The 144,179-nt window shown below is 39.6% G+C and overlaps 4 protein-coding genes across 6 annotated transcripts in view; 1 reads left to right on the top strand and 3 right to left on the bottom strand.

Annotated features, from left to right (window-relative positions):
• Nucleotides 1-3,773, top strand: part of LOC134219974 (signal recognition particle receptor subunit alpha homolog) — a 4,293-nt gene extending 520 nt beyond the window's left edge. The window contains exons 2-4 of the mRNA XM_062698890.1: nucleotides 810-2,267; nucleotides 2,339-2,506; nucleotides 2,564-3,773. Coding sequence (XP_062554874.1) covers nucleotides 810-2,267; nucleotides 2,339-2,506; nucleotides 2,564-2,689 — 1,752 coding nt within the window. The 3' untranslated portion in view covers nucleotides 2,690-3,773. The remainder of the gene's footprint in view (nucleotides 1-809; nucleotides 2,268-2,338; nucleotides 2,507-2,563) is intronic.
• Nucleotides 3,774-4,724: 951 nt separating this feature from the next.
• Nucleotides 4,725-8,082, bottom strand: LOC134222307 (uncharacterized). The gene is made up of 3 exons (XM_062701449.1): nucleotides 7,060-8,082; nucleotides 6,116-6,819; nucleotides 4,725-6,024 (listed from the first exon to the last, which is right to left on the bottom strand). Exons 1-3 carry the CDS (start codon nucleotides 8,080-8,082, stop codon nucleotides 4,725-4,727), a joined length of 3,027 nt encoding a protein of 1,008 aa, XP_062557433.1.
• A 15,163-nt stretch (nucleotides 8,083-23,245) lies between these two features.
• On the bottom strand, nucleotides 23,246-140,141 carry LOC134219972 (oxysterol-binding protein 2). Of its 3 annotated transcripts, XM_062698887.1 has the most exons (12): nucleotides 139,999-140,141; nucleotides 139,686-139,936; nucleotides 114,070-114,159; nucleotides 100,783-100,881; nucleotides 81,246-81,434; nucleotides 80,918-81,176; nucleotides 80,698-80,857; nucleotides 37,351-37,541; nucleotides 36,200-36,456; nucleotides 35,921-36,131; nucleotides 24,100-24,743; nucleotides 23,246-23,909 (listed from the first exon to the last, which is right to left on the bottom strand). In XM_062698887.1, exons 2-12 carry the CDS (start codon nucleotides 139,868-139,870, stop codon nucleotides 23,699-23,701), a joined length of 2,496 nt encoding a protein of 831 aa, XP_062554871.1. In that variant the 5' UTR covers nucleotides 139,871-139,936; nucleotides 139,999-140,141; the 3' UTR covers nucleotides 23,246-23,698. The 3 variants fall into 3 exon arrangements, with proteins under 3 accessions (XP_062554871.1, XP_062554872.1, XP_062554873.1); XM_062698888.1 differs by lacking the exon at nucleotides 100,783-100,881 and having other exon boundaries at nucleotides 139,686-140,140; XM_062698889.1 differs by lacking the exons at nucleotides 100,783-100,881; nucleotides 114,070-114,159 and having other exon boundaries at nucleotides 139,686-140,140.
• On the bottom strand, nucleotides 103,658-107,033 carry LOC134219395 (uncharacterized). The gene is made up of 3 exons (XM_062698118.1): nucleotides 106,833-107,033; nucleotides 106,535-106,768; nucleotides 103,658-105,738 (listed from the first exon to the last, which is right to left on the bottom strand). Exons 2-3 carry the CDS (start codon nucleotides 106,764-106,766, stop codon nucleotides 103,658-103,660), a joined length of 2,313 nt encoding a protein of 770 aa, XP_062554102.1. The 5' UTR covers nucleotides 106,767-106,768; nucleotides 106,833-107,033.
• Nucleotides 140,142-144,179: the final 4,038 nt, after the last annotated feature.

The following is a 144,179-nucleotide window of genomic DNA, read 5'->3' as shown; positions in this document are numbered from 1 at the left end:
CTTTTGCTTTGAATAATGTTTCCACTCCGTATTACTTTACAAGAAGTCGTTTGATATAAAATTAGTTTCCAGTAAATTAAATGAGCAAATAAATTTATCTTGGTAATAAGCATTACGCATACGTAGGTAGGTACTTACAATATTTAGCTTCCAGTGTCTATCGATTTCATACAATCGATCCTAAAAAGTGACGTTGTCTTTGACCTTGAATTGCGAAATGGCAATTTTGCGCTGTAATCAAACTTATGATCAACTGTTGCGTTGCGATTGCAGATAGAGAAAATAGAGACTTTAAAAAGTTTCGTTAATGTTATTATATGAATATGCATCTTGTGTGTCACAATGGATCCACTCTATGCCCAGGGTGTCGTGTATATTTTCCAGCCGAAAACATCCTTGACCGGACCGCGAATGGAACTCGTCTTCTCTGAAATTGCGATCGTGTAAGGGAAAGTTGGCCAGTACTCTACGCAATCAATTTCTAATCATATTCTTGAATTAATTAATTCATCAGAAAATCTTCCTTGACCTGAAAAATAGTTTATAACTACCAGGCTTACGTTATTACTAATAAATTACAAATTAAATTACAAATTAAATTACAAAAGCACCGCCAGTTAAATTGAAGTGTCTTAAATACTCTATTTAGTTCTTAAATAATAAGATCGGAGTCCCGAGTTCTAAGATGAACAAATACCCACTCATTAATACTCGATTTTCGTTTGTCAGCCAGAATATCACGTTTTTACAAATCGGACCTAAATTATTTGTACCTAATTGTTAATGGTTTATTCATCTTTCTGTTACAGGAGCGATCTGGAGTTTACGATCATGATGGCCTTTCGCTCCAATACAAGCTGGACAATGAATTCGAATTGGTCTTTGTTGTGGCTTTCCAGAAGATTCTTCAGCTGTCATACATCGACAAATTTCTAAGCGACGTTCATCTGGAGTTTCGTGACAAGTATAAAAACGATCTGAAAGTTGAGAATAGAAATTATTCAAATTTTGACTTCCAAGATGATTTTACCAAAATTCTGGAACAAGCTGAGAAATGGGGACGCATGCAGGCAACTCTTCCGAAACAAATGCGCAGTTATGAAGATTCACACAAGTCGAAGAAAACCGTTGCCTCAATGATCGAAAGGAAGGGCGAAGAGAAACCAGCTGGTAGCAAGAAGTCTGTTAAAATTGTAGAAAATAAGAAGGAACCGGAAGCAGCGGTTGCTCCGGTTCACATGAATGGTGGAAATGATGATGTTATCTTGGAAAATCGAAAGAAAATGATGGAAAAACTCAACAAAAAGAAAGGAGATAAGCCAAAGTCTCCAAAGTCGCCACCGCAGAAGTCTGGAAAACAAATGCGCGTTTGGGATCTGGGTGGCAATACAAGAGACATACCTAATTTGGATCGTTCCAAAGACAAACCGGAAGATGTGAAGAGCGATTTTACACCAACCAATGCCATTATTGGTACCATGAAAGGAGGCATTCAAGATATGGAGGTTGAAAGTGATAGTGATTACTCGGAAGAAGAAGATGAAGAAGAGATCCAAGCGTACGCCAGTCGTTCAACCGCGACCCCGGCAAAGAAATCCGGAGGCGTGTTCTCTATGTTCAAGGGGCTGGTCGGATCGAAGAATCTCACTCGTGAGGACATGCAACCAGCATTGGATAAGCTTCGTGACCATTTGATATCCAAAAACGTGGCTTCGGATATTTCGCACAAGTTGTGCGAATCAGTCGCGGTGAAGTTGGAGGGAAAAGTTCTCGGTACATTCGATACTATTGCCGCCACTGTAAAGAACACTTTAACCGAAGCCCTGGTTCAAATATTATCTCCGAAACGCCGTGTCGATATCCTTCGTGACTGTTTGGAAGCGAAGAAGAACAAGCGCCCTTACGTGATGAGCTTCTGCGGAGTGAACGGCGTCGGAAAGTCCACCAACTTGGCGAAGATATGCTTCTGGTTGATCGAGAACAACTTGAATGTGTTGATTGCTGCTTGCGATACGTTCCGAGCCGGCGCTGTTGAGCAGCTTCGCACTCACATGCGACATTTGAATGCACTGCACCCACCGGAGAAGCATGCCGGCAGGGAAATGGTTCAGCTGTATGAGAAGGGTTATGGAAAAGACGCCGCCGGCATCGCAATGGAAGCCATCAGGTTTGCGAGGGATTCGGCGGTCGACGTGGTGTTGATTGATACCGCTGGACGGATGCAAGACAACGAACCACTTATGAGAGCCTTGGCTAAGTTGATTAAGGTGTGTGATCTAGACGAATTTTATCGTAGTGGGCAATAGGCAGAAAGTAATCATTGAACATTAATTTACAGGTAAATGAGCCCGATCTAGTGCTGTTCGTTGGAGAAGCGCTGGTTGGAAATGAAGCTGTTGACCAGCTGGTTAAATTCAATCAGGCGCTGGCTGACTACTCCTCGAATGAAAACCCACACATCATTGATGGCATCGTTTTGACCAAGTTTGACACCATCGATGACAAGGTATGATTTGAATTTCTTTAATTATGTTGAGTGGTCTATTTCAATTATTTTTTATAGGTGGGTGCTGCCATATCGATGACATACATAACAGGACAGCCGATAGTTTTCGTCGGAACCGGACAGACCTATACCGATCTAAAGAAATTGAACGCGAAGGCTGTCGTTCACGCGCTGATGAAGTAAACTTTAAATGCATAGGTTAGAAACAGTCGTGGAGGGCGGTTTACTTGTTTTATACATTTACTTTTTTTTTCGAAACTTAACCCATTAAAGTAATTTAAATCGACAGCATTCAATGGATAAATTATAGATATATTTCACGTAACACTTGAAATGATCTACAAGTCGATAAAAACACGGGCCAAGGAAATCTTTCGCGTTGAGCATTTTCCGAAATATACAAATTTATGCATTGGCGTTGACATCGAAAGTTATCAATTCATAATAGCTGTGGTAGTACATCTGAAAGCCGGCAATAATTACGCCTTATGCTTGTGAATACCCAGAAGAAAGAGGATGAAGTATGAATCCAGAGTCAGACAGGGACCACGAGATTTGAAAATGATTATCATCTGCCTGAATTACGTGGATCTTCCACTATATGATGGAGCTAAGGCAATATTTGAGAACACAATACAACTAATTTTCCCAGGTAAGCCTAATGATATATGAGCAAACTGAAATAATTCTAGACAGTAAAAGTTTACGACAACCTTGGTCTGGTATTCTACGATAAACTATGATATATACTTTTGTAAATGTTCGCAAATTGTATTTTAAAAGGCAATCGAACTAGTAAAAAAAGTAAACAGGTCCGCCCCTGTGCCAGAAATTGAAGGAAACGAAATAACATCAAGGATCGACAGTTTTAATCTTTTCTACAAATCGGACCCGACATATGATTAGAATTTTTGCGAATTCTCAGTTCGGCATACAATTAGCGTCAAGCATCATTGCTCCGCTATTTGGAAGCAGACATACCATGCCCAGTTCAGATTCCTATATCTACTCCTAACCATAAATAAAAATCGGGTAGCTAAGACAACCAGTTGAAAAAATTCCAGCAAGTATTGAAAATTGCAAGTTTTATCATTACTTATTGTTCCCATATTACGTGGTCTTGTCCGTATCTTAGTTTTTAAAAATGTTTTGGATGTGTATTATCATTGTACTTTATCGCTATTTTGTTATGTTTTAACGATGCAAAGAAATGGGATGTAATTACTATAAAAAGTATACCATCAGGATGAAATAATTTCAAAAAGTATTTAATCAGTGTTTATGTGCAATTGTTTACTATTATGATGACTCCCCAAAAGCCAAGGTACTCTTTTCTGTTCTCCAAAACCGAACTTTTGATAGAGGAAGACCCATAGCACAGAGAAACAGACGTCTCACTCAACATATGTTCCATCGTTCACCTTTTCAACGGAAGATTCAATTTTTTGTAGGTGGTCGATCGCCACCGATGGCGCTGTTGAGCGATAAACGAACCAGTAGATTTCGTTAACTTTATTCCAATAAAAGGGAGTTACAAAATTCCTGCGGAATTATAAATAAGGTTAATGGTGATTCAATTTAGCACAAATATACTACAACTCACTTTTGGTGATTCGAATTCGCAATCGTTTTAACAATTCGTGTCGAGAGATTTCTCGTTATTAGTTACCTACTGATATTAAAGGGGTTTTCTTTTATCGAACTTAAGATGTAAATCGTAAAAGGATCTCACCGCTGGTCTTTCAACTCTGATAGATGGATGGATTCAAATTTTGTCCCACGGGCTTAACTATTCACCAGCTAATTAATTATGGTCGTTTTAGTATACTGGATGATAGGAAATTGAATGTCCTCACCTTATGTTAAAAACAGCCTGGGAATGCAAGTTAGCTGTGTTTTCTAATCCCGAATAAGCGTTAGAATTCACTGTAAAATATATATAGATCAACAGATCCCAGCATTAATTTTACTAACTACAATGATAGTTTGCGAGTTCAATTAGCTTTTACCTGATTTTGGGATAGCAATTAACTAGATTTTTAACAATTTTTGTGAGATATTTTGGCTTAAGTTTAGAAAATAATTTCTTGGACGTAGTTCAGTTTGTCAACAAAGGCTATCTTGTTTACGATGAAATACAATGCGCTGACCGCAGACTCGTCTTCTGACCTTTCGTGTGGCAGACAATCCTCTTTCTGCGGTTTGGGTGTGGATACGTTTAGACGATCGCGTTCACAGGAGTGGGCACGATGGGGCTCGTCGGATCACTGGACGTGGCGGGATCAACACTCCCCCCAGAATGATTATCCAGAGGTGTATCCTTGCAGACGCCTACGTCTAGTACGGCGAGCTTCACTGCTGGACGCTCGTAGATACCGCTGGCTGTCTGGACGGTAGCGCACCTTACTTGACCATCAGCTCCGGACTTCGTGGCTATCACCCGTCCCTTCGGCCAACAGTTACGCGGGAAATTCTGGTCCACGATGACGACGATGTCACCGACTTCAATGGGTTTTGCTGGACTAAACCATTTGGTGCGGCGTGTGATCGATGGCAGATAATCTCGGAGCCATTGTTTCCAAAACTGGTTGGCCAGAACTTGGGAAAGCTTCCAACAGTTCCGGAGTACCACCGGACTGTCATCAAAGGGTACCCATGTCATCAAACCGTTAGATGATCCCAGCAGGAAATGGTTTGGCGTGAGCACTGGTGATTCATCATCTTCAAGAGGGATACTGGTTAGTGGTCTTGAGTTTACCACGTTTTCTACTTCTATAAGCACGTTTTCAAGAACCTCGTGGGAAAGCGTGCTGTTTGGCTTCAGTTTGCTAAGATTCTGCTTAACTGTGCGAATGAGACGCTCCCACGCGCCGCCCATATGAGGAGAGGCTGGTGGGTTGAAGCTCCAGCTGGTGTGAGGTGTAGTGAACTCAGTCATCAGGCGTTGGTGATCTAGGTTTTCCAGTGCACTTTTGAGCTCCTTGCTAGTGCCCCGAAAATTAGTACCTTGATCACTATATATTACCGCCGGTGTGCCCCTCCTGCCGATAACGTTGCGCAGAGCCATGACGCAGGAATCGGTACTAAGAGTGTGTGCGATTTGCAAGTGGATGGCGCGAATGGTTAGACATGTAGCTATCAGCACCCAGCGTTTCTCCGTTTTACGGTTGACTGTTACCATAATCGGACCGAAATAATCCACCCCCATATGCGTAAATGGACGAGAGTAGGCGGCCAGACGTCCTGACGGCAGATCACTCATGGCTGGTGGCATTGGAGTTACTCTGTCGTTCATGCATTCCTGGCACTGTTTCCGTATTGCGTTGTACACGGACTTGAGGCGAGGTATTCTGTATCGCTGACGAATTTCGTTGAGAACAGTGTTATGGTTTTGATGATGGTACTTTCGATGGTAGTGATGAACTATCAGCCGAGTAACGTGGTGATTACGAGGAAGGATTATCGGGTTAACTACGTCATAATCAATCAACTGGCAGGCCCCGGTTCGGCCCTGAACTCTAAGTACATCGAATTTATCGAGAAAAGGACAGAAATAGGCAATAGAGCTGCTTTTGGGAATAGGCTTCGTTGAACCACTCTGACGATTACAAACGAGGATAGCTAGTTCTTCGGCGTACTCGCAGGTTTGGTCCACTGGTTCGCTGCTTTGTTTTGATCATCTGCCTCGAGTTACATATGTACCGAAACACGTAGGCCGTACTTCGCAACATCGTCGTCCACTTAGAAAAATTCTGTGGATCGACGACTGATTCTGTTGTGGAGACATGTAACAATAGGTGTGCACGCAGTTCCATATCCGTTGTTCCACATTGACGACTGGAAGGCCATTCGGTTTCGGATCGTCGAAGGAACTCTGGACCTTTAAACCAACGACTTGAAGGACTGAGATCTGGCGTGTGCGCCCATTTAGTTCCTTCATCGGCGACGTTCTGTTTCGTTGGGACCCATCGCCAATCATCTTTGTCAGTTACTTCCAATATCTCACTGACTCGGAATGCTACGAACTGGCTATATCGCCGGTGGTCGGAGTTGAGCCAGCAGATAACGTCTCTTGAATCGGTCCAGAAGTACCTCTTCTTTATTCCAAAGTTCAGTGATTGTGCGACGCTGTTGGCCAGACGCATTCCAAGGACGCTGGCTTGCAACTCTGAACGAGGAATGGAGAGAAATCTCAGCGGGGCTACCAGTGTTTTTGCACTGACGAACGCTATTTCTATGTTATCTCCTTCCTCAAATCGGAGATATACTACTGCCGCAAATCCATTTTCACTCGCGTCGACGAATGTATGCAGCTGAATATTGCAACCGCTCCTTAGTGACGCAGATACCCTATAGCAACGTGGAATCCGGACATTGGCTACTTCCGGCAGAATTTTCAGCCATGTTAGCCACTTCTAGAACTGTAACACTTCAATGGGGGTGTCCCAGTCAACAGAAGATCTCCAAATCTCCTGCAATAATACTTTTAGGTACATTAGAAAGTGGGCAATGAATCCCAGCGGGTCAAACATCATCATGAGTGTTCGAAGTACCTCACGCTTAGTTGGTCCGGATAGCAGATCGTCATCGTATCGTGGCGACACCTTGAATGTAAAGCAGTCCATAGTTGTGTTCCACCAAAGGCCTAATACCTTTTCGGTTACATTTTCTTGTCCAATCCCGAGATTCTTCTCGATAGCCGCTCCTTCATGCAGGGAAGCCAAGACCACCGACGAATTCGATATCCAATTGCGCATTTCAAATCCTCCGGCTGCGTGTATATATTTCACTTCCTGCGCCAACTTTATAGCTTCCTCCGCCGTTTCAACGCTAGCAAGCATATCGTCAACATAATGCTTTCGCACTATCGCATCGACTGCTTGCGGGAACTCGCTTTTGAATCTCTTCGCGTTGATGTTGTTGACATACTGGGCTGTTGATGGTGAGCAGCAGGCGCCAAATGTCATCACCATCATTGTGTACACTTCCGGCGACATGTTCTTGGCATCTTCCTTCCAGTAAAATCGCAAACAATGCTGATCTTCTGCTCTCATTAAAACTTGATGAAACATTTCTTTTATGTCTCCACATACCGCAACTCGATGCTCTCGGAACTGGATCAACACTGACCATAGGGAACTTAGCTGGTCGGGTCCTTTCAGTAAAACTGAATTCAAGGAGATACCGTGGACTGTAGCTGCTGCGTCCCAGACCAACCTTAGTTTTCCTGGTTTGTTTTGGTTGTATACCGGAAACACTGGCAAGTACCACTCGCGTGGTTGACAGTTTTTCAACTCATCTGCAGTCAATTTCCTGACATAACCTTTCTGCACATACTCGGCCATTTTTGTGCGGAGTGCTTTTGCCAAACATTTATCATTCTTCATTCGCCGCTCTAAACACTCCCATCTCCTGAGAGCCATCGCCTTACTGTCGGGTAGCCGCGCAGCGTCATATTTCCAAAGCAGACCCGATTCAAAGCGCCCATCTTTGGGCCTTGTCACTGCTTCAAGAATGTCCATGGCACGCTGGTCCTCTACGGAAAGCAATAGTTTGTCAGGATTTTGGATACCCATGCTATCGAGAGTGAAATAGTTTTTCATAGCTATGTGGAGGTTTTCGTCTTTCGTAATGGTTATTGGAAGAGTATGTCCCGTAGATAATCCATCCCAGACGAGTTTTAACTGCTACTGGCTCCGATGGTTTACCTTCCGGACTCTTGAATGCGTGCCCTAGTCGCGCGTTGTCCAGACCAATTAGGATTCGTGGGGTTACATCCGTGTATGAATCAAAAGGAATCCTAGCAAGGTGACTGTATCGACTTTGTACTTCAGAGGCTATTAGGGTTTGCGGTCGGATTTGAAGCTTCTGAATAGTTCGAACATCCGGTAGTTTGTACATTTGGGATGTATTTTTCGCAGAAATTCCGACTTCTACTTTGCGAGACTCGTTCTCCATTCTTCGCGCACCACCTGTCCATTTCAAGCAGAGCGCATTTCTAGATCCTTGTAATTCAAGTTCTTCTGCCAGAGAATGTTCCATTAACGAGAGCTCCGAACCGTCGTCGATAAAGGCGTATGTTCGAATCATCTTCGTCGGACCGTGAAGTACCACTGGAACGATTCGGAACAATACATTGTTTGTCAGGGCTTGATGAACGTTACAACTGGTGTTTACTGCAGATTCCGTATGGAATGAATTTCCAGAGACTTTCTCGGAATGGAGTAGTGGGTGATGCAGATAAGTACATCCGTTAACCTCACATTTGTTTTGTCGTCTGCACGTTCCATTGTGCTTGTGTAGACACTTACGGCACAGTTTTGCTTCGCGTATTACTGCCCACTTTGATTCGTAGCTTAGCTCAAAGAACCTTTTACACTTTACGAGGGACGGACAAGAACCTTTACATACAAAGCACTCCTTTCTATAATCCTTTATTCTTTATTCTTTATTTGGAGCAGGGAAAAGCCCGCTTGAGTAGAGCAAAATCCCTTCCTCAAGCGGGCGCAAAACCTCCTCTTCTTTTATATCAACAGAAATTACAATTTCCAACAGATACAATATTTCTTAAGACTATTACAATTTTACAATTAAAGAATACTTAATGTCTATCCTGACTAACTATTTATCAAAGGGTGTTTGTGTTAGAAGCGGCAAGTATTCGGCAAAACTTTTTCCGAAGATTGGGACGAGAAAGGTGAAAGTCAAATTCAGTAGCACATCGATTGAAGATACGGCTCATACTAGTGAATGGCTCGTTATGTCCATAATTTGTACGAGCACCCTGGAGGAACAAAAAAGAACTGAACCTAAGCTGACGACAAGGCGCATTAAGGTTCAAAAGAGAGAAACAAATAGGAGGAATCAATTCTTGATTGAAGAAGGTCGGAAATAAATAAAGCCCTTGATATATCCCGACGCTCGCTCAACAACTCTAATCCAATGAGCTTACAGCGGTCATGGTAACTTGGTAGGTTGTTTGGATCATGCCAGTGGAGATGCCGTAACGCGAAACGAACAAATTTGCGTTGGATTGCCTCGATACGCAATATACTGTTTTGGTAAAACGGTGCCCAAACAACAGAAGAGAATTCTAGAATCGATCTTACCAAGGAACAATACAGTGCTTTCAAACAATGGATATTCTTGAAGTCTTTAGATATGCGGAAAATGAAACCAAGCATCTTAGAAGCTTTGGAGGACACGAATGCGACATGATCGTTGAAAGATAGTTTTGAATCTAATAGTACGCCCAGATCCTTAACGACGCGTTCTTTTTAAGATTCGTTGTTCCAATTTTGTAGCAGTAGTCAATCGAGGAGCGTTTGCGCGAGAATGAGATCACTGAACATTTGTCAGCATTAAGTACCAATCGATGAACACGTCAAGCTGAGTTTGCAAGAAATAGGCATCAGAAGCGTCATTAACAATCCAGTAAAGTTTGAAATCGTCGGCAAAGGACAACTTAAATGATCTTATAAGCTGGTGAACGTCGTTGAGATAAACTAGGAAAATTAACGGCCCTAGGTGGCTACCCTGTGGTACACCTGAAGTAGCGGGAAAGTATGATGAGATGGAATCGCCAATCTTAATGGCCATTTCACGACCGGATAGATAAGATTCAAGCCAGCAGAGGAAAGGTCCAGAGAAACCGAGACGTCCGAACTTAGCAATCGCAATCTTGTGGTTGATTTTATCGAATGCTGCGGAGAAATCAGTATAAATTGAATCCACTTGTTGTCTTTTCTGCAGAGCTCGAATGATGAACGATGTATAGACGGTCAAGTTGGTACTTGTTGAGCGCTTCGGCATGAATCCATGTTGATATTCAGAGATGTAATCGCGACAGTTATGATACATAAAGTTATAAACTACTTTTTCAAATAGCTTTGAAATTGCACACAAGGCGGCTATACCACGGTAATTGCTGACCTCCCGTTTGTTGCCTTTTTTAAAAACAGGGAAAAGGTAGGAGTATTTCCAGTGATCGGGGAATGTCCCATTTTGAAGCGATAGGTTGAACAGTGTTGAGATAGGTTTTGATAAGCTTCCGGAGCACTTCTTCAGAACGAATGCAGGAATACCATCAGGTCCAGAGCTTGTTGAGGCCTTGATTGAGCAACAAATATTTTCAACCATTTCAGCATTGACGAACGGATGATTACCGACTGGGGGACGAACAGGAACGTTGATAGCAGCTGTACGAACTTGATCCGCATCCAGAGCTTCTTGAGTATAAACGCTTGATAAATGACTTTTGAAAAGATCACAGATTCCTTCGGTAGATGAACGTTCAGTAGTATCCATAGACATGACGGTAGGTAGGCCAGATTCTTTTCGCTGGTCATTGACGTAATTCCAGAATCCTTTGGGATTATGCCGAAGTTTAAGTTGAACTTTTCTTTGGTAAGCGGAAAATAGCCTTTTGTTCAAACGTTTGTAACGGGAGTTTGCCAAGAGGTAGATTTGTTTGTAATGGCGAGATTTGAACTTCGAGTAATTTCGAAGAGCAGATCGTTTTAATCTTTTAAAACGCTTCAGATGTTTATTACTCCAAGGTGGGTTTGGCGGAGACTTGCGGGAACGCTTCGGAATGAATTGATCGATGGCATACAAAACAATATTGCTAAATGCAATTATTGAAGAATTAATATCCTGGTCGATGATGGTGCGCCAATCTATGTCCAAGAAGAAGGTATTCATACTAGTATAATCACCATTTTTGAAATCATAGTATACTGCTTCGGAAGAATCCTTAAACACGCAAGGTATGGCACCGCAAATTTCTATCAATAGAGGCGGGTGATGAATCGACGATCTAACGAGCGGAGACGGAGCTTCTATTAATGAAAATTTGACATCTCCCTCGATACTACCGAAACACAAATCGAGCATCCGACCGTTGTTGTTTTGCACAAAGTTTAATTGAGAAACTCTTGCCAAGCTATAACTATCGATAAGCTTTGCGACTGTTGGACAAATCGAGGAGCGAGAGGCATCAGGATAGAGGTACTGCGAATGGCCCGGTTTCCATTTAATATTAGGTAGGTTGAAGTCGCCAAGTATCAATACATTGTCTCTGATACTCATTTGCGAAATGATCCAGTTGAGCGAACCGATGTGTTGATCGATTACATTCGTGTCGTGCGTGCGGTCAGGTGGAATGTAAAGAACGCAAACAAACAAAGTGTGGGTTTGAAAACTTATAGCTACCCAAATTTGCTCAACTGCGTCAGTATTGGGAATTGATATTTGCCTAGCCTTAAAATTAGATCGCAGTGCAAAAAGCACCCCTCCGCCCGATCTTTTATTGCTGTTGTTGGGATTACGATCCAAACGAAAAACGCTGTAAGATCCCCCGAAAACCTGACTGGACATGGTATTTGCATTTAACCATGTTTCGGTTAAAGCGTATGCATCATAGCTAGAGTCAGAGCTGGCGAGACGATAATCGGAGACACGCATATTAATTCCTCCAACGTTTTGGTAGTAAATCAACAATTTTTGATTCATACCATTGTTGAAATTATTCTTGCGTACTGGGGTAGTACTCTGGGCTGTGCTTGATTCGATATTTGAGGCTGTGCAGTTCTGATCGGCAACGTTAGGGGTGATTGAAGCGGAGGAAATATCTGCTGCTGGCGGTTGGCCCGTGAGGCAACACGTTGACGTGGTGAGGGTGTATTCTGCGCTGAGAGCCGATTGCGTCCTGCTAATAAAAATTTTTTTTGCGATGTGTTGCGCGTGGAGAAAGGTTTGATAGAGACCCCGGTAGGCCAAAATTGTGGGGAGGTTATTGTTGCTTCGAGTGTGGCAGGAACGCTTATTTTGAATGACACAAACGTTAATGGCATGGTTTCAGAACGATCATGTCTTACTAATTTCAGGCAGCTGATCAATGATCGATCACAACTCACTTTGCTAGCAATGAATGATATAATATTATCAGGAGTTTCATGGGGCTGGAATCTCGTTAGGTAGTACCAGCTAAACGATGTGGACGGTGGAGCCACAGAAAGACTAGGGCCGGACGGAGGTAAAGTGTGTGAGATGCTACCTGAGTTTACATTGCTAACAGAACGTTGAACATTATAGGAGGCGGTATTCAATTGTGATGAATAGTGTGTGCTACTTGGACAAGGCATCGAAATTTGATAATTTGATGGCAAGGGAATGGATCTCACTTGATTTGTTGATATAGTGGGATCAGTACAATGTTGATGCGGTGGAACAGATGATACAATCGATGGTACGTTCATTGATGTGGCTGGAAACGATGATGCTGTTGCGTTATCGGTGCTAATCGATCGACTCCTGATGCTTGGGGACACTTGGTTGTTGGATGTGGCAACAACAGCAGCAAAGGTGGCTTTACCGTGGGTGGCTTGAGCGGTGGTAGCATGGTTGCAGGTGGCATGAACGGCGGTGGCTTGAGCGGAGGTGGCTTGAACGGTGGGGGCTTGAACGGTGGTGGCTTGAGCGGTGGTGGCTTGAGCGGTGGTGGCTTGAGCGGAGGTGGCTTGAACGGTGGGGGCTTGAACGGTGGTGGCTTGAGCGGTGGTGGCTTGAGCGGTGGTGGCTTGATCGGAGGTGGTTTGGGCGGAGGCGGCTTGAACGGATTTGGCTTGATCGGACGGTGGTTGTGCGGAAGTGGTGGCATTGGAAATGCGAGCAGCGGATGCAGTTTTATTATTATTGCCCGTGGAAGCAGAGATATCAGTGATTGGAGCGCAGAAATCATCAGCATCTGCAAAGAGAGGAACTATAACATCGGTATGATCAGACGTACCAACTGAAACGTCAACTCTCATTCGTTTGTCGTTCCTCGGGAATGATGATGTTGAACTGGATGTCCGGTCGCGTTTATTTGCTGCATTGGCATTTGGGGGAGGGGAACCATTGATGAAAGAGTTGAAAACTTCGGTGAATTCAAACTGCATTCGGTCGAGTTCTTCGTGAAAATTTCTGGAATTGCTATCTGCTGGTCGAGGCGGTGGGTTATAGCAGCTCGGTCGAGAAAAGGTAGATCCGATGGCCCGGCAGATGGAACGAGAAACATCAATTTGAGCTCCTACAAGTTTCAACACCGATGTGATGCGTTGCAGGATCAGTGCATACGCACCGTCAGGACCGTCTGAGTGTGTATCGGTTGTCATGGCACTATTACGGCAAATCGCACAAAACCAGAGTGCACCGGGACAATCACGTACAGCCTTGTACTGATTCCCGGTTAGGCTAACGCACTTCAAATGGAATTGCTTGTGGCATTTCATGCATTCTATTCGTCCACATCGGGTTGAACCGCCAAAGCACGGATCGCCGTCGCACTTTTTAGTCATCGCGGTTGTATGTAAACAGGTTTAATTTACAGAACGAACGGCAGGCGGCGCGATGAGCGAAAAAACGAAAAGCGATGGCCGGTGAAGAAAAGAAAACAAATCGATTTTTCGTAGATTTTATATTGAATATTCTTCCGTGATAACACTCGCGAGTAGAAATTATCACCGGAGGACAATTGAGTGATGGTTCGGAAAACTGGTTTGCGATAATTCGATAATAAATATTATCAAAAAACAACGTTAGGTGGGTTGGAAAAATGAGCTTCAAGAACACGACTTGCTATCAAAACACTTGGAGCAAGGAATCCTGCATTTGTAAAGCATTCACTGAAGCCGTGGATTCATCATCACCAGTATCGGAATGGACGTTGATGAATGCTTCTTTCTTGACGCTTCGGTTTCGTGGAGGATTGGATGAAGTCTGCATAACCATGCTTGCGTCCTCCGCCATAGAATATAACCAGGAACTGAAATCCACGAGGTTTGGCGCCGGATTGCCTCTGGTATGTTTCGCCCAATCTAATCTCAATGATGAGGGTAGTCGTTCCACTAACTCAAACTTGAGCGACGCGTTGTACACGAAGTCCTGCACGCCACATGCTTCTATCGTTGCTACCAAATTTTCAACAGTGAGTGCAAAGTTAACCAGACTTTCTAGGCGATCTATTTCCGGGGAAGGCAGTGCTCGAACTTTCCTAATCGCTGATTGTACGATCGCTTCTGGCCTGCCATACAGCATCTTCAGCGTCGAAAGGACTCCAGACACATTAGACGGATGTAGCAACCGACATTTTACAGCTTCCAGTGCTTTTCCTTTTAGGCATTTCCGAAGTCTCAGCATGTTTTCTTCATTGGTGAAGCCGCACATCTGCGTTGATGACACGTACATTGAGAAAAATAGTGGCCAGTCCTCGGGGTTTCCAGCGAACTCCGGCAAATCTCTAGATACTGCTTGTCGTGCGGCAAGCTGGCTTCGGTTGAGAATACATATTGTATCTTCCGAAGCTATTGGTTCACGTTGCGTAGTTGAGAGCGCTGCACCAACGCGCGATGGATGTGGATTACACTGCGGTCTAAACGACAATCGTGGTAGTGTAGAAAACTGACCTGAGATAGGATTGGTACCACGAAGCATTGTTTGCGCCTGTGGTGTAGAGCGTTGCCCGGGAACGAAATCTGGTAGAGTATTCCGCCGTCCTCTTTGCAAACGGTATTGCTGAGTCACTTGTCGTTGATCGATCCGTGCTTGCTGTTCATCCAAATATTGTGGACTGTAATTTTCCGCCAAATCTTCTTCCACGACTCCGGAGTCTTGAGCTGCTCCACCATGCTCTGTATCTCTGATCCACTGGGAAACTTCAGACATCTTTTCGAGGTCTTCGTCGTCCAGAACCGTCTCGCCTTCACTTTCCAAGTCTTCCAAGATTTTATATTTCTCCTCCAAAAACTTTTCCTCCAACTTCTTTTGCTCCTCAAGCTTCTGCAGCCTCAAGTTGACCTTCCGTTGTGCGCTCCTCTTACTGCTCTTCTTTCCGCATGACTTTGTATCGTTGGCGTTCTTTGGGGGTGGATTATTGGTCACTGCTAGGGCATCTCTATCCAAATTTGGTTGGTTAACTTCCTCTTGATCGTCTGCACAAAGGGGACAAGCCCAACTAACGTCTGAAATTCCTTCAGTGACTTCCACACAGGAAAAGTGGAACCATTTGTCGCAACCATCACACTGCACCATTCTACTGTTATCACTTTCTTCACACAACTCACAACTATCGTACCGATTTCCCCGCGCGCGACGCACCGGATTGCGTCTGACAACGACTTTTCCGCGAATGGTTGACAGGGCTAACATATTCATTTCGGCAGCTAATTGCTTTGGCACTGCGCCTTTCTTAATATTCTTCACTTTCTTGGCTAAGTCAACATTTACCTGGGATGTAGGAAGGGGATTGTGATCGTTTGTTACCGGATCCGTAGAGCAACTGGTGACTACCGCTGCCGTGCGCAACGCGCCTGCTACCTGACTCATGACATCTACAGGCTCATCGCGACCACTATTGCATTCGTTGCACTTGTAGCCATAGAAGGGCTGTTGGTAGGAGCTACTGCAGCTTTGTCGCCAGCTGGGTCGGCTACTCCGATCGAGATACCTGCTGCTTCAGCAGTGCCATCCTTACTAGATCCGAGCTTCGATCCCTTACCAGACATCGTCAAGTTGACCGCAAAAGAATTTTGTAAGGTGTTGAGCGATAAACGAACCAGTAGATTTCGTTAACTTTATTCCAATAAAAGGGAGTTACAAAATTCCTGCGGAATTATAAATAAGGTTAATGGTGATTCAATTTTGCACAAATATACTACAACTCACTTTTGGTGATTCGAATTCGCAATCGTTTTAACAATTCGTGTCGAGAGATTTCTCGTTATTAGTTACCTACTGATAATGAAGGGGTTTTCTTTCATCGAACTTAAGATGTCAACTCTGATAGGTGGATGGATTCAAATTTTGTCCCACGGGCTTAACTATTCACCAGCTAATTAATTATGGTCGTTTTAGTATACTGGATGATAGGAAATTGAATGTCCTCACCTTATGTTAAGAACAGCCTGGGAATGCAAGTTAGCTGTGTTTTCTAATCCCGAATAAGCGTTAGAATTCACTGTAAAATATATATAGATCAACAGATCCCAGCATTAATTTTACTAACTACAATGATAGTTTGCGAGTTCAATTAGCTTTTACCTGATTTTGGGATAGCAATTAACTAGATTTTTAACAATTTTTGTGAGATATTTTGGCTTAAGTTTAGAAAATAATTTCTTGGACGTAGTTCAGTTTGTCAACAAAGGCTATCTTGTTTACGATGAAATACAATGCGCTGACCGCAGACTCGTCTTCTGACCTTTCGTGTGGCAGACAATCCTCTTTCTGCGGTTTGGGTGTGGATACGTTTATACGATCGCGTTCACAGGAGTGGGCACGATGGGGCTCGTCGGATCACTGGACGTGGCGGGATCAACAGGCGCTTTCATCGATTTTGCTTGTGTCTGACGTTTGCACACTACCGCCATCTGGTTTCCGATTGTCCAATCACAGTGCATTTAGCATTGGGCGATAATGTTTCCGTGACGATGATTTTGAATGCATTTTGTTCTAAGTGAGACGTCTGTTTTTCTGTGCCCATAGTGTTTTATATACCAATTGGCTCAGCTCGACGAATTGAAGTGATGTTTCCAATTTTTTTTGCCAAAGTTTTGATTCTCTTAAGGTGATCACCTTTTGTATCGATACAATCAAGCCAAGCCAATCTTGCGTAATAATTTTCTTACAATGCTGAAATTAAAGTCTGTAGATCGAAGCAACCTATGTGAATAGTCTGTGGAATTAGTTTAGAAATAAAACTTCACTTTAGTACCGTCCATGAACGTGTTATGGGCCCAGCCATTGACCTAGCCTAGCCGAAGTTTCAAGAACTCAAGATGTACGGAGCAGGGAACGGTTATTCTTGGCCTGGATCCAACGCTCTACGTACATGTTCAAGACACAAAAACGGCCAATGAAGCTTGGAAGTAGTTGGAAAAAGTTTTTAAAAGTTAAAGTTTTCTGAAAATTTGTGGTTCGATGGAAGCCTATGTTTTTTTTTCTTCCTAAGCAATGGAGGGAGAATCTGCTCAATAGGGTTGTCCAGGAAGTGCGGGGTTAGGGACCACCTCCAACAGCAAACGAGGGAGGCAGGAGTACACCCCCGAGCCGCTAAATCGTTTCCATTGCCGCCAAGCCCATAGTCCCTTCGGTACAACCAGAAAGTAATGCTTCAAAGGGGGGCCAGTGCACGACGCGCCCTCGAGGTTAGCTGCGTGTCCTTGCAGCACCGAACGTCGTGACTCGCTTTTTTAGAAGAACACCATGGTATCGTGTCTCGTGTCCTCGGAAGGTGGGAAGGGTCGACTTCGCGCCTGCTTCCCTCTGCACGACTGGTATCAAAAATGATGATGCCGCGTGCACCCCAAATTGACCTCTCTGCGATAGGGTCTATTCGCCAACACACAGAGGGACTTGCCCACGTGGTGCCTACGCCTGCCCCAGCCTTGACGAGGACCCCTTTCCGTCCTCGGTCTCGGAACCCGCCCGGTTGACCGACGCCGCGAAAGCGACGATACCATGTTGTTCTTCACGCGGCCACTTGTTCGATAAAAGGATCGAGTTCGACCACAGGGCACCGGTATGACCCATGAAGCCGACTCCGAACCCTTGGACCACCTCTTATTTGCGCCTGAACTAGCCATTCCTCGAGTCCACGCGCCACCTTCTGTGTAGCTCCGAGACGATTTGGACGATAGCCGATAAAACGGCGTTCCAGCCAACTTCATCTTTACACATCCTCCGGACTAGGTTGTCCGGGCTAGTGTCTAGACCACACTTGGCAAGCATGGCACGCATTGTGCGAAAACGCGGGCACACGAACAACACGTGTTCCGCCGTTTCCTATAAACCTGCGCACACCGGACACTCCGGCGAGGCCGAGTGTCCGAACGGTGGAGATACTGTCTGAAGCAACCATGGCCTGTAAGGACCTGGGTCAGGTGGAAAGTGATTTCCCCATGGCGCCTCTTGACCCACGTTCCTATCTCCGGTATCAACCTATGTGTCCATATTACAACCTGTACTGTGATTTTGCAGCACGCTTAAACGCCGGGCACTTCGAACCCCCCATGGGGTGCTTGATGTTCGCTGCTTTGCCTGAACAAATCAAACAATTGGGAGGGTTCGTGCAGCATTGTGCCTTATGTCCCTTCAATCCGCAGCGTCGGCAGGGCTTGCTTCTGTCAGGGCCTTTGCAGTCCCATTGCTTGTGCCCCGGTTCCAGGCACTTGAAGTAAGCTTCGTATTGCTCGTATATGCCCACAGGGCACACCGACCATCCCACCTTGACGCTCCCTAACTTGACTATCTTGGAGGCGTCCGCTGCAGATAGCCGAACCATAGCTACCTGCGTCCCTGCCGGACCTTTCCGTAGCCAAACGGCTGCGGTGGGCGTCTCCACTTCACACTGTCGCCGCAGTGCCGTGAAGAGATCTTTGACTTCGGTGATTTCGTCCAGGTCTTTAACCCTTAGATTCACCTCCGTCATGAGTGCCCTCACCTTGAACGTCTCGCCTAGGACTTCCACCGCCGACTTCTTGTAGGCAGGGCCCTTTTGTAAGACGCCACGCTTCAGCTCGAGGATCACCCCCTCATTCTAGCTGATGTCAGAAGGACAACAATGCCCAGGCTGCACTACCAGCTAAGTACAAACCCCTTAGCTGGCGGTCGATTGTCATCGGAAGACCCGTGGAAGCGTGAGTATTGGAACTTGTGAGGACCAGAGCTGTGTAGATCGCTTCTTTCCAGACGTCAACTCACCATTTCGCAGCCCGATGGAAGCCTATGTGACGACTTATGATGTGCATGGAGAAAACAGAACTGTGCAATAAAAATTCTATTCGACTAGATGCTGATGTCATATTAGAAATTTAGAGACAGTACTCGTCGATAGAAAACCCTTCCGCAAACGATGGCATATGAGCAAATCAAACCACCTTCCTTTTGCCAGTGGAGATTTATCAGCTTCCACACTGATATTCTTCCCTTCCCCTTCATACGGGAGTTTGGCAGAAGGGAAGGTTGTGCGACTTCGACTTCGACTTCGACTATAATTCTATCATGAACATGAACGTCTAAGTTTGGAAGATGATATTAGCATTTCCATATCATTGTAAATCGTTTTTTTTTCCTTGTTGGGTATTTTAATCACTGCGACCATTTATAAGCAATTTTATAGAAAGATCAAATGACAGGAGACCAAATACTAATATTTACATTTTACAAGGAACATTTGCGAAAATGAAATGATGATGATGATGACGAAATGATGATGGTTTACATGCAAATTTACCAAAACAAAGACCGAGCCCTCCACTCAAAATTTCGATCAGCTGTTCGAATCTGTCTCATAAAATGGCTTATTAGATCTATTGTGATATATCGGGACCGCTTTGCGATTTGGGCGTAACTTATTTTGTAAACAAACATTGGAAGGCGAATTCCTGCTAAAACAAGCATTTCATGAGGAAACCACGGTATGGATGCGATAGATTAAGCTTTCCTCTACCAGATAAGGGAATTAGTTTAGGATGAAAACGCTTGCATTATCCGGAATTCATGAAGCAATGTTTGTTTACAAAATAAGTTACGCCCAAATCGCAAATCAGTTCCGATATGCCCCATTTGATCTAGCTTTGTCAAGTTGACGCATCATTACTATTTAGAGCAATTGCATTACCTTGACTACCAGCGTTATACCAATGCGGTATTATGGTTCTGATGAATCGTACTACTATATTGGGACTTGTTCCCCAAACTTCTGAGGGTTCTATCAGCCCCTTGTTGAAGAACTGTAATCTCTTTCAAAAAATTGCCGGACAATGGCATAACAGATGTTCCGAGTCTTCTACATGTATGCCGCAGAAACGACATACATCATCTTGAAGTTTTCCTATCAGCTTCAAGTGATATCGGCTCAGGCAATGGCCTGTTATAAGGCCTGTGTATGTGTTAAGATCTTTTTTTGAAAGATCTAAAATTTTGCGAGTGATAAATACGTTTGGTGTGATGAAACGTTTAGACTGCCTCGCAATCAAGGTGTTTTTCCAGATTTATATATATTTATTTATTCAGACTAAGGCCGAAGTGGCCTGTGCGGTATATAAGAGTCTTCTCCATTCGGCTCGGTCCATGGCTGCACGTCGCCAACCACGCAGTCTACGGAGGGTCCGCAAGTCATCTTCCACCTGATCGATCCACCTTGCTCGCTGCGCACCTCGCCTTATTGTGCCCGTCGGATCGTTGTCGAGAACCATTTTCACCGGGTTACTGTCCGACATTCTGGCTACGTGCCCGGCCCACCGCAGTCGTCCGATTTTCGCGGTGTGAACGATGGATGGTTCTCCCAGGTACGCAGCGCTTTCCTTTCGAAAACTCCAAGTGCGCGTTGGTCCTCCCGAGCATCGTCCAGGTCTCGTGTCCGTAGAGGACTACCGGTCTAATGAGCATTTTGTAGATTGTCAGTTTGATACGGCGGCGAACTCTATTCGATCGGAGTGTCTAGCGGAGTTCAAAGTACGTACGATTTCCAGTCACTATGCGTCTCCGAATTTCTCTGCTGGTATCATTTTCGGCAGTCACCAGTGAGCCCAAAAACACAAATACTTCTACCACCTCGATTTCGTCACCACCGATGCAAACTCGCGGTGGGTGGCTCACATTGTCTTCTCTTGAACCTCTTCCTATCATGTACTCCATCTTCTCAAAGTTACGTGCCATAATATCTATGTCGTCGGCGAAGCCAAATAGCTGGACGGACTTATTGAAAATTGTACCACTCGTGTTAATCCCTTCTCTTCGTATTATCCTTTCCAAAGCGATGTTGAATAGCAGACACGAAATACCATCACCTTGCCGTAACCCTCTGCGCGTTTCGAAGGGACTCGAGAATGTCCCTGAAACTTGAACTACGCACATCACCCGATCCATCGTCGCTTTGATCAACCGTGTCAGTTTAACCGGAAATCAGTGTTCGTGCATTAGCTGCCATAGATGGTCCCGATCGATTGTATCATATGCGGCTTTAAAATCGATGAATAGATGATATGTGGGCACGTTGTATTCGCGGCATTTCTGAAGTACTTGGCGAATGGCGAACACCTGGTCCGTGGTGGAGCGTTCGCATATAAAACCCGCCGGGTACCTGGTACTAGGGGATTTGTTGTTCTTCAGCCGAACAATCTCCTCCAGGATTTCCTGGAGATCCGGAGCTGGTAAAATTATGTCCTGCGCGCGTTCTCCCAGGTCCATCACCATACCGCCACCTTCGTCTGCCACATCGCCATTCATGTGTTCTTCGTAGTGCTGCCTTTGGATCACCTCACGCTCGTTCGTAAGAAGGTTTGTTACCTTAGATACTGCTGTGAAACATGAACAATAAGGAGGCTGATCGGAGAGCCTTCGGAGTGCTGCGGACAATACTCGGCCCTTATCTGGCGGCGTCGCATGAATCACGAGTTGTACCAGGTGTATAAAGGGCTGGATATTGTTAAGTATATACAACACGGCAGACTACGGTGCGCTGGACAAGTTGTTTGTATGCCGGAAGAACGTCAAGCGAAGATAATATTTAGTAGAGAACTCGGAAGAGGCCGCAGGTTTCGTGGAAGGCCGAGTACACGATGGCTTTTTGCAGTTGAAGAGGACCTGAGGGCGCTCAATGTTCAGGGCGACTGGAAGCAATTGGGCCAGGATCGAGTCCAGAGGAGAAGGATACTCCATCCGGCGTAGGTTCGTCGAAGAGCTGTAGCCTATCAAGTAAGTAAGTGATATGAAATGTTCAAGGCTAGTTTGGTTTAAAACATTTTTACTGTTTTATTTTATTTCATATTTTCATTAATAGCTTTATAAGCGTAACAACTAGTAATTTCTGTCCTATTATTTTTTCTTCCGATCCGATTAATCTTTTAAGACATTTTTTCCGCATAAAGTTCTCTCTATATTTTTTCTGCTTTGCTTTTCAATATGTTTAACCTGCTATTTCGTTAAGTTCACATTTTAATAATCAGAAAGTGTTTCGATTCTCTGTAGGTATTATCTATAGTTATCTTCCTCTCTTCTCCTCAAGTAACTTTACTTTAACTATTTCAGCTAGTTTTTTTTCTTCAAATGGTAGTTCTGTGTAATAAACCCAAAATTAGTTTAGAAACAATCATTGGGTATCGCTGACGGATTGCTATCTACTATTATGTAATGGGAAATCTTTACTTTCATGGAATTTGACGTTCAGTAGTTTGGTTTGATTTTGCGATCGAAATAGCAGGAGAATAATGGTTTAGTTTTTTTATGACGTATGACTTAGCAGCGCAATAGTTGCGGAGAACAAAACGAACGACCTAAAAAACCTTTTACTCTGAACCGAACCCCTTGCCTAGGAGATTAACTATGCACCAGTTTTCAAATGTTATTTATTTGTTGTATTTTATGCAAGACGCAATTACCGATCTATTCGTAGTCCACGATTTGTATAATAGTAATAATGTATTTTGCTAGCAATAGTAATAGTGCTTAGGTAAAGGTTTCCCAAAATTTGTAGTTTACGTCTCAAAGAGAGTCACAATTATCATTTGAATGCTATCATATCATGGTCACCACAATCCTTCTCCAATGTTTCTTTCCAAAGTATCTTTCGATAAATATTTTTTGTTGATATTCCTAATCTGGCATTTGTATTGTATTGATAATTGATTGTTGTAATAACAGTAATAGTATTTGGTGAAGCCAACAAAAACAGGAACTGAAGAAGAAAATACGACAAGAACAGCCAGTTATAGTATTTATTCCTCCAAAGTTGCATTAAACAATTAGTCCAGTAAATTTATTACAAGCTACGCGATGGTATTTCGTTTCTCTTCACATTTTAAATAATGAACAGCAATACATTGCATATAAAACCATTTGTTTTGGCAATGGAGGTAATAAACTATAGAGGAATATTGTCGCTGGCGAAACATTATTTAAGTTAAATAACAACGCATAATCCATACGTTTTAACTGACATATACTCAACGTGCTTGCGATTGAAAGCAGAATGAATTAGCGACGAACTTCCCATATAGTTTATTATCTCTATTGATTCGATGCATCACCCTTTCACCCCTTTCACGCTGACGCATACTTACGAGCTATCTATAAAGCATGTTTTTTTTTACAAATTACATAACCGAAACAGAAAAGGAAAACGCTGTAAGATGATACATACAAAACTTTAGTTTAGAAAATGTCGGGACATTTGGACCATTCCTGTTTCGCTTTGGAATCCCAGTAGGTCCCCTTGAACACGTGCACCAGACTGTCCGTGCCCTCGTCTTGCTGTTTGCTGAACCAAATCGGTTCGTATGGCGGATAGGGTCGACCTTCGGCAGCTGACTTCTCGGCCTCAGCTTCCCGTTCACGTCTCCGGGCTCGCTGCTTCTCCTCCAGTCTATACAAATATATGGAATGAAAATTTTTGTAACACGGGATTGAAAAAACTGAAAACGGAAACTGAAGAATGTTCTTAAAGTCTCCGATTGAATATGAGGAAATAAAAATGCTAAAAGGAAACTTAAAGATTTGCGTTTGTAGGGTGATTTCAATACAATAATTGTTTGCTTCATTATGAGACAGCTTACCTTAGCTTTTCCTTATTACTTTCGTTCCATTTGCCTTCTTCCATCAGCCGTTGATCGGGTCGCAAGCGCGAATCAGTTGGTGCAACATTAGGCTCGGGTTCATTCAGCTGGCAGGCAAGCAACGTAAAGTTGTAGTATTTATCACAATCAGTTGGCGGAAGCCGCGAGGTCCACGCCGTTTTGTAGTTGCCCGTCTTGTAGACGGGGTTCTCGGCCGAACCACTAGTGGAAGTCACGGGCGCAATTTCAATTTTGCTATCCCATGTACCGTTTATCACCCATTTGACCTGGTTGGAGCTGTCCATCGCCACACCTTTCACGCGCCGCTGTGTGTCTCTCGTGAAGTACGAGTACGGAAGGTATTTCAGGTGACACTTCACTCCCTTGGCGGCCTTTTCGCCGTAGATTTCCATATCTCCGTGGTTGTCAACCCAGAGCTTTCCGACAATGATGTTGTGTACCGTGGTGGTCACCTTGCGCCACGTGAACTTGTTACCCGAGGCAGGAAATTCAACGTGGGCGTATCCAAGTGGAACTATCTGTATATATTTGCCCCGAAATTTGGACGTCATCGTGAATTCTTGCCAGCATCTCCAACCACGACCTTCGCAGTATTGTGCTGCCATGGGTGGATGATGGGAAACCTGTAATTGGAGAAATAAAAATTGATTACCCATTTCGCGGAATTACATTTTCCGGAATAACCCATTTCACAGAAACATAAAATACACTCACTTGTCATAAGACGAGTTTGTACAATCCCATTGAATTCCACCACTTAATTGTATCTTGACAGATACGTATTTCGACCTCAACAGTAAGGCCGTCTTCAGTGTCTCGTACTTGACTCGACTCAAGTACGAGTCAGTCGAGTCAAGTACGAGACACTGAAGACGGCCTTACTGTTGAGGTCGAAATACATATCTGTCAAGATACAATTAAGTGGTGAAATTCAATGGGATTGTACAAACTCGTCTTATGACAAGTGAAAACATTCCACTAAAAAGCTCAAAATATTTTTTTTAATAAAATACACTGTTATTTTAATATTATTTTGAATATTTAAGGACAAGTCTCCCGGAATCCAGAATTCAATGCATTCGGATTTTAGCTAGAGATTTAAGGTGATAGCTCTATTGCATCTCCTGTAATAGCCCATTTCAAGAACACATGCATTCCGAAGATATATTCGTGTACAATAAGCTCCGCATGATTACACCCACATATCATAATGATATCTGAAGTGTATTCACACTCCCTGAATCAACATTTCTTTTCACGCCTTTCGAATCTGGCGTGTATTTAGTGATAAAAAGCATTATTCTTGATTCCCAGTAGACCTGTGCGCCGAAGTATTTGTGAACGGCGGCGGCGTAAGGCCATGTTTACGGCGGCGGCGCGATTCGGCGTGAAGAATTTTTAGTTAAGAAAAAAAGTTTCACGCAGCAAGCCATATGATTCTTTTTATAATTTTTTTGTACAATTACTAGCTACAGTCAGACTGATGAAGTGAACATCCTAATCGGTGTAGCTTGTATGTCCACAGCAAAAGTTTACATCAAATCCTCCACTAGCATATTGCCGCATCACAGCACATAAGTTCATAGGAAAGTAATTTGGATACAAATCCAGAAATTCGTTTAGAAATTCCTTAAGATATTCCTCAGAATATTCGAAAAAGGAATTTCTCGAATGAATTCCTTCATTTCTTCGGAAATTCGTTCCGGAATTTCCTTGAAAATTACTTTACGGAGTCTTTTGGGAATTTCTTTAGAAATTCATTCGAAAACTTTTTTAGGAGTTCCCTTGAAAATTCCTTTAAGAATTCCTTAGAAAATTTCCATGAAAATCTTTCAAGAGGAATACCTACGGACACTGTTTAAGGAATTCGTTCGGGAATCTCTTCTGAAATTCTTTTGGAAAATCTTAGAAAATTTTGTTTCATCAAAGGTAATTGCCTATTTCCGGGGATTAAACCACCCGACTTGGACGTTAATTTACAATGTTATGAAAACTCATATGTGAATATGTACGTTATGTGGAAGATATTTGATATATACCTATATATATACCTAGATATATACCTTTGATTGAACTGAACTTGAGTTGCGTGCTCTTGCCTACGCAATGCGGTCGGGTCTGAGCTTGACGACCGACTGGCAAATAGCTTACACAACCTCACTTGATCAGTACCGTTGCTGATGAAGAATGTGTATAGCCGCCAGACATTCTAAATACTCACGCTCCTCTAATGTGGACGTGTACAATACACATGTGGAAGTATTGGCTTGAGAAATGGATTGCGAGTGATTTGACTATGCGTCCAATTTGGGAATCTCGAGCTCGTTCAGTAGCCGCTAGGTTGCGAAGGCCGACGGAGGTCCTTCGTAGCTTAGTTGGTTAAAGCACCAGTCTAGCGTACTGTTGGGTCATGGGTTCGAGTCCCATCGAAGGGAAAGTGGTTACCTCCCTTTTCCAAATCAATCTCTTCCACATAACGTACATATTCACATATGAGTTTTCATAACATTGTAAATTAACGTCCAAGTCGGGTGGTTTAATCCCGGAAATAGGCAATTACCTTTGATTGAACTGAACTTGAGTTGCGTGCTCTTGCCTACGCAATGCGGTCGGGTCTGAGCTTGGCGACCGACTGCAAATACAACCTCACTTGATCAGTACCGTTGCTGATGAAGAATGTGTATAGCCGCCAGACATTCTAAATACTCACGCTCCTCTAATGTGGACGTGTACAATACACATGTGGAAGTATTGGCTTGAGAAATGGATTGCGAGTGATTTGACTATGCGTCCAATTTGGGAATCTCGAGCTCGTTCAGTAGCCGCTAGGTTGCGAAGGCCGACGGAGGTCCTTCGTAGCTTAGTTGGTTAAAGCACCAGTCTAGCGTACTGTTGGGTCATGGGTTCGAGTCCCATCGAAGGGAAAGTGGTTACCTCAATACATTTTCCAAATCAATATCTTCCACATAACGTACATATTCACATATGAGTTTTCATAACATTGTAAATTAACGTCCAAGTCGGGTGGTTTAATCCCGGAAATAGGCAATTACCTTTGATTGAACTGAACTTGAGTTGCGTGCTCTTGCCTACGCAATGCGGTCAGGGTCTGAGCTTGACGACCGACTGGCAAATAGCTTACACAACCTCACTTGATCAGTACCGTTGCTGATGAAGAATGTGTATAGCCGCCAGACATTCTAAATACTCACGCTCCTCTAATGTGGACGTGTACAATACACATGTGGAAGTATTGGCTTGAGAAATGGATTGCGAGTGATTTGACTATGCGTCCAATTTGGGAATCTCGAGCTCGTTCAGTAGCCGCTAGGTTGCGAAGGCCGACGGAGGTCCTTCGTAGCTTAGTTGGTTAAAGCACCAGTCTAGCGTACTGTTGGGTCATGGGTTCGAGTCCCATCGAAGGGAAAGTGGTTACCTCCAATACATTTTCCAAATCAATATCTTCCACTTAACGTACATATTCACATATGAGTTTTCATAACATTGTAAATTTTGTTTGTAAATTCATTCATTTTTTTTAAATCGATGTTTACGTGTTTTTTTTTAATTGAAAAAAGTTTAACACACAAATTCCCTCGGGAGTTTCTTCTAAAATTCATTTAAAAATTCCTCCATATTATGATTCGTTCCGGAGTTATTCCTGCAGAAACTTTGTATAGTTTACTGAAAGATTTTTTTTAAATACTTCCTGGAGGAAGTTCCAAAGAAGTCTTTGAAAAATAAATAAAAGGCCTTCCCGGAAGGTTTTCTGAAGAAATCCTTAATTCCTGTGACTTTTCTAAAGAGATTTTTGAAGAAATTCCTGGAGGAACTTCGACTTTATTCTTGAAGGAATAATCAAACAAGAACCTGAAAAGATTTTCGAACAGAATTTTAAAGAAGGATTTTTTAGTGGATGTCCCAAACAAATAGCTATTGGAACTTAAATAGAAATTCCTATAATACTCTAAGAATTTCTTCGAAAATCTGGACAGTAGTGAAACAAACTCAGTTTTGACTCTAGAAACAAGACTACATGCCAAGAAAAACTCCCAAAATATCTAGATTGCGAATATTCGGATATTCTCAAGAATTCCTTGGGAATTTACTGCAGGAGTTCCTTCGAAAATTTCTACAGATTTTTTCGTAAATACCTTAAATAATTCCCTAGAAAAGTATATTCAGGAATTAATTCGGTAAGACATCAAGAAACTCATTCTAACATACCTTCAAAAATTCTGTTGGGAATTCGATCGGGAATTTCTCTAGGAATTCCTTCAAGAAACGTCCACAATGAAACCAGCTTTTTTTTTTGAAATTTTCCTTAGGGATTGCTTCGGAACTTCTGAGGACCTTAAGAATTATCTTAAGGAACTCTTCTGGAAATTCTTATAAAAATTCTTCTAAGATTGATTTTGACAATTCCATCAGGAATCCCTTCAAAAATTCTTTTTGGAATTGGAAATAAAAATTTCTACCCATGTAGATGGGTACACTTCCCCCAGTTGTAATGGATTTGACGCACCTTCCTCAAAGAAACTAGCCCTCGAAAAGCTCAAAAAGGATTGCGAATCTATTTATTAGTCTGTTGGATTACACTGTTGAAAGGAGATCCCGATGGCTTCGCGTAAGTGTCTCTGCTTACGGGTCTGCTGCCTCCGTTTTTTGCCGTTTATACAGCAGTGTATTGAAAGCAGAATTGTATTTAAATTCGATTGTAATTTTGGGTGGAGCCGCATGCAAAGCAAGACTCAAGCCAGAATGATGGATTACTGTACATACACACATATTTTTGAAAAATTCCTTCGGAAATTGTTTTAACAATTCCTCTGAAACTTTTCCAGGTATTCCATAAAACATTCCATTCCCTCGGCAATTCTTCTAGTAATTCTTTCGGAATTTTCTCCATCCTTTCCTTCCAAAATTCTAGAACAAACTTTCAGATATCAGATACAATTTCCAAAGAAATTACCGACATTCTTAGATTCCATCAAGATTTTTTTTGGACATTCCTCCTGAATTTTCTCCAGGGATTCCTCCAGAAAATCCTCCAAAAATTACTACGAAGATAGATCCAGAAATTCCTCAAGACTCTAAGCAATTTCTTCAGGTTCATTCCTTTAGAACTTTCTCCAAGACTTCCTTTCAAGTAAACCCACAAATTTATTTGGGTATTGTTTATCAACATATAGTATTGGGTATTTATTTATTAGTCTGTTGGATTACAATGTTGAAAGTAGATTCTCTCTATCCCTCGTGCTTCGTGTAAGCGTCTGTACTCAGCCTCAGATATTCATCTAGTATTTCCTTCGTAATTTTCTCCGCCATTTGCTTCCAAAATTCTAGAATGAAATTTCGGATATGTCCGTATGAATTCCTAGAGCAATTTCCAAGAGAACTCCTGAAGAAATTCCCGACATTCTTAAATTTCTTCAAGAATTTTGTTGGACATTCCTCCAAGAATTCCTTCAGATTTTTTTCCAGGGATTCCATAAGAAAATCATTCAGAAATTACTACGGGAATAAATCTAAAAATTCCTCAAAACTCTAAGAACTTTCTTCAATTATTGCTTCAGAACTTCCTCCAGGATGTCATTTGGACATTATTTCAGGAAAATCAAGACATTTCTTTGAGCATTTTTTATCGAAATAAATGAAGCCCGTTTTTTTCAGAGCAATTCTAGCAATTTAAATACAAAGAGGAGTGAAGGAAATGTTCAATTTGATGGGTCACAGATCCTATCGTGCTCCAGCTCCAGAAGCCAAATTACCATTTTTGTATTCGCATACAACGAGGCAATCACATTGATACTCCATGCTCAGGGAAGTTTATATAAGCACTAAATCAATTAAGATATGTAACATTCAAACTTTTAAAAAGATGATGAACCACCCAATGCGACCAGAATGAGGTTATTCCACATGATGTTACATATGAGATTAGAAGTTCATCACTACGCTCGTTGATTTGTAGGTCTGTTGCCAAGTAGTTCTTGAATGACCTCGCATTTAACACGCCAATGCCGGTAAAAGTGTCAGAGATAAAAACAAATCTGCTAAAGGTATAACAGCTATTTAATTAATGCCTGATAGGTTGCCTTGGTTCGGTAGATGCAACACACTATATACTGTGATTTTTGTGTTGGCCAATCATCGGCGTGAAATACGAAATTCGGCGGCGTGGAGCCAATCGGCGTATGGCGCGCCGCCGATACCTTCACCGGCGTCGGCGTACGTCAATAAGTGTCGGCGGCGGCGGCGTGGCGCGGCGGCGCACAGGTCTAATTCCCAGTTCTACAATAAAGCTTACCATATTTTGCTAATCATCCTCACGCTCACCTGCTTTGATGATTTCACTTTTTACCTTTCTCGTACAACAAAGTACCGAAAGGCTGTCATTTCCCTACGAAAACGAACTTGAGTTTCCGAGACCCATAGTGTTATATACCAATCGATTCAGCTCGACGAGCGGAACAAATGTCTGTCTGTTCGTGTGTGCGATGTGTGTGTGTGCACAAAATGCCATTAAAACATTAGCCAATTTTTCACATAGTTGCATCCGACATCCGACAATAATGTGTTATAAAAAATGCCTTATGTATGCTCTTCGTGGAGTTTCATAGTACTATAAAATTGTCCGAAAGCCAAAATTCGAACATTTTTTCCAAGTGTTTTTTCTCATTCGTTCGCTGTTTACGTTTTCGCTTCGTCGCGTTGGCGTTATTTTCGCACTCTCCCAGATTATGCTAAGCCGTTCTGGAAAATGACCAAACTACTAAAATCCAAGCCTCGGCCCATTCCACCTTTGATCCCACTAGACAAAAATGGCTCTAAGGATCGCTTGATAACTCCTGCAGAGAAGGTCGCTGAAATAGGTCGTCACTTCGTCAGCTCACACAATCTTGGGCAGAACATCGTCAGTCCACACGAAGCAGCCGTCAACGAGCATGCTAACAACATCCATTTGATTCCCAACGACTTCTCGGAGGAGTTGAAGATCTCAGCTGACGAATTGACGGCCTATATCAAATCGTCGAAGAACATGAAGGCCCCAGGCTTCGACAGCATCCTGAATCTCGATCTCAAACACATGAGTGCTCCGTTCTTTGAGCATCTCTCGCTGATTTTTAATCAGTGTCTCCGGCTCAGCTACTTCCCATCGTCCTGGAAGTCAGCGAAAGTCATCCCCATCCGGAAGCCTGGGAAGGATCCTTCCTCCCCCAAAAGTTATCGACCCATCAGCCTTCTCTCAGGGTTATCCAAGCTATTCGAAAAAGCTATTCATCATCGGTTACTTGAGTCTGCCGAAAATCTCAACATCTTGCTCGAGGAACAGTTTTGTCTCCGACGCGGTCGGTCAACTGTACATCAACTGACTCGAGCTACCAACGTCCTCAGACGGAATAAGATTGTCTCAAAAACATCCGCCATGGCCTTACTCGATGTCGAGAAGGCATTTGACAATGTATGGCATGATGGCCTGGTGTACAAACTACAAAGCTACAATCTTTCCAGCTACCTGGTAAAAACCATCAACAATTACCTGTCGGTAAGGACATTCCGGGTCTCAATCAGCGGAGCGAGTTCCAATGCGCACAACATCGTCGCAGGCGTCCCCAGGGCAGTATCATCGGGCTCCTGCTTTTCAATCTGTTCACCTCCGACATGCCAGAACCTCCAGAAGGCGGCATTCTGTCTCTGTTCGCAGATGACACCTCCATCGTCTACAATGGTAGAGTGATCAGAGCGCTAGTGGCAAAACTCCAACGAGGCCTGGATTCCGACAGAGTACCTCACCAGCTGGAAGATCTGTATCAACGCGACGAAGACCCAGGTAATCATTTCCCCCCACTCTAAATCCCCTAAACATGTTCCGCCTGGGGACTGCAAAATCATGGCACGACCGTGGAATGGGCCAATGAGGCCGACTACCTTGGCTTGACCCTCGACAGCAAGCTTATTTCCAGGCAACAGGTTGACAAGACGGTGACAAAGTGTAACGTCTTGTTAAAACTACTGTACCCTTTAATCAACCGTCGGTCGTCATTGTCCCTGAAAAATAAGCTTGCTGTCTACAAGTCTACAAATCATCCTCCCTGTGATCGAATACGGCATGCCGGTCTGGGAGAGCTGCGCTATAACCCACCACCGTCTGGCCGGGATAAAAACCTTACATGAACGTTTTGGTGAGTGTAAAGAAAAGTTTAGGGTTCGTTGCGCCTTCTCGGACCAAGAAGCGATTAGGGCGCTTGTTCCCATCTAGGTTATCAAATTATTATTATAAATAGGTATTAGTGTAAATAGTTAGTTGGGTTATCAAATTTTAAATTACCTTATGTCTCCTTAAGGTTAACATGTAAAATTGGAACACAAAACAATTATCTTTACAAAACAAACAAGAAAATGAATGAAGATAAAGGGCCAGGTGAACACAAAAAAATGAAAATAAATTGAACTTAAGTTAAAAAAATCTTGTACATCATCGAGGTGTAAGTGTAAATGCTACATTTATTACCTTTTTGCGCGAGAAAGGCACCATCACCGCTAGGTGGATTAATATGTTTTATTTAATTCAAAAAATTTGTATGACGCGTTTGACTCGACGTCCCGAAAAATCAGTCAATTAAATATCAAATACAGGAAATTTTGGGTTTGGTAATTTCTTTCACATGTCCTCCATTTTCAACCAAATGTCCTCCTTTTTGGCACGATTTTAAGGAATTGTCATCCTTTAGAAAAAAAATCATATGGTCACCCTACACTTGCTGCTCGCTTGCGGTGTCTTTCACTTTGAGTAGTATAATCATCATCGAAAAAAGCCAATAAATTAATTTTGATGAGAATATCTTAATTTGCCTGAACCTAAAGCTATTTTTTACGATTAAAACCATACCCATTGTCATCTCTGATTCAGGCAGAAACTATTTTGATGATTTTTTAAACGCATTTACTGCCCATGATCGCATATTTGAAACATTTGCATTTATGTTGATTTTATAAATCGTTCCATTTCCAGCTTACCACAGATAAGCAAGATAGTAAAGCATATTTTACTGTTGTGGTATAAGATGCAATAAATTGAGCTTTCTGAGCGATTCACAGGCTTTTTACGAAATGAACAAAATGCGAGTGTATGCGATCATGGACAGTTTAAGGGTTAGGCAATTCTTAATCCTGGAGAAGACCTTGTTTTTTATACAGTTGGCAATACCGCCCCAAGTCGACGTATATCCAAAGATTTATATCCTATATTCTCCTCAAATTATTAATGTAGATAGGCTATAGTTATATAAAAGCCTTGGTAAATATCAATTTGTGCTGAAAATGAGTAATTTTGGCTTCAAACCTTAAATTATGTAGGGTAGGATGGGGCCCTCCTTAGCCGTGCGGTAAGACGCGCAGCTACAAAGCAATACCATGCTGAGGGGGGTGGCTGGGTTCGATTCCCGGTGCCGGTCTAGACAATTTTCGGATTGGAAATTGTCTCGACTTCCCTGGGCATAAAAGTATCATCGTGTTAGCCTCATGATATACAAATGCAAAAGTGGTAAACTGGCTTAGAAACCTCGCAGTTAATAACTGTGGAAGTGCTTAATGAACACTAAACTGCGAGGCGGCTCTGTCCCAGTGTGGGGATGTAATGCCAATAAGAAGAAGAAGAAGGATGGGGCAAGATGGGTCGCCTAAGGCGAACTCTGAATGTCTCAAAACAGAAACATTTTAATTCTACTTTTCAACGTCGATCTATAAAAATAGCTCATAATATGTAAGCCAAGGGAAATAATAAAAACTCCACTTTTTATTGCATTTTGAGTCATTAAAGTCTATTTTTCTGTCAATCAAAAAATGACGGGGTAAGATGGGTCAAACAGCGGGGCAAGATGGGTCACCTTTGAATTCTGCAATGAATATTGTTTTCATTCCCAATATTGAATTACACACAGATAGATAGCTTTTTTCCATTGATTTTATTGAATAAAAAATAATTTTTAAGCCTTGGATGAAGAAATGGCTCTACATTTAAAAATGTCTGCAAATTCTTAAACAAGTCGTCTGAGTATTGCTTTCTTAAAGACAAAAAATAGACATGTTCAATAAACAAATTAACATCATTATGTCAAAAGTAACCTTAAAAAGATTAAACCAGCAATGAAAAATATGTTTTGAATACGAACTATGCCCTTCAATATGTGCTGACCCATCTTGCCCCATTTGCAAGTTCATGTTAGAATTTTTAATTTTCGATCAAATTTATTTATTTCAACGCAGTTAGTACAACATCACCTACATTACTTATAATACTTTCACTATGTTACTAAAAATGTTTAAATTTTACATTGCTCGACGAGATTACACGTTTTATAGAAAGTGTGTTTCGCATAAGAAACAATGCTGAAACATATTTTACCTTGCCATACTTTACCAAAATAAAATTTTATCGTCAAATCGAGTGACAATAAAGTAGAAGCAAATTATTCCTCCTACAAAGTCATAATCTCCATATTAAAATGTACACGATGCTCAAAAACGGCCCTGACCCATCTTGCCCCGTGACCCATCTTGCCCCGCCTAACCCTAACTATACAAAATTATAAGAAAACTCGAATTTCAACTAAACCATGTTAAAATCAATATTTCAAGAACAAGTGAAGTTGTCAAAGTGCGTTTTTCAGTTGTATAGCCCTTTCACATTATTGTTGACCATTTCTCGTAATAATAATGTGAATATAATGCTCACTTAAGTCATAATCAACGTTGACTGTCTTACCCCATATAGCGATCTTGCCGCACTTTCCGCTAAATGTTATTACATCTAATTTTCGCTGGAAATAATGCATATGATGACGTCTAATGTGAAGATTCACTATATCAAGTATTATGTGTGGCTCATAGTCTGACGGCAAAAAAACACTGTGAAAAACATTTGTGGCATTTGCAGCTAAGCTAAACAAATAATGTCTCTAATTGAATTTTCGGCAAAATGGGTCCTTCCGCGAAATGTTTTTCCGGGATTGGGACTCCGCGAAATGGCATCCCGCAGTTTGTCATACAACCCTAACTAAAAATTGTCCACAGTAAAGATTGAACACTATCATACTACACCCAGTTCTTTTTTTACACGGTTGGGTTTTACTCAATTATGACCTTCAGCGCTAATGAAACTATGAGTTAACCCCTCGAAAAAATTCACAAAAAATCAAAGAGAATTCAAGCGGTATTTAAATCTGTGTGAGTTCAGAGAAAGTGTGAAGTTCAAGACACCAAGAAATTAATGAATACCAACCGTGTAAAAAATTGGGTGTGCTTCAATAAAATAATGATTGCACTAAAATTAGGGATCTGTTTTCTGTAAAATGCACTTAAACAGACAGGAAACTTTATCTCCCATAAATCGTATAAAAAAATGGCAGGAGATCATTTTTAACTTTCACGAAACCATCATATTATTGAACTAGTTTTTTAAAATTTATTATTTATTTTTATTTAAGTTAGATTAATCACTCATTGGAGTAGTATTTTTACTCAAATTCTTTGAAATATCATTTTTCTTCTTTTCTTGGATGATTCTTTTATGTTTTCTTCTGACATTCCATGGGAATACATTGATTTAAATCTTCATGAAATCCCTTTGTAAGTTCTTTTAAAATTCATGAAAAAATCCTAGATAGATCTTTTTTGAAAAGCCTTTCTTGCTAGACAAGCTGCTTTTTCAAATTAATGCTTATTCCAAAGCTGATTCTAATAAGAATATATTAAATGTTAGACGTACGCACTCAAATAAATATATAAATAAAATTACCTGTTCGTTGATACACCTCCAACCGAGATCATCTGTCCGGTCGCATTCGTACGTTTCACCGAGAAGTGGATTAAATGGTTTACCGGTGCGGTTGCTGGTGGTCGAATAGCTCGAAACAGTAAATGCCGTTACGTATGCTAGCTGCTCGCAGGTGTCCTTGCACGTTGCGGCTTTGTCCAGTATTTCCGAATACTCAAAGTCCTCGGTCAATCTTTGCATTGGAATAAATTGTTTCAGTTATTGGATAGATTTTCCACCAGATTGAATGAATATACGAACCTTTGCAGCATCGAAAGGGGTTCGTTGAAATTAACCGGCATGGGGATTTTCGACAAATCCTTGCCGATGCAGTTCTTGATGATGGACCACAAGTTCAACGGATAGTTGGGCTTGTCAGGAACCCGCGTTCGTCGCCTTCGTGCCACCCTCGAGGATTGATTGTTGTTGGAGAAGATTGGTGTTAGTGCTTGATTACTGTTAACAGATATTCTATCCGTCACGTCCATATTGTCTAGACTATCGGTGACTACTAATACCTGTAAACAGAAGACAACCAGTTAGTAATTTGTAGGCACAGCTGTACAATAGAAAAAAGTAGTTTCGAAATGAACACGATGAGCCGTTCTTATACAATAAAGCGAGTTTTTCTTCTCAACTGTTTTACCTCGTACATAATCACATTTTGAACCATATTTATGTAATAAAATAAACAAAATATAGCCAAAAGCCCAAAATATTTTCAGTTGTCCAAAATATCATCGTTACCCTAGATTTTGTAATTACTTAGTATTTTAACTTAGATGAACATGCAATTATGCAAACATTCAAACATTTGGCCTTCACGGCCGTGCGGTTAGCGGCGTCAGTCGTCTGGCCGTATTTGCGTACTGTGGGGTGTGGGTTCGATTCTCGCCCTAGTAAGGAGCGAACTTTTCATAAAGCGGAAAATTCTCCATTAGTCCAGTGGGTGTTGTGTAAATGTTCTGTCCGTTGTGTAATGCGTAGATGTTAAGTATTCAATCAGTGCGACCTCTGGTCGAAGACGGTGATCATATCTTAAAAAAACTTCAACGCCGTTTAAGCTAAAACCCCCTCTGACTTTGTAACAAAATAATCACTGAATTTTCCCTATTAATCAACTAATGCTAGTCACCAGTCGATTTCAGAGGTCGAGAACTACAGATACAGTACTTGAGCATCGTGAATACAAATTTACTGACGACCAATGTAATCAGAGTTTGCCTTAATTTAGAGCTAGCTCCTGTTGATTCAGGTGGCGATTTAAAATGGTTACAATTAAAAGCCATCTGTACAAATAAGAACTGAGAAAAAATAGTAGAGTCCATTTCGCAGTGTTTCACATTGCCTACGCTCAAGTCGATTGATATATTAGGCGTCTATACATGAAATAGCTCAGCTAACAAACTTACTTGCTGTGTTTCACTATTGCCTTCTTCGCCCTCTGAGGAGCTACCCGTAGCGTCGTTGGAGTTACGTCGGTGGTGAGCGACCGGAATTTTCAATATGAACGAACTGTCCTCTTGTGAAGCAACGGAGCCGCCTTCCTCTTGTGCATCGTAGAACTCGTTGTCTTCGTCGTCGGAACCGGAAGCCGCTGCATCTGTAACAAAGAGAAAAAAAGTAAAAAAAAGATTAATATTTAGGGTTTTTAATGAGTCTTGAGGGCAAAGCGGGCAAAGGTGAAGAATTGTAAAACCACACTGAATAGCTATTCTAACATGACTAGTAACTTTTGTAACGCTGGTAGTATATGTATTCATATTTTCCAGTGGCCTCGATCTTAGATATTAAATAATTCAGAAATAACTAAATCGGTCCTTGATCTGAATGAAACTCAATAGCGTTTATGTTTAATGATAACATGTATTTCGCCTTATGGAGGCCTAATTTTGTAAAATCAATCCCCTAATCAAGCAACTGCATTTGATAGGGGCCTTCCTTAGCCTAGGGGTAAGAGCACTTCCATGAAACAAGAGTATCATCATGTTGATCTCATATACGAGGGCAACAAAAATGCTAATTTGGCTCTTGAAAACCGTGCAGTTAACTATGGAAGTGTTTACTACTCAATACTAAGTTGCGAGGCAGCATTGTCCCAATGGGGGATGTAACACTAACGGACGATCAAAAGTGAAGATTGGTATGCGTAAGCAGTGGTGGAGATTTAGTTAGAACTTCAGTCGCTTCGCCGAGTCCTATAGCGCAATCATCCGAAGAATATCACATTGATGAACGAAGGAACCGCTGCTATTTCATAGTACTGGATTGGGTAAATGCCACCTCTAGCGCAATGTGTAGGGGAGAAAAGTGCTCTAATGCACCCTCGGAGCAAAATGGCCTCACTCATAAAATCATTCATAGAACATTTATGAACGAATATTGCCATCATGATTGATTCACACTCTATACAAATCCGCCCAGCACGTTGTTGGGGGCATAGTGTGTGATGTTCTCGTTAATAAAATAATGTGAGGTCGCTTGACTGTGGATATACAACAGTAAAGCACATGTGAAGATTGGACAAATCAAGCATCCGAAAGATATTCAATTTTCAAAAAAGAGCTAACCGCGGTGGAGGTTGGTACTCGGGACCTTTAAGTGGTCTTGTTGTATAGGGGTTATCACGTCTATCTAGAGAGTAGGAGGTTGAGAGTTCTAGTCCCTCCAAGACACGTGGATTCTTTTTCGCAAATTGCATATCAATTTGTCCATTTCGAAACATGTGCTGTGCATTGCATATGCACAGCCAAGATATTTAACAAAAAAATTATTGTTGTGCGGCCGATTTGCCGAATAATATGCAATTAGTTTTCATTATTTTGTTCATTTCATTGAAGGCTTGATGTAGTTGTTTATGAGAAGTTGTTTAAGACTAACGCCGAAGTGGCTTGTGCAGTTGGAGTTTGTTGTTCGTGATTTGATAACCCTTTCTCCAGTTGTCATAAACCTAAAAAAAATATCAGAATCAACAGTTTTACAAACCATTTGATACAATGCTTTCCTAAAACTAACATCATTATCGCTAACGCCAAATCAGATCAAACATTATAATAATCACTTAACTTAACTCACTTAACATTCAACAATTGTTATTGAGTAGAGGACAGAGATCTGGTATACGTTTTTGTCAGAGTAGACCGGGGCAAATTTAAATCGGTATATAACAATGGCGGGTTCATTTTTACCATAATTTGTACGAGTCAAAGGAAGAGGAAAAAAGTTGACATTCTAAAGTCCAATATGTATCCATTTTTAACAGCATGCTCCTAGCAGTAGGTTAGGTATTACTTGCAAGCATGCGATTCAGGAACAGTAACGTTATTTTGTTCATCAACCGGAAGTATCTTTTTTTCTGCTGAAACAGATTTATGAACCGCCAAGGTTGCGACACTGGCATTGGCAGAGATGAAGCATTCGAAACAACAACCACCAAACGGTGGCAACTGCAATGATTAGCTTTGTAGTGAATCGAACGAAATAAAACAAGCTCTAGAAATAAAACACTGAGTAAAATATATACACACAAATACATATTGCAGCTAACAAAAATTTCATGACGGAATGTAACGGGCACTATGATGAGATAGGTAGTGAGTGTGATTTATTATTATCTACTTCCGAGCTTGGTGTGGAGCACCGGCTCGGTAGTAATCTGTTTGAAAACAAAGCTGAAACGTGATATTTATTGCTTATGCACAATCATGACTTTGCGAGCATTCGCATTGATGACTGGAACATCAATTTTGTCTTTCCACAAGCCCGTAATTGTGTACAAACGGACAGATATAGGGGGTTAGGACAATCTGGGATTCTTTGTTATTATTTGGGGACTTGAAAATCTTTTTAATTGCAACTTGAAATTACTGTACATTTTAGAGACGAGAGGAGCAATAATCTATGTTTACCTCGTGCAACAGGTAATAAACATAGGTAACTATTGTCATTTACAAATTTCAAAAAATCTACTTTAGCTTCTTTAATCAGAGCACGGAAAAGCCTCTCATAAAAAATTAATTTGATCGAAATATTAAAAATATTTGGTTCGGTCCGCTTTGCTCATATCAAGTGATTAAAGCTCATAGTCTGAACGTGGTCTAAGACAATAGCAGTAGTCACTTATCCTCTAAAACGTGATCTATAAAATCAAAAGTGGTGATTTTCTGTTTTCGATGAACTCATGGAAGCAAATTGCACTTTTTGCTGGCAGCTTTCGGGAAGCAAAGCACCACGCGTCCGCGGTTCTTTTTTCTGATATAGACACGTGTTGAGGAGCGCCGTACCAATATGATGTATTGGCGCTGTACATCATTGGTTAGTGGGCGTTTGCTTTGTCAGATGTTTCGTCCAAGTGTGGAAATTCGCGGGATTTCATAACTCCATGTCTATTATTGTCACACTTTTTTACCGAACATATTCCAGGCTTTGTTTTGTTATGTCTTAAACACAATAAAAATGAGAAAATATGGTTTTTGGTCCACAAATTACGTACCGCAAAAAACGTGGTTTTGGACAGCCTCTTCCTCCATGCAACAATGAGTGTGCAGGAAATTGCTCGCATGGAGATTTTCGTTTACCCATTAATAGGTACTTTTATGTGCTATCTCTTTCTCTCTGCAGAAAAATTACCCATTTTTTGAAGTTCGGCGGCATAACTCATTAATGGGTTATGCCACTGAACTTCAAAAAATGGGTAAATTTTTCTGCAGACGAAAAGAGATAGCATATAAAAGTACCTATTCCACGAGCTACGAGCAACAGACAAAATTTGGAGATCGTTCGTAGTGTATCCATAAAAATCATCGGAAAACAAAGATGAACAATTTGTTTCAAAAAATCTTAACGTGCAATGTTCATTGTCTAATTTTTACAATTTAACTGTAAATCGTACATATGCAAGTAGGGTCACTGCTCCTGGACTTCATTTGTTTCTTATTTTTGTGATTTTTTTTAGCTGTGAGCACGCATGTTAGCAAAAAGAAGCGACGAAATTGTTGCCGTATTTCTTTGTTTCGCGATGAGATGAATATATGTCTAGGAAAGAAAGGAATAATAATATAATGAATCTGCGATAATTCATTATAAATTCGATTTTTTTCTTGATTACAACTACTTTTGAGTGAAACAGTATTTTTAGGCACTTTAAGGCTTGAAAATCACTGAAACAGGGTCCGAACCTAAACGAAATAAATCGGAATGTTCAGAAGACTTGTAGAGCTCACCAAAAGCTTTTGTTTAGAGGTTGTTGCATTGATTTTCGATATTCATATGTCATGTTAGAGTTTTTTGAATCTTAAAAATAGCCCAAAAACACTAAATCGACTTGAGCCACCTTGAAATTATATCCAAATTAAATGGAAATTTAAGAGAAGGTTTATTTGTGATACGAATTGTAATTCTGGGCTGACCGGTTATATTTTTGATACTTTTTGAAAACATAAAGAGGTCTAACATGTTCGAAAACCTTATTTTCATGGCTTGTAATGATTCGAAACAGTTTTTGCATTTTTTTTATCTTTATTCGTTATCTATTGAGAGCGATATCTGCAAACACTCTTGTGACATCTGAGCCAATCCCTTGCCTTGAAACGGAACCGTCGGCGTTGTAGGGATGTTTGTGGTTCCTGTATTCCATATTCAGCAACCGATCTACGAAAGGCTTTTGTATTGTGTTCTCTCTTGAAGTCTCGATGTAGTGATTTATGGTAAAGGGTGGTGAAGTGGCAAAATGCAGACTCGTTAGGTGTGGACTGTGGAGGGATACCGAAGCAAAATATAGCTGATTTAAGAACAGGAACAAGACGTTGAGTTTGCGGTATGCAATGCAGGTAAGCTCAAGACCGCACAGAAGCCGACTGCCTTTAGGGAAGATCCACAAAGTACATCATGCAAAAATTGATGATCTTCAACCCTACCTCCTCTAGGGGGGCTAACTTGATTCTAGGTGGGGCTATAGCCCCCCCTAGCCCCCCTGTAGTTACGCCAATGGGTATGGATACCGGTCCTAAGGCGCTTCAACTACCCGGATTAAACGTTGGGGCAAGAGAGACGGTATAGCTATAGCGTTGTTGCTTTTTGGCGTGAAGACTGGGTTGCTGACGAAGGGGTTAAAGATTATGGTTTTACTTGGCTAGAGCAGCGGTTCTCAACCTTTTTCTTGAGAGGTACCCCTACAAAGTTTTGCATCCATTGAGGTACCCCCTATTTTAAAGCCGTAAAGAGAACAAGCGTAGCTAACAAGATATATGAAAAACAGACCTGAAAGCTAACGGGATATGTGACTCACCAGTCACCATTATTCAAATGGTTCCTATCCTGAAAGTTGTTTACAACACCGTTATTCCGTGAAACTTTCCAATTCAAATAATGTTTATACATGAAGATTTCAAGCCTCATGAGAAAAGGATTTCGAGTCTCTTGAAAGAAGACTTCTGAGCCTCTTAAAAAAAACTTTCGTAGCTCTTAAAAGGAGACTTTTGAGCCACTTGAAAGAAGGTTTCCCAGCCTCTTAAAAGACCTTTTAAAATGAGGCTTACGAACTGCTTTGAAGGAGACTTACAAGCTTCTTACAACGGAACTACTCAGCTTTTCAAAAAAAAGTCTTTCGAGTCTCTAAAATAGGGGTTTCCGAACCTTTCTAGATTTTTATTCAGAAGCATGTTTTTCAACATTTTTTTACATTTTTTCACTTCGTCGGACGACATTTCGAATGACGTTTGGTCGAATGACATTTAGTCCAAAGGGCATTTAGTCGCATGGAAATTTAGTCGAATATTGAAAGCGAATTTCAGTCGTGCGGGTCCGTACACTAATAACGTAAGCAATTTTTCTGGGTTTTTCAAGCCCCCTCCCCTCATGTAAGATTGTTTCTATACAAATATTTTTTTATTTATATGGAACGTAAGAAAATGGCAGACCCCCTCCCCCCATAAGTGCTTACGTAATTAGTGTACGGCTCCTAATAGGTTATTTAGTAAAATAAATCATTCATTAAATTTTAAGCTAAATTTAAATAAACACAAATCCACAAGAGGTCTGGAAGAAACTGATTAGAGGAATACAATGGAGAAGAGGAAGTTCAATCAGCAGCGGAAGAAACGAATACGAATAATGAGGATTTTTAACCTAAGCAAATGGAAGCTTCTGGATGGTGGATTATAGAAAAATTGAAAACCTACAGAAATAGCAAAATATTAGGTACGGGTGGTGAAATATCCTTGGTTCTAGTTTTCGGAACGGGCTCAAACACCAATGATATCAAAGTTATTTTGCCAATACTTCATCGTAGTCGACATTGGAACATTTTGTTTATTGACATTTTGTCGAATGACATTTGATCATTTCGTTTCGTCATTTAGTCGGAATGACGTTTAGTCAAAGGGACACTTGGTCGATTGAAAATGCTTTTTGTATTCTTTTTATTAATTCTCTTTCTTATACTCAATATTTATACAATAATTAGTTCAGTATAAAATTCACTTCCAAACTTGATTCGATAATTATTGACCGAAATTTTTTAGTTTCGACCAAATGGTCATATGAATTTCCGACCAAGTGTCACTTGGAGCAATAATTATGTTACTTTTTGAAAAACCACAATAAATAATTTATTTTTCAATTATTATTGACCCAATGTCTTACGTCTCTAGTGTGTTAGGATTCATTTTCGACTAAATGTTCCTTCGGGGCCCTCCTTAGCCGTGCGGTAAGACGCGCGGCTACAAAGCAAGACCAAGCTGAGGGTGGATGGGTTCGATTCCCGGTGCCGGTCTAGGCAATTTTCGGATTGGAAATTGTGTCCACTTCCCTGGGCATAAAAGTATCATCGTGTTAGCCTCATGATGTACGAATGCAAAAATGGTAACATGGCTTAGAAACCTCGCAGTTAATAACTGTGGAAGTGCTTAATGAACACTAAGCTGCGAGGCGGCTCTGTCCCAGGGTAGGGATGTAATGCCAATGAGAAGAAGAAGAAGATGTTCCTTCGACCATATGTCCATTCGACGTAAAGTACTTTCGATATACCTATATTCTAAAAGGTATTGATTCCTATGCTGATTGTGGTAGGCAAGTTTTACTAGCTTTGATTTGCCGAACATCAAGCATATTATGCACAAATCTGCCTTTAGAATTAAAAATTAAACAATTATCAAAACTTTATCAATAAGTTTTTATTTAAAATATTATGCGGATGTATTACGCATTTTTGTCTGAGGTACCCCCTGGGGCCAGCGAAGGTATCCCCATGGGTACATGTACCCCAGGTTGAGAACTGTGGTGATGATTTTCATATCAATCAATGGATAGAAAACACGAGCGAACAAATTCAGAGAACTAAAATGTGAGGTCTCCAATTAGCCTTGCGTGCAAAGGCGTAGGATTGCCAATCCGGAGATGGCGAGGTCGATTCTCGGTCCGGTCCAGGTTGTTTTCGTGTGGGAAACTTCCTTGGCATAGTGTATCCATTGTACTTGCCACAAAAAATACACATTCATGCATTGGCGGGCATATAAAGCTTTCAATTAATAACTGTAGAAATGCTAATAGAAGTAGTTGAAAAGCAGGCCAAGCTGCAGTTGGAATGTAGAGCCATTGAAGAAGTATAAAAAGAAAATGTGAAATTGACAAAATCGCGAATTTTAATACCTGAAAATGATTTATAGTGATAAATTGTATGTGATGAACTTAATTATAATTAGAAAATCACAATACATAGTGAAGGATAAAAAATATGTAGACTGGAATTAGTAATATCCAATTTACAATTTATAGAAGCGAACATGTTTTCTTATGTGATGTATGAATGGTTAACATTTTGAATATGAGGTTTTGGATGTGTACGTAAAACCCCAAACACCAAACGCAGCTAAGAGAGCATAGCGGAAACACTCTTGGCTTGATTTGCTTACAAAAAAGTGTATATTGAATCACCCAAATGTGGGCGAATGTGCGAAAATGCCTTCGTGGAACTTCAAAAGCTATATTTTTTTTAAATCGAATTACATACGAAACATGCATGCAACATTATTCTTATCTAAATTTTGTATAGGTATATTTATAATATTCGATGTGAATAGTTTGGCCGAAGGCAATCTGTCAAAATTGTTTTCTATCACTTGTAGGACTAGCTTTTGCGTGCATATAGCGATAACCTCAATAATGATCCATCTATATGGATTGAACAAACCCCCGTCGCAGTGTCGTATAAATATGCTTTGACCGTATATTTAGTATCACTGTAGGAAAAGACGAAACGAATCGTGTTTCATTGATTGAATGGTAAACAAATTAAAATGAACTGCTGTTATCCTTGAACAGCAGACGGTTGAAATAGATAGCAGTTGAACAATGAAGATTTGTCAACGATGTTTTTTTTTATTGGCGCTTTCTTCTCACAACAGTGAACAGCATTGTAAAAATGCGTTCATGGACGTACGGTTAGCGGCGTCAGTCGGTGTCGTGGAGCCCGGGTTCGATTCCAGCCCTATTAAGAGAAAAAAGTCGTGAAGCGAAAAGTTCTCCGCTGGTCCACTGGGTGTTCAGAGAATGCGCTGTCCGTTATATAATGCTAGGTGTTAAGTATTCAGTTTGTGCTACCTCTACCTAGAAGACGGTGATCCTGTCTTTTTCCTTTTATTCATATACAAACTAATCAAATTCCAATCCGCGAAAACCGCGACTGTAAAAACATATTTTGATCTGATTTTGCTGTACATTTCTAAATTGCATGATCTGATATCAAACTGTGTACTCATTTTGTTTTCGGAACCCATATCAAATTTGTTTTCGATTTGCTCTCATCGATAGCAGGAATAGTATTCGATCTGATGTCACAGTAAGATTTTTGTGCTACACGTTTTGTTATTCTAACCGTTAAAACAACCAAAAAGACAGGGGCGTCTCGTGGACTTTTGCTACACCTGTTCTACCATGCTGATAAAAAAATATTCACCAAGCTGAGTGGTTTCGAATGAAAGTTGGACATGTAATCTAATATTAACCAATTAACAACTTAACCAAATATTAGAAAAAAAAACAATTTAAATAGAAAAGATTTACAAAACAATAAATGACTTATTTTTCTCTTTTGTTACAAAAATGTTTTAAATTTAGATGCACTTAAAATTTTAGACTCTCGCAGATAGTCTAAAATCTAACTTGGTAACAGTTGGCAATAATTGGATATTGCTCAGAATAAAGATCTTTCATATCGGCTCATTCCACCATTCAGGGTACACGGATCGGCGCTAATATTTAAACTCTCACATATTTTTTTGCTATGAAAGAAATGTTATTAACCATTATTAGTATAATAATTATAGTATATAATTAGTATATAATTATACTATTATTATTTGATGCGACCCCAGATTGTGACGACCAATGAGTCACATTTAGAAGCTGAAATGTGTTCCAGTTATTTAATTTTTCAAATTTAGTGAAAACTATACCTTTTTCTCTATGTTGATTGATTTTGAGTATTCGTAAAAAAGCATTATTTAATCTCTCTTTTGAAAACGCAAACAACTGTTTCCAATCATCGGCGCGAAAGCGTGCGCGGTGCGCCTTTCGGCAAAGCACAGCCCGACACTACGATCGAGCCTAACCGAAGGTGCGCATCGTTGGTTGTTCTCGCAGCGCGTCGAACGGGTTTGACTCCTGCGCGCATAGCAGAACTTGCATCTAAACGTACTTGCTTCGCTTGCGAAAGAGGATGATGTGAGAAAACGGAGAAAGCTGGCAACGCTCACGCTGGTTCTCTGCGCGCGGAGAACAAGTGAGCACACCAAGGAGGAAATTATTTCAAATCATTTGTCATGGCGCAAAACTATAAATTTGACTTCTGGCAGCGCTGCTGTTGGTTCTTCATTATAGATCGTACGACTGGCAAAAGCTTTCTATGTGATGGGGTGTAGTTTTTCAGAGAAACACACATTTAGCTGCAATTTGACTGTACGCCAAGCATGTGGCGTTAACTTCATCTGCTTACGAAATATTTTGTTTCTTCAGATGTTTAGATGTTAAAATCATTGGAAATATTACGTGAAGCTTTGTTTAAAAAATTTACTGGATAAATTATTTGCCAAGACATTAATTTCTTACTTCTGACCTAAAAATAGTTACCTGTTCCATGAACAGGTAGAACGTATGGACGAGTCGCCCCTGCAAAAAGATATCAAATTAAGTAATCATAGTCGGCTAAGGTAGCCTCGCACCTCGGGAATTTGGTTCGCGGAATTTTTCCCCATGTACATATTTTTACATATGCGATGTTTTCGAGATTTAGGCACGGAAAATCAAAATCCCGACCCCATTTAAAATACACGGGGGTAAAAATCCGGCGGAAAATTTTCCCGAGGTGTAAGCCAGCCTTTACCTGGGTTCGCCTCACCCAAGTGACTGGTTGCAACATGCCTATTACACATGTTATAAAAAAACAATTTTGAATGTTTTCGGGAAATTTTTTAATTTATACACTCGAATTGACATCGATGCAATGCGTTTTAAGTTGGTTGTGTAGATGGCAGTCTGTAGTAAAGTGGACCTCACTTATATGAAAAATTCTAATTATTATTTTCCAGGCTGATACCCTTCGAGAGAAAAGCCTTCGAAAAGAAAAAGTCAGTAAAATTTAATATGTGTGATGTAGGGTTTGGGTCCTTCCTTAGCCGTGCGGTAAGACGCGCGACTACAAAGCAAGACCATGCTGAGGGTGGCTGGGTTCGATTCCCCGGTACCGGTCTAAGCAATTTTCGGATTGGAAATTGTCTCGACTTCCCTGGGCATAAAAGTATCATCGTGTTAGCCTCATGATATACGAATGCAAAAATGGTAACCTGGCTTTAGAAACCTCGCAGTTAATAACTGTGGAAGTGCTTAATGAACACTAAGCTGCGAGGCGGCTCTGTCCCAGTGTGGGGATGTAATGCCAATAAGAAGAGGAAGAAGAAGTGATGGAGGGTTTGTTTTTTTAAGGAAGTTGGGAGATTATGATTCTTCTGGATTTTTTCTAGATTTTAATTGTAAAAGTCGTTAGTAAAATACAGGTAAGTTACTACTCTTCAACTCTTAATTTCAACGATTTGCTATATTTCTGATAGCATCATTATTTGGACAGTACGATATTGGTATTTTACTTTCCGGGAACAGTCCAATGAACCGGTTGATACCCAGTGCCCAGATGAGAAAACCACTAAAATATTGCATGTTCCTGATAAACCAATGAACACCAAAAATCCACCGATGGAACCGAGGATGGGGCTCTGTCCTGATCTCAGGTTTCTCAGGGTGCCATATGATTTCCAAGGCGAATAGCTATTTTGTTGATTATACATTTGATTCTAACTCCAAATGTGAAATTTATGAAAATAAATTAATTTAAATTATATTTGCATCGTAGAATCCTGTTTTCTAATTCAATATTGAAAATTAAACAGAAATTAAAACAAAACATGCAACTCGACAAGGGCTTGACGATCCATAGCTCGGCGGGGGATCAATCTGGATTTTAGTTAGTGCAAATTTACGGAACGTTAACCTTTGCGAATAATTCCTCAGTAATATGGATTTGCTCGTTGTGTTGCCCTAATTCAACTACAAACCTAGTAAACTGATAGAGTAAATAATTACAACATAGCATATAATCGGTTTGTTGTTGATAATAGTGCGACCGAAACAAACTAGTCTGCATGTACCATCTGCGCACGCGCTAGAGATAACGTGCACGTGATCTTTGTACACATAACAACGACGCCAGTAAACGGCTTGGTTGGCCGAAATTCGCATGATAACCTCAGATTGTGGCAAACTTTATTGTAGTTTGTTACTTCTCCACGTTATACGCTGATGTACCTATGTCAAGTGCTACTGTCCTGGCAAAGAAACGAAACAGCTGGGTGACGTGTACGATGCGTCACTTTCGTTATCACACATATGGTTTGTTGATGATACTTTCCATTTCCTCGAATGATATCAACCGAATAAGTATAGAACGATATTCATTCAGTTGAATGATAACCTCATAAACCTGACGCTCACCTTCACTGATTAACTCCCTGCGAACATTGCCATTTATTTTAGGGAGGTGGGGTAAAAGGGTCATGTGCTTTATTTCAGCGGAGACGTACAATAATGATTTAGGTAATTAGGCTAAATAAGGTTGCGTTATCCTTAGGAAGTTTATGCTAAATTCTTCGATAATGTTTTCACGGGTAGAGTAGTTATCAAGAGGAATGATTTAAAGAAAATGGTTAACTGTTTTCGAATAATATTTTTTCAACGGATTGTCGTTAGAATTTAAGGCTGTGTTCAACTTGCCGTAGTCGCGGTATGGATAAATGGTCCGTTCTATTGTTGGTTATATTCATGTATCCAACTGTATCCTACTGATTTTTGTTGTTGCTGTCGTCATAGTCGATGATAATCAGTTTCCTAAACTGGATGTTTTCGGGTGGGAAACATTGTCGGCTCCCTTGGCATAGTATATACATTGTACTTGCACACAAGACACATATTCATGCAATTCGCGAGCAGAAAAGCTTCCAATAAATTATTTACTGTAGTAATATTAGAAGAACACTATGTAGAAAAGCAACTCAAGTTCCAGTTGGACTGTAAAACCATTGAAAAGGAAGAAGAAGGAAAAGCTGAGTACTCTGAACCGACAAATGTTGCAAACTCATGGTGGGCGGATATTATTGTCTTCTCCTAATTTATTTCTGTCTAGTAGTACCGGGAGCAGAAATTCTAGCTACGCTTATTACATAGTGTATAATTGTGTACACAAAAAACTATTACTATTTTAGAGATTATGTCCAAATCTTAAAAGTACTGCGACGTTGAGTTATCGAAGCACATTCTTCCTACCGATAATCAATTTTATCAATCAAAATAATCAAATGAAAAAAAAAACAAGATTTTCTTCTGTAGGGTAAAACGACCTATTATGGAGGGGTTAAGCACCATGTCAAAACAAAATTGACATCAAAAATTCTCTAACAATTACCTGTTGATCTTTTTCCACATTGCTGTAGTCGAATAGGATGCTCGTTAACTATAGTTTCGTAAAAAATTCGTCAATTGCGCTGAACTTATGTTGTTTGTTTTTATCACAATAAAAACAAACTATCGCAATAATAGGACGCGGTAGCCTATCGTTGCGATATTTTATGAAGGTCAGTCCTATTGTTGCGGTATTGCATGTATTTTTTATGGAGATCGATACCACAACAATAGGACCTCAGCACTTCCGCAATAATAGGCTCAAAGGATATAAATTTTTAATGAAAAATGTTGATTTTTTATCATTTTGAACGGAATTTTGTCAAACAAAAGCTGTTATAGTCGTTAATTTGAAAAGTTTTAGCGTATCAACAATTGTTTTTAATGCGATTATATCCAGAATGGACTATTTTAACACTATCGCAACATTAGGACATACCATAACGATAACACGTTTTACCCTACTTAAAAATAGTTTTCCGGATGGATATAACCTTTTAATAATTCGAAAAATTCTCCTTGGTTTCCTGGAATTGCCTTTCCAAAATTTATCATAGATTTCCAAAAAGCTTAAGGTTTTATGGGCTTAGGCCAAAGCGTATCAGATTTAAATAAAGCTTTTCCACAAGCAAGAATTATAGATGTAAGAACAAACACAATTCTGAAACAAAGTTTTTCGTTTGGAAAGCATTTTTTTATAGTTTCAATTTTGAAAAATAATGTGAACGGTGGAATGTTTTGTGGAAAACTTTCAGTTATAGGTATTGTTTCCAGATCGCATAAAACATTGTTTGCGTCTTTTTGTGTCTAGAGTTTTGCGGGGCGATCCAGTTTTTTAGACGAGTTTGCACGATCCCATTTAATTCCACCACTTTATTGTACCTTTGACAGATACGTATTTCGACCTCAACAGTAAGGTCGTCTTTAGTGTCTCATATTTGACTCGACTTGACCAATAACAAAATGTACGTACAATCAAGGGTACGTACTATCGAGGTATGCCTGTATTTACATTTTATCCGGTCAAATTTCATGCACCGAACATACCGAAACGCGACATTTTTTTCTTCATCGGTAAGTTTTAATCTCTAAAATGAGCAAGGAGTGATGAAATGAATATTTGCCACTAACAAAACGGTCACACGTTGTAAAATTATTGTACGAAAACATTAGTTATAGGGAGAGAAAATAGTGCAATCTTGTGCTGACTATCGTCTGCTTGACCGTGGTAGCTGCTGTGGCAGCTATGATGGCTTTATTTTTCTGTGACTGCATGGAAGAATGAATAGTAAAAAGAAATGTCAACCATTCCCGTCCCTGGTTCTTAAGCCGCAATTGTGGAAAAAGTTTCACAAAAATCTCATGCAAATCGTGGAAAAAATCCCCATTACATTCTTTCTAGAATTCTTATGATTTTCGAATATGTTTACATGCGTCCAGCAGAGGTTACGGATGCCAAATTGGCAATGCATTCAAGTGAATCATTAGCTTCAAAGACTTTTATTAAATTTTAGAATTTTCTAAGATCTAAGAGATGTTTATCTCTACTACTACACCCAAAACAATTCTGTATTACATTCTTTGTATTAAGCATTTTGTATCAAATCTCGCATTCAAATCGATCAGAGAATGTCATACTTATTAATACATCTCATTGCATTAAGTCGGTTTATTTGGTTTCGATCAATACATCCAAACGAATCTCGTTGGCTCCTCCTAGAACAAGTATATGAAGGGTGTCCAGCAATAAAACTTTAACCCACACAATCTTCCAGATTCCGTTTAGCTTGATAACGGAAAAGGACACAAATATGCATGGTGCTTATTCCACTCGTATCACTCATTGCTATCCCTGTTACCCTTCCACTTGTCACATCCGCATAGCATGAAGCGTGGATTATGATTGCCTTTGGTCGCATCGTTACTCATCTGGTAAATAGTCCAGATGGTTGGCGCGCCAGTCTAAATGTGCTAAGAGTGGAGGGTCCGGGTTCAATTCCCGTCTTTGACCGAATTTTTTTGTATGGTTGCTGAGGTTGGCGAAGTATACATCATTTCACTCCTCGATGAGGGGAGTGTAAAATTAGATTCAATGTAGACACACTAACACATAACCAGTTCTTATTTTCTCGTGACTGGAGACCTAATACAAGGGCCTGCCGTTTACTTAATACAATCTGTGCATATGTCGCAAATTATGACAAACTGTACGCGAAACTAATGCGAGATTGCAATAAAATGTTGCAATCTCTGGTTGGGTGTAGGATTTGAACGTCAATGTTATTTGTAAAGTTTATTACCCATGTTTTTCAAAATTCAACAATAAGAATAAACAGTTAGAGCTTGAGCTTGAGCTTGATTGACTGCTCGTAGTTGCTACTCCATTATGACCAGATCAGCTGTTCTTGCTCAGGGAACCAATATTTGTTTGCTTGGGACTAGCTCACATCTTCAATGTACAAGTACTGGTGATCTCATTTGTTAGGTCATACTGGCGCCTGCCACGTCAGAATGCAAGTCAATGTAGGGGAAGGGGGAGGAAATGATGATGCATTCACGAGTTCATGCGGAATTTTGTTGGAATTTTTGGGTTAGGTTCGAGAGGCAGAGGTCCGTCTTGGTTAACGAGCTGCCAATGTGATAGATAGGAGAAAGCAACTGATGGAATTTCTAATTGGATGAAGGAAACGAGCTCTATAGTTCATTTCCAATTCTAGCAGATTACTGTTAGAATACTCAAGTTGAAGGTATAGGAATAGTAATGGAAACGGTATGGAATCCATTTCCAGTTCTAGCGATTGCTACAATATGAGAAATATAGAGAAAGATACAAAGTAGGAGAATGGAACGGACCTGGGATTGAACCCACGACCTCCTGCGTATGAGGCAGAAGCAGTAGCCATACACACTTAAAATAAATCGCCGAATTCGGTAAAATTTTACCGAAATCTCAACAGCAGAACTGTTCGGTAAATAATTTAACTGATTTTCGGTGATTTTGACAGTTGAGCAATGGAAAAAATTACAAAAAATCTGTAAAATAAATTACCGAACAGTTCAGCTGTTGAGATTTCGGTAAAATTTACCGAATACGGTGAAATGAGTTAAGTGTGTATGACTACCAAGCCCGCTGAACAATAAGAATAAACAGTTAGATGAGACAAACTAAGATTTTTTGTAAATTTTTAATAAACCGCATTTGCAAATTTCCTATCTCTGGGAAACCTCTAGACATCATTTAGTATTTTTGGGATTGATGAGGGTTCTTTACAGTTTTCACGGACACTCAGTAGACTTTTAAAAGAATAGTTTTGTTTTCTAAAAACCCATTAATTTTTTGTTTAGCCTCTGATTAACCATGAAACCTTTTTTTTTCTAACATACAGATTACGAGCTGTATTGATACAAAACTACATACATACTTAAATCATTCCACAAACGTCTATGAATTTCAGCGAAATCTCAACAGTAGAACAGTTCTGGAATTATTTCGCAGATTTTTTTTCCATGAAAGTGTACCGGTTTTGGCCACCTTTGTGCCAAAACCCTGAAAAATGTATATTTTTCAAAAAATGTTAGTCAGTTTCAACAGCGAAGAAAGATAAGTGATATATCTTTTGTTAGAGCTAACAAAACCCTCGGAAAGTGCTTTACTTCTGGAGTTATGCGAGAAACTGGCAAAATTAGGACCATGGCCAAAACCGGTACAGTTACTATTTATCTGGTAAAATCACCTAAAGTTTGTAAAATTATTTGCCGGACCATTGTGCTGTTGAGATTGCGGTGAAGTTATACCGATATCTGAGATTCGTTCAAATGTGTGCCTAATGTTTGAATAATAGTTTTGTAGACCTGAACTTATCAAACAGCATTGTAGCTAAAATAATAACACAGATGATTTAATCTACAAAATCATGGATACGACAATGATTTGACTGTCCTGCCCAGGAACAGCGAGCATAGTAGAATCAATCGAACTGTTATCAGTTGAAAATCGTCGAAGAATATTTTCAAATACTGCTGGATCCTAGTAACATCGGCAAATTTATTGTGGTTTTATAGCAAACTCGAAGGGTAAATCGTTGTCTCCAAGAACATTTTAGAACAAAAAATGTTACCAAAGGAGAGTTATCTAGCTTGTATTGTTCATTTGGAATAATTCACAATGCTACATAGTTATTTCGCACAATAGAAGTTACATTTGTTAATTGATGATGAATGATGATAGACTGGGACTGTGAATGTTGCCCACATATTTGGAGAGAAACGTTGATTATGCTTATATTCGGTCAGGAAGACATAACAAAACAAGAATTGACATTGTACTTGCCATACACGATACATAGATACTCATGCAATGGCGGGTATAGAAAAGCTTTCAATTAATAAATGAGGAAATGGATAATAGAACAATTTTTATTTTTTCACTATTTTTGGTGCAAACTCCATAGAAATCTCAGATGATAGCCGATTTACCCCCCCAAAAATGTATGGAAAAATGACCCCCCCTAGAACATTTTAGAACACGTAGGTGCACGTGAAAGAGGAAAACCTATACTTTCGTGTAGTGAATGTTTTAGAGATACTGATTTTTTGAAAATAAGCCTCTTCGGATAAACACACCGTGTAGGTTGAAAAGCAGGCCAAGTTCCAGTTGGAATGCAGATCCATTGAAGAAGAAGAAGATATCATGAGGCTAACATAATTCCCAACCCGAAAATTTCCTAAGCCGGACCGGGAATCGAACCCAGCCACTCTCAGCATGGTCTTGCTTTGTAGCCGCGCATCTCACCGCAGGCTAAGGAGGGCTTCTTGACTTGAATCCACGTTCAACATAAAGGGCTAGATCAAAGTTTCCCAAAGTGGTGGGTTAGGTGGGCTAGGTCAAAAGTAATAGGGTGAAGACATTTACAGTTATTAGTTATTTTCAAAAAAAAATGTATTACAGACGCCTCTCCACATCTCGATATTGAAGGGACCATCGAGATAGGGAGAGATCGAGAAATGGAAATAAAATTTAAATGGTTACTAGCTCCCGAAAAGCTCGTTGCTATGAAAAACGACAACAAAACAAATATCATTTCTTGTTGTTGATATGTTTGTTATTGTCCAAAGATAGTCTAGTAGCCTAAAATTTGTACATATCGACATAGGGAGAGTGAATCCAGAACAAAATATGAACAGAACACATCGAGATAGAGAGATATCGAGATAGGGAGTTTATCGAGATGTAGAATGCCCAAATGTATGTAGATTGAAGGGACCGAGGAAACCATCGAGATACAGAACATCGAGATGTAGAGAGTCCAGTGGCGTCGCGTAACCTCACTTTTTACCTGTGCACTGACCCAAAAATGAAAATTTTGATATTTTGACAGCCCAAAGGGAAAATAAAATTATCAGAGTCGTTTGAACTAATCAAAATGTAGTTATTCTATGCATTTCCGCACACTAATTCCTTAAATTTAAGTCCAGTGCACAGGTAGATTGAGGTTAGGGAAACGCCACTGAGAGAGTCGATTGTAAAAACGAAAAGTAAAAAGTGAAAAGTAGGAAGTTAGAAATGAGAAATAAGTAGCGAGAAGTAGTAAGAAATAGAAAGTTAGAAATGAGAAAGGAAAAGTGAAAAGTGAGAAGTGAGCAGTGAAAAGTTAAAAATGAAAAGTAAAAAGTAAAAACTGAAAAGGGGTCGTTCAAAAATGATGCCACAGATTTTAGGGGGGGAGGGGGTCTAAGATTTTGTACTAGGTATACAAAAAAGCGTGACAGGGGGGGGAGGGGGTCAAGAAATCCCAAAAATTAGTGGACGTCATATTTGAATCGCCCCAAAGTGAAAACTGAAAAGTGAGAAGAGAAAAGTGAGAATTGTTCTCACTTGTTGTGAAAAGTGAAAAGTAAAAAGTGAAAAGTGAAAAGTGGAAAGTGAAAAGTGAAAAGTGAAAAGTGAAAAGTGAAAAGTGAAAAGTGACAAGTGACAAGTGAAAAGTGAAAAGTGAAAAGTGACAAGTGACAAGTGACAAGTGACAAGTGACAAGTGACAAGTGACAAGTGACAAGTGACAAGTGACAAGTGACAAGTGACAAGTGACAAGTGACAAGTGACAAGTGACAAGTGACAAGTGACAAGTGACAAGTGACAAGTGACAAGTGAAAAGTGAAAAGTGAAAAGTGAAAAGTGATAAGTGACAAGTGAGAAGTGACAAGTGATAAGTGATAAGTGATAAGTAATAAGTGATAAGTGATAAGTGATAAATGATAAATGATAAGTGATAAGTGATAAGTGATAAGTGATAAGTGATAAGTGACAAGTGATAAGTGATAAGTGATAAGTGAGAAGTGATAAGTGATAAGTGACAAGTGATAAGTGAGAAGTGACAAGTGACAAGTGACAAGTGACAAGTGACAAGTGACAAGTGACAAGTGACAAGTGACAAGTGACAAGTGACAAGTGACAAGTGACAAGTGACAAGTACAAGTGACAAGTGACAAGTGACAAGTGACAAGTGACAAGTGACAAGTGACTAGTGACTAGTGACAAGTGACAAGTGACAAGTGAAAAGTGAAAATTTCACTTTCTCAAAAATTATCACTTTTCACTTTATTACAAAAATATTGTATCAAAAGCAAAAAGTGAAAAGTGAGAATTGAGAAGCGAGAGGGGAAACGAGAGAAGTTAGTAGTAAGAAGAAGTAAGAAGTGAGAAGTGAAAAACGAAAAATGAAAAATTGATAGTGATAGGGAAAAGCGAGAAAGTTAAAAGCAAATAGTAAGAAGTAGTAAGAAGTGAAAAAAATGAGAAGTGTGAAGTGAGTAATAAGAAGTAAGACATAAGAAGTGAGAAGGGAGAACGGAAAAGTGGAAAAGGAAGTGAAAAGCAACTTCTTTCTTGCTTTTCATTTCCTTTTCCAGAAAAAGAAAAATGCAAGTAGGAAGAAGGAAGAAGGAAAATAGAAGAATGAAGAACGAAGAAAGGAAAAGGATGAAGGAAGAACTAACCTCACTTTTAGCTTCTTACTTTTGTTTTTCACTTCTCATTCGCCCTAGTGACCATTCGGTATAATGACCATTTGGACTAATAACCTTCGGCCTGATGGCCAGATACCATTGAGGAAAAACGTTTTAAAAAACCTTTTTGGTGTTACATACAAATTAGTTGCGATTTTTTATTTACTTGACCTCGCTGGAGTGAATGAGCTCACCTTCATATATCACTAGTCACTACGGATAATGCTAAAAATCTGACTAAGAGCTTCTAGAAAATCTCATGATAACTTTAATCGTTTGAACCGATTAGGCAGGTACAAAGCCTCGCTGATTCGAGAAAACATAGAAGCATCTCTCACACCTGATCACTCTATGCATGATGACCTTGACCAGACGTATCTATTTGTCTGGAAATCTGTGCTCGCGCCGTTTGTCATAACTAGTTTCGACATATTATTTGGTATCGATGAACATGTTATGTTTGTGTATTGTTTTTGTAGTTTTCGTTCGCCACTGAGTCCCGCAGCCCGCGTATAAACCATGCGGAAGTAGAAGCACAGAAGCTACTTCGCAGTCATTCACCGTGCGGAATTGAAATGATACGAGCTTTCGGTGCCGCTAGTTCTTTATCCAATTATCTTATTTTTATGTCCGATTGCTGTGGGCATTCTGAAAATTTATTTTACATCAATCCAGTTTCGCTGGTTGTGGTTGCTTCAATCGTAAAATCTTCCATTTGGCGTGTCCCACCAATTATCTTTCAAAGGAGGTCGACGTTGTTCACTACTAAGTCATAATAGGTTTTGATTCCTCTAAAAAGCTACAGCGGTTATATTTCATTAAGCCTAGCAGTACTGTGCTACAAGCAGTATCCCATAAACTAACGTAAAATGTGAATCCTTATTTATTTGTAAAGGTACACTAGCATTGTAATATCGTAAAAGATTTTAGTATAATTATTATCGCCAATTTGTTTTCAAGAAAGCGTCTTCGGATTTCCCAAAATTTCACACCATTGAACTGTGAATCATAACGATTAAAAAACCAGATTGATCCTTATCACGGAAAATTTCTGATTTCAGCTCTACCCCGTATAGCATATAGCAATATAGCCAACTGATTGTCGATAAGTGCATTCATAGGTTTCAATTGAAACCAAGTGGTTCATTCAATATTTCAATTTATACGAAATTGATCGTGACTTCCAAATTAACGGATTTGTTTTTGGCAAATATTTATATAACTGCCGGAACAATAACAGAATTGACATTTCCATGAAGTAACATCCAATGAAGCAGTCTGTAATCAGCTGTTTTGATATAAGGTATTAGTCCGCTAGATATTGTATAACGATATGAATGGTTAGATATGTCGCGCCAAGTGCAGATGTTTCCAAAGAACTTCACCTTACACTGCATATACCGGTTTATTGAATCAACTCGCGAAAAGAACAATCCAGACCAGATTCATTATCGCCGAACTGAAACGAAACACATATTTGACGAGAACTTTACCTAGTTGAATATTCATACACTCAGCATCATGTATGGTTGCCAGTACGTTGAATCTCGTCTATCTCTGTATCTGTATACGGTAGCTTCTCTACAGCAAATCACGCTATCGCACTTGTCACTGTTGCATTCAATTGTTGGGTGTACGGATTGTCGCATGCGCTTCGGCTTCTCAAAGAAATATCACATAGCACTACTAAACACTGCACTAGGGGAGATTCTTAATAGTTTTACTTTAACTAACTAATCACGACCGTAATTAATAAAATGTATTGAGGAAGCATAAACTAGGCAAGGTTTAATACTAATACTGTTATCGCAGGATCCGGAAATTGCACACCGTACTAAGGACACATCATTTATTGCCGATGACGATATAATTAGTGATTCTAATTTGAACAGCTGGTATACACGTGACGTCGCGAGACGGTGGGTTCAATGAATTACGAAAGTAAAAGTTACAACTATGTAAAATCAGATACGAACTAAAGAAAAATGGAAAACTAAAGAAAATCGCACAGGTTGCGATAGTCAGCTATCGGCGTGACGGCTCCTGACTGTGAACTACTGCCGTCGATGTCGTCTTTGCTGAAAAACTCCTGACAGGCAGCGAGTGGCTGGCTACTGACCTGCGAATTACCTACTATTACTGGCATTGATGATGGCTACATCATACCATACTGCTGATGCTCTATTGGCGCTTTGATGTTGCATGAAGAAGAAGAAGCAGAAAGATGATAATCGAAAAAATCTCCACGGGAAACCATACGAAGAAGTTTTTAAAACTCTTCTCAAAAATTCTAGAAGCAATTTAATTAAAAACGGTAAGCAGTACGGGGTTGGACTTTTCTTCTACTGTGTATTAAGTGTAATATCACAAAATAAAATTTCGAATAGGAATATTGTGTTTATTATATAGTAGAAGAAAAGTCCAACCCCGTACTGCTTACCGTTTTTAATTAAATTGCTTCTAGAATTTTTGAGAAGAGTTTTAAAAACTTCTTCGTATGGTTTCCCGTGGAGATTTTTTCGATTATCATCTTTCTGCTTCTTCTTCTTCATGCAACATCAAAGCGCCAATTGGTGATCCAATGTGAGTGAGTATATCGTACGTACACTGCCCCGCTGCAGTGCTGACGACGACGTCGAGCTACGAACGATATATGACATGGCTTCAGTGGAAGAGGAAAAAAATAAAACAGTGCTACACATCGTACGATTGCGTTCGCCTGTTTTCTTGCCCCGGTAACACGAACACATTGCAAAGTGGCGCTGTTCGTGACTCCGCAAGGCGAAACTGATATGGTGAATTGATTTTATTGTGTGTTCTTTTCGCATGCCAACCAGTTTGTTTGTGTTAAGAAGTCTGTTTCATTAGTGGTCCGCGAATTTTCTAAATAAAGAAGAATCGTCTTCGCGTGGGGAATGCGGGGTTAACTGAAGATGTGCTTCCATAACATGAAAGATCATCGCCCGACGTAAACTACGTTAAATATAATTTTAGATAATTCATTTGATTACCTATGTCTTTGGTTTAGGCATGAGCATGATTGCCCACGGTTGCTGGTCCGTTATTGCCAGGACAGCTGTAATTACAAAGAGAACCAAAAGATGATATTTGGAACTAATATCACCTTCAATGTGTAAAAACTGATTACCCGGAAATTAAGCAATACCAGCGCCAGTCGTGTCCGAATTCGGAATGGGTAGTTTTCCCACCACGAGTTTTCGGTGGTGACGAACGAGATGACGAAATCGAGGTGGTTGGAGAATTCTTGTACTTGGGCTCACTGGTGACCTCCGATAACGATACCAGCAGAAAAATTCGGAGACGCATCATGCCAGGAAATCGTACGTACTTTGAACTCCGCAAAACGCTTCGACCGAATAGAGCTTACGATTTACGATTTCTAAGTACTGCACAGGCCATTCCACCTTAGTCTGAAAAAAAAATCCTGGTCTGCTCCTAGACGTAGTTTACGTCAAAACTAGGCTTTAACGTTCTTTTCAAATGTTGGTCTAGAATTGTCCTTCTGCTGAACATGTTTATGCATATAGGGAGATTACTCTGAAAATATGACGAATAATTAGCTGTGTAGGTTTATGGCCCGTTTACATATGCGCTAGTTCTAGCGGACAATGCACTATCCGACAATACTATCGCGATATTAGCACAATGTAAACGCTTATTAGCGAGGACAATTCCTGTTTACATGATGCTAATATCGTGCTAGTATTGTCGGACAGTGCATTGTCCGCTAGAACTAGCTCATATGTAAACGGGCCATTATGTGTTTATGTCCCGTTTACATATTCGCTAGAAGTAGCACATATGTGAAAGGGCCATAACAAGGGCAATGCCCATGCTAATAAATCGTTAATGGCCCGTTTACATATTCGCCAGTTCTAGCGGACAATGCACTATCCGACTAATCCTAATGTAAACGCTTAGTAGCCAAGACAATTCCTGTTTACACTCGGTTTACATTATGCTGATATTGCGCTAGTATTTTCTGATAGTGCATTGTCCACTAGAACTAGCGAATATGTAAACGGGCCATTAACGATTTATTAGCATGGGTATTGCCCTTGTTATGGCCTGTGTACATATGTGTTACTTCTAGCAGACAATACACTATCAGACAATACTAGCGCAAAATTAGCATAATGTAAACGATTACTAGCAAAGACAATTCCTGTTTACATTGTGCCAATATCACACAAGTATTGTCAGTTAGAACTAGCGAATATGTAAACGGGCGATAATCAATCACCCCTTGCTTACACGAACATGTCCAGCATCTGTAGCACTTTTTCAAAAACACTAAACACTACACTTTTGCTTCGACCGCGGTCATTGTTCTAGTTATATTGTTCTACTTTTTGTGCGAAACACTGCACTGCGCATCCAAGAAAAATTGATTTCCTGTTGATAATCAATAGTTACAAATGGACTTTAAAAAAATGCTGGACAGTTCCCGAGTCGATTGATGAGAAAATCGCGGAAATCCAACAAAAAAGCTATTAGCGTCTGAAATTTCCCCTGATTTCGTGACGGTTTCAAATTTGGAAATATTCGTTTTGTACCTTTTATTCGAGTTTTCCCCTTAGACGTAGTTTACGTCAAAATATACCTCTTAAGCTACATCCCGTTTGTCCCCTTTCATAACGTAAAAACCGATAACAATTTGATGAGGGGCACTAATGCAGTTATGCATAGCTCTTTTGAGCACTTCAAGCAAAACTGACTGACGGGAATTTGAGGGTTGATGTCAGTCCCTGCAAGCCAGCCTTAAACAATCAAGCAACGAATACTCGCGCCATGCGCCAACGATCAACAGCTGTCCTGGCCCTGTGACTGAGCTTGGAGAAGGGGTCTTCCGAGCGTCATTAATTGGCAAGTATGATCAACGAACCAAACTTTCCTCGGCTTAAAGTATTTCGGTACCGAAAAGCGACCAAACAATAACCCATTCCTGAAATTTGATCATTTATCCAGCCTTCTCCCGCTATTGACCAGTAGTCGTCCCGGTTCTTTGAGGTCGGAGGCGGTCTTCCGAGCTGGGGCTATCGACAAATACAACACAATGAAGGTCCGTTTCATCGCCTAAAAGTATCTCGGCTTTCAGCACATTGAGTCATGTCTTGTTTCCATTAATTAGCAGCACTCAGAACCATGTCAAATGCCTAAATCTAGCCATCGACTGGGACACACTTTTGGACGGCTTTTGGACGATCATCACTTAGCCGTTACCGATCATTGTAATGATATAGTCGTTTTTACTGAGACCTGGCTGGATTCTAGAACTATTTCAAGCAAGAGCACCGGGAGTGGGTAGGACAAGTAGGACATGCATGAATTTGCCAGGGTTGATCAGTCAAAGAATTGTCCTAGACCCATGATTATGGTAAGAACATATGAAGTCATTGGCTGGCAAGAATCTGTGTGTTATTCAAAATTAATCAGAGTCTTTAGAATAATCATACAGGTTTCTGGGGTCCTAGCAGAATTGATTGTTCTTAAGGTCTTTAGGCACTTTATAATCCTGAATGCGCTCAAGATGTCTATAGCAAAGATGTTATCGATCATTTAGTAGTTTATCAATAGCTTATTCCACATGCTAAATTCCAAAATGTGTTGCTGAACTTTTAGCATAAAGGTTTTTCTACAACTCTGCCTAACAAATCATTTTTTAAATTCCACTAATAATGAAGTTAAAGTGCTAATTGAAGTAACTTATGATAAATGATAACAAAATATCAATCTTCTATTTTTATATGCTGCAACTAGTCCAAACAACGAACTATTAGGCAGAATTATAGAAAACCTTCGCACTAGAAGTTCCATACTACACCTTTTGGAATTCAGCCTCTGGAATGAGTAATTCCCCTTCTTCTTATTGGTTACATCCCTTATTGGGACATTGCCGTCTCGCAGCAAGTCGAAGAATATTTCCAACCCGATAATTTCCTTGACCAGGCCAGAAATCGAACCCAGCCACCTTCACCATGGACTTGCGTTGTAGCCGCGTCTCTTATCGCACGGCTAAGAAAGGCCCACGGAATGATTTATTGACAAACTTCTAAATGATTGAACTGAGATTACTAAATGATCGAAAATATCCTTGGCCTAAAGATTTTCCAGAGGTAGAAGAAAGAAAACCGCAGTTAGTATTACAATATTTCTAGATGGCTCTATTCACCATTAGAAGAATTGAGGTTAAGTAAACAAGAGCTGAAAACAATAGTGAAAACTATTTCTACGGGCTTTATAGAGGAGATGATGATTTTGGCATGTTTTGTAATGTTATTGTTTCTTTTGTTGCTTAAATTTCCACACAAGATGCTTTAATATTCTAGAATTTTCAGGCCAAATTATATCATAATTGATTCTAGTTAAACTTGACAATATTAGGAAAAATCTGTCGAAGCCGTCATTTCTCCTGAATCATTAAATTATACAACTTTGTTATTATTTTTGATCACCAGAACAAAACTTCTGTATAAAATTTATTTGTATTCGAACATAGCAAAAAAAAATTAAATCTAACAGTTTGAGTTTCGTTGAATCCAATCCAGAATGATTTTACGGAAATTCATCTGCCACTCCAAGAATAACTGGGAAAATTTCTCAGAGAATAAAGAAATTCACCATTCTTGCGAAAATTTCCTGCAGTATTCCTGAAATTTCTTTTCCGGAAGTTCATGCGGTGAATCCTCTGGAAATTATCGAAAAATTCTCCAACGGAATGTTTTACAGGAATTCAAATGGTCCAAGAGTACGAACAAAAGTTTCCCTGGGAAATAGCACGGAATTTTTTTTCTTCGTATATCGTAGTAAATTTCTCCAGAACAATCTTCGAAAAATCAGACAAGAATACATCCGGAAATTCATTTATGGAAATTGGGAATACTTTCAAAAATTCTTTTATGAACTCTTGTGTAACATGTTCTAGGATTTTTTTTTCGAATTTCTGCCATAATTGTGCTAGGAATTTCCGCAGAAATTTCTACGTGAACTGTAGCGCCTTTTTTCTGGAGCAAAACATCTTCGGGGAACTCTTGAGTATTTTTTTTTTCCTAAATTCACTCTGAGCTGTGTAAATTTAGTTAATGAATTCCTCATAAAATACTTGTGGAATTTTCTTCCGAGGATTTTCTCGTAATTTTCCTGCGAGTATTTCTGTGAGTTTTCCCATCATATAGTAAAAATTTCTCACGAAATTCCCACGGACTTGTATTCCGGAAATACCAATGGATATTCACCCTTGAATTTCTGAACAAACTCCTTTCGAATCAATGCGGAAATTCTTATTGAAATGAGAAAACTGCATCAATTTTTTTTTTGTATACCCTGATTTGTTATAAAAGTTCTATGAGAACAATATAAAACCTTCAATACCATGCTTTCCAAAAATTAAGTGATAAACCATGCTGTGTGATCCTTTATAAAAGGGTTAATCAATCAGACAAATATCTCTGAATTACGAAATTGACGATATGAAAAAAAAAAAAAATAGTGTTGATAACTTTCCATACACATGTTTTGCAGTGTTGTGCTTAATCATTATCAGACGATCATGATTGCAATTTTCATGTGAAAACTTCTCACGTGAAAACAGTAGGCAAGTTGTCGCCGGCGACAACTTCTCAAATTTTGTACTCAAACGATAATAAACACAGAATTTTCATTCAATCATTAATCTTCACTAATAATAGCTAATTGTCAACAGTCCCGTTTTATCTTCTATTTGGCGTCATAGCTTCATGCTAGTAAGGAAAAAGAGTTCAAAATGTAACGGTAAATGCTTCAAATCAAGATCCGATTTTCAAACGATTCTTAATCGCTGGCGAGTTTTAATCACTTGATAATTTTAAAGTAAAATCGCCGGTGAGTTTGATCATTCTCGATTTTTCGAAAATTTGATTTTTCCCAACCCTGATGTTTTGAATGTGTAATGTTTCAGAATTATTTTAAAAACCATAAGTGGCGTCCATCACGTGTTTAATGAATGCCCATAAGCATGCACATAATGTATCCCCTTCAATAAGTGCTTGGAAATATCCAGGAAATTATGTAAGTATATGTAAGTAAGTAAATCCGCGTGAAATTCGCAAAAATTGCGAAATCCGTGTAGCCGTAACAACCCTGTAAAATTTATTATATCGGCTTCGACACACATAAACATATCTAAAACGACAACTTCGCCATCATGTTCAGTAATCAGTTTGAACGCGCTGCATCGCCAAATATCGATTAAGCAATAAAACACAAAAGTCTACGATGGAGCCTAAAACATTTAAGAATGTTTTAGTGAATCTAAATTAATGATTTCGTGTGTGTTACTTCTACGTGAAGTTAAACGATTTACAATGATATGGAAATGCTAATATCATCTTCCAAACTTGGACGTACATGTTCATGATAGCATTAGAGGCGAAAGTATAGAATTGATAGTTCCGTTAGGATACGGCAGGCATGAAGAATGTTTTTTATAGAAGTCGATTTGAAAGCGAGCGGAGGGCAATATTTGTGATGGCACATATCGCACGACCTTCCTTCTGCCAAGCTCCCGTATGAAGGGGGAGGGAAGAATATCAGTGTGGAAGCTGATATATCTCCACTGGCCAGTGGAGATATATCAGCTTCCACACTGATATTCTTCCCTCCCCCTTCATACGGGAGCTTGGCAGAAGCTCCACTGGCCAGTGGAGATATATCAGCTTCCACACTGATATTCTTCCCTCCCCCTTCATACGGGAGCTTGGCAGAAGCTCCACTGGCCAGTGGAGATATATCAGCTTCCACACTGATATTCTTCCCTCCCCCTTCATACGGGAGCTTGGCAGAAGGAAGGTCGTGCGATATGTGCCATCACAAATATTGCCCTCCGCTCGCTTTCAAATCGACTTCTATAAAAAACATTCTTCATGCCTGCCGTATCCTAACGGAACTATCAATTCTATACTTTCGCCTCTAATGCTATCATGAACATGTACGTCCAAGCTTGGAAGATGATATTAGCATTTCCATATCATTTTAGTGAATATTATTGCTGTGATTAGTTTTTAAGCCTGTTCCGGAAATGAAATCCTTGCCTGGAATACTATACCCTATCTATTGATTGGCTAATGACAATAATATCCGCCATCTTTAAAACAAAAAAAATCAACAGGTACTCTATTGAAGCACGTGCGAAAACAATGCGCACATGAGATGCATCATCAAGTGATTGCTCTCCGGTCCGGGTGACGACCAGTCACCACAGCCGACTTTAAATAATGCTGAACATCCTTAGAACGATGCCAGACTAGAAGTTTGGTGCTTTACTATTTATATGGATTTTCTCCTCAAGGTTATTTGCCAAGCATATACGATACGGAATCTAGAGTGCACATGTACCGAACGAGGAGGAGTGCCAATTTTTATTTCTTCGTGTCCCGCTATCAAATCAGCGTGCCTTGAATGGATAAACAACTCTTAGTAGGAAATGATTGTGCTTTCGCCGCGACCGACGTGAGACGTCTCGGCACAGGTGGTGGCCTGGAAAATGAATGCCCTGATTGGTTGATGATGACGTGTCACAGTTCTAACGTAGACTGGCACATGCACAGTTTTGCTTGAAACAACCTACTGGCAGCACGCAGTTTGTACTTTTAAAAAACTGGTACGGCACGACCTTGCGATCTAGAACAACGGCAACATCAGTGTAGGCATTAGAAAATCCACAGAAGACAATACTTTTAAAGATAGTTTACATTGATTAATTATTCCATTCACTTCCATTATAATCACTTTGTATCAACAGATATTCTACTTGAAAACTTCTTCGGTGTTCCGTTATCGTCGATAACGTATTTTGTTTTCTACTTGACAACTTCTCCATCTGTTGATACAAAGTGATTATAGTGGAAGTAAATGGAATAGTGAAGTCTTTTAGATTGTTCACTTCATTGGTTCTTAGAGTGATGCTATTCAAATATTTTGTAGGACAATGCTCAGTTGCTTAAAATGGGTGCACAGATATACAGACATATCACATAGAACACTTACGCATAAAAGATATAGTCGCGCAAATGCTAACGGCATCTGTTGTTTCTTCCAACTCGCGAATCAGGTGACGGTAGCAAATCGCGAATCAGGTGACGGTAGTAAGCAAACGTCAAGCTCCGGCAAAACCGATTCGCGCGCCACGATTGATCGATTGGACAACTACCCGAGCAGGAGCGACGACCTCGATAACAGAAATTGGTATGAAGTACACGCAAAAAAAAGCGTTCCCGAATTCGTGAACCAGCAAAAATACACCGTGATTTAATTCATGGATTCGGGAACACCAGTCACGTTTTCCAGAACGTTCCAGATAACGTGATTGTATTCCCGATTCCGTGACTGTTGTTCACGAAAAAATACACCGTGAACTCGTTAGTTCACGAATTCATGAACGCTTTTTTTTGCGTGTAGCCTTGCATAAGAGGTAAAATACCAAAAAATAATACCAAAAATGTATATGCAGAATACTTGAGGCATAACATACTTAGGTATTTCAATACCAAACGAATAATAATTGGTTATGAATTTGGTAAAGCAATGTCCACTTAGAATCCGGAATCATTTATTGTATTGCAGCGGCACGGAAAGTGACCGCTGCAAGAATTCTTTTACAGCGGTTTGTCTACCTAGACGCCCACTTGCTGTGGTATAAATTTCACGAAGTTTCGTGCAGCGTAACAAAAATTATTCCAGATGGAAGCCGAAAGGAGAAAAAAAAGTCTGCACACCCACGTTGATAATCCTGTCATCGACGATGGAACCTACGTCAAAATGGATTTCGGACAGCTTCCTAGCCAAAAATTCTACATGGTGACGGCACGAGGAGTAGTTCCTGCGAAGTTTAAGTTTGCTTTTTGGACAAACTTGCAAAAAAAAAAAACGGATGATTTTGGCAAGGGATATGCAACTGTGGGGCATAGACCTAAGTGTTTGTGACGAATAAGACGATGGACTCGAAGCTGTACAAGGAATGTCGCAAAACACCGCGGTCGACCTTCCATAAAGCCCATAAAGGTCCCGTGAAGTTTTGGCCAGATTTGGCGAGTTGCCACTACAGCCGGGAAGTCATCCAGTGGTACCGCGATAATAACGAAGATTTCATCGATAAAAACATAAATCCACGCAACTGCCCACAGCTCCGGCCCATCGAGACATTTTGGGCAGTAATGAAGCGGAAGCTTAAGAAAAGTGGGAACAGTGGAAAAACAGCTCAGGACGCGACTCAGATGTCCAAAATGTGGAACAAATGTGCCAAGGAAGTTGACTCCGGAGGTGTGCAACTTTTGATGAGAGGAATAAAGAAGAAGGTGCGAATTTTCACTAGAAACACGAAGAAATTATTTGCATCAATAATTTTTCCTTAAAGTACAGTGAATTACCATTGTTTTGATGTATTAACCTTATTTGTATGTCAATCCGTTACCGAGATACAGATGATTTTATTATTCCGGATTCTAAATGGACATAGCTTTATTGAAATTCAATTTAATAATTGAGTATGTTATGGCGTAAGTATTCTGCATATAAATTTTTGGTATTATTTTCTGGTATTTTACCTCTTATGCAGGGCTAGTTCATAACAGAGTATGGTATCAATAACAGAATTAGGTATAATTGAGCCAATTTCTCCTGCTCGGGTAATGATTATTCCAATTCGGGTAGTAAATCAGTGTACAATGAAAATTTTCCGAGTATTATGTCGTCCGATTATAAAGTGGTTTGAATTTTTGGATTCTACACAACGTTTTCTGTCAACGTATGTAGTAAGTTTTCTTTTAATCTTAAATAATGACTCTTTGGTTAAAGCTTTTATGTCAATTTTTGAGCATAAGCATGAACAGGATGACCGTATATTTCGTGTTTGCTACTCCGTGATTGACCAGAACAATCGCAATTAATTAATGTACACAAGCCGAGAGCTCAAGTATTTTAAATGGTCAATAACGGCGCATGCCATGTCCTTACGGCCGATGGGATGCAAAGGAATTGATGATGCATTCACTTGGCCACTGCAAGCCGAGAGAATGAGTTTCTGCGGAATTTTATTGGAATCTGAGGGTTAGGTTCTATGGCAGAGGATCGTCTTGGTTAACGGCTTTCTACTGTTATACAGTCGACTCTCCACATCTCGATGTTCTATATCTCGATATCTCTCCCTATGTCGATGGTTTTCTCGGTCCCTTCAATCTACATACATTTGGGGATTCTACATCTCGATAACCTCCCTATCTCGATATCTCTCTATCTCGATGTGTTCTGGTCATATTTTGTTCAGGATTCTCTCTCCCTATGTCGATATATTCATATTTCTAGACTACTAGACCATTTTTGGACAATAACAAACACATGAACAACAAGAGATGACATTTGTTTTGTTGTCGTTTTTCATAGCAACGAGCTTTTTTTCAATCTAGTACCCATTTCAATTTTCCTACCGTTCCTCGATCTCTCCTTATCTCGATGGTCCCTTCAATATCGAGATGTAAATAGGTGACTGTAGTAAAAAAAGGATAATATTCTAATTGGATGCCGAAACGAGTTCCTCGCTTATTTCCAATTCAACAATTGTTGCTAGAACAGGTCAAATTGAAGGTAAAGAATAGAAGATGGAAACGGAATGCATTCCAGTTCTAGCTATTACTAGAACCTGAAAGCTACAGGGAAATGTACAAAGTAGGAGCAATAGAACTGGCCTGGGATTAAACGCGCGAACTTCTTCTTATGACCACCAAGCCCGTTGTAGCTTCTATGTCCATTTTTTAGTTAGGAACCCTGATTTATCTTTTCAAAGCGTTGTCAATTTTTCATTTTCTATAATAATAATCAAAAAATCCTACGTATGGCGACATGATATTTATCGGAGATTAAGGGAAACATATCGATTTTGTTCTAGCTCCAATGGTCAATAACGGCGCAGGTCATGTCCCTACGGTCGATGGGATGGAAAGGAATTGATGATGCATTCATTTGCCCACTGCGAGCCAAGAGCACGAGTTTATGCGGAATTTTATTGGAATCTGGGGGTTAGGTTCTAGTCAGTAGTTCGCCTTGGCTAGCGGGTTTCCACGGTAATAGTAATGAAATTTACATATGTACGTGCGCACTGCTGAAAAAATCACAAAAATAAGAAGCAAATCAAATTCCTTGTTTTTCGTGAGATGAATATCGGAGCTATGAGATGAAGTTCAGGAGCAGTAACCCTTTATGGTTATGCGTTTGAAATGGATTTTCGACTACATTGAAACCTAACTACGACTTCCATGAGGGGAGGTCGTTGTCTGTGACTGCTTTTTTATTTTTGTGATTTTTTCAGCAATCAGTACGTGTGTTAGCAAAAAGAATCCGTCGCTTCTGTTGGTGCTGTATTTCTTTGTTTTGCGATGAGATGAATATATGTTCTGTGCGATGGAGTACTACATGAACTCTACTACAGTAGTATTCAAATCTCAGTATTTCGATCTACTTCTGTGCCACATACCTGTGCGCTTAACATAGAACAGAACATTTTCATACCTGCATCGCGACAGCGGTTCAAGAATGACTAGCACTACTGCACAAAGTTTCTGAGTGCTTACTAGGGATCCTATATTAAGAGATGTGCGAATACTTTTCCAGACGATTTAGCAACGCTGTTACTTTCGTAAACAAACGCTGCCAGCACTTGCCGCAGTGAAAAATGTTTAGGCTTGCACATGACTGTACATTCGAAGACACTTTTTGATTATTTTGTCTATCCTCTAGCAGTGCATTTTCGCTAAAATTAAAGAGCAATACGAATGAACACGATATAAGGCATCAACTAGACTACTTTAACTTATGAAAGCAAAACAAATTGTTTATTCGATAAAACTTTTCATAAAATCTATTTCACCAAAATTGCAATACCTTTCGATCTGCAACAATAACGATGTTCATTTGGCTCAGATTTTGACAGTTCCCAATGATCGATTGGCTCAAGATGGTCGCTTTCGCATATCTCTGAATGTAGGATCCCTAGTGCTTACTCGTTGGCCGCGTGCACTTGAGAATGACGGTGCAGGATGCCAGGTGATATTTTCAAATGTCTTCACAGTCAAGTAAAAATGTCTTCAATAATAAAATTATGATTATCAGCGAGAAATTTCAAAATCCAGTAGTTTTGAAAATTCAAATTGTTTTTTGTTTTATGTATGTGGAACCGTTTTTAACATTTTAAAACTGTTGTTTTTCACATTCAAATTGTTAGAATTCAGGAGAATATTCTTTTAAATTGATTTGTAATTGGCTGTATAATGACTTTTGCCTGAATTTTATACTAAAGTAATTCCAGAAGAAACTGCTGGTGGCTTCTGAAGGAATTTCTGAACGAACTTACGGAGGAGCTCTTAGCCTAGAGGGACATCCGAAGAAATTCCTTGAGGTTTTTTTGGGGAAATCTCTGAAGGTATTTCCGGACGAATTCTTGGATGATTTTCAGGAGAAATTTCAGAAAAAAAAATCCAGACGGATTTTCTGAATCCTAATAAAATCCTAGAAAAGTGTCCAAAGATATTTCTAGAAAAATTACTAATTGAATTTACGAAAAAATTACGATTTTCTAATGAGTCTAATTAAAATTCCAGCGGATTTGTTTGTAGAATTCCTCTGAATTTCTTATTAGAAGATTTTTCTGTTGAAATTCAAAAAAAAATATTTAAGATTTTTTATCGGAAATTCTCTCTATTTTACACGAAACATTCTTTTAAATTTTCACTGAAAATTGCTTTTAAAATTCACGGAAAATTCTGATTCTAGTCCAATGGTTAAATAGATTAAATCAAGTCTTTGTGAATTTCAGTTTATTTTTGCCGTTTGAAATAAATTAGGTTATTGCGTTTCGATGTAATAATCGAAATACCTTTTTAACAGACACGTCGAAAACGCCGGAGCCGCCAATGAAAATTTAAACGAGTGATGTCATTGGGAAGTTTTGAACCAGCGTAAAACTCAAAGTAAAGTACGTTTAACATCTAAAATGTGTTGCAGTTATCAACCGGCTAGTGTGAATGTTTTTTTACGGTTGCGAGTTTAAGCCCGAGACAATGACTATTATAACTTTTGTAATATATAATTTATATAATGTTCATACAGAAGTCGCAGAAGCTATAAGTTAGTGATAAAACTATACATATTTTCTATTCTATTCGTTGGCTTAGTGATTGTCTTCGAGTATCCTAAATAAGTAGATAAGCCTTAATATATTCAGGGTTGTTACGGGGATCCCGAAATATTTTCCGCGTCAAATCAAGAGAGTTCTACAAATAATGTACAGCTTTTTTCGTTTGATACTAAACAACAACTTCACACATGTTTTTATGTTTGAAAAACCCGAAATAATTCCCTAGCGGTGATGATGCCATTCTTGTGCATATATAGAAAAATGTATTTTGGCCATAACATTTGATCCTATCTGGCCAATTTTGAATACGAAACAATGCCAAGTAAATGCATGTATTGCTGTTCAAAAGAAAACTTTTCTCTTTCCGGTTTATTATTCAGACTACCGCACTGTCGTAATCTGGAAAAGTGTCGTATGCGCCATTTTACAACATACATGTTTCTAATTTTTCTGCTAAAGAGTACGATGAATACTACTCGTTAACACTGAAAAATGGCGTATACGTCACTTTGCCAGATCGGTGTTGAACTTAATCTGTAGATTAAAAAAATACTTTAATAAAGATTAAAAAAAAATACTTTGCCAGATTACGGCAGCGCAGATGTCACTTCATACGTTTTCTCTACTGTTTGGCATAGCATTCTACGGTGAAAACGCTAAATATCAGATGTTTGTTTCAGTGTATTGTAGATTTTCAAGTTTGCGGTAGGACTTGACAGCTGCAAAATGGAAATTTTAAAAAAAATCCGAAATGTATGCTTCCATACTGTAGCAATAGAGTTCGGTTAGAATGGTTTAGAGTGGTGAGCTTGTTGCTTGTGAATTTAAGTGAAACTAGTTTGTATGTTACTTTACACATATAATGAATTTACTAATAATTAGATAATAAGTTCTAGCTTTGAAACTGTGTGAATTGTACTGCTGTTAAAACCGTTTCTTTCGAACCAGGAAAAATCTGTCGCAATACTCGCCGAATGCAACTTGCGAGCAAATCGATTAAGGATAAGTACCTAAAAATGAGTTTTGCGCACATATGTACAAATACACATATACACGCACAGATAGATATCAACTCAGTCGAGCTTAGTCGATTTGTATATAACCGAGCCGGTGACAAGCTCGGTGTCATCATCATCAATAGACATAGACCGCTGTCATCATTGAAATGTAGTATGAAACAAAATTATAGCCCAGGACATCCTGGCTACGATCTGGTGATGGGCTAAACAATAGGATGTCAGTAGCCTGTATATAACACTATGGGTCTCTTAAGGACAAGTATCACAGAATCCAAAACTAAATTCACAGCAGACAACTTTTGTTTTTGTTATTTTAGTTTTTCTGCGTCGCAGCATGCGTGGATTAATAAAAATGACAGTTGTACGATGTTTTCATATTGAGTGGTGTGCCCATGAAAACGCGAGTGAATTTTGTTTTGGATTCTATGATGCTTAAACAAATGAATTTATATCCAGTAAGAAATAATTAATAAAAATAATTAATTTTAAATTAAATAATAAGAAAATCTAACATAGTTTTTCAACTTTCGTTGAATGTAATCCTGAATCTTGAGTTTGAATCGGAAATCCTTTCGAACATTTCTGAGGAAGATTTTCGAAAATCTCAGCAAAAATTTAGTCGGAAATGTTCGCGGAAATTCTTACGAAAACATGTGAAAAAAATGTAATTCATGTGAAAATTTCTCCAAGCGGTTTTTTCGACAAGATTTTTTACGGAAATTCATCAGCAATATTTCCTTTGAAAATTTTATTGCAATTTCAGCGAAAATCTACCCGAATAAATTTGTCATTCCTGGGTAAATTCCTTCCAGAATTCCAGCGGAACTTTTTTCAGACATTCGTGCAATAAATCCTCTTAGAATTCTTGCAAAAACTAGCTACGAATTTGTGCAAAAATTCATTTGCATTTTCTTTCACACATTCAAATAAATTACTCTAAAACAATGTGTGGGAAATCTTTGGAGAATAATACGATTTTTTTCATAAATTCATACGGAAATCGCATCGTAAATCATGCATATATTCTCGGGTTGATTTCTGCAAAAATCCTTCCAGGAATACTTTTATAAATTCAACGCGAAATTCCTGCAGCTTCAATTGCTTCAAGAATTTATCTGGAAATCGATCTTGGAGTTTCTGGGAAAAACCTTCCAAGAATATCACAAAAAATCTTCACAAAATTCATGTGGATTTTTTATCCGGAAATATCCTTGGAGTTTCAACCTTTAATTTATATTTTTTCTTCAAAAATGGAACATGGAACATTTTTGAGCTTCAATTGGGTCCTAAAATGAAGAATCGATATTCGATTTTCTTTCAGGAAACGATAAAGTTAATCACCCTGAACGCGTCAGTTTTTCTTCCGACTCAAAAGTCGAAAGTATTATTTATTTATTTATTCAGACTAAGGCCGAAGTGGCCTGTGCGGTATATAAGAGTCTTCTCCATTCGGCTCGGTCCATGGCTACACGTCGCCAACCACGCAGTCTACGGAGGGTCCGCAAGTCATCTTCCACCTGATCGATCCACCTTGCCCGCTGCGCACCTCGCCTTCTTGTGCCCGTCGGATCGTTGTCGAGAACCATTTTCACCGGGTTACTGTCCGACATTCTGGCTACGTGCCCGGCCCATCGCAGTCGTCCGATTTTCGCGGTGTGAACGATGGATGGTTCTCCCAACAGCTGATGCAATTCGTGGTTCATTCGCCTCCTCCACGTACCGTCCGCCATCTGCACCCCACCATAGATGGTACGCAGCACTTTCCTTTCGAAAACTCCAAGTGCGCGTTGGTCCTCCACGAGCATCGTCCAGGTCTCGTGTCCGTAGAGGACTACCGGTCTAATTAGCGTTTTGTAGATTGTCAGTTTGGTACGGCGGCGAACTCTATTCGATCGGAGCGTCTTGCGGAGTCCAAAGTACGTACGATTTCCAGCCACTATGCGTCTCCGAATTTCTCTGCTGGTGTCATTTTCGGCAGTCACCAGTGAGCCCAAGTACACAAATTCTTCTACCACCTCGATTTCGTCACCACCGATGCAAACTCGCGGTGGGTGGCTCACATTGTCTTCTCTTGAACCTCTTCCTATCATGTACTTCGTCTTCGACGTGTTGATGACTAGTCCGATCCGCTTAGCTTCCCTCTTCAGTCTGATGTAGGCTTCCTCCATCTTCTCAAAGTTACGTGCCATAATATCTATGTCGTCGGCGAAGCCAAATAGCTGGACGGACTTATTGAAAATTGTACCACTCGTGTTAATCCCTGCTCTTCGTATTACCTCTTCCAAAGCGATGTTGAATAGCAGACACGAAAGACCGTCACCTTGCCGTAACCCTCTGCGCGTTTCGAAGGGACTCGAGAATGCCCCTGAAACTCGAACTACGCACATCACCCGATCCATCGTCGCTTTGATCAACCGTGTCAGTTTATCCGGAAAACCGTGTTCGTGCATTAGCTGCCATAGCTGGTCCCGATCGATTGTATCATATGCGGCTTTGAAGTCGATGAATAGATGATGTGTGGGCACGTTGTATTCGCGGCATTTCTGCAGTACTTGGCGAATGGCGAACACCTGGTCCGTGGTGGAGCGTTCGCCCATAAAACCCGCCTGGTACTGCCCCACGAACTCCCTTGCAGTTGGTGCTAGTCGACGGCATAAAATTTGGGAGAGTACCTTGTAGGCGGCGTTCAGCAATGTGATTGCGCGGTAGTTGCTACAATCCAGCTTATCGCCCTTTTGTAGATGGGACACACGACACCTTCCATCCACTCCTGCGGCAAAACTTCCTCCTCCCAAATCTTGGTAATGACCCAGTGCAGCGCTCTAGCCAGTGCCTCACCACCGTGTTTAAATAGCTCTCCTGGTAGTTGGTCAACCCCAGGGCTTTGTTGTTCTTCAGCCGGCCAATCTCCTCCTGGATTTCCTGGAGATCCGGAGCCGGTAGAATTATGTCCTGCGCGCGTTCTCCCAGGTCCATCACCATACCGCCATCTTCGTCTGCCACATCGCCATTCAGGTGTTCTTCGTAGTGCTGCCGCCACCTTTGGATCACCTCACGCTCGTTCGTAAGAAGGTTCCCGTTTATGTCCTTACACATATCGGGCTGTGGCACGTGGCCCTTACGTGAACGGTTTAACTTCTCATAGAACTTTCGTGTGTTATTAGCGCGGTACAGTTGCTCCGTTTCTTCACGGTCTCGACCTTCCTGCTGGCGCTTTTTCCTCCGGAAAATCGAGTTTTGTCTGTTCCGCGCCTGTTTATATCGTGCTTCGTTCGCCCTCGTGCGGTGTTGCAGCAATCTCGCCCATGCTGCATTCTTCTCTTCCACTAACTGCTCACATTCGCCGTCATACCAGTCGTTTCTCTGATCCGAGGGCACCGTGCCAAGTGCAGCGGTTGCGGTGCTACCAATGGCGGATCGAATATCTCTCCAGCCATCTTCAAGAGACGCTGCGCCTAGCTGCTCTTCCGTTGGAAGTGCCACTTCCAGCTGCTGCGCGTATTCTTGGACTAGTCTACCGTCTTGTAGCCGCCCAATGTTAAGCCGCGGCGTCCGACTTCGACGCGTGTTGTACACCGTCGAGAGTTTTGAGCGCAGGCATACTGCAACGAGGTAGTGGTCGGATTCAATATTCGCACTGCGGTAAGTGCGGACGTTCGTGATGTCGGAGAAGAATTTACCGTCGATTAGAACGTGGTCGATTTGGTTTTCCGTTTCTTGGTTAGGTGATCTCCATGTGGCCTTGTGGATATTTTTGCGGGGAAAGAAGGTGCTTCGGACTACCATTCCGCGGGAGGCTGCGAAGTTTATGCATCGTTGGCCGTTGTCATTCGATACGGTGTGCAGACTATCCGGTCCGATGACCGGTCTATACATTTCCTCGAAAGTAACATTGTTTAATTTGAAATTTAAAAATAGATGGAAAATGTTCCCTCGACATTTTCGGTCTTGTTTGACGTACGGAATAATATTATTCAAACGCAATAGCAAAACTCCGCAGGGCACATGACTCAACCTTTGACAGTTAATATATGGGCCTGACGTTTGGATTGGCGGTTAATTCGTTCTTATATGTCTCATTTTCAGCAACATATGTTGCTGAAATCATTTAAATATTGAAAATATCATTTTTAGTAACTTAGACCGTTATAAGAATTTATATAACATCGGTTCATGTATTCTTGACCGATGCACTATCGTTTGCAATCATAAACGATGTAGGGCTTTAGGACCCAATTAATGTATAGACCCTGCCCAGTCTAAACGAAATCGTATATGATGCAACATATAATGTAAAAGTGGAGGCGATATACGCACATGTTGTATGGGGAAGTACCTATATCGCCTCCACTTTTGCATCTTATGCAACATCATATATGATTTTGTGTTGACTGGGTGGTTAGCTCTGGGTGAATGCTGTGAACCTTCGATACTATAAGAGAATTAACTAATTGCTGACAGGAATTTTTTTTATAAAATTATGTGATTTATCATGTTGGTTGATTTGTTGTAAAATGGATAATCAATCGGAAACTGACAACATCTCGAAATAACGACTAAATTGACGAGATAAAATGGGTGTTGAAATAAATCAATAAACATGTTTTGCATGAGTGAAAATGATAACAAGCGCCGTAAGAGTAGATTTCAGTCGTAAATTTTATTCTCAACAACATTTTGCAATCAAGAATAAAGCCCCATGTAGAGAGATTTAAAGTATAGATTTCATTAGAACCCCGAAATCCGCGTAGTCGTAACAACCCTGCATATTTTGAAAAGTCTTCGAAATGTCTCCACGAAATAAATGTCTTCACAGAGATTCAAATGTCTTCAAATTGAAGACATGTCTTCAAATCTGGCCTCGCTGATAGGACCAACAGATGGGAAAGATCCATACACTGCCGTGAATCGCATATTTGTCCCATTTTGCTGGGTTTCCTATTCATATGGGACAAATTTGCGATTCACGGCAGTAGTACTTCACGCAAAAATTGGGGATTTTTAGTTCCACCTCCCCTGCGCCCTCTTATCTTCGACACACTTTTTGTATTAAACCTCTAAAATTTGTATACAAATCGTTACGCTGGCCTGAAACCTTCTCCCCCCAAAAGTGTGACGTACTTTCTGGATGGCCTGGCTGGAAGTGATAGTGTAGTTATGGAGTCGCGTGGTTATTTACAAGGCCACATAAAGTGAATTCAGAGCTTAAAATATTCAACTTCATGAAGCTACTTCGGTCCGATTTTCGACGAACATTGCATGATTATCCAAAATATAAAATGGCATAGTCAAACTACTACTCCATCGACTTGTTTATTCGACTGTCACTGAGAGTGAGTACTTACGCTGTGCAGAAAAAAACATAATTAGCTTTGTTTATATTAACGTTTGCTGCTGAAAGTGCCACACGGTTGAAAATCGGACTCAGAGTTTTGTGTGATACATTACTTTACTCATTTAAAACGTGTTTAGTTTTGAAATAATTTATCAATTTGTAGAATGTACATAAATATTCAATGACCAATATTCAACCGAATATTGACAGTCCAGCGCCGACTATGAAAATCTTTGGAAATGAGCTGACAAGTGAAGAAAGGTGGACTTCATCCAATAATTTCAACTATTTCAATCTTCTGTACATTATTCGATTGCTCATGCATGAAAGCCATGGATGACCCCCGAAACAACATTTTAAAAATGCACGAAAGAGGAAAATCTATACTTTCGTGTTAGTTGATGTTTGAGAGATACTGATTTTTTGAAAATAAGCTTCTTTGGACAAAGACACCGTGCCACAAATTGATTGTAGCTTTATAGATATAGTCGAGTCAAATACGAGACAATGAAGACGACATAATACAGCCCCTCTCTGCGCAAGGATGTTAACGATCATTCAGTAATTTGCGTTAGATCATTTAGTAGTTTGTCAATAACACATTCCAGAAGCTGAATTTCAAAATATGTTGTATGGTGGACTTCTAGTGCGAAGGTTTTTCTACAACTCTGCCTAATGGTTCGTTGTTTGAATTCCACTAGTAACGAAGTTATAGCTTTAGTTTTAGTTACTTAGACTAAATGATAACAAAATTCCAATCGTTTAGTTTAAGTTACTGCAACTAGCGCTCTAAGTCCGTTATTAGTTGAATTCTAATAACGAACAATTAGGCAAAGTTGTAGAAAAACCTTCGCACTAGAAGTCCACTATACAACATATTTTGAAATTCAGCTTCTGCAATGTGTTATTAACAAACTACTAAATGATCGAACGCAAATTACTGAATGATCGTTAACATCCTTGCCTCTGGTCCCAAAAAGTTAATATCTCACGTTTTTACGGGTCAATTAAGGACACATGACCATTAGCTGATGATTGCGTATTTAGCTGGTAGTGTAGCCTGGGCACTGTTGTCCTTCTGACATAAGCAAGACTAAGAAGGTAAGTGTCGGCTGCAGCTCAAACAGCGTCTGCCTGGTATCCATCGGCTGATTACCGAAACGCTGTATGGCGTCAGCTCCACCAGTGCGATGTAGATAATGCGACTATGGTAAGGTAGCTTACTGAAAACATAAAATACCACAAAAATTACAAAAAGAGAATTTTATTTGAGCTTATTTAAATCGATTATTTTTGGTGAAGCTCATCGGCCTTCTTTATTACCTCACATCTAGACATATTCATATTCGGCTCTGCACTGTCCATTTCCGAATGAATATCAGTCACTGAGTATTTATTTAGATTTAACCTAAATTCCGTAAAACCAAACACATTTTTAATTATTTTAATAAATACCCACATAGATCGCAAATGCTTCTGCTTTGCGACTGATTCTTCCGATGGTTTTAAACGGTCATTTAACATAAATATTGGATATTGTAGAGCTTATACAATACGACAGACGAAGGTGGGCTGGACACGTTGTTCGTATCCCGAAAGACCGTCAAGCAAAGATAATATTCAGTAGAGAACCCGGAATAAACCGTAGGCTGAGTAGTAGGGCTCGCACATGATGGCTTTTTGCATTTGAAGAAGACTTGATGGCGTTAAACGGGGCAACTGGAAGCAATTGGTCCAGGATAGAAGGAGCTGTAGCCCATAAAGTATCAAGTGAATTACCAAAACAAAAATATGATACCTTCTAATCCCAATCAAGACAATTTCAGAAATACTTAACCACGTGTACGCAGTGAGCACACAAGGGCGAATCGGACGGAAAATGACGAAATTATAGGATGACCTCCAATCGTTTCCCATGATTTGGTTTCATTCAGTCTCTATCTTTCAATCAATTCACCAACACAGGAATAAATTGCGATTTTTCGAATTCTTTCCACGAAGTACTCCAGTAAGACGATTGAAGAGCAAAGCCATAATTGATAATAATTCAATTGGCTCAATAAACGATCAGTTCTACAGATTGTTGCGCTTCTAAAATTAGTTCGTTGGGAGGTATTTCTTCACTATTCAATTATTCGTGGACATGGATATTTAATGAATACTATTATCGGTGGCATGTACCAAATAAAACGAAAACAAGTAGGTAAACAAGTACTCACTTGGTCTGTGACGGTGCGCTGCTTGCTCCAGGTGTGAATGCTGCCTTGCTAGCTGTTCGACCATTTCTTCCAGACTTACTTTCTTATCTCGCTCGTGCTGTAACATTTTGGACCATTTATGACCCTGGGTCTGTGCTGTCTTAAGGTAATCGGAACAAGCCTGTCGAATAGGACCAATTAGTTTCAAACAATTCTATGGAGCCAATCAAGCAGTACTTACGTTTATCATAGCATTGGAAGATATTCGGAACAACGTTGCCCGTTCACTGACTATCTTCGTTTTACTTGTTAGATCTTCACCGGATTCCAGCTCCGATAGAGCGCGCTGCAATACTGCACCATGCTTGGTTATCAGATCGAAGCACGTTTTCACATTTTCTAATTTAAAAGTCAACTCTCTTATTACTAGGTTGAATTCTTCACTAGGTATAATGTTGGCTGCCGTGTCTTCCTCCTCCTCGTCACTTTCCATGGCTCGTCTGTATGTGAGATAAATAGGGACATTAGGACATTGCTCTGTTCCATTCATCGTCGATGGAGCCACTTACATTGCTTTCGCTTTGGCAAGCTCCAGTGCTGTTACCCAGGACTGCCGCTCCACTTCGTTGGCCGCTTTAATATGGAACGTTTGCGTTCCCCCATTCGATATCACAAAAGTACAGGAATCCACCGTATGAATTAGTGCCCCATGGAGGGATATAGTGCCGCGACAGGTGTGTGTCATCTCTGCCTGATTTCTGTGCGGTGCATGATAAAATGCAGCACGAATATGCAGCAGCACGCGGTCGTTCAATGGGCGTGGAAGCATTGGGTAAAAGAACGAAACATTGATTTAGATATTGGGTTCTGGTACTGTTGAAGCGTAATAATGAATGAACAGATTCCAGCACAGAAGTCAGGTTACAACGGATCACCTTTAAATGCATTATTCCACCACCAGTTCTATCACCTATTCCAAACCAAATTTATTAGGTATCTAAGTTAGCCAAACTCAAAATGCTTATTACAATGAATACGTAAATTATTCCTGCCAAAAAGTAAACCTTAAGTTATATGCATTTATCTGCATAAGCCCTAATTTCCAAAAATACAAATGATGTCTTGATTTCCTTATGTACAGATACTCGATTTATTGATGAAACAAAAATATTACCGGAATAGGATATGATATGATATTTCCTTCACAGTTGATTTGACGGCTACGCCAAGGTTGTTGTTGGCGGGTTTTATGAAACAATGCAATGGGTTCGATAATTCCATAAAAATACACAAAAATAAAATAATCTTTTTAAATTCTGTAAATTTTACGAGGTGTTTTAATAAATAGTGTTACGTGATGAATGAGCCTGCTGTTACGACGGTTTAGTAAATGCATAACAAAAAACTATGATTAGCGGGGATATTGCCTAATTCGCATGGTGTTTATTCAGAATCAGTTTACATTTTACCGATTTTGGCCGGTTGGATAATATCAAATATATTATATTAACAATATGGTTCACTTCGAGTTTTCCCATACAACGAAATGGCGAACAATTTGCCGGTGATAACAACATCATCTAGCGAGCAAAGAGGAATCTAAACATGTTTTTTTCTAGCTTGTGCTGGAAAACCCTCCTGCCATCTTCCGGTGAGTAGTCATACAGTTGTTCGATGACATTTTACAGTGTGGGGATGTCCATACATTTTTCAATAAATCGATTACCGGAATACCGACTTTGTTAAACGCAAACACTACTGTAAATATTTCGATGAAGCAGTGCAAAGCAGACAAACTACACCTTTGCTTCAATCGTTCAAACTGTGAAAGCCGTTCCGCAAACATTAAAATTATTGTTCCACTGTAAACATTTCTATCATTTTCTTCAGCAAGAAATTTGATTAATTCGTTCTGAATATTATCGATATTATTCCAATGCATCATGAGGCAGTGCATAGGTTCATTATTTGACGTTTCAGCGGTACCGGAATTCATTTAAAATCCACTCGATATATGATATAGTGTCTATTTTTAGTAAACATGGCACCGCTCAAACGTCATTGTGTTCTTTCGGTGCACCTCCCCATTCTTCTTCCTCTTCGGTGTCCTAAATTCCTACTGGAACTTAACACCTGCGTTTCAACTTATTATGAATTGAAAACTTTTTGCTGCCCACCATTGATTGAATGAATATGTATCTTGAGTGGAAAGCCATGAAGATGACACTCATCCGATTGCGTTTTGTTATGTTGCGCTTATCATAATGGGTATGATTATTTTGTTACATTTAGACATGGAAAGTGAATTGAACAAGTCGCTTGGATTAAACGCGTCCAAACACCTTCGCTCAACTCACTTGAACGGACAGTAAGTTGAACATGTTCAACTCTTGGCAAGTAAATTGCAATCAACTAAGTTGTTCAATTCACTTGCCCTTTCAAAACGTAGCATTACGGTGAGATATTTCGGCTAAACTTAATTACGCCTATTTTATTGTGCTTTCTCGATTTCGTATCCAATATCAGATATTTTTTGGGATTTAATAGATTATTTTTCGATACTTTCGCAAGAAAAACTAGTTGAACGTACCCGACCTTGCTCGGGATTATATTTACAGTCGCTCTCCATATCTCGATATTGAAGGGAGCATCGAGATAGGGAGAGATCGAGGAATGGAAGGAAAATTTAAATGGGTACTAGATCCAAAACAGCTTGTTGCTATGTCCAAATATGGTCTAGTAGCCTAAAAATTTGAACATATCGACATAAGGAGAGTGAATCCAGAACAAAATACGATTACAACACATCGGGATAGAAAGATTTCAAGATAGGGAAGTTATCGAGATGTAGAAAGCCAAAATGTATGTAGATTGAAGGGACCGAGGAAACCATCGACAAAGGGAGAGATATCGAGATATAGAACATCGAGATTTACAGAGTCAACTATATTTTGCATTCTTACTGTCAATTGTTGAGTTCATTCAGCGCCGCACTCTAGATCATTTTTAGCGCGATCGTATTGGGTTTCCTTAAAATTCGCATCAAAATTGTATTTTCACAATTTCTCAACTTTCTCCTCAAAATTTAGTGATATTTTATAACACAGCAGTCCTCAAGACGAATCGATTAATGAGAAACCCGTACAAATCGGTCAACCCGTTCGTGAGTTATATTGCCTCAAAGGAAATGCAAACTCATTATAGAGAGATTGTACCACAAACGTAATTATGTTTGAATTGTATTTATATCAGACTCTCATATCGGGCAGTTTGTTCACAAAAGTACGTTTCTCTCTGTCAAATCATATTCACAAATTGATAACAATTTGGGAATTCTCAAAAATGGGATTATGCATGCGAGTTAATTTGAAAAGAAATCATCATTGATTTTATAAAATCAAGATAATTCAACGCGGTGTGTGACAAAAAAACAGATTAATCCACCTAGCGTTGGTGGTGCCTTTCTCGCATTTTGTTGAGACACCAACCTTATATGGAGTATATATGGTCCGATGTACCATTTTCTTCATAACTTTCAAACGCAATGACCGATCGTTATAAAATTCAATAGTGATCAACAAGGCTTTGTCCTCTGTCGAATGAAATTTGTTGCGAGAAAATCGGTTAACGATTACTATACAAAAAGTTGTCTAATGTTTTTTTATAGCTTTTGTGCACACACATATACACACATACACACGGACAGACAGACATGTGCTCAGCTCGTCGAGCTGAGTCGATTGGTATATAATACTATGGGTCTCAGAGGCTTCTGTAAAAAGTTCGTTTTCGGAGTGAAATGATAGCCTTTCGGTACAACTTAGTTGTACGAGAAAGGCAAAAATGAGCATCGCTAATACTTTCACTACGTGAAAATATAGCTCTTATGGGCCAAACACATGGGAAAACTGTCAAAACGCACGCAAACGTGTCCATTGTGTTTGACTCTTTAAGCTTTCATTTCGTGACTATTTGAAAAAAATCTACCGAGGGGTCCCAAACAACTTTTTTTTCTCCCTTAAACGGAACCTTTTAGTTGTAAAACAGTCAATTATTTACCACGTCACTACTAAATGAGTTTCCTCGATTTTTTCTTCCAATCATCATATAAAAAATTAAGGAGGAATCGATTATTACCAAGTTATAGTCTAAATAACTAGTTTATTGAAGCTCAAGCGTCAAAGAGCATAACGAAGCCAAACTCGATAATTGTATGAAATCCTCTGAAAATAGCTGAGAAACGCTTGGATGGAGATTATGCACTGGTTCGATATCTTTTTTACATATATACCCAATTCTTTCTCAACACCTGCCAAAATTGAAACTTGTTATGCGAATGAATAAGTTTAACTGGTGTCATAAAATTATTCAAAACGATTGATCATGCTAAACAATAATCTACCATAGTAATATAAAAGCCTTCCTTAGCCTTGCGGTGATATCCCAAGCAACATTACAAGTTTCATTTCGCTCTAGGGATGGTTTTCAAATATCAATTTAAAATAATTGTAACAGCAATATCCCTGATCTCCCTTGAATATATTGATATTTTTCCCTAATATATTTATAATGCAAATCAACTACCAAAAAAGTGTTTTACGTGGTGAAAACGTTGTCTAATCATGAATTATTGGAACGATTAATTGAGATGCGGTTTACACTGAGTGAAAGCTGTTGAGTATTCCTTTTAGCTATGTAGGTTTTCTTTTAACCTGCGCTTGATGGGGAAACTTCATTAACAGTACAACGAAAAAATAATTTTCTCCATACTAATTTGCATGCAAACTTGAAACGGCTTGTGCTAAATCAGTTTTAATCCAAATGAGCTCAAATTTTCAGGGGAAATTCAGAACATGGTAAAGAATCAGATGAGCACTGTGGATCAAAATCAATTTTTTGAACCACCCTAATGCTCATCTCACAAGTAGGTAAAATATTTTGATCATATCATCCTTGAAAATGTGATAAAAATCGTTACGTTTTCAAAAATCCTTAAGTCTTATGCATCTATATATCTATAAATCATAAATCTATAAATCTCTACGAATTTTGTTAATTTACATTTAAATTCAAAAAGTGTAACAAAATATAAGTAAATTGATCAGGGTCACTTCCTTGCTGTTAAAAAAATACCAGTGAGTTTAACCATTGCCTAGCGGTAATGTTTGCTAGCCAAATGTTGAATTCAATAAATTCGGCTCCGTAAGTGTGTGTATAACGATCGTCATATGTTGGGTAGTTTAACTATAACGTGTATCGTGTATCGTGGCGCCACATGAGGGGTCGCCAGAATTTCGTGAGTGTGGATCATATTGTTAATATATTATGCATCTCGAGATAAAATAGAATACTGCGGCTTCCTGCAACGGTCACTAAACACAACAGTGTCAATGAAAATCTCACCCACTGTATGCACTTGCCATGATAAACACTCTCCATGTACTCAGCCTCTCACTAATACAATCGAACACTGTTGTCATTTCGCGAAAAGCACGTGGTTTTGTTTTGAGCGGGAAAATTCTGCCTATCTTTTAACACGGCGGCTATCTTGACGTTTACCTTCACAGTCGAGCATGCGAGTGTAAGACCGCCGCAGCATTCTAGGAAAAGATTAGCGCGACAATAGTACATTTGATAAAAGTGTTGCAGTCAAATGAGCAAACAGCAACATGGTGTGCGAAACAGAGAGCGAGTAGGTGCACCGGCATGGTCCCGCCGGATACAGTTCAACGAGCTATATCAAATTTATTATACATTTCCACAAAAATATGCCTACCACCAGGGTAGAAATATTTCACAGTCCATGCAGTGAAAAACATGGATCTCAGTATAATCTGCAGTCGCCTTCATGGCCGCCGTGGTGAGTGCGACTGGGTGCAGCCGAAAAATCATTTCCAACACCGACAGTCCAATTGCGCATTCAGCCACTCACAAGTCGCTCTGACAGGCTGCTCAGTTCGAGCCATACCGTATGACTGTGAGTGGCCCATTTAAACGCGTGGTGATTTTTTTCAATTTGCTGGGTGAATGTGTACATTTTGCTGTGGTAAATTTCATCTTCGCGGCGCAGTGGGTGATGTGAGTTCTGTTGTTTACTTTTCTGTCTCTCCGGGAATGTGAGGTTGATTTCAAAGCAGGAAGAAAATAAAAACATGATATAAAAAAAACATCACCTTCATCCAGTGCTGCCGAAAATTTACAACCCTGCCTACCACACTTCTGCTACAACATTTGATTTTCCATTTGCATTCGATTAAACATAATCGATTAAGTTTGCAAAAAAAACATCAAGCATCCCTATTTTTTTTCATGATGACATTTTAAAGTGTGTGTAAAACGATCGTCATATTTTGGGTAGTTCGATTTACGTGTGTATCGATCCTTTCGGACGCGAGTTGGCGCCACATGTGGTGTCGCCAAAATTTCGTGAGAGTGAATCATATTGTTAATATAGTATATTTGATAATATGACACAATTTTTTTTCCAGTGGTTCCAGATTGTATACGAGATATTTCTATAAAATGTCTAAAAGAATAAAAAATACGCAGAAGTTGCAACAAAAATTTCTCCACAAGTTTTTTTAAGTTAACTACACGTAATTTTCAATCTAAATTCCTAAGGATAGAATTTACACTGCCCTCCAGTTATGGAACGCTTAACGACTTTCTCAACATTCATTTACTTCTAACACGCCACGAAATCAATGAACAATGTTGTAGATATTAATACATGAAAACCATCGTTGGGAGCTAAGCTTTCGGTCTGCTATGTGATATCTAATCCAAAACAGGTTTGATTGTAACAAAATTACTTCACTTCCAATCAATTGCAAATGACCATATTATGGAATATTTCGAAAAATCCAACCTACGATTCTCTAAGAATCGCTGTCGAAGTCCATATTTGTTTCTAAAGAATTTGGCTAGAATTTTTCCCAGGAGTATCTCTCAATGTTCCTTCAAATATTCTCCAAAAAATATTTAAACACTCAAACAGCTTTCGAACCGTGATAATTTCAAATGTTCTTAAATCTCCTTATTGCCCTAATGCTAGTAGAAATATGGGAGCCGAAAATTTCCCTTATTTTTTAAAATAAAAACTGCCCCTAAGCATAACAATCAAACCAAAGCAAAATATTTCGGTCTATGCAGTTAAAACAACCATAGATAACGCTATCTTTGCAACATTGAACAAATCGTCGTTAAGAAAGCCAACTCACAAACCCAACAACATTGAGGACCCCCTATTTTTATCGTCCTAACGAAAATAAGCGTAAGTAATATTATATATGAAAAACGGTTCTGAAACCTAACGGAATATGTGGCTCTCCATTATTCACGTAGTTCTATACAAACATTTGTTTAAATTTTTTGGGTTTTCGTGAAACTTTTCTATTTAAATTATGTTTATATATCAAGCTACCTTAGGGTGGCTCAAATTAGTATGAGAAAAACTTTTTTCAATTTTTTTGATGGGCCGCCCTCTTATTCGGTTCTATTTGATGCCCTGATGCTCTGGACAAAATTTCAGCCAAATCGGTCAACGTTTGGGCGGTGCTAAACTCGTTGGAAGCTTATATGGAAAAATGTATGCAGAAACATGCAAAAACAGTGAATTGCAGTTGGACGGCACAACTTACGATGAAGAACTATGATACTCATTCAGATCTTGAAGAATTTAATACAGAATGTTATGCAGAAAACCGCGAGAAGATTAGAGTTTGCCCAGCTAAGTTATTAGCATTTCTCCGAAGTTGGGTTTGAGCAAATTTCGTTTCTTTTACCTTTGAAAAGAAATAAATTCACCCCTACAATAGTCCAGTAAAGTGATAATATCTTTGCTTAATAAACTCCAATCTTCTCGCGGTTTTCAGCATAACATTCTGCATTTAATTCTACAAGAGCTTAATGAGTATCATGGTTCTTGATCGTGAATTGTGCCGTCCAACTGCAAATCACTGTTTTTGGATGTTTCAGCTTACATTTTTCCATATAAACTTCCAACGAGTTTAGCACCGCCTAAACGTTGACCGATTTGGCTGAAATTTTGTCCAGAGCATCAGGGCATCAAATAGAACCGAATAAAAGGGCGGCCCATCAAAAAAATTGAAAAAGTGTATTTTGAGCCACCCTAAGCTACCTACATGACTTTGAAGATCTGAGCCACTTGAAAGGAGGCTTCCTGGCCTCTTGAAAGAAGGCTTCCGAGCCTCTTGAAAGGAAACTTCCGAGCCTCTTGAAAGGAGGCTTCCGAGCCTCTTGAAAGGAGGCTTCCGAGCCTCTTGAAAGGAGGCTTCCGAGCCTCTTGAAAGGAGACTTCTGAGCCTCTTGAAAGGAGGCTTCCGAACCTCTTGAAAGGAGGCTTCCGAGCCTCTTGAAAGGAGACTTCTGAGCCTCTCGAAAGGAGGCTTCCGAGCCTCTCGAAAGAAGGCTTCCGAGCCTCGTGAAAGGAGGCTTCCGAGCCTCTTGAAAGGAGGCTTCCGAGCCTCTTGAAAGGAGGCCTTTGAACATCTTGAAAGGAGGCCTGAGCCTCTCGAAAGGAGGCTTCTGAGCCTCGAAAGGAGGCTTCTGAGCCTCTCGAAAGGAGGCTTCTGAGCCTCTTGAAAGGAGGCTTGAGCCTCTTGAAAGGAGGCTTCTGAGCCTCTTGAAAGGAGGCTGGAGCCTCTTGAAAGGAGGCCTGAGCCTCTTGAAAGGAGGCTTGAGCCTCTTGAAAGGAGGCTTCTGAGCCTCTTGAAAGGAGGCTTGAGCCTCTTGAAAGGAGGCTTCTGAGCCTCTTGAAAGGAGGCCTGAGCCTCTTGAAAGGAGGCTTCTGAGCCTCTTGAAAGGAGGCTCTGAGCCTCTTGAAAGGAGGCTTCTGAGCCTCTTGAAAGGAGGCTGGAGCCTCTTGAAAGGAGGCTGAGCCTCTTGAAAGGAGGCTTCTGAGCCTCTTGAAAGGAGGCTTCTGAGCCTCTTGAAAGGAGGCTTCTGAGCCTCTTGAAAGGAGGCCTGAGCCTCTTGAAAGGAGGCTTCTGAGCCTTTGAAAGGAGGCTTCTGAGCCTCTTGAAAGGAGGCTTCTGAGCCTCTTGAAAGGAGGCCTGAGCCTCTTGAAAGGAGGCTTCTGAGCCTCTTGAAAGGAGGCCTGAGCCTCTTGAAAGGAGGCATCCGAGCCTCTTGAAAGGAGACTTCCAAGCCTATTGAAGGGAGGCTTCCGATCCTCTTGAAAGGAGGCTTCTGAACCTCTTGAAAGGAGGCTTCCGAGCCTCTTGAAAGGAGGCTTCCGAGCCTCTTGAAAGGACGCTTCCGAGCCTCTTGAAAGGAGGCTTCCGAGCCTCTTGAAAGAAGGCTTCCGAGCCGCTTGAAAGGAGGCTTCCGAGCCTCTTGAAAGGAGGCTTCCGAGCCTCTTGAAAGGAGGCTTCCGAGCCTCTTGAAAGGAGGCTTCCGAGCCTCTTGAAAGGAGGCCTCTGAGGCGTTTGGATGAGACTTTCGAGCTTCTTGAAAGAAGGCTACCGTCCATTTTGAAATGAGGCTTCCAAGCCTTTTGAAAGGAGGTCAAGCCTTCTTAAAAGAAGGGTTCCTAGTATTTTGGCAAAGCGCGTATGAGCCTTTTGAAAAGGGTTTTCAAGCTTTTTGAAGGAAGGCTTTCGAGACATTTGAAAGGAGACTTCCGAGTCTCTTCCCGGTTTATCGAGGCTCTTCCCGGACAGAAGCCATGAACAGAATAACAAAACATGATATGGACTTGATTGATATAAGAGATAGAAGAACAGGCAATAATATCAAAAAATTGCACCGAAATTTCATTTAAATATCAAGATATACTATGGATAAGAGTAAACTACTGGCACATGATATTGATCACTTCTTATAAATAGCATAAATTGATTTCTTGATATTGTAATCTGAATTTTTATCTCTTATATCAATCGTGTCCATACTCCATATCTCATTTTCATATCTAATCAACATTTGATATTATTGAGCTATTTTCTTCTACTCGGGTTAAAAGGAGGCTTCCAACTCTCTTAAAAGGCATTTTGAACGGAGGCTTCCGAGCCTCTTGGAAGGAGGCTTACGAGCCCCTTTGGAAGGGGCTTTACAGCTTCTTGCAACGGAGCTACTTAGCTTTTAGGAAAAAATTCCTTTAAGCCTCTCAAATGGGGATGGATTTTAGTTCAGTAGCATATTCTTAACTTATTGAACTCAGTCTGGAAAATTGACTAGCATGAAGAATAGGACTTACATTAATCCTGTGCAGAAGAGTGCGATACTTTTAGTTTTAGTAAAATATATTTGCGCATTTTGATCATTTGGCCGGTGTTCTGCCAAATCGCACCAAGCGTCAACAAAAAAATACTCATTTTTCTGCACAATCTTCCGCATGACAGATTTAATTGATTAAAAATCGTATTGGATTTCCAACTAGCCAATAACTAAGGATATCCTACAACAAATGTGTAGGGGAGAACGGTCCAAAATGCACCCATTAAGCTTTTTCGATGTTTTCGCCTATATAAACAAAAATACCCAACCATTTCAACGTATAGGTGCAAAATTTACAATTCCAGCTACATTTCACAATGACCTATTCAAAACAATAAGGTTTTTATGACTTCCTAACGCATTTAAAAAATGTTCTAAAAAGAGTCCTGGGGCAAAACGCCCGAATGGTGGTCTAAAGTGACTCAATTGCATGTAAAATGATGGTCAACGCATGGTTGTTTGTTTTTCTTAATGAATTGAACTACAATCTTACGGATGTGGTGGAAGAATAGCAAATCGTTAAATTTGAGTGAATATGAAGGGATTTTGCCATTTTTTTTCCAATGGAGCGCAATGATGGATAACTAATTATGAATTGTAATGGTAATATTCGTTCATAAATGTACTACAAGAGATTATATGAGTGATTTTATGAGCGAGGCCATTATGCCCCAGGGGTGCATTTTGGACCGTTCTCCCCTAGATGAATTGATATCAAAATATCACAAGTAAGTCAAAAAGCCGCTTGGTGCGTTTTGACAGAACCCCGACCATTCCTGGGTGGCGCATATTTTTATAGCATCATTCATTTGAGATGAAAATACACAATCTCTGAATAAAATTCTTTTTTTTTTGCAAAATTATTGCTGTTTCATGAACATGTTTGGATTAGGCACATATTGACTGTTGGATTCGGAAATTTTTTGGATGAAATCACCGTGTAATTAAACGGTTTGCTTATGGCGCATATTGACCACATTTACCCTAATACGGATTCACGGATTGTTGGACTTTTTACAACATGCGAGTTCTCGTGTTATGAAAGTTGATGCTAGTCCCTGAACGATACGTCATCCGACGAATGAGATCCATAGAAAGTAATTCCCTTTGACATTTAGACCTGCTCGATAATGGTGATGTAATATGACATTCAAGAGGTGAAAAACAAAACTCATCTAATCAGTCTTGAACAATAGAGGCAATAGAGGATGATTGTCGTCACTGGTGAAACATCTATATGCACATCGGATAATGCACCCGGCATGTTTGCGAATGGAAAAACCCAGATTAATCCACCTAGCGGTGATGGTGCCTTTCTCGCGCAAAAGGTAATAAATGTAGCCATTACGCTTACACCTCGATGATGTACAAGAAAGGCAAAACAGCTACACCGTCTAATGTTATGATAGAAAATTTACACTAGTAGACGACAGATGGCGCTGCCAAAAGTTTCTCGAATTTCCTATGTTCGAATTTTGACTTTCGGACAATTTCATAGTACTATGAAACTGAACGAAGAGCATACTTACGCCTAAATGCGCGCAACACGAGCATCTTTATAGTACGATGAAACTCGTAATGGGAGCAAGCCATGGATAAACATTAAAAATATTCATAGATGCAAGGCATTTTTCATAACACATTATTGTTCAATGTGATTATGTCTCATCACTATTTTAATATTATCTATTTTTTGCAATTCGCAATTATTATGAAATTCAATAGTGATCAACAGCGTTTTAATCTCTGTCGGATGCAACTTGTTGCAAGAAAATCGGTTAAGAGTTTCTATGTGAAAATTTGGCTAATGTTTTTTATGGCATTTTGTGCACACACACACATACACACACACACACACACACGCACACACGGACAGACAGACATTTATTCAGCTTTTCGAGCTGAGTCGAATGGTATATAACACTATGGGTCTCCGGGACTTCTATCAAAAGTTCGAATTTGGAGTGAAATGATAGCCTTTCGGTACAACTTAGTTGTACGAGAAAGGCAAAAAAGGAACAGTAGCAACAATAAACTTTATTATACTACAGTCAATACACATAACATAAATACATTAAATAATATAATAAAACGAACAGTGGGTAATGTATGTGGCATAACCGCTAAGTGGACGTAGGACTTGACTTGACCATGCCTTTAAGATACATAATATGTCCAAATTTCTCACATCAACTATTTTGGATAAATAATCGGCGGTGCATACCACTCCTTGGCAAAATCTTCTCATCAAACCGACACAGAAATCAAATCTACCTCGAACAAGAATCATCAAAAAAAATCAGGAAGTATCTGTCCGGTCACGAAATATTAGCCTCGACTGCCTGAAATAAACCACAAGTTGGCTCAGCAGGGGATGTAGACTGTATCTCAGCCCTTCCACTGAAGAGCCTTCTAATCCGTGCGATAGCGACTGAAGGAGAACATTACTTTTAACTCTTAGAGCCTTGAAAAAGGCTGTTTGCTTCGGCTAAGTGCAAAAAGTAAGAAAACGATCTTTTCAAATAACCGCGAATTTCTAGTGATGGTATAAAAAAGACTGAATGCTCTGCGAGCGAATGCACTTTTCTTTTATACCTTATTTTGAATCTTCTCTGCTTCCCAATTGGTGGGCCAATCAGCTAGTGTCTTGTATCCCGCTTCTTTGTCAGCCAAAGCGTCATCATCATCAACGCGTTCGAGAAGGGCTTCTTTTTTACGCTTGTTGCTCGCTGCTGGCGTCTATTTCCTAACGGGACTTTTCGCTAGATACAGGCCAATAAGCCGGGCAAGCGAGCTTAGAATTGCAGTTCAGGTGGGAAGTACGTGTTCTTTTCTGAGACAACATTGTTAGTAGTAGAAGGAAGGAAACACCCGGACATGGGATTTCGGGTGATAAGATTTAGAATTGGTAACATGGGACGATCATTCAGTCACGTTCGCTTTGTGTGCGGTCAGTATCAAACAATGTTTATCTACATATTTTTTATCAATGCCAAAAAATCCAACTTTGATGAAAAATCGATAGATAGTTTATGAATGTTTGAGCTGTTATCTGTGTTTTTTATCCAAATAAGATTATGTAAGAGATTTGGACATCTTATGAATCTTTGAAGGCATGGTCAAGCGAAGTCCTTCGTCACCTTCCCGGTTAAATCAGAAAAATTATCCACTGTTAGTTTTGACGCTATTTATAAAAATCACGCATAAAATTTTATCTCTAGAATATTGGATTTGGCACCCAAGTACAATTTCTATCCCGAAGGGTATTGAAAGCATTGATATTGATCTCTATTATTGGCTCTCTGAAGAACCGTTTTTTTTTTTGGACATACATGCTGCATCATGTGGCTTTTCTTCAGCCTGTCTCGGCTCAGCACCGATGCCGGCCGGTCTCGGCTCGACTCTGCTGCTGCTGCCGGTATCTGCTCAGCATTGCTGCTTTGTCGGGTCTGTAGGGTGGACTGCTGATGTACTGGCTAGGTTTCGGCTGATGATGGTCGCTTCGATGGTGTCGAGCCGAAAAAGCGGTCGGTGCAGACTTCATTCCCTGCTAAAAGGTGTGATGGGTGCCGCCGCCGATGATGCGGTTGCTTCGCTTGTCCCGGTCAGAATGAAAGGAAAAAATCGCGTTGCGCTATTTTATGGCTTCTCGGCAGACCCAGCGGCTGCTCATTCGCTGGTGTCTGCACCAATCAGAACGTGGTAATGGAATGATGCAAGAATTATGCGGTACCCATATTTATAGGTTCCCTTGATCTCAATGTTTTTCATTGAAAACAGTTTCACGCCTATTGAAACAAGTTTTTCGGGTCTTATCAAGCATGGACATGGAAGGCATACTTGAAATCTGTCGATTGAGGGGCTTACCGCAGAAATTCGTCCACTGAGACGAACGCTATTAACGTTTAAAATCTTTCAACACAGCGTAACGCGGTCGATTTGAATATTTTGAAATGACACCCGGTATAGTAAAGAGAGACGTAAGTCCTACGTCAAAATAATCAAATGAACTATAATTTATAAATTTAAACAAAGTCGCTACAGATACTTGAGCGGGTCTTTTCAGTGGTGTTGGTGTTGATGAGTCCTAATATTGTCTACCCGGGATCGTAATTCTCACTCATTCTCAAGACCCAAGAGCAGACAATGCTTAATTCGCCGAGAAATCGTTATATGGAGAGAAAAAAAAAGGTTTAATGAGAGATAATCTTTTATCCCCCATCACTACCTATGTGGCGAAACTGAATTTGCTCGTTTTCTCACTTCTTTCATCCTTTTCAGGCTCAAAGGAGCTCAGAGCTGAACTCGAAAGTTGTGGCCTGAATACCAGTGGCCGTGCACAAGATCGCTCGTCACGACAAGGCAAGGAGATATCACGACCAGCTTTACCTAGAGTATGGCTCCACCATCTGGAAGGACCTGAAGCTGGTCGGCGTTATAAGTTACACCGTCGTAGACTGGGAGCCGTGTGGGCAGTGCACCGCGACGCACGCAGTGCATTAACTGTTCCAACTTTGGGCACGGCACACGGAATTGCCGCATGAAGGCGCACTGCATCAAGTTTGGCAAATCGCGCCCAAAGTATCAGTGCCACAAGATGGTCGAAGCAGCCGCAAGTTCCTGCACTGAACGAGGAGAACTATCCAGCCATCATGGCTCCCCGTCGAACGATTTCAATCCTCGCACCGTTACAACCACACAAGTGATTGGCAGCGGTAGCTGCGTCGGTTAACCATTTCCTTCCCATGGTAGCTGTAGAGCTCCATCAAATTTTACACCTTCCAACATTCATTGAATTGTTTCAACAACAAAAAGCAGTATTTGGCACAACTTTATGGTTACACTAGACCGCCAATATAATCATTTTGTGTAAAAATCAAAAAATGTAAAAAAAATCATGGGAGAGAGGGTTAAAGCTCTTGCACAAACTGCTCCATCCTCCAGCGAATGGCCCTCGCTCCCTCCTTATTGGATTCCGTCGACAGAGAATCAAACTGTTCCACCGGGAAAATCTGCTTCTCTTTACACCCCGGAGCAACTGATGGCTCGTCATTAGACTGCGTGATTGCAAAACCTGTTTTGACCAGCTCTTCACTCTTGGCTGCCTGGTCAACAGGAATGCTTGCTCACTCAAGAGCAAATCAATCAAGCTTAAATCGAAGGTGAACGTCAACATCCCGGACTTACGCATCGTGAGACTCGACCGGCCGACCAGAGGAGGTGGTGCTCTACGCTACAACATCAACTATCGCCTACTGCCAAGCTTCCAGTTGAAGGTCATCGAGGTCATCGATGTCGAAGTTACCACTTTTGTCGGCATGATCACGTTCATCGCCGCGTGCCTAGCACAAGCCAAAGCCGGAGATGGTTCATCTGCTGCCCTTTGCAGGGACATCGTGAAGCTAACACGAAGGCCAGGTCAGTATATCATTTCCGACGATCTGACCGACAAGCATCAAGTCTAGAGCAATAGTCGCGGTAATCGAAATGGCATTATCTGGAGCATCGATATGGAGGAAGGCCGCTACACGATCATGAGTCCAGATTTCCTTCACTCTGCTAAGTCAGTCAGGAGCCCATGTAATAATCATGCAACCGGTTGTCTACGAGGACCTCAGCCCATGGCACTATAAAATGGGGTGGAAGTGGACTCCTCGGTTAATCGGCATCAGCAGGCGTAGCGAAATCACCACCAAGTGAACTGAGAGCGGTTTAAATAGTGTTGACTCCAACATCGACCGGCGATATAAGTGGCCCGGGAACAACATGTACAAACGCCAGATGATACACTCACCAAATATTTCATCCGTCTACGAAATGTCACTCGGCAGCATCAACGTACTGGACTACCTACGCTCAAGACACGCTGCAATAGCAGGACAAAAATGCAGACCGGAATGGTTGACCTAAGATATAGTTTTTTCTCCTTTTTCTCTTCGCTATCCCATACTTTGCTGAGTCGTTCTGGAAATTGTCCACAACTTTAAAATCCAAGGCTCGGCTCATTCCACCTTTGATCCCTTTAGACAACAATGGCTCTAAGGATCGCTTGATTACTCCTGTTGAGCAGGTTGCCGGAACAGGTCGGCACCTAGTCAGCTCACACAATATTGGATAGAACATAGCGATAGCGTACGATGAGAGACGTTTTTCGGTAGCTGTTACGATAATGAACTGATTTGGGGAGGCTACAACCCATCATAATTTTTTTTAATAAGCCCCAATTGCGGGGGGCACCGGTTCTTATGATCCATTTCAACTTGTTTTACACAGCTGTGCGGAAAAATTATGGTCCCCAACCCCCTCGGTAGGGGCCGCCTATCCGAATCATTTTTTCCCAACTTGTATACAAGTGCGATAGTTTTGTTTTCATGGCTTGTTATGATTCGAAGAGGTTTTTCCCTCTCTTATATCGTTGTTCGTTATCTATTAAGAGCGATTTCTGCAAACCCTGATAAGACCAGAGGCCGGATTGTGACCGATGTAGCCAGATTGAATCCGAGTGGGCCAGGAACTCTAAAAATATCATTCCCATCATTGCATTGTAAAATCATGAAGTTTGAAGTGTCGCACGACCTATTTTGAATCGATTTAGAAAATGGCCATTCCGTAGGTCCTCCGGATTGTGGCCGGAATGGATCCGAGTGGGCCAGTAACCTAAAAATATCATTCCCATCATTGCTTTGTGAAATCATGAAGTTTAAGGTGTCGCACGACCTATTTTGAATCGATTTAGAAAATCTCCGGATTATGACCGATGTGGCCAGATTGAATCCGAGTGGGCCAGGAACCCTAAAAATATCATTCTCATCATTGCTTTGTGAAATCAGGTCTGGTTTGAGGTGTCGCACGACGAATTTTGGATCGATTTAGAAAATGACCATTCCGTGGGTTCCCGGATTATGACCGATGTGGCCGGAATGGTTCCGAGTGCTCCAGGAACCCTCAAAATATCATTCCCATCATTGCTTTGTAGAATCATGAAGTTTGAGGTGTCGCACGACCTATTTTGAATCAATTTAGAAAATGGCCATTCCGTAGGTCCCCGGATTATGACCGATGTGGCCAGTTTGAATCCGAGTGGGCCAAGAACCCTAAAAATATCATTCCCATCATTGCCTTGAGGAATCATGAAGTTTGAGGTGTCGCACGACCTGTTTTGACTTAATGGCTTAATGACTTAATGACTTAATGACAACTGGCCCCAACGGAATCTGGAATAATTCTAGAACCGTCGTGTGGATAGCTCCGAAACTAGTATAAATCAAAAATTGGGATCCATCCGGATGGAATGCAACTTGTTGCGAAAGAATCGGTCAAGAAATGCGTCAAGAAATTTTTACAGCAGTTTAGATTTTTGAAAGCCCTCAAAAACAGACGTTGGGGACGGAAAGGTTAAAAAAAATTATCATGGGTTGTAGTCCCCCCAAATCAGTTCATTATCGTAACAGCTACTGAAAAACGTTTCTTACGGTACGCTATCTATCGAGAGTGTATATAGACATGATAAGTGAGAGACTTTCTCATTCTCCTTCGGATTCAAACCCTGGGTCTTATAATTTTGTCCGACACTGTAAGTAACAGATTTTTTAAAAACTTGCTTTTGCGTAAACAAAATGAAAACAAAGTGCGTTGCACTTTTTAGTGAAGAATCTTATTAAAAAAATGTATATAATTTTTGTTTTGCTGTTTTTCTCTCAATTTTGTTAAAACAAAATCAAATATACAAAAAAGACAAATGTTTTTCACAAGCAATCTAACAAAGAAGACTCAACATAATAAATATAATAGTCTTTGCGGTTTTTCCTTCCTTCTACTTGAAAATTACGATCTATTTGTATAAAAATAATTAGTGAAGCTATTGATAATAATCAGACAAACGTATCATTCGTTGGTGGCATTCTAGTTGCTACTGTCTCATTTTTTATTCATATTTTTCTTTGGTAGGCCCTCTGTGTTCTTAACCGCTACTGTGCCGTGATCTACTATGATATTAGAAACCACACAGATTATATTTTTAGATTTCCATAATTCGATATTGTTGTCGTTGCCAGTTCATCTTGTCGTGAGTCCATGTCGAGTATCCAATGATCGTTGCATTGTTCGGTTGCCATTTAAGGTGACTCGGAGGGGCACTACACACCGTGTTATTTTTTCCTATTTTTTGTCTCTTTCTAGCATTGCCACCTCGTAATTTTGGAGCGGCGTATTTCGGTTTTCAGTTGTTTGATGTAACTGTAAATGTATCAGCATGTAGATTGCGAGTAAGCACGCGCTGGTGATACTTTTTCAAAATCATATTTGTTGTAGAAAAAAATTAAGCATTCAATGATGAAATGATGACGATTTGATGATTGTTTGTGCTTCCCGTGTCACCTTAATCCGGGTCACGTTGGAGGAATGCCTCCGAGAAGAACAAGTTGTCAGTCGTCATTAGGCAGCCATGATGGTAAGGCGCGTACCCCAAAACGCCACCTGCTGCGGATCCAACGACTGACGACGGTTTGGTGGAGGGGCTGGGAATCGAACCCATGACCATTCGCTTATAAGACGAACGTGTAGCCAACTACGCTACGGGACCCCCTTCTACTGTCTTATAAGGGTCTGTCTCAATTGGATGATTAAACTCAAATTAAACTTAAAAGTGACAGTTCAATAATTATCGAATAACCCTGCTGGATGAGCAGGATTACTTTTGACAGATATCGAATCATTCTCGATCGATGTCTTATTGGAATTGCTGGGTAGCACGCAGCCATTCTTATGGCCGGGTGATTTTCAAATTTTCGAACTGTCAGTTTTAAGTAAAATTAAATTTGATTCGGGAAATGAGACAGAGCCTAAAGGTTTAATATTGATGGAGAGGCTATAGCCTACAAAATCGTGACCATTATGCCCTAAACGGTGTCCAACAAGGATTACCATTGTTAGAGGATCTGTAGTTCTGGAAACTGTCCGAATTGAACATAACAGACATGGAGCCCAACCGGAATCAAACCAGTATGGTATCAAATAGAAAAATATAGCACTGTTTAAATTAAAATAGCTCTGTCATCGCAAGCATAATTGACCTCTCATGTCATAATTCTGCGATGCAAATACATTAGGGTGGCTCAAACACTTTTTCAAAATTTTTGATGGGCTGTTTTTGGATGTTTCTGCATACATTTTTGCAAACAAACTTCCAACGAGTTTAGCACCGCCCAAACGTTGACCGATTTGGCTGAGCATCAGAGCATCAGGGCATCAAATAGAATCGAATAAGAGGGCGGCCCATCAAAAAATTGAAAAAAGATTTTCCCATACTAATTTGAGCCACCCTAAAATATATATTATATCGAAAAAATCCATCAAGAACCAAGAACTAGAATAGGTTGCCAGGAGTTCTAACAACGATGTCAGATGATCCTCCACCATAGAAGTTATGTGACTTTTATAGATGCACATGGTAATTTGAATGTGGTGACCTCCTGTTTCCTTCTAACAGCAGCAGACAGACTTTTCCTGCTTTGCCGCTAAAATTGATATTACAAAAACCTAAGAAAAATCCTTCACAAGCAACACACGATAATAGGGAGATTAAGTGTTTATGTTTTTCAGTTTTATTTATTAAATGAAGATTACATGCACGATCATGATTTAATGTTGAGAGATAAATTTATAGATGGATTTAAATTCGAAATGTTACTAAACTAGTTGAAATGTTCAAATGGTCAAGTGTCAACAATCACAAGTGATAAAATGATCAGAACCCATCACCTGGACTTATCAATTGAATAGTGAAGAAAACAGCATTTTAAAAGCCATAACTTTGTAAACCGCGTCCCCGTAGAGATGATTAATTTGGAAAATAATTTATATCATTACTTTTTGTTTTTCTTCCTATCCTTTTTCGGATCAGGTACGATATTCAGTCTAGTAGGTGAGCTTGGTGCTCGAATACATTGCATCATGGATCCTTTGCTCCTGAAATTTGGTCAATGCTGAGTTTAAAAATAAAATACATGGGCTGTTAGGGGCAAAAACAAGTTGACTTGTTATTCCTAAAAAAAACTATAAACTAGTAAAGCTAGACATAACTAAAATTGCTCAATCATTGTAAATAATATGCTAAGTAAGTTTTCGACCTTCAATCCAGGCCCGATGACGTGTGCCGCAAAATATCTGAAACCTACAGCAACTCATGGCGTGTTTCGCTGCTGGTAGAATTTTCTATCGTCAGTGTCAATGCCAGTTACAGAATAACAAAATCGTAAGCGATAAAAAGCACTCGGCCACGAGGTATGAATTAACGACTGTAATGCAGATGTAGTAGCATAATGCCATTATATCATGAATCGCCACTTTCATACTCTTTCGTGCAACTTCTGTGGAGTAATAGTTTGCCAAAGGTGCCAGTTAATATCGAGTTTGCGCACTCTACCAACTCTACCATGTTGGCGTTGTAGGTCTACGACTACTGTCACCTAGGCAGAGTAGAAGACTGAAGCGACGAAAGTGTAAACAATCTATTTAATAAATTCGAACCTGCAAGCAGCTGCAAGCTAGAGGCATCCGTTAATGTTCTTTCATGAAACAGGTGTGGTCCGTGGTTTCACTTTTAAAATTTGTTTTGTCAGAATCTATATTGATTTGATTAATTTTCTTCAGCTGCTATTTTAAGAGAAAATAAATAATTAATATGTCGATAAATTATTAACAAAGTGGTTCCTAACGCCAATGATTTACATAATATTTTAAAATTTAAATTTTATTGCTGTGGATGGCTTAATTTTATACAACAACGTATTCAAATTACAAAGAGGTTTTTTTTGTAAATAAACACCTTAGTGAAATCTAATTCGGAATAATAGTGCTGCAAATGTTCAAGGTTATATCGACGGTTTCGTGCAATACAGGCACAACTCGAAATCTGGAAATGTTCTGTGACGACGTTTAAAATGTTTGACAAAAGAGGATAGATTGACCTAAAATTCTCTGGCAAAAGCCATTTGGCCGAATAATACGTCGAATAATAGTCGAAAATCATCAAGTCGACTTGTATTTGACTTAAAATGAACGTTTGGGCAAAACGGTTATACAACCGAAAACAATTTGGCCAAACATTTCATTTGGCTAAAATGGTCGTTTGGCCGAATATAAGGCCGAAATGGTTGTTTGACAGAAAGGGCGAAAATGTCATTTGGTCCAACGGCCAAATGTTGATTACAGAACAGGCAATATGGTCAAAAATATCAATTTAGCCAAATAACATTTTTGGCCAAATGGCCTTTCTTCCAAACAACTTTTTGGTCAAACGACTTTTTTGGTTCAATCAAAGTTAATTGCCTATTTCCGGGGATTAAATCACTCGACTTGGACAATAATTTACAATGCTGTGAAAACTCATATGTGAATATGTACGTTATGTGGAAGATATTGATTTGGAAAATGTATTGGAGGTAACCACTTTCACTTCGATGGAACTCGAACCCATGACCCTACAGTACGCTAGACTGGTGCTTTAACCAACTAAGCTACGAAGGACCTCCGTCGGCCTTCGTAACCTAGCGGCTACCGAACGAGCTCGAAATTCCCAAATTGGACGCATAGTCAAATCACTCGCAATCTATTTGTCAAGCCAACACTTCCACATGTGTATAGTACACGTTCACATTAGAGGAGCGTGAGTATTTAGAATGTCTGGCACTGATTAAGTGAGGTTGTGTAAGCTAGGAACGTGGTCAGCTGGCCGAACGACATTTGCCGTATGTCAATTTCAGCTAAATAAGAATGTCGGCCAGATGGGTTTTGGCCTAATGGTTTGTTCGGCCAAACACCTTTCGGTCTTGTGTCTATCGACCAAATGGGCCTTCCTGTCATGTGAACGAAAGTCATTCGACGAAAAACCATTTCTTCGAATAACAGGTTAGGCTAAAAGTCATCTAGCCAAGTTCCATTAGGCCGAATTAAACGTCCGTCCGAAACGGTATTAGGTCGAAAATGGTTTGACCGGAAATAAATTTGTCAGAAAGCGACAAAAGCCTAAAAGCTCATTCGGTCGAATTAGTATGTACTTCATCTTTTATGGCTCGACATACCAAGAAGAGATCGAGGAATGGAAGGATAATTTGAATGGGTATTAGATCAAAAAAAGCTCGATGCTATGAAAAACGTCATGTTTTATTGATGTCATCTCTTGTTTTGATTTATTTGTTATTGTTCAACTATGTTCTAGTAGCCTAGAAATATGAATATATCGTCATATGGAGAGAAAATCCTGCACAAAATATGACCCAAACACATCGAGATAGAGAGATATCAAGATATGAAGGTTATCGAGATGTAGAAACCTCAAATGTATGCGTATTGAAGCGACCGAGAAAACCATCGACATAGGGAGAGATATCGAGATATAGAACATCGAGATGTAGAGAATCGACTGTATTAGCATTTCCACAGTTTTTGATTGAAAGCTTTCTATACCCACCAATGAATGAGTATGTATCTTGTGTGGCAAATATAATGCAGGGTGTCCATTCAATTTCAATTTTTGATTTCCCGGTTTTTTCCCGGTTCCCAAAACCAGCTTCAGAATTTTGGGTAATAAAAGATATGCTCAAAAAATATCAAAGAGACGGAAATAAGTGGTATCACCTAACGTTCTTTTAAACAGATCAAACCAAAACAAAAAAAAACAAATGAACAATAACTTGTTTTTATTGACTATCAATTAAAATTGAAGAACATTAGTCAGGTCAGATTACTTAGTAAGATCCTTCATCTGCTTATCTATAGATGCCAACTCCTTTTGCGTTTCAGCCACCAGTTTTGCTTTCTTTAATTCGAGATTTTTCATCATCCGCGTTGCCTCCCGTTTACGCTGTTTTTCCTTTGCTGAATCGTCTTCCTCCTTCTTTTTTTTATCCAGTGCTTCCTGATACCTTTGGTGCGCGTTTTTTGTGTATTGAATTAATTTCTTCGTGATGACAACATCCTTTACGTTTCCAACATTCGCCACGGCGTCGTAGACAATACGCTGAGCCACCAAACTTTCCTCTTCTTGGTTCACAATGAGGCAGTCTTTGTTCACTGAGAAACCGCGCTCCAAAGTTGCATTACCATGCGACATAATACAAATGTCTCGGACGAGGACCAGTAAGTTAGGCAACTTACTCGATGACTGCTCTAGAATGCTCTCCCAAAATGTGTCTAGGCGTGTCGCTTCCCTTCTGTAGGTGGAACAGGCTGATTTTACCTTCGGTTCATCGATAAAGGTGCGATATTCGACCAATATTTTATCTGCTTGTGTACCTGATAGATGATCTTTGTCCACTAGATGATCAAGTAAGAAAGACAAACGTTTTTTAGCTGTTTCTGGCGAGTCGATGATTACTTGTGGGCTCAGACAAGACACGTATCGTGTAAGCGAGTAAGTCAGAGGAGATTTGTCGATGATTTTTTGTAGAAATGCAACATAAAATGATTTGCATTGATTTTTGAAGAATAAAATCTGCGATTCTTTCACAGCAGAAACACTCTTCAACGAAGCCTTAGTGGCGAATCCGACGTCAACTTGATTGCTAGTGAGTAGATTCTCGTCGCTCAACTCAACGGAAACCAAAGATTTGCTATTTACTTTAAGATATTCTGGCTTAATTACTCTTTCCATAACTGGTTTGATGAGATTTACCAGAGCGCCAAACAGGAACGGAGCCATCGGTGCATCGGTTTGAAACTCCTTGAGAAATGGCTCAACAGTTGCCGCCATAGACATTAAAAAGGACAACCTGGCCTCTAGCAGGGGATCATTTATTCCTTCAGCAATCGTAGAAAATACTTTCGAATTATGGACCGTAACGAAACTTCGCTTATAATCAAGATGTGATTCCTTAATTTTTCTATCGTGTTGCTTCTTTACAGCATTCACGTAAACCTTTAAGAAAGGCAACATCTTGCAAGCTCTCTCGGCGACTCGTTGATTTTCCACCCAGCGTACACCACAGAATTTCAGCGGAAACAGAGAAGATCCGGTTACAGCTGAATAATCCGCCCGTCGCAAGGGAACATCTTTGAACAAATTGTGTAGTGCGTACAAAAAGTCATCAATGTTCCACAATGTTTTCTGTGCACCTGATTTGAATGCATTATGTACCACGTGCAATCCGCAACTACCGATGTTCAGGACTTCGAATGTTGAACTACTTCTCAGATCACGCAGTTCAGCGGACAAATCCTTCAATAGCTTCCAATTGACGTTTGGACCATCCATCGAAATTTGAACAATTTTCTTCATAACACCAGGTTGTGCTTTAAAACATTCCTTTAATCCGACGAGCAAATCGTTCGCACGCGTTGACGATAAAAAAGCCGAGCCAACGTAGCTACTTTGAACTCCATGTTTCATTTCATCATAGTATCTCACCGAAATGTCCATTTGCTGGCGTTGTGCGATTTTATTCAGTGACTCGTCAAATCCAATTACAATCTTCGACGTTGAATTCAAAATTTTGAACAAATCATCCTGGAAGCATGGTGCCAACCCGTATGTTATGAGATATCCTATTTTGGTACGCCCCATACGCATTTGTGAAGCAATATCACTATCTGGAAACATTTTAGGAAAAATGACGACATCAGCGCTAGCACTTCGATTGGAGTTATGGGTAAACACAGTTTCAAGTGTCCATAATATTTCGGCTACCATGACTTTCTCACGCAGCACATATTTTTTCAAATTTCCAGAGTGTGTAGATGTGCTGCTTGTCGGTTCAACTTGAAGCTCTTTTCCGGCTGTTGCAGCCTCTGCTACCGTACCACCGAGAGCTTTTTCTGGTGGAATATCTGCAATGCAAATGAACAGAAGATTATTTCTAATTGGCAACGTGTTACTTGCAGTAATCAAGATGATAACATTATTTTATTATTAAAGTAGATAAGCATGAATGTCTTGCAAAACACCCCGGACAAGATCAGGCTGGTTTTTCTAGTCTCCTTCTTCTAAACTAAATCATAATATGTATGAAAATTTTACTAGAGCAGTTTATAACACACATTCTTGCCTACTATGCAGGACAACGTCTGCTGGGTCAACAAGATACTGTTTTTTATGTTTTAAAATTGTAGTACCGCTGTAATTACGCTTTGAATTCAATACTTATTCACTCAATCGCCAGTTACGTCTCGTAACCTCACTTTTCACCTGTGCACTGATACAAAAAATGAAAATTTTGCCAAAATGGAAAATAAAATGCTCAGAGTCGTTTAAACCAGTGGCGATTCCTTAACCTCAATCTACCTGTTCAATAAATTCAAATTTGTAAATATTATGTGCGCAAATGAAACGAATATGTAGATTTTGATTACCTTAATCGACTCTGATAGTTTTATTTCTTATTTGGGTTGTCGAAATATCGAAATTTTCAATTTTTGTGTCGTTGAACAGGTAAAAAGTGAGGTTACGAGACGCCACTGGTTTAAACTAATTAAAATCTAGTTATTCTTTGGGTTTCTGCACACCAATTCCTCAAACTTAAGTCCAGTGCATAGGTAGATTGAGGTTAGGAAAACGCCACTGCTCAATCCTAATAAATATTTCACCTTACTTATATCTAACATCCTTTGCAGTTTTAATACATACCAGCGGAAGTTTGAACTACAGACGGAAATGGAATTTTCATGTTTGTGCCCTGCAATTTAACTTGACTCTGATGCAGTTTTCCTTTCTCGTGACTAACGAAAGCTACTCTGCCCATCGAGTCGATTTTGAATGTCTTATTGCACCATTTGCAGCGAGCAGATCCACAATCTTTCGGATCCGGTGCACTCCACGGGAATTCCTCTTCGTACCGCGGTGCGTAGTTTGTCGGCATGGCTTTTATGTTCGGATCAATAGTTAGAAATAGTGGAATTATGTTTTAAATAAGTAAATAGCTTACCTGATTCACTGATATCTAAATTGCACTCCTTGCAATTAAAAGTTTGAAATGTTGGAGCGAAAAAAAACGAAAAAACGTTTGAAACTTACTCCCCAGTAAAGAAGCTAAATATGAATGAAGCATGAACAAGAATGGTGTCAACATATGTTTTGTTTCATTCTTATTTGACAGCGTTATTGCTGTCTTCAGTCACAGGTGTGGCACATACATAGGATATGCACTGTGGTTTTGACAAAAAAATATTTTTTCCCGATGTCTTTCAACAATTCCCGCATTTTTCCCGGTTTTTTCCCGGCTGTTCATCATTCCCGGTTTTTTCCCGGTTTTCCCGGTTTTCCCGACTGGATGGACACCCTGATAATGGATACAGTAGGCCCAGGGAGTCAAGAATGTTTCCTACCCGAAAACATCCTGGAGCGGACCGAGAATCGAATTCGCCATCTCCGGATTGGCAATTCTACGACTTTGCACGCAAGGCTAACTGGAGACCCAATTGCCGTAATTTGACCGAAAAAGTTGTTTGCTCCAACAGTTTATTTGGCCAAAAATGTCATTTGAGCGAAAAAGGCATTTGACCGACTAGATCATTTGGCCGAAAATGTCGTTTGGTAGAAATGGTCGTTTGGCAGAAAGAGTCATTTGGCCCGAAAATGTCCTTTCTGCAAAACAAACATTTCAGCCAAACGGCATTCAGCTAAACGGCTTTTTTGGCAAAATGACCAATTCAGCCGATCGACACTTTCAGCTGAATGCCCATTCCGGCTAAATGACCCTTGCAGCCAATTGAGCTATTCGTCGAAGTTCCATGGAAAATTCTGCGGACTTCTCCAATTTTGAATCGGCGATTTACTCTCACGCTCTCTTATATATGAGAGAGCGTGAGAGTAAATAGTGGATTTCCCCTCTTGGGAAAAAATGTTGCAAAAGGCAGTTTTTTTGAAAGCTAAAGCGAAATACAACCAAATGAAGCACCCACCGGATATAGTTATGTCTTCGCTATTGGATGATGTAGTTTTGAAACAAAAATACTTCCTCCATCCAGTTGGAGACTGCTTTTTCTCCTCGGTGGGTGGTTTTATTACTGGGGGGTGATACGAGCACGTGGCTGTCTTTCTCGTCAATGACTGGATGACGGTAATTTGAACCTTAATCCAGTAAATGATAAAAAGTCACCACGCGTTTGAATGGTCCACCCACTTTCATGCGGTAACGCACGAACTTATCAGCCCCTGTCAGAGCGAGTTGCTAAATTGAATGGTTGGTGTTCGCCAATATTTTTTTGGCACTCACCAGGGCACCGTAGTTTACACTGAGATCCATGTTTTTCAATGCATTGACTTTGGAATATTTCTACCCTACTCAGCAAGACACTTCGATCGAATAGATTTCGCTGTCGTACAAATTGGCCATCTACAAAACGCTCATCAGAACATCCGTTCGCTTCTAAGCAGCACACGAGACCTGAACAATGGTCGTGGAAGATCTACGAGCATTTGAAATGAAAGAAAAGTGCAGCGGACCATCTACAGTAGGGTGCAGGTAGAATAGGAACATTGAGGATGCGAATGAACAACGAATTATGCAGCAGCTGTTGCGGGAACCATCCATCGTTAATACCGCGAAAACCGGACAACCGTGGGTGTGGGCCGGGCACATATTTAGAATGTTGATTTGACGTTTCAACGGCCACAATAAGGAGTTCGTACGGTGGATCGATTAAGTGGGAGGTTATTTGGGACTCTTTGTAGACTGCGTGGATGGCGATGTGCAGCCACGGACGGAGCGGAATGGAGAAAATTTCTACGTTCGGCGTACACCCGATTCTTCGACGAGGAGGGCAGACATATTCTGGAAAAGGATGCAGCGTGGGTAGTTGCGTTGGACAAGGGACTTCGAAGAACGTAGAATGCAAGTTATTTTGGAATCAAAGCAAATAAAACAGCTACCGGAGAAAGGGATCATATGTCGCACCTACAAGGCGGCTAGTAGAAGTGTGAGAATTTCCGACCACCTACGTAGTGATATTTCAGATCATCTTCCGTCGTATATCACGGAGTTCGTGGGAAGTTATCGAGTCGGCTTCGTTGACGACCGCTTGATAACGGACCTAATCTTTACTGTACGGTAAATTTAAAAAAAAATCCGTGCATACCAGGTCCCAAAGCACATCTTTTCAATCGATTTCAACGTGGCATATGACAGTACAGACAATGCCCATCATTTGTGAAAGTCGAGTCTACGAAAACTCCACAAACTGCAACAAATTCATGATCACACCAATTTGTTTTTTTCTTTGAAAAGGTATTAGAAATCTACTACAGGACATCTGGATGAAGGGTAACCCAGTTAGTGTGACAACAGAAACTCTGACACAACAATCATACCACAAGCACTGTGATAGTCTTGTTGTCTTGTAGAAGAAGACATCCCCCGCCATGACACACTACTACCAAGACAGACCATTGGACCCGTGGAGGCTTTATTACTAATACCCTTCATTGTTAAGCACTTTCCTGCAGGGACACTCTCCGATATTATCTCTCCGATTCAAAATTATGCATAGTACATAGAATAGAATTGAAGAATTCGTGTACTTGGGCTCACTGGTGACCGCCGATAACGATACCAGCAGAGAAATTCGGAGACGCATAGTGGCTGGAAATCGTACGTACTTTGGACTCCGCAAGACGCTCCGATCGAATAGAGTTCGCCGCCGTACCAAACTGACTATCTACAAAACGCTTATAAGACCGGTAGTTCTCTACGGACACCAGACCTGGACGATGCTCGTGGAGGACCAACGCGCACTGGGAGTTTTCGAAAGGAATGTGTTGCGTACCATCTATGGTGGGGTGCAGATGGCGGACGGTACGTGGAGGAGGCGAATGAACCACGAGTTGCATCAGCTGTTGGGAGAACCATCAATCGTTCACACCGCGAAAATCGGAAGACTGCGGTGGGCCGGGCACGTAGCCAGAATGTCGGACAGTAATCCGGTGAAAATGGTTCTCGACAACGATCCGACGGGAACAAGAAGGCGAGGTGCACAGCGGGCAAGGTGGATCGATCAGGTGGAGGACGACTTACGGACCCTCCGCAGACTGCGTGGTTGGCGAAGTGCAGCCATGGACCGAGCTGAATGGAGAAGTCTTTTATGTGCAGCACAGGCCACTCCGGCCTTAGTCTGATGATAAATAAATAAAAATAAAGAATAGAATGGGTACACAGCATAACTTCTTGATCATCCAAGAAATTCCTGGAATATAACTTTTAGACCTACACTCGTAACCAAAGGTCTTTCAACCTGTTTTAAATGTGGTACATGATCTATGTGATACACAGAATAAAATGTGTACGCAGCATAACTTCTTGGTCATTCAAATCCTGAAGAAAGACTTTTTGATCTACACGCGTAATCAAAGATTTGTCGTCTTGTTTTAATGTGGTACAAACTTTATATGCCACGAACAATAGGATGTGTTCTTAGCAGTTCTAAGTCATCCAAAAAAATCTTGGAGTAATCTCCTCTTTATTTTCATTGAAACCTTGGTACATTCATGCTTATTTGTACATATACAGGGGTTAGACAAAAAGGCTGATATAGGGAAAATTATGATGAAATTCAAATAATCGATTTTGATGAAACCGGAACCATTGGACGCAAAAGCTCTTCTGGTTTTCTATACTAGTTCTAAATCTTAAATCGGTTCACAAACACCGGTTCCTGCGTATTCCTGACGGATTTTTATCTGCACGGGTAAAAATCCGTTCCCGGAAATGAGAAAATAATTCATGATTTCGACACAGTTGTTTCATAAGGGCCAATGTCGCAATGAGCTCGAATGGAGAAAAATGGGTTCCAATGTTCCATGACATGTTTTCAATGGTAGTTCAAAAATTAGATGTTATTTTAAATGTTAATAGTTTGCATGGAATACATCCACATCAAATCATTGTAGCCCCATATAAATAAAATTTGGATTGATTTCGATTTTAAAATATGATTAAAGAACTAGTCGTCCTTTTTTTCTAACAGTGTACACTTGCGCCCTTCAGAAATGCGCCATAATGTTTTTGACAACATCCTTTTCGCCCAAATTTCACGCCCGGCTGTCAACCTATTTGTCAATATCGCCTGTTTGCATCGCCCCGTTGTGTTTTAAAAGTACCGTTTAGCCCTTTTGCTCACATGTGTTTTTGGTGCAAGAGCGAAGTGTCATAATGCAAAAATGAAGCACAGTTTAGCCCCTTTGCTGCCATGGAGAGAACGGGGCCCAATCGCTCCAAGAAAAAAATTCCAACGGAAATGTAATATCGCCCTTTTGTATTTTTCTGTTTTTACAGCAAAAAAACCACCTTTTATACTATTTTTAATATGCTACATATAGTACATTTCCAGGAGGTTCGATTTATGTCATAAACTCGATTTGTTTACATTTGCGACTTCGGCCCTTATGAAACAACTATGTCGAATTTTATGATTTATTTTCGCGTAACGCAACCAATGCGTTACGATTTGGTTGTTGAGATCGAAAAATAAAAAAAAAAGTTCAACAGGGGTTTTGAACTCGAGTACACCGAGTGAGAGTCCGGCGTGCTACCTTTCAGCCGTTCTCACTTCTTTGGAAGGGAGTGTTCGAAGTATATCCGGTTATGCATTTTGCCGACTGTTGAAGATTGCGTGGTACCATGAATAATGTTCCTGAAATCATGAATTATAATCATGATTTCATGAACTGGCATGATTCATTATTTTTTATTCATGATTGTGGGTATGCATTTGTATCCGTGTGCAGTTTGAATTGGTAAGCAAATGAGTTCTATTTTATGGGGGAAGCATAACACATTCAAGAACGTAAACGTCACATAAAATGAAAAGTAAAAGAAGAAAACGCATTTTTCACATTAACTCGGAAAACCCGGCAACCGATCTGAGATTAAGAGTAACAGAAAACTAGAGGAGTTTCTGTGTCGGATGGTTTCGGTTTTATAAAAATCATACAATTCCATGCAAAGATATGCTAATACGAAATTCTCCAAAAATGTTCCTATCTCAACCTTCCTTTTTGTCTAACCCCTGTCCGCGTTCTAACGTTCGGTCCGCCATCTTGAATTTTAAAACGGCGTCAAAAATCGATTTCCGAATTCTGTTAATTGATCTCGATTGATGCTTTGATGCGATTGAAGTTTTTTCTCTTGCATCTCCCTCCCTCTTCCTTTTGTTGTCATAAAATGAAGAGCAAAACCATTCAACAAGGGCAGTAAGAACTCACCGTCATGTAATCTCATGTTCACAAGAGTTAAGTAAAATTTAACTAACATTATTATTAAGTAAATTTTTCTTAACTTCAAGAAAAATTTACCTAATTTTGGGTTCCCATACTAAACCCACTAAACTAAATGGGAGTGATTTTCTAACCGTGTAGACACCCATACTGTCTCGAGCTATACAAATGATCTACAAAACCATCATTCTTCCAAAAATATGTTTTGTGTTTTCCATTGAAAAAAATTTTTTTTTTAAACCGCGTAAAATCCAAAAATCAATTTTAAACGATTTTCCGACCTTTTTGAAAACCACGTAAATATTTTTTTTGGAAAATCCGCGTAAAAAGCGAACCCATTGTATTACCATTATGTTTATGGATGCCACCCATCAACTCGTTGTCGAACGACTCCCAGGTCATGTAACCCTCAAGAACAGCACATGTTATATTATCAGCTTCAAGGAATGAGCTTGAAAATATGACCAGATTTACTCAATTACGCAACACGTGAATACGTATTTATCAGGTTGCAAACTAGTACAAAAGATATTTTAGTTACTAGATAAAGATTGTCGCTTCGGTTCCCTTTGTTCTGCTGTCCGGAACATGTTGGGTACCAAGCTGTCAAATCGTATGGATTTTCCTCGCCAGCAAAAGATGTTCCGGACAGCGACGACAGCGACAATCTTTATCTAGTAACTAAAATATCTTTTACTAGTACTTATGACAAAAGTCATCGTGATAAAATCGATAAAAAGGGTATATATCCCCCTACAAAACAAGTATAAGACCGATGGCCCTCTACGGACAATAAACTTGGTTGGACCATTTATTGTAGTTTATTTGATTTTTCGGAAAAAGTTGGGTTTCTTTATACATTTTAGGAAATTCAAATCGAAATAGTGAAAAAATACAGAATTCAAAAGTTGATATGAGCAATCATGCATGTCATGTCAGTCAGACAGAAACTGATTTACCTAAACGTATATTATGGAACAAAAGTGTACGCATTGGAAAATTAACTACGGCACAAGCTACTATCGTCGCAAGATTCAAACAACAGTTCCAATTTTATCCAAAGCAGGTATTACGTACAACACCTCTAATTACATCCTAATGGAAAATAAATCAAGTGCTGTTAACCCAAGTTCAGGTCTAATTATAACTCGCCTGAAAGATAAATGCCAAAATAATTCCATGTTTGGGGGAGAAGCATAAAAATAAATCACAACCCCAAGATGCGTTAATTTTAGATTTCGAGAGATTGCCGCGTCATGCGTGTGATATTGAATGTGCATTTAGTTGTTGAAGCTACATGGACAACGCAGGCCGAAATATTCGTGTTCATTTACAAATTTCGTTGGCAAAAGGATCATAATGAGAAGAGAAAAGATTTTGATATACTAATAGTTAACGTAACTAGAATGTTAGTAACTACGTCACTGCTAAGAAAAAGCTAAATCATACATGCAACAAGACACTGCTTTTTACAAGCCGTACATCACAAGCTAATACTTTGCCGTCGTAAGATAAAAGGACAGATGTGTATAATCGTGGTGCAGAAACAAATACAAAAATTAATAATACGATACTAATTTATAGAATGACAAATGATGTAAGTCTGGGGTTGCAATTATTTTTTTTAGAGTTTAATGATTTGATGGACCATTTCAATTTAACGAGGAACATCGGGTAATGTTTGCAGCTAAGCTAGCAAGAGAAGCAAAAGTTTTCAGATAGTTCTAGCAGCTGAAGCAAATACAACGACTAATAGACGAGTCATAGCAATGATTTTCCTTGAGCAATTTTAGTTATTCAGCCTGATAAATGAATGTTCAACTGGTGGCAATTTATCAATGAAACAGGAGGAAAATTAAGGGAGAAAATCAACAAAAACTTTCAGATAGAGAGACGGAAAGATACTAATGCGCTCTTTCGAATTATTGTTTTGAATTTGGGGCTCTACTCACTCCGCTCGGGGGCCTTTCCTGCGGCGTCGGATAGATAATTTGCCCCCGGCACTCCTGCCCCCAGCATTCGGTCCGGCTCCGTGTTCAGCCCTGTTTGATAGCAAACCCCAGAGTCAAATCAATTTGGTTGTGTTTTATATAGGGTTTTTTTTATTTGTTTTCAATTAAGCGAAAATAATGATAAATGAAGTCGAAATTGCACAAATGTGTGTGAACTGAGGAGTATAGGGAAAAAGCCTGGAACTGATAACGAATAGATGGATAACATTTGAAGTATGATGACAGAGACACTAACACACGTACCCACACTCATCTTGGGCTGAAGGACTGGGTGTATTGTCTATTCATTCGAGAGGATGTGTATCTAGTTTCTTAATGATATGACGCATGCATGTTTTCATTTACAGAACATATTCAGTGCACTATAATGAATCAATCGATTAGTAAAACAGATTTTAATACAATCATTACATTACGTAATAAAAACTGAACTGAAAGTATCTAGTTAGAGTAATACACTAAAACTACATAGTTATGTAAACAATATGTTTGGCATTAGTGATAATCTAGGGATGTAATGAAAAGGTATTAGATGCATGTATATTTTTCTCCCAAAAATAAGTAGGAGTACTAGCAATTTTGACGATTTGTATTTTTATTTTGAATAATTCTTGTGATCAATATATGTAGGGAGCGGGACCATTTGGGCAGCACCCCCTATTCCCGTCTGCAACGTTAATAACTCGACCGCGTTCCAACCAAATGGCTTGATTTTTTGTACATCTCTAGATATCGAAAGAAACTAACCATGTAGTAAAAAACAAGCAATTCAATTGTAATGCGCTCGAGTAATGAACGTTGCTGACGGGAATAGGGGGTGCTGCCCAAATGGTTCTCTACCCTAGGTATTAAAAAAGCTTACAAGGTAGGAGCTACAAAAACAAAAGTTTCACCATTTCTATTTTTACACAATCCGGAAATTATTATCTAAATTTTACTTTCAAGAACTCATGGTCAACATAGATACCAAAATCAACAATTTAAAAGCAGTTATTGCAGGCGGCAATAACGTTCCTACTTCAGTGTAATGAATGTAATTTTTAAACAGGGTTTCCAGTCCATTCAAAAGCGATACTTCTTCTTCTTCTTCTTCAATGGCTCTACATTCCAACTGGTACTTGGCCTACTTTGTAACTTCTATTAGCATTTCCTCAGTTTAACCAACGCAATGCTGACTTTATTCTAGACTCAGAAAACGAATGTATCCTACTGCCAGTCGTTGGGGATAACGAAACTTTGCAATTAATTTTTGACAAGTCTGCAAGTTTAGGATTGAACCAAATTAATCATATAAAAAACAATCAAAATTGCTATTTGGACCTCTTGCTGACAAATATCTATGAAGATTTCTGTGTAACAGAATCTATCAATCCATTGTGGAAAAATAAGCGTTCCACACTGCAATCGAATACTCGTTATTCATTCATGAACAACAAGGACCCAACGATTGTGAGTATGAGGATGTCTTTGAATACAATTTAGCGAACTATGAAAATATTCGAGGTAGGTTAAGTAGTGTAAACTGGCAAATAGTTTTAAGAAATGAAGAAAATGTCGAAGCATCTGTTAACACTTTTTACAGATTATTATCTGACATAATCTCGCAAGGAACTCCACTAAAACCGAAAACGACGTCATAACAATAATAAAGACTTAATTTGGTATAACCGGCAAATCAAGAATTTAACAAATCGCAAGCAAAAAGCACACAAAATTCACAAAAGTCATAACAGTAATGAAAATTTAGTATATTACTTGGACGTATGCGATCAATTGAATTACGCTATCAGTAACGCATTGCAAGATTACAATTCAAAAACTGAGAGCGAAATAAAGTCCTGTCCAAAGAACTTCTTTAATTACGTAAAAACAAAACTGAAATCTAATAACTTTCCATCAATTATGCATCTTGACGAAAACGCGGGGGATAGCTCGGAAAAGAACTGTAATCTTTTTGCAGATCTTTTTCCAAGAAACCTATTCTACATTTTCTGAAAATGATCGTGACCGCGACTATTTTGCATTTTTTCCAGAGTTTTCAAATTATATTGGAGTGAATCAACTTCATGTCCATGACATTTTCCAGGCCCTACGCAATTTAGATGCTTCGGAAGGTCCTTGTCCTGATGGAATCCCTCCTATATTTATGAAAACCCTAGCAGTGGAACTAACCACTCCATTATTTTGGCTATTTAATATGTCACTAGAATCAGAAAAATTCCCAAATATATGGAAAAACTCATTTTTGATACCCATTTTCAAATCTGGAAAAAAATCAGACATACGTAATTATCGTGGAATAGCCATTATCTCTTGCATTCCAAAACTTTTTGAGGCCATAGTAAACGAAAAATTATTCAAACAAGTAAAAAAACCGAATAACAGATGCACAGCATGGCTTCTGTAAAGGGCGTTCAAGTTCAACTAATCTTCTTGAGTTTGTTGACTATACCCTGAATGCAATGGATAAAGGAAACCATGTAGAAGCTCTTTATACTGACTTCAGTAAAGCATTTGATCGCATAGATATACCCATGCTTCTATTCAAATTGAAAAAACTGGAATTGAGCCGGGACTACTCAAATGGCTTGAATCCTACTAAACTGATCGTCAATTGATTATACAATTTAACAACAATAGATCAAAACCCATTCAAGTCACTTCCGGTGTCCCCCAGGGCTCTCATTTGGGGCCTCTATTATTCATAATATATGTAAACGACATTTCCTTCATTCTTGACAAACTTAAAGTGTTAATCTATGCAGATGACATGAAGCTCTTTTTGGAAATATGGAATAAAAATAACCTCAACATATTCCAAAACGAAATATGCTCATTCTACGAATGGTGCAATAAAAGCCTATTGCAACTGTTTACATTCAGTAACCTTGTAGTGATTCTTGTAATTCTTGTAATTCTTGTAACCTTATATCATTCAGCAGAAACAGAACAGCATCAAATCTCTCAATTCCATTAGGAAACCAGGTTGTAGAGAAATCCGATAGAGTTAGGGATTTAGGAATTATCTTAGACTCCAAACTAACATTCATCGACCATTACAACACCATTACTCATAAAGCAAATAATATGATGGGTTTTATAAAACGTTTCTGCTATAACTTTCATGACCCATACACAATTAAAACATTATATATTGCTTATGTAAGGTCGATACTGGAATATTGCAGCATTGTATGGTCTCCATTTTCAATAGCACACGAAGAAAGATTAGAATCAGTACAAAAACAATTCCTATTATTTGCTCGTCGTAAATTAGGTTGGACAACATTCCCACTTCCATCATATGAGGCACGCTGCAAGCTTATAAACATTCAATCTTTGAAAGAGCGTCGTGAAACTGCAATGGTTTCATTTATTAACGATATAGTTTCGCAGCGTATTGATTCAACAAACATTTTATCGAAATTAAAAACTTCGCCTGATCGATCCACCTTGGCCGCTGCACACCTCGCCTTCTTGTGCCCGTCGGATCGTTGTCGAGAATCATTTTCACCGGGTTACTGTCCGACATTCCGTCCCACCGCAGTCGTCCGATTTTCGCAGTGTGAACGATGGATGGTTCTCCGAGCAGCTCATGCAACTCGTGGTTCATTCGCCTCCTCCACGTACCGTCCGCCATCTGCACCCCACCATAGATGGTACGCAGCACTTTCCTTTCGAAAACTCCAAGTGCGCATTGGTCCTCCACGAGCATCGTCCAGGTCTCGTGTCCGTAAAGGACTACCGGTCTAATGAGCGTTTTTTAGATTGTCAGTTTGGTACGGCGGCGAACTTTATTCGATCGGAACGTCTTGCGGAGTCCAAAGTACGTACGATTTCCAGCCACTATGCGTCTCCGAATTTCTCTGCTGGTATCATTTTCGGCAGTCACCAGTAAGCCCAAGTACACAAATTCTTCTACCACCTCGATTTCGTCACCACCGATGCAAACTCGAGGTGGGTTGCTCACATTGTCTTCTCTTGAACCTCTTCCTATCATGTACTTCGTCTTCGACGTGTTGATAACTAGTCCGATCCGCTTAGCTTCCCTCTTCAGTCTGATGTAGGTTTCCTCCATCTTCTCAATGTTACGTGCCATAATATCTATGTCGTCGGCGAAGTCAAATAGCTGGACGGACTTATTGAAAATTGTACCACTCGTGTTAATCCCTGCTCTTCGTATTACTCCTTCCAAAACGATGTTGAATAGCAGACACGAAAGACCATCACCTTGCCGCGTTTCGAAGGGACTCGAGAATTCCCCTGAAACTCGAACTACGCACATCACCCGATCCATCGTCGCTTTGATCAACCGTGTCAGTTTATCCGGAAATCCGTGTTCGTGCATTAGCTGCCATAGCTGGTCCCGATCAATTGTATCATATGCGGCTTTCAAGTCGATGAATAGATGATGTGTGGGCACGTTGTATTCGCGGCATTTCTGCAGTACTTGGCGAATGGCGAACACCTGGTTCGTGGTGGAGCGTTCACCCATAAAACCCGCTTAGTAATGTCCCACGAACTCCCTTGCAATTGGTGCTAGTCGACGGCATAACATTTGGGAGGAACCTTGTAGCGTTCAGCAATGTGATCGCGCGGTAGTTGCTGCAATCCAGCTTATAGCCCTTTTTGTAGATGGGACACACGACACCTTCCATCCACTCCTGCGGCAAAACTTCCTCCTCCCAAATCTTGGTAATTACCCAGTGCAGCGCTCTAGCCAGTGCCTCACTACCGTGTATAAATAGCTCTCTTGGTAGTTGATCAACCCCAGGGGCTTTGTTGTTCTTCAGTCGGCCAATCTCCTCCTGGATTTCCTGGAGATCCGGAGCCGGCAGAATTATGTCCTGCGCGCGTTCTCCCAGGTCCACCACCATACCGCCATCTTCGTCTGCCACATCGTCATTCAGGTGTTCTTCGTAGTGCTGCCGTCACCTTTGGATCACCTCACGCTCGTTCGTAAGAAGGTTCCCGTTTATGTCCTTACACATATCAGGCTGTGGCGCGTGGCCCTTACGTGAACGGTTTAATTTCTCATAGAACTTTTGTGTGTTATAATAATGTGTGTTGTGTGTTATAATAATAATTATTAGCGCGGTACAATTCCTCCGTCTCTTCACGGTCTCGATCTTCCTGCTGGCGCTTTTTCCTCCGGAAAATCGAGTTTTGTCTGCTTCGCGCCCGTTTATATCGTGCCTCGTTCGCCCTCGTGAGGTGTTGCAGCAATCTAGCCCATGCTGCATTCTTCTCTTCTACTAACTGCTCACATTCGCCGTCATACCAGTCGTTTCTCTGATCCGGGGGCACCGTGCCAAGTGCAGCGGTTGCGGTGCTACCAATGGCGGATCGAATATCTCTCCAGCCACCTTCAAGAGACGCTGCGCCTAGCTGCTCTTCCGTTGGGAGTGCCACTTCCAGCTGCTGCGCGTATTTTTGGGCTAGTCTACCGTCTTGTAGCCGCCCAATGTTAAGCCGCGGCGTCCGACTTCGACGCGTGTTGTACACCGTCGAGAGTTTTGAGCGCAGGCATACGAGGTAGTGGTCGGATTCAATATTCGCACTGCGGTAAGTGCGGACGTTCGTGATGTCGGAGAAGAATTTACCGTCGATTAGAACGTGGTCGATTTGGTTTTCCATTTCTTGGTTAGGTGATCTCCATGTGGCCTTGTGGATATTTTTGCGGGGAAAGAAGGTGCTTCGGACTACCATTCCGCGGGAGGCTGCGAAGTTTATGCATCTATACATTTCCTCCCTTCCTACCTGTGCGTTCATGTCACCGATGACGATTTTGACGTCCCGCAGTGGGCATCCATCGTATGTCTGCTCCAGCTGTGCGTAAAACGCTTCTTTCTCATCGTCGGGTCAAGCCCTTCGTGTAGCAGTGCACGTTGATGATGCTATAGTTGAAGAAACGGCCTTTAATCTTCAGCTTGCACATCCTTGCGTTGATTGGCTGCCTCCCAATCACACGATGGCGCATCTTACCCAGCACTATGAAGCCGGTTCCCAGCTCATTGGTGGTGCCACAGCTTTGGTAGAAGGTAGCCGCTCGATGCCCGCTTTTCCACACTTTCTGTCCTGTCCAGCAAATCTCCTGCAGCGCCACGACGTCGAAGTTGCAGGGATGTAATTCATCGTCCTGTCGCAACCTGCGAAACCTAGTGACTTGCAGTTCCATGTTCCAAGCTTCCAATCGTGATCCTTTATTCGTCGCCTAGGTCTTTGCCGATTATATCGAGTCGCATTATCTCTTATATTGTTCGTAATTATTGGTTTTCCAGGCGACTTATTAGGCCTGCGCAAACCTCCTGTCTCGTTGGATGGCGTCCCACCTAACACCAGGACTTGGGCTTGTGCGCTTTGGGCGGCACACGGTCGCTTTGGCGGGGCCTACTTGCGGATACATGCAGCTTTTTATAGGAATTTAACAGGGCCCACTGTCAAACCCCACCACATCCTAGGCAAGCCCCACAACTCGAAGATGGCCTGGGGAGGGATCGTCAAGCCCTTGGACATAGTCCCTGCTGCCCGGGATTCCGTATGAAAAATTAGAAATTCGGCTTAATTTAAAATGTAATCCGGTGGAAATCTTCGAGAGTCTGAGCTGTAAACCTAACTATACATTGGCCAGGATTTTTTTTTTACTTTTTGTTGCAAAATTGTACAAGTCCTGCTTTTTTGGAGCACATGAGAACAAAATCAATGGACAAGATTCCCGAGTTACGAGGCTACTTTTAACGTCATTTAAATTAATTTCGATCAAAAAGGACTGTAAATTGATTAGATTTGACATTTATTCTCATGCGCCAGCCATATTCGTGGGCTTCGTGGCCGTGCGGTTAGCGACGTCAATCGTCTAGACGCATGTGCTGTGGAGTGTGGGTTCGATTCCCGCCCCGGTGAGGAGAAAACTTTTCGTGAAGCGAAAAGTTCTCTACTGGTCATTGGGTGTTGTGTGAATGTTTTGTCCGTTGTCGCATGCTAGATGTAAAGTGTTCAGTCTGTGCGACCTCTGGTCGAAGACGGTTTCCTTGTAGAGATTTTTGTTATTCTTAGTTTTTATTCCCACTTATATTTATGGAAAACATATTTGGCACGGGAAATCAATAATACCACCCTATTGCGCTTTTTGCATTTGCCTTTTGACATTTTTTCTCAAAACTATTTTTTCTTAGTCTTCTAATGGCCAAACCCGGCCTTAGGCAGTGTAGGGGAAGGAGGGACAAAATTCCCTAGCTAAGCATAGACTGTTATGCCTTAGCTATAACGATTTTTATGGGTGTTTCTACCTCACGCAACAATCAAACAATATCGCTAGCTGATGCCATATTAAAATAAAAAAAATCTCAATCATATTGATAATATTCACATTTCAAAAAAGTGGTGATGTTTCGTTGCCGGAGGCAAAACGTCTTTTAGCCGGCAGCTCTTAGGGAACAACGTACCACGCGTCGGCACATGCGTGGAGACGCGAGTACATTGTAGGATAGTTTCACTAGGGCGTTTTGCCTCGCCGAAATGTTAGATGTTTCATCAAAATGTGGAAAATTTCAGTTTTCCTACATTCCTACCTTAGCAACACAATTCATGCCGATTTGGTTGAGGTAACTCATATATAACTAAATTTGGTCGTATATGAGTAATATAAACTTGTTTACAAGTTTCAGTTTTTTGTGTGCTGCTCGGGTATCTATTATTTTGACACTTTTTTTCGCCTAACCTACATAACTTCACGTTTAGTTTTATTAAGGCTATCTCAAACATGGTAAATATAAGTGAATACCCGAAAGTCGTTTTGCCCCGGGGGCGTTTTGGGGTCTCTTCCTCTATTTTGACTATAGTTTGTTTTTTAGTTCAGAATTGGAAAAGTTTTTGATATTGGTCAATAATAAAATCCTCATTGCATATCTATCGAAGAGTAGATCAAAATAAAATTTAAAAATTGATATTTTTTTAAATATTGAGAGATGCGTAATTGCTAGACCAACATTTGAAAAGGGCGTAACAGCCAAAATTTATTTCTTCTGATTCTTCGTATAAATATATAGCCATATATGTGGACAAAGAATCAGAAGGAATAAATTTTGGCTGTTACGCCCTTTTCAAATGTTGGTCTAGATTTACTGTTCCTACGTGTTTTTGTCCGCGTCTCTTTAAAGAGTGGAATATTTGTAGCTTAGTATTTTTACACTTAATACAATAGAATTTTATGGTGATGATTTTATCACAGGGTTTTTTGACATGTCCCGTTTTGCAAGCGCGTTTGTCCCGTTTTTTCAACGAAAAGATCTGGTCAGCCTAATTGAGGTGATGTCTGTATGTATGTATGTGTGTGTGTATATGTTTATGTGTACACAAAATGTGAGGCACACTTTTTGGCACTTCGCATTATCCGATTTACTCGCAACAAGTTGCATTCGACGCGGAATCCTTCCTTATTTCTTGCTATTGAAAATTGCCCCAATCGGCCATTGCGTTCCGGACAGGGAATCAAATTTTCTGGAATGCGCGTGCGAAACAAGCGACAAAAGCTAACCAACGACAAAGCTTTGTTTTTGTCAGAGATAATAATGACAAAGATTCGAAAAAAAATGTCAGCAACAAAAAGAAGACAAACTTTTCAACCCGCTATTTTGCATTATTTTTAGAGCAAATTTCGGTTTTATGCTATCATAGTTTCTGCTTTTATGGAAATATTCGAGAATCGAACAATGATTACAAAATTAGCATCGTATTCTCGGAAATATAAGAGCATGCAAAGCAAATGATTCTTGTCATATTGTGTTCGGGTTCGGATAAAGGTTTGTCGCTAGGTGCGTTTGTTAGTAACATGATCTGTTGATGACAAAGAGTATACCTATTGTTATGCGTTGCCCGAATATTGATTCCCTGGTTCCGGAGTTATTAGAAAAATATTGATTTTTTCCACATTTTTCCCAAGGGTCCCCCTTTTGAAAAAAATTTTAAATTCGAATTTTTTTTTCAAAAACTGCGGCAATGCATTTAAATAAACGCAGGGCTGGTAGCGATCAATGCTCCTCAAAATAGTAACTTTAGTGACTAACGTTGTCAAAAAATGAGACCAAATAGTGACCTTCATTTGCAGAAAAAGTTACCAAATAGTGACTTTCAAGATCTCAAAACTCATGTACGATTTGAATCATGGTAAAATCTTGCATAATTCGAATCATCCAACTAACTCACTTCAGGATATTTCGTATTTTCGCCTCGATTGATTTTTCGGCAAATGAGTGAGAACTTGATGAATGATGAGAGAACTTGATGAAGATTTGGAATGGTTTTACCAGTAACACTTGCTGGTGCAGAAAAAGTGATCAAAATTTAGTTTCATATGAAGTTAAGAGTTAGGCAGTGAGTCACACATTGTTACACGGTATTGTTGGAATACCAGATAGTGTGGGACACATCGGTGTTGATAAAAGATAGCTGGGAAGCAGGTGCCCGGCGTTATTCATTAGAAGGTCGGACCCTATTAATATTTTGGTTTTACACTGGTTTCATAACACTCTTGAAGGGTAAAATGTGATCTTCAAGAGCGTTATAAAACTTAAAATGTTACTTGGGGAATGTTCGGTTGGTTGCTGGCTGGTTAGCAGGAATCCAGAAGGATGAATGCACGTATGTAGCTGGTGAACAGAAAATCGAGACGCGTTGTGTATGCATTGTAGTCGGGCCACTTATACAGGCGCATGTGCTAGAGAAGTTGGCGTGCAAACATCGAAGTAAAGACTACGTACGTAAATAGACCAGGGATTGTTTTGCAAGGAGGAAGCTCAGCCTCAGCGTTAGAAGGAGCAAAGAGTGTCGCGAGGCGTCCACCCTAAGGAAGAGTGTTGGAATACCAGATAGTGTGGGACTCCTCGGTTTTGATGGATGGTAGGTAGTAAGCAGTGACCGGCTAGTTGTACTTGCTTTTGGAAGATTGTTATTGATATAATTAATATTATAATATTATTGTATATACCCGTTGATTGAATGAAGAGAACTGAAGCTGCTGGCAGAATTACCAGCCTGCCGTGGAGCAGAGGGAACTTCAGTATTGTTTTGTCTTTGTGAGGGGGTTTTAATTTAAACAACAAATCTAAATAGTTTGTTTAGGTTTCCAAAATTCCTTAAAAAGAAGTTTCTTCGGAGTATCAAACGGTAGTTCAAATTCAAAATTTTAAAATATTTGAAATTTCACTGTTATTTCATTTATCATCAGAATATATTTGGTGAAAACTTCAAGATGCGATCGTTTGAACAGTTCCTCGCTCAATATTGGTTTCTTTGAAGCACCAGGAAATTCATGTAGAATTAAAAAGATTCAATTTCAATATAGTTCAATTGATTATGGAATTTATTAGTTTTTTTTTCAAAAATATTAGAAAATCAACAAAGTGTGTTATGCTTTGGAATATGTTTGAATTTACGATCGCATTCTGCTTACCTTACAGTACATTCATGAATAGTGTCATAGAATCTGTACATTAAATTATTATTGGAAATCTAATAACTGAGGCTTAAAAGCTGGTCAAGTATTAGTGGGAAATTAAAGACAAGAAGAAGCTAAGAGCGACTTTCGGGCTAACAAGCCTTGAGAGAAAAAATATTTTAAGCTCTTTTTAGTGGAATGTATTCAACCGTCTAAGACGAGTTAAGTAACTCCATTTAATTCCACCAATTATTGGTGGAATTAAATGGAGTTACTCCCTCCTTAGCCGTGCGGTAAGACGCGCGGCTACAAAGCAAGACCATGCTGAGGGTGGCTGGGTTCGATTCCCGGTGTCGGTCTAGGCAATTCTCGAATTGGAAATTATAAAAGTATCATCGCGTTAGCTTCATGATATACGAATGCAAAAATGGTAACCTGGCTTAGAAACGTCGCAGTTAATAACTGTGGAAGTGCTTAATGAACACTCAGCTGCGAGGCGGCTCTGTCCCAGTGTGGGGATGTAATGCCAAAAAGAAGAAGAAGAAGAAGAAAGACTCGTCTTAGACGGTTGAAGCCTTGAGAGTTCATTTTTTTATACATTCCTCTGTTTCACTATAAAGGAACTTTATCGACGAGTACACCAAGCGTTAGGATGCTAGGATCTTGAACCTCACGAAACTTGGATTTAGTACCCTACTTTTTATTTTGATCAAATTAGTTGAAAATAGTGACTTTTTACGAGAAAAGGTGACTTTACTGACTTGAGCTCGAAAAAAGAGACTTTTTAGTGACTTACCCGAAAAAAGTGACCCGCTACTAGGCCTGTAAACGCAAATAAATGTGAATTGATGGAAATAACTGAATCTATCGCCCTAAAGTGCAATTTTGACTTCTCTTATGAGCTTCTCTTGTTACTCTTATGTGTTTTCTTGTTTTATAATATGTACACGAGAAAAGCACCATCACCGCTAGGTGGATTGTTTTGGGTTTTTTTTAATGTCGTCGAAAAATTCTTTGCGCCCTCTTTGAAAAACTCTTAGATAATTCCCTCGGGAAACTCGGTTGCTCGGGTTTTTTTTTTCGGTATGTATAACCTTGAAAAAATCTTCAAGCTTTCTTCGGAAAATTCTTCGAGAATTATTCGGGAAATTCTTTGAAATTTCTTCGGGAAATTCTTTTGAGTTTCTCGTCAAATTTTTCGGAGTGTTTTTTTTCGACATTTTCTCAGGAAGTTCTTCGGAGTTTCTTTGAGAAATTCTCCGTAATTTCCTTGGCAAACTCATAGCAGTTTCATCGGGAAATTATTCCGAACATTTGCGTAGTAGTAACAACCCTGCATGTAGTAGCTTATCAGAGGCATTGACTACTGTTTGAAACACATAAAAATCATGTCGTCATAAAATCAGAATGAATCCATATCTCGAATAACATCGACGACATAGGCAGGATGGTAGACACTTCAGATTGTTGTTCATTGTGCTAATAGGGCAGAGGAGGACATGACAAATTAAATTAAATTTAAATTGCTTGACTAATATGCTGTTCTATGAATATTGAATTTGGTATAGTAATATCGACAATAAACTAAGTTGAGTTCGATTGCAACCTGAGCCTGCACGTGCTGGAATGATGATTGATATTCACCGAACTCATTCGAATTGAATAAATGCGCCCAATATAGCCGTGTAGCTAAGCCGACTAGCTGACGTTGTTTGCAACTGTGATTGAATGTACAAGATAAGCGGGAAACATTCTACCTTTGTCTTTTTGGAAACACAGTTGTTGCATAGAAATTTAGTGCTGTTGGATCAAGCCCGAGTTCACATGTGACCACAATAGTACTAGCCCAATCGCTCAATGGCCTGACGTTTGTGTTATCGATAGATTTATGAAATTCATCCTGCTATCAGCACCGGAGCACCGTTATCATTGGCGATTATCCGATTAGTAATTTCTTAGCGAAGAAGACCAATGACCGCGTTGGTTGTCGATTTTTATTTTTCCGATGAAGCACAAAACACAAAAAAAAGAACTACATTCTAGTATTTTTCTAGAATCAATACAAATAAATTCCAACACACATATTTAATCTCAAAAGGCGATTTACTATACCTACTGCATATCATCTATTAAGAACCAAGGCTCAATGAAACTGCAAAATCATTTTTTTAAATCATGCAAGGTCATTTTCAGCGTGAATACAATTACAAGTACTCAAGAATGGCACATTCGGTTGAAGTGATTCTTTGTAGGTATTTTTCGTGTGCCGCTAATAATGATTATATGTTTGATTCTCTATTTTTTTTATTTTCATCATAGGAATTCGCTCAATATTGAAATAATATACAGTATCAACCCGATTTTGTCTACCCCCGATTTCATCACGTTTTCTACCCGATTTTATCACGTTTTCGATCCGATTTTGCTAAAAAAAACAAGTAGAAATTTTAGTCGATCTTTTAATTTTTGTAAATAATACCGCAAACAACTATGATTTTCATGAAATAACTTTCACCTCCTGTGGTTTATTGTGAATCATTTGTGAGTGTCAAGAATTTTGTAAGCCTTTTCGACAAGAAATTATGGGTTCCGTTCACGATTTCTGCCTTCCCAAGGCAGAAACTGATTCATACTTGTGAAAAAATTTATTTATTTTTTCGATTTTGTCACATTTCTTATTTTATCACCCCAAAATTCACCAGGGGTGATAAAATAGGGATATTAATGTATTCGGATGAATCCTTTACTTTTTAACTCTATTTCGATCTTCGCATAATTTAGAATCAAAATGTTCCCTTTTATTACGGGAAACTGAATGTCTTTATCTACTTTTTGTCTCACTTCTGCCAAATGTGTGCTTAAGGAAAAACTATATGCTGTGTTGCCTCATCATGGAACAACGCATGTTTATTTGAACTACACAATTTGTATAAGATATTTCTGGCAGAAGATGAAAAATTTCAGACAAATCCGTCCTTTAAAGGATTTCCTCTTTCGCCTTATTCGAAGCAAGCACATATTTACCCTTTTTTGCCTCACAAGTGCTGATAATGCCTTTCTTGTTTTACAAATACGTCTTATGATAAATTATGGTGGATGAAACTTGCAGGGCTGGTAGCGATGAATGCCGTTCAAAATAGTGACTTTAGTGACCAACGATGACGAAAAAGTGACCAAATAGCGACTTTCAATTGCAGAAAAAGTGACCAAATAGTGACTTTTGTATGAAGTTTTAAACCGAGGATAGAGCTACAAGATGAATTAGCATTGTTTGATATAATTCGTAGATTGCAAACTAGTGTTTTATTTTTGAAATCCTTATCTAGAATGCTATCAGAAATCTATAAAAGGAAAGAACAACAAAAGCATGAAAATTACTGCTACTGGCCACGCCATCTTCACCGTAAGGAGAGGGAGTTGATGGAAGCAAAGAGGCCAGTGACTGCGACACTTTCATAAGTACCACGGAGTTGGATATTGAGGATGGTATTCGTTGGATCAGCCAGAAGCTAGTAATGTGACCATGGTATTATATTAAGGCATCATATTAAGTAACACACCCTGCGTCACGGAAACGGGTAGTGAATTACAAGTTGTTACACAAAACTGTGTTGATAATAACAACATTTGTTGTTTAATATGAGCTCGAAGTTTTCTTTATAACAGCAAAAGAATTATATAAAATAATAAAATGATCTATAACTGATTCCTAGACGGTGAACTATTTGAACTCACAAAGCTTATAAATCTTTGGTAGGACCATTTGTTTTAAAATATAATTAAAATAATCAAGAAATTTTTAAAATACTGATTAACCTGGTTTAATAACACAGTTTTGATATTTAGAACTCGACGGGGTATTGTGAGGAAAATTTTGAAAATTCAATAAAACCATGGTCCATGGTCTCTTATTAGAAATCCAGACATTTTAATGAACTATAATTTCTAAATGGCAGACTTTAGTATTAAAATTAATAAAAAATGGTTGGCCAAACAATCGTGAGTTAAAAAAATCTTCAAAATCTAATTAGTTTGTTTTATTTTAGATTTAAAAAATCCGACCAATTCATTCACCTTCACACTAGAGCTATGCGCCGTCACGCCACGCCGACGATTTTTTCACGCCATTTTTTCACAAAAATGTCTCGGTGCGCCGCCGTTGAAAAATTGACCACGTCGCCGAATATTTTTTACCACGCCGAAGGCATTTTACCGTTAAGTCTAGATATATCATATATAAAATACATATTTTCATCCACGTTCATATGACAATGAATTATTGGCAGTGGCTGATTTTCTACCCGCCGCTGCTACATCCAGGCGCTATCGTATATGCGCAAACAGCCAGCATGAGTTAACCGCAAGAAATTTGTATGGTGAAATACATCTAACGCTGGTTTTCTCAAAATTAGGAACTTTTCATGAAAAACTATTTGGTACCGGTTACGAGGGATGGTGTCCGCTACTACGCCTACCAAATATTTTTTCGATTAAAGTGCTTAGTTTTGAGAAATCGAACCTTAGATGCCTTTCGCCATACTGATTTCAGAAAGTTAACTCCTAGTGTGCCGCTGCAACCACCTTCAAAGCAGGCGATTCATTATCTTCAATTATGCAGTTATTATTCTCATTTCCAATAAACTCTAGACCCAATAAAATTGAAAGTTGATGAAGGGCTTATTTCAATGCTCGGTCAAACAAAACAATGATTGATAGGGAAATGCTAATATCATCTTCCAAACTTAGACGCACATGTTCATGATAGAATAAGGCAAAGACAAAGGTGCTGTTTGAACGAGATGGCGCCACAACATTTAAAGTAAAATTAATTTCCTTGTATGGGCAAATCATCCGTTCTCATCAACTACGCATCGCATCAATATGAAAGCTAGGTCAAAAAGCAACAAATAATTTTTAGAATTTTTGTACCCACGACTTGTTTTACAGTTCTAAACAATAAAAGAGATTTCATTGTACCTCCATACTAAATTCTAGCTGTATACTTTCAATTTTTTCAAGACTGTTCTCCACCTCGTGTGTGTGGAAGCAACATTGAAAGCTTACGATATCGAACAGCAGATGTCACTAGTGTATATGCAATATTACATTCATACAAACACACAGCAACACCACCTGTCGCCTGATAATGGAAATATTGCATTTATCAGGTGTAGTGGCTGTTGTTAAAATATTTAGGAAGGGCCTCAAGCGGAATTTTTGCTAGAATGCAACTGACGATCTCCTATTAGAGGCGAAAGTATAGAATAGGAGATCGTCAGTTGCATTCTAGCAAAAATTCCGCTTGAGGCCCTTTCAAAACATGTTGTGGCGCCATCTCGTTCAAACAGCACCTTTGTCTTTGTCTTATTGATAGTTCCGTTAGGATACGGCAGGCATGAAGAATGTTTTTATAGAAGTCAATTTGAACCAGTGGAGATATATCAGCTTCCACACTGATATTCTTCCCTCCCTTCATACGGGAGCTTGGCAGAAGGAAGGTCGTGATATGTGCCATCACAAATATTGCCCTCCGCTCGCTTTCAAATCGACTTCTATAAAACATTCTTCATGCCTGCCGTATCCTAACGGAACTATCAATTCTATACTTTCGCCTCTAATTCTATCATGAACATGTGCGTCTAAGTTTGGAAGATGATATTAGCATTTCGATATAATTGTAAATCGTTTAACTTCACGTAGAAGTAACACACTCAAAATCATTAATTTAGAAAACAATGATTGTTCAAGCAAAATTCACCTGAATTCAAGGAATTGCTCTTAGAACCTCTTCGGCAACACGTATAAGAATATTTCGGTCTGAAAATATTTAAGAATTTAATTTATAAATTGTTTGGAAACTTGCTAATCTTTTTTTGAAGTTTCTATGAACTAATAAGACTACTTCTTATATTTCCACAGAAACTTTTTTAGGAATTCCTTCGAAAATTTCTCCTAAAAATCCACACGAAATTCATTCAAAAATTTCTTCTGAGTTTCAAACCAGGAATTTCTTTGCGAATCTCCTTAAGAAATACTTCATCGATCTCGCTGCATCGACTGTGTCAAGTATATTACTGTACGCTATTGATCAGTTCGTTCCGCTGAAATCCATATCCAAACCGGTTAAGCCAGCCTGGTCTAATGCTCACCTCAAAAACCTCAAAAGAGTGAAGTGCGCGGCTCTCAGACAACATAGCAAGTATCGTTCTGATTCTACAAGAGCCAGTTATTTGAAGGCAAACTCTGACTATCAGCAACTCAACGACCACCTTTATAACGTCTTTCAAAATCGTCTACAAAGTCGACTCAAGACTAACCCTAAAAGTTTTTGGCGGTACGTCAACGAACAACGAAAGGAATCAGGACTGCCCTCTTCGATGACAGATGGTTTATGCGAAGCCGAAACTACCCACGACATGGTCAATTTGTTTCGTTCCCAATTCAGTAGTGTCTTTACAAATGAGCACCTCGACCCTCAGGCTGTAGCCAACGCTACCAGGCATATTCCCCGTTTTGAAGCCGCTGAGCAGCCGTTCTTCGTTACCGTCGATAATGTAATAACAGCTAGTAAGGAATTAAAAACTTCAATTGGATGCGGCCCGGATGGTATTCCGTCTCTTATTGTGAAACGCTTGCAAAGCCGTTAGCTGCAGTATTCAACCTCTCATTGACTACCGGATTATTTCCGAACTGCTGGAAACAATCATATTTATTCCCAGTTTTCAAAAAAGGATGCAAGAGGACTGTTTCAAATTACTGGGCAATAGCTGCGCTAAGCGTCATTTCTAAGCTGTTTGTGCTGATTATTCTCAAAGAATTGGTTCAAAAGTATGCACATTACATATCGAATGACCAACACGGGTTTATGCCTAAAAGATCGGCGACTACTAACCTAACGTGTTTTACTTCCTTTGTAATTCGACAAATGGAGAGTGGCCATCAGGTGGATGCCATTTATACAGACCTTTCCGCAGCATTCGACAAGATGAATCATCAAATCGCCATTGCGAAATTTGACAAATTAGGCATTAATAACTCCATGCTCGGTTGGCTTCAATCCTATTTAACTGGACGGAGTATGGCGGTTAAAATCGGAGATGACATTTCACTACCCTTTCCGGTTTGTTCTGGCGTTCCACAGGGCAGCCATTTGGGTCCGTTTTTATTCCTGTTGTATATGAACGACGTTAATTTTGTGCTCAAATGCCTTAAACTATCGTATGCCGACGACATGAAGCTATATTACTCTATAAAGCATCCTCAAGATGCAATGTTTCTGCAACAACAATTCGAAGTGTTTACTGAATGGTGCCGCATAAACCGAATGACATTAAATGTCGCAAAATGTTCTGTCATATCCTTCGGCCGCAAACATTCGCTCTTCCTATTCGACTACGCTTTGGGAGATATTCAGCTTCAACGCGAATCGAAAGTCAAGGATCTCGGAGTTTTGATCGACTCGAAAATGACATTTAAGGATCATGTAGCATATATCGTTTCGAAGGCATCTTCACAATTAGGCTTCCTGTTTCGCTTTGCCAAGAAATTCCGGGATGTGTACTGTCTGAAATCACTGTTTTGTGCAACCGTTCGCCCAATCTTGGAGTACTCGTCAGTTGTCTGGGCTCCGTATTACCAAAACGAAGCTCAGCGCATCGAAGCTATCCAGAGAAAATTCGTGCGCTTCGCTCTGCGACATCTAAGGTGGAGAGATCCGCTCAACCTACCAAGCTACAGTAGCCGTTGTCAGCTTATTAACCTCGACTCTCTTGATGCAAGGCGTAACGTGGCTAAGGCCTGCTTCATCGGTGATCTTCTACAAGGAAACATTGACTGCCCTACGTTGCTCAGCTTGCTGGACATCAACACTCGCCGCCGTAATCTCCGATCGCACTCGTTCATCAATCTCCCTGCAGCCAGAACTAACTATGGACTACATGAGCCGGTCCGAAGCATGTCCCGCTTATTCAATATGTGTTATTCTGTGTTTGATTTTAATGTGTCGCGAGAAACAAATAAGTGTAATTTTCAGCATATTTTTCGCTCTTGACTATAAGCTAACGTATGTACGTAGTTAATGTATTTATTTTAAGATAGCGGTCATTGGGGTGTCTATTTCACCTGTTGACAATAAATCATAATAATGTATTGATCATCAAAATCTTTTATAAACTAATTAGGATATTCCCACAAAAATACCTTGAGAAATTTTTGCAGATATTCTTGTAGGTATTTTTGAGAGAATTCTTGGAGAATCCCTAAATAATTCTCTGACAGGGCTGATAGCGATAAATGCCGTTCAAAATAGTGACTTAGTGACCAACGATGACGAAAAAAGTGACCAAATAGTGACTTCCAGAAGCAGAAAAAGTGACCAAATAGTGACTTTTGTATGAAGTACTAACCAGGTAATGAGCTGAGTTGCATGCGTATTGTTACTGAGTAACTCGTAGTAGTTCGGAAACTAGGGATATCATGTTTTTTTTTCAAATCCTTATTAGAATGCTATCAGAAATCAAGAAAAGACAAAAATTACAAAATCATGAGAATTACTACTGCTAGCCGTGTGCATCTTCATCGTAACTAGGGAGATGATGGATCTTAGCAGGGGACAACCGACTTGGCGACAAAATCATAAATACCACAGAGTTGGATATTGAGGAAGGTATTCGTTGGGACATCCAGAGGCTAGCAATATGACCATGGTAAACCTTATTCCGTAACACACGGGAGTTGTTACACTAAACCATGCTTATAATTTCAACAACATTTTGAAGCAAGTTCTACAGCATTGTGGTAATAAAGTTTAACATGAGCTCGAAGTTTTTCGTTGAACTGCAGTTTGTGTATGAAAAAGGCAGAATGAAGTATAACAAATTTTGCGCTGTCTTTTACTATCGATCAAAAAATATTGTCTCGTCAAAATATATTCCCAAAAGTTTCACCATATATAGATGATTCAGCTGCAAGACAGTATGAAAAAGTGCTAGAACGATATTTTGGATTGGGCTTTCGCTAATTTTTATGTAGTGTACAACATTCGCTTTGGCACGTTGAAAAATTAACACGGTTTTTCGGCAAAAAAGAAATAAAATGATCTGATCAATTACTAGACAGAGAATTATTTGGAATCACAAAGCTTATGAATCTTTATAAGGAAAAAATGTTAAAAAAAACTTAAAGAATCCAAAATTATGATGACGTTTACGATTTTTAATAAATAAAAATAACATTTTTAATTGAAACAAATTTAAATACATATAAAATCCATTTGCCATTGTTTTTTTTTCGAAACTCTGATCTCGGTTTCATTAAAAACATCAACTTATATATACCATGAATTTTACCGAACCTAAGTTTCCTAAGTTTCAAGTTTCGTAAAATGTGATCCATAATCTTAAATTTGATGCAGAAATTACTTGGGAAACTCTGAATTTTTTTCAAAAATTTCAGTGGAAGTTGATTTGCTGTGGAAAACTTAGTGAAATTTTCAAGGATTTTTTTTTCAGAAATTGTGCAGAAAATACTTAAATCCTTGTGAAATCTTTCTCCAGGAGTTCAAACAGAAATTCCAACTGAAATCCGATGGCGAATGTCAGCACAAAAACTTCCGGAAATTCTTTCATATCATAAATTCAAGGCAGAATATTTTGTAGACATTCCTGCTGTCTCTTTCAGGAATTTCCGCGGAAACTTCACGTCAATTACTATAAAAACTTCTCCGCGAATCCCTGAAAAAAAATCTCCTTCAAATACAAGCGTTTTTTTTTTCATGAATTCCGGTAGAAATCTTTTTGAGAATTCCTGTAGATATAGTTTGGTGAATTCCTAAGAAAAACCTTCCGAAAATAATTTCCCAAATTCAAGGCGGATTTTTTACGGAATTTTTCATAAAGATTTGTGCGGTCATCGCTACAGAAATTACAGTGAAAGTTCCTCTAAGAGAAACAAAGTTAGGAAGCTTTTTATGACGAAGGTGGATTTTTCTCTAGATACAGGCAACTTACACAACTTGTAGTGCGCTGGATTCGCCTAAAGATGCGCTAAACAACGCATCAATTAGTTTGACAGATAAAACTTCGGAAAAAAGTTCGGTTCGGAAGTCCCGATGTCCGAATTCTAATGTGGTGCTACGCCAACAATATCATGCTGTGTGGTTCGTCGTAGAGGGGTTAATCAATCAGAAATCAAGAAATATCTCTGTCTGAATTATGTAAAAATTGACGTGACAAAAAAAAATGATATTCAGAAACGATGAAAAATGACATCAAGTGAAATTCTTACCCTTATAATGCTTGTTAAACGAGTGCTCAAGAATATAATGCATTCAATAATGGCTTGGAAATATCTAAAAAAAATAGATAAGCATAGACTTCAAATGTGGAGTCCCTTCTCAACGACATTTGCTATCGAAAACAAAACCCTGCGCTCCTTATTTATTTAATTTCCACCCAAAACTAAATCCGCGCGAAGCCTCAACCGTTATGTAAATCCGCATCAAATCCGCGAAATCCTCGTAGTCGTAACAATCCTGCGCTTTATATACGGCGTTGCCTGAACGTATGCCCAAGCTTCGCTGTGTGGTCTGTCTGTGTGTCTCTCGATCCCGAAGTCCATGGTTCGAACCCACTCTGCCTTTCATAAGACGGCCTTGGAGCAATTTTTCAAGCTTTATATATTTTGCTAACAGATTTACATTTGATTTGGTTGATGATAATGGTAGGTACAAATGATTTTTATTTTGAACTTTTTTTTACAAACGGTGGTGCGAAAATAGTGACTTTAGTGACCATTTTCCGAAAAATAGTGACTTTAGTGACTTTTTAGTGACTAGGCTCAAAATAGTGACCAAGTCACTAAAAAGTGACTTGCTAACAGCCCTGCTCTGAAGAAAAACCGTGAGAATTTCCGGAGCATTTTCCTTATGATGTTTTGGAGGAGCTCTCAACGGTGAATTCTTTCTGTGGGAATTGCCGAAGAGATTCTTGGAGGAATTTGTAAACTTGTGAACGACTTTTCGGAAGAATTATTTAAGGAATTTGGGGGTAGGAATTTCTGTAAGAATTCCCTAAGGAATGCGCGTAAGATTTCTTTGATCTAGATTTCCCAATTTAATTTCCATAAGAAGTTCTTCAAGAATTCCTGGACAATTTTCATGGAATTCATGTAGGAACATCCAAAAAAATTACTGAATGAACTTCGGGAACAACTTCCGGAGGAATTCCTGGAGGAATTTCCTGAGGAATTCCTGGAGGAACTTCCGGAGGAATTCCTGGAGGAACTTCCGGAGGAATTCCTGGAGGAACTTCCGGAGGAATTCCTGAAGAAACTTCCGGAGGAATTCCTGGAGGATTTCCCGGAGGAACTTCCAGAGGAATTCCTGAAGGAACTTCCAGAGGAATTCCTGAAGGAACTTCCAGAGGAATTCCTGAAGGAACTTCCAGAGGAATTCCTGAAGGAACTTTCAGAGGAATTCCTGGAGGAACTTCCAGAGGAATTCCTGGAGAAACTTCCGGAGGAATTCCTGGAAGAACTTCCGAAAGAATTCCTGAAGGAACTTCCGGAGGAATTCCTGGAGGAACTTCCGGACGAATTCCTGGAGGAACTTCCGGATGAATTCCTGGAGGAACTTCCGGAGGAATTCCTGGAACACCTTCCGGAGGCATTCCTGGAGGAACTTCCGGAGGAATTCCTGGTGAAACTTTCGGAACAATTCCTGGAGGAACTACCGAAGGAACTTTTGGAGAAACTTCCTGAGAAATTTCTGGAGGAACTTTCAGAACAATTCCTGGAGCAGCTTTCAGAGCACTTCCTGTTGGAATTTGCGGAGGAATTTTTGAAAGAATTTCGGAAAATTTCTATTGCTTGAAATTAGCTCACGCCGACTCACGCCGCCGCGCCGCCGCCGCCGATAAATTTTCAATTGGCGCACAGGTCTACTCCACACTAGTTTTTTGGGTATCTATTCTTAATTGTCAATAAGCAGATTTTTTTTATAAAAAGGTGATATTTCTAAAATAATTTCAATCAAAAAGTTTTGAATTACACCATACTCTATACTCGTCAACCTTTCGCAATTTAACAAATTCCATTCGTGAAAAAAAAGATCATAGGCGACATGAATCGGAAATAACCTCACGATTTCCACAACACACTTGGAACTTATTTGATGCATATTTCCCAAATTTTATATATTGCTACTAGATTCACATTCGATTTGTTTGATAATAATAGTAAGTACAAATGATTTTTATTTTGAACTATTTTACAATAGGCCATTGCAAAAATAGTGACTTTAGTGACCATTTTCCGAAAAATAGTGACTTTAGTGACTTTTGGATGCAAATAGTGACTTTTTAGTGACTAGACTCAAAATAGTGACCAAGTCACTAAAAAGTGACTCGCTATCAGGCCTGAACTTAAGCTTCCTATAAAAAGTTTATTTTTGCTATAAAAATATAGCTATAGCCTTTTAGTTGACGGTGTAACGAAGAGGTAAAAGTAAATGAATTTTAGATAGAAGGCCCAAACGTCGATTTTCGTATATCAATCGACCCCTACATAACAAATTGTAATCAACAGATGCCTTCCTGTGAGTGAGTATGTTTGTGGGCAAAAAATCTCAATTGAATTAAAACCCCATTTTTTTTAAATTTCAGCAAACATTGATATTCACAATGAGATAGAATTAAAAAACGTATACCTGATCAAGAAAGGTGAATTCATAAAATCGAATCGACATTTTAGTACGCCCACATACAGACAATTCGTCAAACTTCGTTTAATGAAGGTTTGGTTTCATCAGCAACAATTAATCTTAGACAATATCGATGAAAGTATTACTTTTTTTTAATTCTTCAATCAAACAATTGGACAGGCACTGTTTTGTTCACACCCCTTTTTCGCCCGGTAATAAATTACGAGAATTTGGAGAAATTCATTCATCGATCAGGTTTTTCGAAGAAACTGATGAGAACAAGGATGGATACGATATGGATACAAGAATACGCTCTTAGTATCACCAACGTGTTTCGTACATGAAACATGCTTAAACATTTATTTTTACCAGTTTTAAATCAAATTTCAAAAAATCTCATTTACCTCAAACTTCTTAAATTTATCTAGCTAGTATGCCTATTATGGCCACCCGTGGGTCCATAATCCGCAACGTCCACTTTGTTTACGTATTTTGACCATGTACATATTCCATTTCCACATGTTCCTGTCGCCTATTATGCACCACCCTTGTGTACTGGTGATGAACCCTTTAGCGTACTCTTATGTACAAATTAGTTCATATATTTTGTTAAAACTTAATTTCTGGGATTTTTTTATAAGTTCATCACATGTTAGTTAATATAAATAAATATCAGTTTCTCAGTCCAAAATAATTGTATGGAACTACTATTCTGATATATGAAGCAACTTTATCCGATGCAAGCCTACAAGAAATTATTGATTCAAGCGTTTAATTTCGGTTTTATTCGGGGTGTCCATTGTACACATGAGGTCCATTACTAGCACTTACTACTCATATTTTTTTTCACGCAGTTGTTTGAAAAACAAGTGCATCATTAGCAGCAGTGCAGCATGTAATTGGTGCACTGTTCAAGGAAATTTGAGGCTTATGTCCCACGCAGCAGCTTACGAAAAATGTCTCTCACGATATGTTCTATATCGTGAATAGCTTTAAATATTCGAATATTTTTTTATGAAGTCCATCGGCCTTCTTTGCCACTTCACTTCTAAACATATTCATATTCAGCTCTGCACAGTCAATTTTCGGAATGAATATGGATCAGTGAGTATTTATTTGAATTTCACAAATTATTATATTATCGTAAAACATTTTTTTGCGGCAAATCTCAGTACAATCAAGGCTAAATATGTTTTTTTTTCGCGCAGTTACCATATTCAGTAGTAATCAATTGAATGAATCTATAAAGAAGTAAACTGAGTAAGTCATTCTATGTTTTGAATAATCAAAACACGATTGTCAAAAGTCTGAACGAATATGCTTCATGAAAGTGAATAAAAGCGATTCGTGATTGTATACATAGATGATAAGCAGATGATTTTTTCATATTTCTCTGGATTTAATCCCTAAATGAGACCTCCTAATGCAATGTACCGAGAATCAAACTCGCGATCTTTGTAATTGGAATTACACCCAAGATTTCAACATATTTATACTGCTTCCAAATTCGAAGCTTCCTCTTCTTCTTTTCATTGGCATTATATCCCCCACTGTGACAATGCAACCTTGCAGCTTAGTGTTCATTCAGCACTTCCACAGTAATTAGCTGCGAGGTTTCTAAGCCAAGTTACCATTTTTGCATTCGTATATCAACCTCATAACAAAATGATATCTTTATGCCCTGGGGAGTCGAGAAAATTTCCAAACCGGAATTTTCCCATATCGAATCGGGAAGCCACACATCTCAACGCACTGCTATGGAAGACCCTGCAAATTAGAAGTTTGTGCATTCCAATCAATTGACAAATTTTAAATAAATAATAAATTTAAAAAGTGGTTATCATTGTAACATTTTATTTGTCAATATTAAATAAACATGTTTTAATTAAAGGTTAGATTAGAATTAGAATACTAAACAAATGGAATGAATCTATTTGAATTTATTCAAATAAATAAATAATAAATTATCGAATTATTTTATAGTTTTCATATCATTATTTTTAGTTTATTATCTTTGATATATTCTGCTATTCATTCACCCTTTCTCCCATATTAGTGGCTTGTCGTTTCGTAACATTTTTGGGTGGCCTTGGTGCATTGGCAATCATGAATAAATAAAATTTTGGTGACCCTTGCAGTTCAAGTTAGATTTATTGTCCCATAAAGAAAGGTAGGGCTTCGTGTGCTGGCGTTTCTGTTTATGACGCAATGTAATTCATCAGAAGTTATTTTTTCTCATGCAAATGAAAACAACAAAGTAGTCAGGTGAGGAATCGTGAAAGGCTTTGATGTGAAAATGGTTAGAGCGGGTGGCAATGGGAACAATGTAGAATTTACAGTTTTTGATATGTAAAGGGAGATGAAATGGACAATAAAAACAACGCTGACCTAATGAATATCACAAACAGGGACAATACAGCTTACCTGTAATAGGAAAGTACCCCTTTGGATAGGACAAACCATCGCTTCTGGTATCCTTTGAGGTAGTTTGTCCACTTTAGTAACCAGCCTTTCATGTCTGGCTCGGATTGTGCAGCAACAGCACCCGAGGCTGTGGCGGTATTAGCCACAGGCAGCCCTGCTTTCCCAGTAGAGACCACTTCCGACATAATCACTAAATTTTTCCGAACACCAGCACTGTGTATCAATTGTGCAAACTTTCACTCAATAACTATCTACGAAAAAAGACCCTCAAATTTCCAAAGTTCACTACAAAATTTAATGCTCAAAAACGAACCACCAGTATATTTCCCAATCGTACACGATTTGTTCAACTTTACCGACAATCACCACTAAAAACTTTACTGTTAAATGATTAGCCACGTCCTACGTCCACCATTTTTTCGCGACCAGAACGAACGATGTGAAAAATATCTTTGACAGCTCCTTTCCACAACTGCTGATGTTTTTTACGCATTCTCTTCTTTCTTGTGCGGTTTGAGAATTAAACGAATGATGAAGTAAAAACAAACCACCAACAATTTGACAGCAGTCGTGTAGTAACATCGAAAAAACATCGCAATCGGAAATATTACACAGTAAAGTAAAAACACACACATTGTTATGGAGAAATACCTAATTTTGTCGCGCTTATCTTTTTTAGAATGCTGCGGCGGTCTTAAGGTGATTATGGAATGAAGCCCGTGGTGAATTTCAAATTCACCACACGTTTATCTGCATATATTTCCAAAAGCCCAAATATGGCGTAATAGTTTTCGTACAGCGCCGAAACTCAAATCATGATTGTTCAGCATAACTAAGCAAACGATCTACCATTATTTCAGCCGCATATGCGTTATGGTTCTTTCATCTCGTGCCCTTGAAAAAAATATTGGAAAAGCACGTGGTTTACAAAATGGCAGATTTCTGGCTTCATTCTATAATCACCTTAAAGGCCACCTTACACCTCGGGAAAATTTTCCGCCGGATTTTCAACCCCGTGCATTTCAAATGGGGCCGGGATTTTGATTTTCCGTGTCCGAATTCCAAAAACATCGCATATGCAAAAATGCATGGGGAAAAAATCCGTGGACCAAATTCCCGAGGTGTGAGGCTGTGCAGCGCAATGCAGCTGTCATTGAGTTTGACATCAGTTTGAATTTTAGTGGTCCGATAACTGCAAAACTGTTGCAACTATCGAATTGCAGTTAAAAAGCATTGCAGTTAAATGACTTGCAGTTTTCGAACGTCTACTGTAGCAGGAAGCCACAGTATTGTGTATCCGGAATAAATTTATACCGCTTTTTATACCGAAGTTGTATTTTTCTCCAGATACAGCCCAACAAACAACGACAAGCTACAAACAAGCATCTAGGTTGAATTATTGTTTATTTGTGATCTTTGTAGCTGAATAAAATGGATGCTGAATAATTTGCTAGACAGATTTCATTTCAGTATTTAATCTAACTAATATTCGACATGGCCTATTTATTTGTTTACTACCTTTATTTGAAGTCGAACTTACGTTTTCGTTTAATCACATTTCAGCACATTGGGGAAGTTTAACAATGTACTGAACTAATGATTTTTAAAGTTCTCTGTTCGACTATGATGTGATGCTCTGAAAGGGTGGTCGAATTGAGTTTGAATAGTAAGTTAATAAGCAGGCATTAAGGTAGCCTCACACCTCGGGAATTTGGTCCGCGGATTTTTCCCCATGCATTTTTGCATATGCGATGTTTTCGGGATTTGGGCACGGAAAATCAAAATCCCGGCCCCATTTAAAATGCACGGGGACCAAAATCCGGCGGAAAATTTTCCCGAGGTGTAAAGTAGCCTTTAAGCAGACCCCACACGACGGAAAAAGTTTGACAAACTCTTGATTATTGAAGAAAAAGATTGATCGTGTGAGTGCGAACCCAAAATATTGAAGTAAATATTGAGGGAAATCAGAAAAGTTTGATATTCTTTTCAATATTTCCCATCATCTTCCCCCGCAGTTTGCCCACAGGAGTCGATGACGGTTGAGTGTGTGCGTGTTTTGTGCGTTATACCGCTATTTGATTCATATTAGTTCAAGAGAAAAATGTGTTTTTCTTCAGCTACGGCCATGCCGGCTAATCAGTGAAAATATTGAAGAAAAGTTTGATGAAAAGTTTGACGAAAAAAGTATTGTCAATATATGCCTCGTGTAAGGTCTGCTTTAGACATCCTTCTTTAGAGTAAAATCAGCAGTGATTCAAATCGTTCGGGGCTGTCAGTTTGAATATGAATCTGAAACATTGAATTTCCCAGCAGCTGTTTTAGATTCAGTTTTTATATTGTACGTGGATTTCCCTATTGGACCCGACCGTTCGAAATAGTCGCTCCTTGAACGGTCGTTGAAATCGCCGTTTCCACTTTCACACCCATCTTCATAGTAAAATCTGTCAAAACTGACAAGTCTGCCACGTGTTTTTTGCTGTTTCCCTCGGACTACTCTTTCTTTTTCCGATGTTTTGACATCTGTTTTTATAGACAAGGAGCAAAAAACAAGGTAATCTACCAAACATTTATTGAGTTTGGCAAACCTTGCTGGAGAAGGGAACGTTTGAAATAGGCAAGTGAACCGACCTTCGAATCCATTGGTCAAGTAAATCCACAATACCAGTCAACTGTCAATAAAATAAAACTGGTATAACGCTCCGTTCTATTTTCTGCAGATTTGAACCACGATTGAATCACGAAATGCAAATATTTTTCAATTGTTTTGTTGTATGGATGCGTCATTTTATCTACGGATCAATCCACTTTGCAATTCCGGCGCCTTTCTTAACAGTAACATAATGATTTCAATTTATTGAAAATTTGAAAAACATGAATAGAACACTGCTGGGGAAACCAGCGAGTTTGTTCTATTGTGCTCCAGATTCAAACTAGAATAGTGGTCGAAAATTTAGAATCAAACTGAATCACTCCTGATTTCACCCTTACCTTTGTCCTTCTTAACCTTTGGATTTCACATTTATCTGATCTATCGCACAGTGGGAAAAAACATGCTTTTTCAGTTTGAGAGAAAATCTGGATTCTAGATCTTTTAATTTATAGAAAAATAATGATTTATTTTCAAGACATGCTTCTTATTTTCGTGATTTATTAAACTGTCGGTGATTATAACGAACGAAACTGCTGGAGCAATAAAAAAAATCATGCATTCATGCGAAACTAAATTTACTAAAAGCCGGACATAACGCCGTTGAATAACATCGGAAAATTATTGAATCCCAATATTATCGCATGGATGTTGATCTTTATTGCTGCGAAATTGGAATAATCTTAGCATTTGACAATCATATCGCAACCGATTATCAAGAGATTCTGAGGAAGGCCGAATATACATTGATTTTATTTTCATAAATCCATAAATAGTATTAGGGACAGATTTTATTTTATCGTTTATCGACATTATTTTTACGTATTTTTCCTAGTGTGCGATGGTTATGACTGGCTGAACAATGGTTGAAATAAAAATCTTGTACAGTTATTAACAAACTGTAGTTTGACAGATCGACTTATTGAATAAAAAGAGTCCAATTATGATTCATATTCAGCAATAAGATTATTTATGTTATGCACTGAGTGAGCCATATCTAACAAATCAAGGATGGCGCGGATGACAACGTTACCGGCGGATGCTCAAATGACAGCAGTTCGAGACCCGATTTAGGAAAATTTACATATATGAAAATAGCAATTGCTTCAAAATACGTTCATTGGAGATCTTACTGATGTTACCTTCTATGCGTTATTATTTTCGAAGAATTCACATGTAGCTGAATTGAGGCTTAGTAAAATGCTTATTAAAGGTTTAACGAATCAGTTAATAAAGTTGTTTTTCAAAATGAGATGTTGTAGTTGTATTACTTCGCCAAAATTGTGTGAACAAAGCTTGAACAGAAGTTGTGATAAGAAATAGTACAGACATTATTCAACACAGCGCTGAATTAAATCATCACACTGATGTTTGTTCAACTAGTGAATGTTTGTTGGGAGGTAACTTTCCCAACTTCGGAAGTAGTGCGCTGGATTCGCCTAAAGATGCGCTAAACAACGCATCAATTAGCTTGACAAATAAAACTTCAGAAGAAAGTTCGGTTCGGAAGTCCCGACTTCCGAATTCTAACTTGGTGCTATACGCCGACAATATACACAGAAAAAAAATCCATGGTAACGGTTACTATTTTGTAGACTACGCCATGTTTTCAAAACAACCACAAATTTTCAATTAAATTAACCACGCATTCGGACAAATTCACCACTGATTCAGTTCATGCAACAACATTTCACCAGGACCACAGTTGATTTTTACTGCGCGCATGGTAAAATCAAACGGGTTTGTTGTCTGCTGAAAATCGTCGGTGCGTATTCTTAAATTAACCCTCGGAATGGTAGTTTCGACCGCAACATTTTTTTGCGTGTACTATTTTATCTCGACATACA

The sequence above is a fragment of the Armigeres subalbatus genome, chromosome 3 (genome assembly GCF_024139115.2).
Source record: "Armigeres subalbatus isolate Guangzhou_Male chromosome 3, GZ_Asu_2, whole genome shotgun sequence".
In the NCBI taxonomy this organism is placed as follows: domain Eukaryota; kingdom Metazoa; phylum Arthropoda; class Insecta; order Diptera; family Culicidae; genus Armigeres; species Armigeres subalbatus.
The sequence above is the reverse complement of the archived record's forward strand: the minus strand, read 5'-3'. Positions and strand labels throughout refer to the sequence as shown.

Bases quoted from the DNA above. Each gene is read 5' to 3' on its own strand.
- LOC134222307 (XM_062701449.1), bottom strand. From the start codon at position 8,082: ATGGGTATCCAAAATCCTGACAAACTATTGCTTTCCGTAGAGGACCAG. The intron at 6,820-7,059 runs GTACTTCGAACA...TGCAATATTCAG, and splicing joins CCGGACCAACTAAGCGTGAG to CTGCATACATTCGTCGACGC. The intron at 6,025-6,115 runs GTAATCGTCAGA...CGATGTACTTAG, and splicing joins AGAACTAGCTATCCTCGTTT to AGTTCAGGGCCGAACCGGGG.
- LOC134219395 (XM_062698118.1), bottom strand. From the start codon at position 106,766: ATGCCGACAAACTACGCACCGCGGTACGAAGAGGAATTCCCGTGGAGT. The intron at 105,739-106,534 runs GTATGTATTAAA...TTTGCATTGCAG, and splicing joins TGTAGTTCAAACTTCCGCTG to ATATTCCACCAGAAAAAGCT.
- LOC134219972 (XM_062698887.1), bottom strand. From the start codon at position 139,870: ATGTCGGAAGTGGTCTCTACTGGGAAAGCAGGGCTGCCTGTGGCTAAT. The intron at 37,542-80,697 runs GTGAGTACTTGT...TCTTTGTTACAG, and splicing joins AGCGCACCGTCACAGACCAA to ATGCAGCGGCTTCCGGTTCC. The intron at 23,910-24,099 runs GTAAGCTGTCTC...ATATTTGTATAG, and splicing joins AGTAATAAGGAAAAGCTAAG to ACTGGAGGAGAAGCAGCGAG.